Below are 144,179 nucleotides of genomic sequence, written 5' to 3'. Positions count from 1 at the left end.
GGATTGTAGACCAAGATACACAAGTCATTCTCCTTATCTGGAACAAGGAGGAATTACCACAAGAGGGAAAAGAATCAATCAATGTTCCAGTTCAGATGAAAAGCAACAATGATTATTATTGAGGCATTTCTCTTCTGTCAATATCCAATAAATTTTCTTAAACATTATATTAGCAAGATTGACTCCATACGCAGATGAAATTATTGGAGATTATCAGAGCGGATGTAGGTAAAATCGATCAACTATCGACCAGATATTTACTATTCAATTAATACGTGAAAAGAAATGGGAATACAATATTCTGGCACATCAATTATTGACTTTAGACTGGGGTAGGAAGGAAACTTTGTACAACATGCTTACAGAATTTGCAATACCGAAAAACTTTGATTAATTAAGATATGTTTAAATGAATCCCAAAGTAAGGTTCGAGTAGAGAAATTCTTGTTCACGAGCTTTCACATTGAGAATGGCCTGAAAGAAGGAGGTTGTCGCCAATATTATTTAACTTTGTTCTGGAGAACACTATAAAGAAAATTAGACAGGAATCAGGTCCTAGAGCTGAATTGTATTTACCAGGTTATGGCGTATGCTTATGATGTAAATTTAATAGGGTATGATAGAACAATAGAAAGGAATGCAGAAATCTTACTTAACGCTTGCAGAGATATGGGCTTAAAATTAAATGCAGAGAAAACTAAATAAATAAAAATTTGTCGGGCTTGTAATACTGTATTTTATGGATACGTTAAAATACCAAATAATATTTTATTTCGACAAAGTGGATACTTCCAAATAACGAATTATTATTAACAAACCAAAGCCATAATCACAAAAAATTGATGCCAATTGAAAGCAGGGATTTCGTGTTATTATTCAGTTAAAAATCTTTTGTTGTCGCGAATTCTATTGAGGAATTTGTAGCTTAAAATATAAAACGATAATCATGCCTGTTGTGCTGCATGGTTGCGAAACATTGTCACTGACTGGGGGAAATCGCAGACTGATAGTATTTGAAAACAAGATTCCTAAACCAATATTCGAACTCCAAGAGAAATGGGAATGGGGATTGACGGAAACTCCATAACGATGAACTGCATAATTTTATACCGTTTACAAAAACATTGTTAGGGTCATCAAGTCCAGGAGGCTCAAACGGGCAGATTATGTAGCCAGAATGGAAGAAATTAGAAACGCTTTCAAAGTTCAAAGTGGAAATTCAAATAGGGAAACGAAAATTGGGAAGATCGAGGCGCAGATGGGAGGACAATATTAAAATGGTTCTCGCAGAGATTGAAATATAAAGTAGAAACTGGGTCCGGTAGGCTAAGGACGGAAATCAATGGAGAGCTTTTGTAAATGCGGCACTCAACCTCCTGTGTCCATAGGCCATAGAGCTGTATTAAGTTGTTGATACATTTAGCTTCTTTTTATTTGACGGAAATGTTACTACAGGAACTAAAAAGTTTTTCTCTAGTAAAGAGGATTTCGATTCAAGGTTTCCACAAATGAGCTATTTACGTTAATACGAAAACAAATTTGGTTGTGATTTTGATATAGAAAGGCATCTATACTTTCTTTCAAAGTATATATATATATATATATTCCCGTTTGTATGGGCACCCTTTTAGTAGACTTGTCCACCGCTCTCATTAGTATCCCAGCACGGCCCTGGCAAGTAGTTGCTTCAGAAGCGGTCGAGGATGAGGTTTATTTTCCATTTGATATACCACCTCACGTGGGCGAACCCTTGAAAGGTAAACTCCCAGAAAATTCACCACCTGAATCAAGTAAATATGATTCCGATGACGAAATTAAACAACTGACAAAGAAGGAGCTTTATCAGGAGAGGACTGCACGTGACGTACTAACACCAAGTCCTTTCACATATGACTCAATGAAGAACTCAAGGATTTTGTAAGTGACGAACCTTGTATTGAGAATTTAAGTTTTTTTAAATATCCGCAAATTGCTTCTCACCCTCCTCCAGTGAAATATTCCCCCACTGCCGATTACGCACTTCCACTTTTATTATATAATAACGTTCGGCAAGAAATTTTAAATATTCACGAAGTAAAGACTCTCCCAGAGGATTCATTACCCTTGGACGAGAATAAGTCAATAGCAGTTCATTCACCCCTCCGAAAGAGCCCCAAGTAGAGAATAGGCAAAATCTGGATGAATCAAGTGCACGGGAAGAAACTGACGATCGAGTAGCCAGTGTACCGGTATTGAGATTGCCGAAATTTAAAGGAACCCTAAAGACTCTGTTACTAGATTCCTTGATGAATATCAGACCATAGGTCATGCCCCTAACTGGCTTGACCAGGAAAAATGTACTTATCTAGTGGCCTGTCTTGAAAACTCGGCCCTTGATTGGTTCTCATGTCATAAGGATGCCATTCAACAGTTGCAGTTTCGGGAATTAAAGTATATGATTTCTCGAGCATTTCCTGATGATTTGTATAAAGGTCAGCTTGAACAAAAGTTGAAGAGGAAACGACTCCCTCCTCGTTTTCCACCTGATAACTTCGCGTATAGCTTAATACGAGATTGGAAATTCGTAAGACCTGACATTGGAGAGAGAGAATTGTTACTCCTACTATATAAGGCATTGCCTTCTAACTATATCCAGGCCTTAGTCTTAAAGGAAATATCGACCATAGATCAAGCTATCCATGTGTTGCGGTTATTGTATTTAGCTGACATTTATACTGAATCTCATCTGGAAATAAAGAGAAAATGTAGAGAAGTAAAGAGAACACATCATTTAAAACCTTATATGGGCGTTAGAACCGATTCATTTGTTAAAAGAATGTGGACGTATGAACGCGATATCGGGAGAGACGGTAAGCCAATTGAAGTGAAAGAAGCTCGAACGCAATTGTGTGATCAAAGATTGCCCACGATTCCTATTCGAATATTTAATAGAAAGGTAGATGCTTTGTTAGATACTGGTTCGCAGATCTCTGTTTTGGCAGAAGAAATGATTCCTCAGAATTTCCCCATTGCTAAGCGAATGCGTGCCACAATTCGTTTGCGCACGTTAGGAGAAAATTTAACTCAACCTCTTCCCGTGGTTCGGTTGTTTCCAAGTTGGAACCTGTCATCGAAGATCGCGTCGTTTATGGTTAAACATAGCATTAGTTAAACAATCTCAGTTAGACGAGAAAATGGTTCTAATAATAGATTTCATTCAGCGTTATACGTGCGGCATTGGGTTACAGTCCATTCTCATTAAAGGAAATCAAAGACATCCTAACATGAAGTTTTATGTTCAGTATTTGCCAAGTCGAAAAGAACAAATAGTACTGAATTTATCACATGTTCAGTTTTACAACAAAAATGGTAACCCTAGGACAAATAGGAATGTTAGTTTAACAACTGCAACGCGTACGAACATTGACGTGACTAGAAATAGTTCAGAACTCCATGATTCAATTTCCTCTTTTGAAGACGCTCATTGTGATTCACGAATGTCCTATATTGAAAATCAATTGTATTGAGCAGCAATCATCTCGTAACTTGATCACAACTGCCGAGCGCATGCAAATACCTGCTGGGAAAGTTGGTTTAGTACAAGTTAAGCCAAGTTATCCTATAACTGGAGATCATTATGTGGAACCGAATGATGTTTTGCATCGAACTTACTCATGTTTAATACCACCTACAATGTATGTAGAAGAGAATGGATATGCCAAACTGCCTGTGTTTAATTTGAGTAAGCGGGACGTGACTATACCAGATGATCAAATCATCGGACATTTAAAGGAATGTGTTCCTATACCAGAGGCAAGAGTGAACATGGTTAAGGCCAGCTCACTCTCCACTGGGAAAACTGAGGAACCGAAATCTAAACTACAACACGATATTGGTAAGGTAATTGATATTTCCTCGGACCTGTCCCCTGAAGATCGAAAAAGAGTAGTAGATCAATTAACTGAATTTCAAGATATCTTAGCGTGGACAATTGACGACATGACCGTGACGCATGAAAATGAGCACACCATTGAATTAATTTCCAACATTCCTGTATCTTCATCTCCTTATAGAGAGACCTGAGAGACTAAAAGAGCCATGAAGGAAGAAATAGGCAGATTGCTCAAACAAAACATAATATTTCTTCTAGATCCCCTTATGCGTCTCCGGTTATATTGGTCAATAAAAGAGATAATTCTAAGCGGTTGGTAGTGGACTTTCGAAAACTAAATGTTTTAATATCTCCTGACTTTACGCCCTTCCACTAATCAAGGATTTAATAGATCTATTCATTCTATACATATTCAATTTGTAAGCTCCATGCACCTGAGATCAGGATTCTTTCAAATCCCCCTAAGGGAAGAAGACAAATTGAAAACTGCTTTCATTTGTTCAGCATTCCTGTTTGCTTTCCATGTGGTCCCACAGGGATTATCCACTTCCCCTGCAGCATTTCAAGGAATGATTGATAAAGTATTTGCCAGTTTGAAATTCGACATTATGGCTTGTCATATGGACGACCTGATTTTGTTTGGAAAATCAATAGACGAAAAGATAGATAGACTTAGAAAGGTATTCCATCACTTGCGGGAAGCTAACCTCAAATTAAATCCATCAAAGTCCCACTTCATGTATTCCGAACTACCTATTCTAGGATTTGTCTTAGGACGCGACGGGGTAAAAATAGACCCTAAGCGAATCGAGGCTATCACCAACTTCCCCGAACCAAAAACAGTTCGTGATGTTTGCAGCATCGTTGGAATGGCTAGTTATAATCGAAGGTTTATCAAGAGCTTTTCAGTTACCGCGAAACCTTTAATAGATTTGACTAAGTCAGATGTACTCTTCCATTTTGGAGATAAAGAACGTCAATCCTTTAATACTTTAAAGGAGAAGTTAGTTACTGCACCTGTATTAGCCATCTTTGATCCGGAAGCAGATGCTACCGAGTTGTATGTAGATGCATGTGAATAATGAATTGGTGCAATATTAATGCAGATTAAAAACGGAGAAAAAAGGCCTGTTGTGTATTATAGCCGGCAAATCTCAGACCATGGCTAAGTCCTTAACGATAACAGAAAAGGGGACAATGGCTTTGGTACAAGCTGTGTTACGCTGACATAAATATCTAATAGGAGTGCCGCACTTCACTACATTTACTGATAGTTGTTGTGTGTAATATCTTGTCTTCTTATGTTAATGCGCAACGGAAATAAATTTATCGAAGCAATGCATCCAAGTTCTTAATGTAGGGAGCCTGTACCCCAAGGAAACGAATATATTTATAATGAAACTATTATTAGATATAATAGAAAATCAAAATATCTTAAGTGTAATTAAGATTCATGGTATTATTGAATTAATAGCGCTTCTAATGAAACTAGGTAACGTAATACATGCATATACATATACAAACATAAATCAGTAAACAAATCGATGACAGTTTTGATAAATCACATTATCTGTACATAACGGTTTAATACGATTTTTTTACAGATGGCCAAATTTTACAATTTTATTATAAGATAAACGTACCTAGGTATATGATAGCAGTCGTTAAATTGCTTGCAGCATTATTGCAGTTAGTTTATTTGTATTATATTTACTGGGAAAAGCGCTATATGAATATAACAGATGATGTATATTGCTTTAGTGCACAAGATTGTTTATATATATTTTATTTCTCAGACATATTCATATTTCCTTTTATGACTTCAATATTATTAATTAGCATTCAACATTTTCTTCAACTTTGTATCATTATGTTTAATAACATTACTAACTTATACTTTATTTATTTCATTCTTGTCGATTATTTATTTTTTATAATTAAACATACCTCAAAAATAGCGCCAAGCAATAAGCAGTCGAGAGTTCCAGCACGAAATTCCCAATAAGGTGATATAGGTAACATACATCCGCTCCATATCATATTAAACTTCAGACATCGCCATCATCATCAATAACCTTTTAAGTGTGGATACTTCTTATGTCTTCAGCGAGAATTATATCGTAGTACTTGCAAAACTGTGCACAGATAATGGGTTATAATTCGCTTATAATTTAGATTAATCTCAAATAAAATTTATACCAGATTAAAGGACATCAGATTATTGTCTATGGGAACCCGGAGTGGGCTCACCGGTTAATGACTCATAATTTCAGTTAACATTTTCCATGTACAACCACTTTAAAACGACTTCTAAATACAGTTCTATGTTTTACTTTGACTATCATATGAATCGATGTTTTAAAGGTTAGGTCTTACAATTCAACATTAAAAAAAGACATCAATCCCATTTGAACTTATAACAAATTTTATATCTTTATGTTTGTTTATTATTCAACAAAACAATAATTTTTTAGGTCTTAGTTACTTTCTTCTTTTTATGTGCTAGAATTTTATGGTGCAGAATTGCACATTTTTCGTCAATACTTGGAATGATTGTAGCTTTGATAATATTACGTTGAAACTTCAGAATAAAATTAAAAACAAAATTTAGTCATGATTATTGTAAACAAATAAAACATATTGAGTAATCATACTGCCATCTAGGAGTTTGTAATGGCTTCACGAAACGTGGAGTATTACATGTGTTTGCTATTTAAGGAACATGAAAAATCTAAAAGGCAAATATCTTCGTTGGTTAATCAGGTTACAATCTTACAACTTTTCGATTAAAGCCATATAAGGTAACCCCTTTAATCCTCATTCCCACTACATGTCCAGATATCCGATGTAAACCCTAAGAGAGGAAGAAAACGCCAATTGCGAAGAAGGGCTGTGTATAAACATGATGAAAATTGACGCGACTGATGTAATCAAGGTTCAGAAAGAAGACGAATATATTAGTAAAATTAGCGAGTTAGTAAAGTCTGATCCTGCTAATAATGAGGCTCGTCCTTATGTATTAGTAGACGAGGTGTTATATCGTAAGTCAAATAATGAATTAAATCAATGTGTACCTCGAAGTCTGTTTTTTGAGGTGCTATATACTACACATACTTCATGTCTGGAAGGTAGACATCTTGGAGAACGCAAAGTGTTTTCTCGTGTCAATGAGCGATTTTATTGGCCTCGAATGGGATTTGATATCAAACAGTATATTAAGACATGTCGCGAATGCCAAGAACGCAAAGACCCAACCACTAAACCATAAGGGTTGCATGAACCAATTAAAGTAATAGCTCCTTTTCATACTTTATACTTGGATGGGTTTGTCCCACTGCCCTCTTCAAATGGTTATAAGTATGTCATCACCGCTGTAGATATGTTTTCCAACTATGTAGTAGCCCGACCGTTGAAAACCATAACAGCCAAGAATGTTGCAAAGTTTTTATTGAATGATATAATTTGTTATTTTGGACCACTGCGTTATCTTTTAAGTGATCTTGGTTCAAAATTTGTCGCAGAAATGACGCGTGAGATTACGGTGTGCTGAGTATACATCAAAGGTTCAAAAAAATGAAATCTTTGACTTTTACGTCCCACGGTTATGCCGGTTAGGCTAAAGGAGACTGATGATGAGTAATGAATGAAATGGTGGAATGAAGAAAATGGAAGAAAACGGGAGAACCCCGAGAAAACCCACGCACACGGTGTTTGTCCACCATAAATCCACCTGGCGGGGGCTGGGATCGAACCCGTGACCCCAAGCACCAGAGGTGAACGCTCTACCACTGAGCCACCGCGGAACCCATCCAAAGTTCAGTACCGCCTATCATCCTAGAACAAATTCATGAGTGGAGAGAGATATAATCATACGTAAGCAAACTATTTGAGTAAATACGTCTCCACTTCCCAAAAGGATTGGTCGCTATTTGTGAAAACTGCTTGTTATGCATACAATACGGCAAGACACGAACATCATCGTTATTCTCCATATGAATTGGTGTTCGGCAGAAAAGCTGTATTAGGCATCGAACTCGAAACACCATGTCGAACTCCGTATGGAAAACTCGTGAAAAAGAATCTATGTCGAATAAGAAAACTGGCTTAAAACGCCTTAATTAGGCAACAGGAAAAACAAAAAGTCAAAATTGACAAACATAGGAAGGCTCATACTTTTAAAGAAAACGATTTAGTCCTCATTAGAAATTTGGCAACTAAGCCGGGTTTATCTCCCAAGTTAGTAAGGGCTCGATATGTAGACCCCTATAGAATTGTACGTGTATATTCGAAAAATGTATGCGAAGTGTTGCATGTGAATGGGAAAACTCAGCCGAAGAAAGTCAATGTTGAACGAATGAAGTCGTATTATCCAAGTTCTCTGGTTACGAACCGGATTGATTTTACTCGATCGTCTTCCATCGCAAAGTCCAATTAAAATATGTTGATTGATAAGTTCTCGCGATAGGCGTAGGAACTTCTAACGTGAATTTCCAAAATGTAGCAGGCTTTCTGAAAGAAATGATAGATTAATACATAAACAAAAAAGTCAAGTCCATAAGTATATAAGAGATTCATAGACAACGTTGTCTTAATAAGTAAAGTGTAAAGTATAAGTTAGGTTTTAAAATCCATTAATGGTTGGAAACCCTGCAATTGAAATAAGGGAATACATTATACAACATTAATACATTAAATACAACTAAGGAAGGTAACCGCTTACCTTGGCAAGGTATTATTACTTAGAGATGTCGTCCAAAAACGGTTGGATCTTCTTCTACGTCAGAATATAATTTCCGCAGAGACCTCGCAGATTCGTATCGGACCTCAGATTTTTGAACCTCCAGTCAATGCCCTGAAACTATCCGACACCACCGATGGAGGACATCTTAGGACGCATGGCGGGAAAGCTTTTTTACATGAGCTCGGACATGAAGGCAGTTTTTTTAAATTAAGTTTACTAAGAAGAGTAGGGAGTGCACAGAATTCTCAATTCCAGGCTTTGGATCCTATGTGTACAACTGTCTACGGATAGGACATATCTCCAGTGCCGCAGCTTTGAATAGGTTGGTAAAATTAACGGTAGCTATAGTGCCTTCGTCAAACATCATGTATTATGTGGACGACTTTTATATAGTGGCCAGTACTGTAGATGAGATGCTTGACTTATGTAAGATATTGTTTGAACGACTTCGTTCCATAGGTTTAAAGTTGTCTCCCGAGAAACCAAAATCGCCCACCACTCTTTGGTCGTACTTGGTCACAAGCTTGGGAGTTTTGGGATGTCCTTCTCCGGTAAGATGTTGGACACCTTTAGAGTTTACAAGTGGCCACGGACGAAGAAACAAGTCAAGAATTTTCTTGGAGTTTGCTCCTTTTTGCGGCGTTATGTCAAGGATTTTGCAATCATCGTGGATCCTTTTCAAAAGTTGATGAAGAAGGATGTGGATTTTACCTGGGGTAAATCCTTTGAAGCGCTGAAGACTGCCACCTTGGAAGCTCCTACCTTATTGGCCTACAAACCCGAACGTGACTTGCACATATACACTGATGCTTCGATCCGAGGTTTGGCTGCCGTCGCAGAACAACCGGTATCCGACGACCCCGATTGTGAACTCGTACCTATTGCATTTGCATCCCGTGCAGTGGGACCTGCAGAGAAGAATCTTTCCGTTTACCATCTGGAACTTCTAGCTCTGTTGTACGCTTTGCGTTCTTTCCGCTATTTTGTTTTGGGAAGACATCTTTTCCTTCACACGGACTCCAAGGCCATAACATATATAAAGAATAGCAAGAATTTAACTGGAAAACTAGCCCGTTGGCTCACTGAAATCGAAGGTTTTCATTTTAATGTATCACAAGTCGCAGCAGCCAGCAATGTAGAGGCTGAGGCTTTCAGCCGTTTTGTTAATCACAAGCGTGACATTACCGATGAGGACGCAAGTGCGGCGGATCCCCGGATATTTTTCATCGAAAATAATGACGCTATTGATCTCAGAACAGCTCAACGAGAAGATCAGTTCTTTAGCAAGATCATCGCCTACTTGGAGGATGCTCCTGACAAGGATCCTGCTTTGGAACGAAGAGCATCACACTTTACCATGAAGAACTCTCTCCTGTACAAAGTTAATTCCACGCTTCTTGGGAAAGCCTTTTTAGTCGCTGTGCCATTGTCCTTGAGAGACCGAGTTTTTGAGAAGTGTCATACCGAAAAACTCGCAGCAAACCACGCTGGATTTTCCAAAACGTATAATTTGCTATTGAAGTCTGTATACCTTTTGGACATGAAAAAATTTGTCTATCAGAAGTGCAAGGAATGTATTATTTGTCAAGTGCTGAAGAAGAAGAGTGGCAAGCCTCTTGGAGATCTACAGACGCATCCCAGCGTCCCACCCTTCTACAGAGTATATATAATTTTTTCCGGGAAATACCCGAGCAACAACATCCTTAAACACAGTTATTTGGTTATTTGTGTTGACGAGGGAACTCGGTTCTGTATAGCTGCTTCTTTGCCCGATACATCAGCTGCTTCAATGTCTCAATTTATTGTACGTGCAAGTTATTTTGAAATATGGATTTTTTTCTGAATTGGCATGCGATCGTGGTTCAGCTTTTACGAGTCAAGTTTTCAAGGAACTGTGTAATATCTTCGATATCCAGTTACGCTTTGCAGATGTGGCTGGACATTATTCTCTAGGCCAAGTGGAAGTCGCCATAGGACATATAGAACAGCAACTGAAACTTGCATTGGACAAAGATAACCAGTCCAATTGGATTGAATTTTACCCCAGATTGTCTTTTCGTATAACGGCACATGTAATTTGAGTATGCAGATTTCGCCATTTGAGTGCCTATATGGATTTTCTCCTAAACTGTTACATTCTGCTATGACGGACACACAGTGTCAATTTTCAGAGAACCAAGATAGATTAGAACGTTTAAGATATATAAGGGAAAGAGCCCATGATCATTTGTATAAGAGTTTTTTGACTTCCGCTAAATCGTACAACAAAAAGAAGAGACAGCAAACATTAAGGAAAGACGATCTGCTTTGGATTTTTGATTCAACCGTTAAGAAAGATAACTGTAAAGCTTTCTCAGGGAAATATTTTGGTGCAGGTGTACTCCAAGGAAGCAAACATGACAACAGTTATTATGTGAATTTTCGGACAGGACATGGACAAATTAAGATTGATTCTTTCGCTGTTGACCGTTTAAAAAAGTATTACCCACCAGGAAAGGATGCTGAAAAGGATGTCCAGAAGCTAGACGCCTCTTCTCCTACAGTCTTAGGAGAAGGTGCCAAGAATCCCGAACTACCAGCTGTTAATGGTTATTTTGCCCAGTTCTTAGTTGAAGAACCGAATTTGGACAGAGATGATGCGGTTCCTGATTGTATGTTTATCAGGGATATAGTTTCTATGGTGGACCTACCAACTTGGAACGATATGTCTCCCCCATCTCAACCTTAAAAGGTAGAAAGTGCCCAAAGTTTTCAGCCAACCACGAGATCAATAAGAAAATAGCCCTATATTTTGGAAGTATTACATCGCTCTCCGGAGACTGTATAGTAAATAGTACTAACACGTAATTGGAGCCACGTGGAGGCGTTGACCGAGCAATCCGCCAGGCTGCTGGACCAGATTTACTTCAGGACTGCGAGAAGATTAGTCATCTAAAAGTTGGAGATGTTTGTGTCACCAATGCCAATAACCTCCCTGCCTCCTACGTCATACACGTCAGTGCTCCACCAGACAAGAACCCAAGGAAATTACAAGCTTGTTATGAAAAAGCCTTAAGTCTTGAGTTAAAAAATGGCTTTAGACTGGGATTTTCTTTTTTCCCAAGGAAGAAGCGTGCCGTATAGCTTTAGATTGTGTACGGAAGTTTTTGGGAGAAAATTTGGAATTGGTGGACAGTGTTGTACTCTGTCAATTTGACAAAGAAAATCAACGGATCTATGAGCGATTGATGCATCTATATTTTCCAAAATAGACCTGAAAGAGAACACATATTTTAATTATATTGGATTAGTTTGTTACTGGCCTGCCAGGGAACTATAATCTAGATTAGTACGTGTATGTTATGGACGGACTATGTATAGTCGTCCTGCTGTGTGTGTCAGAAGCAAAATAATACTAATAATAATAACATGCAAGTTACTACCACCATTCGCGCAACTGAAGAAATCCCGCTAGAATTTTTTTCTTTTTTATTTCCTTTTGTGTTTTGTTATTTATTATCTGACAATTATTTGAGATGACGTACCTGCAAATAGAGAATTTTTTACTTATAGTAAAGGTTGATAATTGGTTAACAATAATAACAGTGGTGCTGAAATGAGCTTTTCTTTTTCTCTCATTTCAGATGTATTGGGTATTAGTTTTCTTTCCTCTGCAAGTTATATATATTTCTTCTGAGTGGGATATAGACCACCGCAAGCAAGCTACTTTGGAAAATTAGGAATCGCCATTTTACATGAAGGATACGCTGTGCATACAACGGACACTGTCTATGCTACTTTACGCATACATTTGGACCTTCATCTTTCAATTTTAAACATTATCTCATGTCAGAATTAAGTAAATCCTTTTAATGATGTAGTTACCATGGAAGGAGATTTTATGCTGTTACAGGCTGTTATACCATGCGCATTTCAGTATTCGAACATTTCTTTACATTGTATGCATCAACATCGTTCTACTCTTCAATAGTTTAATGGCTCTTAGGAATATCCTCTTTTGGATTTTTCCTACAATTTTGTTGAGACTCAACGTATGAAGCAATATCTTAGTATTTTACAAGACCACGATGATTATTTGAAATCTGAACATCAGAAAATTAAGAAAGCATTCAATCATGAAGTGAAAATAGTACGTGGTTTGGTTCTGGCTGTGAAGCGCGCCGTACTTCAGATCCAAAACGAGACTTCTAACCTTTTTTGTGATGTGATTACACATGAAAGACGATTGTGGATTATGCAAAATTATTATGAATCCCGACGTAAGGTTGCTGAGATGCAAACTGATATTTTACTAAATCAACTAACATATCGCATTTTAAATTCTGTTCAGATACTTTCTCTCGTTAAGAGTCATGCTATTCTTAAAGATACTCTTTTCCTGCACGATATTGGTCTATTTTATACAGTGTCTTCCGTTTTTCTTATAAATTTCAATTTTGACTCATGGGACATTGAAGACACCTTTAGTTTCTGCTGACAAAATTTCCTAGCGTTTTATGATTCACAACCTTGGTATTTTGATGAGAATCAAGATTATCAGGTATTCGTTACTTAAAGAGACCTACTTATCAGATAATCATTTTGTAGAAATAGATAATCAACAATGTGTTTGGAAGAAATTTTCATGCTTTTGCGAAACCTCGGGCTTGAACACCAATAATCGATTAAAATGTCTTACGGACATATATTTTAATCGGAATTTAACCTTTTGCAACCTAGAATTCGTTCCTTCTGATGCAAAATTTGTTCATTTATATACGCCAGCAGGCTTACTTTTCTCTTCGTTAGTACCAGGTCACATAACTTCTAGAACTTCTCATAATATTTTACATACTACCCCTATTAAATATGGTATTAACCTGACTCAATTTGTAGTATATGATAATTTTGAAACTGTACTTATTCAAAATATGGTTTTACCCACTCGGAAAACCATAAATATGGAACATGAATATATGAACATTGATTTAAATCTTTCTCTTCCTCATCTGCGTCTATCAAAACTCTTACTGAGTTAGATATTGAATTACAGAAATTGAAAATTAACCATACTGAGTTTGTTGTTAGGCGATTTAATAATTTGCATATTACTTACTTTATTGTGATCCCAATACTGGTAGTAATTTTGAGTTTCGCAGCGTTTATTCAGTGTTTCTTGATATGTAATTTGAGACGTCAAGTCCGTTCTGCATAACCCACGGAATCCTAAGTTTTTTTCTCTCTCTTAATGTATAAGCAGAATCGTTGTATGCATTATTTTGTGTTTATGTTTGTTTGGATTTATGACTCATTATTGTTGGAGTCGGAATTTGCTTCTGTTGTTTGGTTCCTGTTTCATCATAGTGTTCCCGGGGCTATTTTTGTTTTTAGTTTCAGAGGACCTTACAGTGTTGTTTCTGTGGAGACAGATTGATTTGTCAGATTATTGACCTTTTAGTTTATCTGTCCTTGGTGTCTGAAGTCAAATTCCACCTTGTGTTAAATGAGGCAAGTGGTTGTTGTTTTTTCTTCTCAAAAAAGAAGAAGGAAGTTTGCGAAGTTTAGTTTAGTGAAGTTACGGTGTTTAGTGAAGTTTGGTGTGTTTAGTGAAGTTACGGTGTATTTCTGAACAGGACAGAGACATTTCATTATACGGTTATTATTGCTAACAAGAAATATATGTGTAAAGAACTTACGCTCAGAACAGACAGTAGCCAACTGATTGATGTTTTGCTGCATCAGCATTTTATGGATATAATGTGTTTAATGTAATTGTTTTTTCTGTCTTGCAATAAAGTTACGAGAGACACCTTCCTGACTCCTCCCAACACCTAAAACCACACCTTCTATGACGTCTGGGACTCGCTTTTGATGTCATCGAGAATAGTCGCCGAGCCTGGGGGCTCTCCTTAAATAGCCTCGGTTACTTCCGCATTTGGAAGTTGCGATTCAAATTTGGAGTTAGCTTCGGAGCTGCGATTGGAATTGCTTTGGGCTCCGTCTACGGACTGGCAGATGGCCATTGTATCCTGTCAGTAGACCAGGTTCTGACCCACAGAGAGAGTGAGCGAAACACCAGGAGACCAGGAGAAACCGACCCACGCCTGGACGTTATAATGAAGGTATACCTTTTCTAAACCGAAATTTCTATCCCCAACTTTGTCTCTCTTCTTTTTATAGAAATTCTTCGCAACTTTTTCTTATATCCCCAATGATCTTATACGTACTTCAAAGGACAGCCGTCCGAATCCAGGACCTGTATTACGAGCTAAATTCCCCCCTTTAGTTCTTCTGACGGCTTGTGTGTAGGTGGAGTTTCCTTTCTCTTTCCCCCACTCTCACACCCTTTACACTATGAAAGCCAAGAAAGTTTGTGATTCCAATTGGAATCATACTGTCAGAAAAGGGTTAATTAATCCTGCTTCAGAATTATGAAATATATAAAAAGGTTGATATGTAATTATTTACAACATAGACTTTGAAAATATTTTTTCCGTTGTATGAATCCATCCAAATATCCACTAGATTCCAATTGAAGTGTTCTTTGACCTCCAGGATCCAGGGAAAAGGGTATATATTTTAAAGATTCAAGTATATCATGAAATATACAAGAATAAATTCTGCTTTGGAAATATCTTATGGTAGTTATCTATATAACAGCGAAACGAGAGATTGAATATCTTGTGTGAAATGAACTGGAATTATTTTTATTTTTAGAATGTGAAGTATGATGAATCTTCATATATGTTGCCAATACTGAAGCTTATTCAAAATATTTATCGATTTGTATTGTCCTTCATAAACGAGAAAAAATAGTTCTGTTGTTTATTAATAGATTATTTCTAACTTTTTGTAGCAGAAAAGTATTAATTTGAAATCAATGACGAATTTATGTATTCATTTTTCCTTTAAAAATGCTAAAAACTCACGCAAAATAGTGATATTAAATAGAATATTTCTTATATTCTATTAGACTAAAAAGTTCAGTATTTTAGACGAGAATTCAAACCATTTCCTTTTACTTCAAACCAAACAAATTAAATATAGTTAAAGTTGCAAGTTAAGTTGGTGTAGTGGAGAAACAAACTCTGTATTGAAACTTCATCAAGTGTCAACAGAGATTCCGCTCAAACAACAGCTTTCACTGGGAGATCGATAAAATTTATTTCTGCTATTACATGTTATCCAATAGGAAGCAATCCGATGACTAACTACAAACATCGGAAAATGTGAACATAATTATACACGATTACAGGACAGAGTAAAATTGATTTTTTGTTTGCGATAAAATTTGGATAGAGAACAAAAGAGTGATATATTTCTGTTACCATGTATTAATCCTTCCTTATGCGGGGTCACGTCGAGAACAATATATTTGAATTAATTTGTAATATAACAATATTCTTCAGTATAATTGTAAGTTTTTAAGTTTGATTTTAAATATTTTACTTATATTAACTTAGTTGTCGGATAACTTCTACAAATTTCCATTTTAAAACTTTTACTGAATGACAATATAAAATCTTCCGCAGTGTATAATACGCTTGTCTATTTTATCTCATAATGTTAGTACCTACTAAAAACTAGTCACAGACGTGTGTTAATTTATGTCTGTGTTCTCACCATTCTCACTAACATTGCACTATTTAACAGGTTAAGTGCCACGTGAGACGAAGTTAGTCTCACATAAAATATTGTTGACATATAGGTAGTACTTAACCTGTTAATAATATAAAAAATACATAATTTTAAGTAGTAGTGACCAAAAGAAGTCATAGTGCTGGCTGTTAGACACATTCTATTTATTGATTATCTCGTAATTGAAGAATGATTATCGTCATACAATTCTTTGCATGTTACATATTATATTTGTTTATAGTCCTCCCAAAAGAAAATTACACTAAAGATTGAATTATAATCAGTCTAAATATCTATGACTTTAAGGCTTTATAGCTGATACTCAATTTTTATTAAATCGGAAATACCGTTTACAGGATAATAATGGATATATAACGAATTTTAAATTAATATTTGTAATTTCAGTAATACCGAAGAATTGGATGAGAGAGGATACTACATTCTGACGAAATATCTTACATTCTCATTCAGGAATTTAAGCAGTTTTGAAAATATTACTGAGCAGGAAATAAAGAAGTATGGTATAATGGACAAGGTAAATACAGTTAAAACTAAGGACATAATGCTTCTAGATTTATCCATACACAATGAACATAAATGTCTTTTACAGTTTGTGCTATGCCAATTTATTGTACGATGACATTTTGATGTAACCTGGCTTTTACTTTCTTTAAGGTTTATAAATTATAAGATTGTATTGTTTTTGAAATTAAACACACATTAGAAAGTATAACTTGTAATTAGCGAATATATATATACATAATGAGACAAATATTTCGCAACAAACTACAGCAAATCCTTTTTAAACGTTAATTTCGACCTCAAAATGTTCTTAACGTTTCACTTTGCGCTTTGTTTCATAAATTGATGTCTCATTAAACTATAACCATTAAACAACTCTGAACTATGTACTTGAAATCTTTGTCATCTCCCTAAATCACTTCATTTCTCTCTCTCTCACTCTTCTATGGTACAGTTGCTCTCGCGCCTCTCTTTGTTCCATTTCCCGGTGGTATAGGGTATCATTTAAAATTCATTGTAGTTGTTCATATCCCGCATTTCAACAGCATCTCTGATCTCGGGTTATATTTTCGGTGGGGACAGTCGGTTGAAAAATTTAATATCTTTATCACGCCATTCACCCTGAAACGTTTCCCTGACATTTCCTGATTCATATCAGGGAAATTGTCGGGATGGTACTTAAAATGATTCACACGCTGCATCCTTTCTTCCTTCCTCAATTCTTTCGTCCTTTTCTTTCCTCTGATAATGTGATTGCTGAGGCACGTCATATAGCATACGTGACAAGCGGACATTGCCATGGATGCCCAAAGCATAAAAATCTGATTCCTAATCCTAGACCTAATAAAATAGCATTGATAGAGACACTGAACTTCATACAATTAACTACTCATCTCGTTAAACTAAAGATGCAAATTACTTTAATTAGCAAACAATCAAGGAAAGTAACCGTGCAACCTATGAGCTTTGTATATTGATTCATATTTATAATGACATTCACTTTTGTTGACATTTTTCTCAAATTTAATTTAATTATTTTCTCTGATTCATGAGGACTAAAAGGTATACAACCAAAGTTATTATTCAACCCTTAATACTAAAGTATTAAATTCAACGTCAAATACGAAGGGAAACTAACACTGAAAATCGAGCTGTGAATATCTCACATGATATTTACTTTTTCGAATTATATTTGTCATACGGAATTCAAATCTGGAAACCGTTTTGCTCTACCATGGTCTTTAAGTTCTTTATGATATCGCCTAACTAAAACCAATTTTAAAGTTCCAACCAGCCGTGCAGAAATATGTGGGCTTATGCGCTGACTAATGCAGAGGAAAGCTTGAATAAATGTTTTCCCCGATAACAGTTCTTAATATGAACCTATAGGGCAATTGTCAAATTTTATTCGTGTTAATAACGGATACCTAGTGTCCGAATTACCAAGGGATTAGTGGAAAATCCCCCTCCGTCGAACTGGGTGTCTCCAAAAGTGTTTTCAATTTCCTCATGTAAAGTTTCTGTTACCTACACTTTATCCGCAATGTAAAATGACCTTTAATTCGTGCCTTGTGGATAGCACACCTTTATCATGTGTCATCAAGCAACATTGATGATTTAACAAAAAGTAAACATGAGAATCTATTTTATTTCTTTGTGTACCAGCTTGAAGTGGAACTACAGAAATTCAAACTACTTTCCTGGCAACAACAGTAGTCACAGTCCTGGCGACGAACGTAAGCTAGAAGTGAATTTGAGTCCAGTGAAAATTGAATACTACAGATGTAAATGTACGTACCACACAGAAAAATGTTTCTTCTTATTTTACTGCTAGTTTATGAAAGTTAATACAAATGGAGCTATATTAGTTGAAAAAAAACTGTATCTATAACGTCATTGTGCTTGCTTGTATTTCGGAAATGTGTCATTGTTATTTGTAAGAATTGAGTCAAACTTTTTCATCCAAGTTTTAAACTGTTGCCAATTTATTACAAAAGAAACAATCAAGAGCTGGTAGGAAATCAATAAATTTGTATGTTTTCGGTTTTGTATGTTGTAAAGAAATCTAGTTTTCGCACTATCTCTATTCAGACATTCCCTTAACGCATACGTAAATGATGTGAAAGTACTAAATATTTCCCCACTCAAGTATATCCCAAATCCGGAAAATATAGTGGGAAAAACCACATAGGAGAGAACATTGCAAATCTATCCCAAACCCAACTTTTAACATCTTGTAATTGTGCTGCCCCTTTTGACTTAAAATTTAGGAGTACAGCGAGACGTGTTATGTAAATGTAGAATGACAGAAACATGGAAGAAGGTTGTAAGAATTTAAAAACACAATTTGTACTATACTTAGGTGAAAAGAAGACCAATAAAGATCTTTCTTATGCAATGTTGTCATGCTCTGTTAAATTATGCTTTTATACAGAATAGGAGCAGAGTTTCACACGTACTTCCTGTACATGATCAGTACCAAAATGTGTTGCTATTATTTAGAAAATTGTACGTTAGTTTTGTTGTTGGATAACGTGAGTATACAAGCCACCAGGTCGTCATTTTTAATTGCAGGAAATCTAGGTTTCTAAACATGTTTTACATGGGATGAATTGTGCAGGCATAGCCATCCAGCCTCAAATTTATTCTTATATATATATATATATATATATATATATATATATATATATATATATATATATATATATATATATATATATATATATATATATTGGAATTATTTGCATTGTTTTTTAGTTTGAATATGGCCTCAGCCCATACTTTTATATATGGAAGGTATATAAATGCCTTTCTATAAAAAAACATTTTACGTTCGTTTTGGTGGTGAATAAGCTAAGAGGTGATCATTTTTAACTGCAGGAAATTTACATTTGTGAAAACTCTGGGATGGGTTGTGCAGACTGAGCAATTCGGCTTCAAATTTACTTAGGCTTCAAATTTACGTACTTCAAAAATTTAAGCATTTTTACTTAGGCTACAAACAGACCTTTGCATTCGTGGAATACGGGTACAGTACAGGAATGTTTTACTTTATTTCATAATATCTCACATTAATGTTTAGTTAGATAAGTTGATAAGAATCATCACGTTTAATTAAAGGAAAAGTAGGATTTGTGAAAAATGTCAACACCTATGGTGTTTTATGCAGACAGTGAGCCAATCAATTTGAAAGCTACTCTTTCTAAACTTTGTTTCTTATTTAGGATGAATTTCAATGAAACAATTCCTTGTATATATTTTTTGCATTCATTTAAGCATACTGTCACGATCGCGCACATTAATTTCGTTTTTTTTTTTAATTTTCATTGACAGTGGATATTATGGTGTCTAGAGCTTGCACAAATTCACCAGATTTATTTTGCTACGTGTTCGGCTATTTCAAGGACAAATCGCAGTGCAAGACTTTTACATCGTTTCCGAAGAAAGTTTATGAACTATACTTTGATTCCAAGATGGACATTGGAAAGTCATGGGCACTACAGTATATCTATTTGTCCAGTGCAAGCAACTTACATGGCTGGATAAGGAAGGCAAAGAAGAACAGCCATCTGGCATTCGGAGTTCTGATGATATGGCGTGAGTCAAGAGACCACATCACGGACTCTTATTATTGTTTGGCAAACGTCGCTGGATTCTCCTACGAAACTCGTGCATCTGTAAAATATCCAGACGTTCCCTCAATTTCCAAACCAATTCTACATGACCCCATCACTTTTCCAATACCAATACCTCCTGAAGAATACACAGTTGAAGAAGAAACGCAAGAGGACAATTCTCTTTAATCTTCTAGTAACGATTTAGACTCTGACTATCAACCTGAGGAAGCTACTCATTTATTAAATAGTGATGAACGTTGGGACCTTGTACGGAACCTGGCACTAAAAAGAGGTCAAGCTGAACTGCTCAGTTCATGTCTTAAAGAATATGGTTTGCTTCCACCGGGCGGCAAGTGAACTTTGTGGTGGACAAACACCATGTGCGTGGGTTTCCTCGGGATTCTCCCGTTTCCTCCCACTTTCTTTATTCCACGATTTCATTCATTACTCATCATCAACGTCTCCTTTAGTCTACTGAGTACAAATGGCGAATCTGTGAGGATTTAAAAGCAATCAGTATTTTCATGGAAATGCGGACACGGTTCACCAAATACCGCTACTTTATCTGCGAGTGGGATAGCAGAGATAGGAAGCATCATTAGATAAAGAAGAATTGGCCGATCAGAGTTAAAATGCAGCCAGGAAGCAAAAACGTCCTTCGTGCGCCGTTGGTTAAGCATGATAGGTTATCATGCCACCACTCCACATAAAAGTGGGGCTCATGAAAAAATTCGTGAAGGCACTAGACACCGAATCAGATGCTTTTCAGTATCTGTGCAGCAAGTTTCCTGAGTTAAGTTATGCGAAAGTGAAAGAAGATGTCTTCATAGGTCCACAAATTGGACAGATGATAACTGACAGCAACTTTCAAGACTTGCTAAGTCATACTGCAAGAGATGTATGGGTGGCATTCAAGCTAGTCGTTGCAAAATTTCTTGGAAAGTATGAATCCGATGACTATATAAATGTTGTGCAGAATGTATTAGTGCGTATAAACAGGTTGGTTGCAACATGCTTCTCAAAATTCATCTCCTTGACTCACACCTTGACTTTTACCGAGAACCTAGGTTCAGCCAGCGATGAACATGGAAAACGATTTCATCAGGATATCTCTGTGAGAAAGTTACGCTACCAGAGTCGATGGAGTGCAGCGATGCTAGCCGACTACTGCTGCACACTTCAGCGGAACATGCCAAATGCTCAGTACAGGCTCAAGTCTAATGCTGAAAAATTCAAACCATAAACTAAAAAAGACATTCAGAATGTTGTATTTTATATATATATTGTATGTGTCTGTTTGAACATTTTATGTGTATTATACTCTTAAAAGAATTTTACAATATATTTAGGTTACGTATGACAAATTTACAATATTTATATAGGTAAAGCCAAGTTTTTATGCGCTGCAGGTGAGTTATTTTCATTGGTACAATACTGAAGATTTGTAGACGATGATGCGCCTTAATGTCCAACATTTTGGGTGATAGAGATAAACAGTTTTCATATTTGAAATCAGCACGCGAGGGTTGCCTTGTTGGATACTTAGATATCAGCCGAAAAATTATTTTCGCTTCCGGAATTCAATCGTACACTACCATAACGCTCGGCCACAAATTGCTTTTAGTTTCTTTAGATGTAACTGAACATGAATGTGGGCGTATGGAAAACAAATTGGATAAAGTACTGTTTCTCTGACACATGTAACCCACCCCGGTCCCCATCTTGGATCCGCCATATTGGATTTCAATTTTCGTTTTTCAAATGGAAATATATGCATGTATGTGATACGTCAAATTCATGTACAATTTTCCCGGAAATTCACTGGTGTAGTCAGTTTTACCGTAGCTTGTACCATTTGGAAGCTATTGGATATTAAATCCCTCCAAGCACTTTACGAATAGACATTGCAGAGTAACATCAGTTACGGTTGCGTTTTTGATGTTAATAATTCAAGACAATTTCTAACTGAAAAAAATACTGTAGGTATAAAATAACTTTTTACAACATAGGTTAAACAAATTTTTAAATTTATTTAAGTGATTGCTATTACTTTCATTCTATACTATAACAAGGAAGTATTTTATTATGTTCGAAATGCCTAATGTAAATTCACATACGACCAGATTTTGTTGAACACCTACGATTTCCATATCAACGTCTCTGTATCTGTATGTATGTGCGTTCAGCGAATAATTCTTCAACGATAAATCACGTGAAAGGTTGCATATACACACGTGGCCTTGTAGAAATTTATATTTGGTTCAATATTCGTGAAGTCTCTAACATTTAACATGCAATACCTTCCAAACAGTACAAGCAAAGTTCTCTACACAAATGAATTTCCGAAAAAAAATGTACACGAATTTGATGTATCACTTGCACCTATTCCCATTTGAAAAAACGAAAATTGAATCCAATATGATGGATCCAAGAGGCATCCGGGGTGAGTAGTATGTGTCAGACAAGCAGTACTTGATACAATTTTCGTTTGCATATGCCCATATTCATGTCCAGTTACATGCAAAGAGACCATAAGCAATTTTTCGTCCGAGCGTTATAGTAGTGTATGATTTAATTCCGGATATATGAAGACACATAAAAATACAAATTATCCATATGGCCCGCTAAAATTTATACAATATAAATTGGGGTACGGAGAACTTTGGATTTGAATCAATTTCACACGAATCCCAAGGGGTCACTTCGCGAATATGTACCTCGCTAGACAAATGTAATTCGTAATACGAAAGAATAAAATGTGTAAACATAATATATTTGTGCGTCTGTGTCTCCGCAAAATTTATATTCAATGAGAAGTATCCTGGAAAAATTTGAGTTATACAAATAAACATTTAGATATTGATTATAATGTTCTCTGTTTACAGGTTTTAATGTCACTTTACTTCAATGCAAGAATGTACTATATTTTCAAACCGTTTAAACGCATTCCTGCTGAAGAAGGCTCCTGTTATGTTATCAACTCAGTTGTATCTTTTACTGACAGGTAATAAGGATTAATGTCTTACAGTTTTTGTTATTCAGCTGTTTGTGTTATCTTCAGCTACTAACTTAGTATATTTCTTACCTGAAAATTGAAATTATTTTGATATTCACTGAATGTATGAAGGCCGTATACCTTTACGGGTTTAGTAGGAATGTGACATAGTTTTCAATCGTCTGCTTGCTGAATAATTGGCCAAGAAATTTGAAAATAAAGAATATTAATTATAATGTTCAAAGTTTACACTAGTGACAAATAAGCCATCAATCAAAAGAACTTGTATCACAATATCTCGTGTATCTATTGATTCCATGAAGGTCTGTAACTACTAAAAATAGGTTCGTTCTTTGTCTTTACTTCCAGAGTTATATTCCGTCAAAGTCGGTGCTACTTTAAACAGTTTTTGTTTGTTGTCATGGATTAGAATTTACAATATAATATCAAATTTGTGAGAATGACGATATTTGTTTTCACGCAACAATTTTTGTAGAGAGAGAGATTGTTTACGGCAAATAATTTGAATACTTAGCAACTCGCTTTATACAATTTGTTGCGAAAGTACCGCAGGATTCTGAAACATGGATATTTCGATAGTGCACATAGTAGGTCCGATTAAAATCTTGATTCAACATCGGTAGGTCCCACAGTATTGCAGCAATGGATATTTAAAATTAATTTTCTTATTTTTTGCAGCTATAACTTCCAAATGACGGATTTCTACACTCAGGTTCGACTATACTTTTTCTCTTATCCAGGTGTGAAGAATAACTTCCCAAACGTTATCTCTGTTGATTTGAACCACCCTGTAGATATTGACAATGACTATAATGCCATCATAGCGTTGAATCTTAATTTCAAACTTGTATATTACTTTATTTGCAATCAATATGGTTAATTTGAAAAATCTTAACATGTGGAAGATCAAAAGTATAGGACAATTGAAAAGTTGTCAGATGTACTAGCTCAGCGAGAAACTATAGAAGAAGAAGACAAAGCGAATGATGTCTGTCTAAGTATGTAAATGAAACTAAACCCTCACAACTGATAGGAAACATCTCAGATTGAGTGAAACGTAGAAATAATGATTTTGGGGTATTGGATAACATTAGTAATAGGAAGATAGCCGAGTTTCATTTTGGTGTCCAAGTATTTTAGATTTGAAGTTTGTCTATTGCCGCTAATTCTGTTGAGGAATTTGAAGATTATAATCTACAAAACGTTAATAATGCCTGCTCTTCTGTATGGATGCGAAACATAGTCGCTTACTCTGACAGAATAACATAAACAGAAAGTATTAGAGAAGAAGGTTCTCAGACGAATATATGGGCCAAACAGAAACAGAAATGGTGAATTGGAGAACCTTCATAACGAGGAACTACATAATATATGCCGTTCACCGATCTTTGCTAGGGTCATCAAATCTAGTAGGCTCAGGTGGGCGTACCATGTAACCAGAATGTTACTAAGTAGGAACGCTTTCAGTGTTTTAACTAGAAGACCAATCGGAAAACGACCATTAGCAAGACCTTGGCGTAGACGGGAGGACAACATTATTATGGCCTTCGTAGAAATAGAAATACACAGTAGAAAGTGGACCCAGTTGGCAAAGGACCAAACTCAGTGGAGATGTTCGGGGAAAGCGGCATGGAACCTACGGGTCCCATACGCCACAGAGTTATTTAGCTAGTTATATTTCCCAGATCCTTCCTCACTGTTCTGCAAGAAAGCAAAATTCTATGACATGACTTTAAACTCTCAATCGCAAGCAATGTATACAACGAACGTAGTTTCTAATAATCAAATTTCGCATCCTATCTGTAGACAGATGCAGAGTAGTAGTGCATAACCTCAATTTCAGCAGTTTCATTTCGGTGTTAGCTTGGTCCACAAGGTGATGATTTTTCTTCTACCCTCAAACTTTGAATTCTTCTGGCAACTATGAAAAATTCTTGACACAATCTATTGTCTCCGAAAGATCTACTGTAGAATAGTGCATCTCTCAAAAAATATCATCACAACAATAAAAGATAGTCATGTTGAGTGCTTTTCTTTTCGGAGCAAGGCGTTCAATTACTTTAGAAGTCAGTTTCCTGAAACATTTAGAATGTATTCGAAATAATACGGTTTCCAATTGAGACAATGGGTTGGTTTCTGCTTTTATTCCCTACATTTTAAAAGCTGATGCAGAAGGACATGATCAATGCATCGATTGACTGAGTATATCGTATTTTGTAATGCTTTATTTTAATTACATATTAAACCATTTTGTTATGAAATAAGTACTCTCAGGATTTTTTTGTAAATTAAATAATAGCTGTTAGAGATTGCGAGTACAGTCTACCCACCCATATACATAATTAAAGTAAAGCACACGACGAACTGTTTTTCTACGCTTCTTGTTCCATGGGAACTAAAAACTATTCAATAATCTTCAACAATTTTGTATAATAATTTGTTTATAAATGACGAGAGATAAAGATATATTGAGATGATTGATTATTTATTTATTTATTTATTTATTTACTGAAGTCAATGTCCTTGACAAAGCTTTATGCTCTGTCTAACAAGTGGCCAGTACAAGATTACATAAGCTAAATTACAATAAAATAAAGTATACTAAATTCTAAGAAAAATCTACAAATACAACACACTGGCCCTGTGTTTGGCACTGTGCTCTCAAGCAACATAGCATTCAATTGTATTATTCGCCAGAATTATAACTCAAGTTATCATATAATTGACATTATTTGTTTCATACCATTTTCATATACTTGAATTGCGTGGCGCTTTTTTTTAGATATTTATATTCTTCGTCAAATTTCGTCAATAGGGGACAGTCAAATTTGGTATTGTAGAAGTTTTATCTCCTATATTCCGCGAAAGATCTTTTATTATTTCTGGTTTCTTGGTATGTAGGAAGATATTTCAACGAGACTGCTGTTAATTAACGAAAATATTCTTATGTTATTTGACCATAATAGGCCAACGCTGCTAAGCAGCAACACATGAGACCTATTTTATGGTAATGCTACTTTGAAACAAACATCCTGTAGTTTGTAACTAATGTACAAAAATACTTTAACAATTAAGAAATTATGATCAGGAAGACATGGTTCAACCAAAAAACAAACTAAATATGTTAATCGTAATGCTATCAATGCTTGCCAATTAAAGGGTTAAAGAAGCATTAACAAATTATAAGAAGGATATATGGATAGATGAATAAAATGCGAAGAAATAATGCTAGTATACAAAAAGTAAAACAATACTAATACTTATAATACAAGTGATGTGTAAATACATATAAAATGAAAGAAAAATGAAAAATGATGAGGTAATGATGGAAATACAAGAGTGACTATTGACATGTAAATTTCAAAGCATATTGCTAAATTGAAAATTCTTACTTATGGTATAATCGAATTATAGAGACATATTGAGGATAAGACAATCTTTATACCCTTCACAATTAATCGATTGTCAAGATTACACAATGTAATTAATGGCGAATGTTGATGTTGAATTATATGCGACTTGCTCAAACGTACATATTTAGCACTTAAATTAATATATTGCAAAAAAACTTACACATCGACAAAATAATAACATTGTACTTTGTGGATACAATCTACAAGTAATTATCATAGCCATAGAAAATTTTAACAATATAGCAGAATAAGATACCCTATTTAATGTAGCTGATCTATTATATTTAAGAAAACGAGTAAGAAAGGAATTTACACTCAACGCGTTCTAAGTCATCAATGTGAGTTTGAAAATAAGGGCTCAAAATTCTACAAGCACATTCAAGTTTACTCATAAATATGTGTAATACAAAGTTGTGACTGCAGAAAGGTCAGTCATAAATTTTGTTGTTCTTATGATATATGCTAGACGTTTATATTATTTAGAAGCTAAACATTTCGAATGTAAATTAAATGACAGTTTAATATCAAATGGTAATGAACAAGTCAATATCAGCTTCATACCTAACCACCAGAGTTCCATTGATACTATAATCACGTTTTCTGAACATATTTTTCTTAGTAAACGTAATGACATTGTACTTATTAGTTCTAAATTGTAAATTGCTAGTTATACTCCACAGATAACAAAAATCAATATCTTTTTGCAGATTATCAGAAACTTTAATTGGGCTTATCTGCTTGTTAATTTTTAGATCATCGGAATAAAATAACGACTGTGAGTGTTTGATAACAGATGGTAAGACATTAATGAAAAGTAAAAATAGTAAAGACCTCGATTTGACCTTCAGGCACACCGGATGAAGCTGTACAACGGGAAGGTTGTGAAAGATTGAAAGTAACTGTATATTTCCGATTGAGTAAATATGAAGATAACGACTTTAATAAGTTGTTAAATAACCCAAAATAATCTAACGTAGCCAATAAAAGAGATTGATCTAATTCATCAAACGCCTTTTAAAGATCATTATATAATACATCGACCACATAATTAGCATTTAATGATTCTAATAATCATTGAACAAATGGAAGAAGATTGGTTAACATGGATCTTTTAGGATAAAAGCCATGGTGGGATGGAGTGTTAGGACATTTCAACTGTATAAAAATTCTGTTCTAATGAATTTGTTCAAAGATTTTAGAAGGTGTTGAAATCAAAGCAATACGTATGTAATTTTCAATTTGATTTTGATTTCGCTTCTTAAGAATTGGAGTAAATTTACTATGTTTCAAAAGATCAGGATAAATGTCAGTGGGTTATATGAGATTATAGATGAAAGTTAATCGGTATTGAAATATATTGGTACAATCCTTAAAAATATAAGTGGAAATGCCATCAGATAAACTTGATTTGGATGGTTTCTACATTTTTATTGACGCTATGCATTGCGTAAGTGAAACATTCTTTATATTAATACATTAACACCTTTTTGTTGTTGATACATTATTTTTGTAATTTGTAGTAGTAAAAGGCGCATACACACTCCCAAAATAATGAGCAAAACTGTTAGCTGTTGACTTATTGTTAAGAATAGTGGATCCATATTTCATTTGATTGGAAGCTGTATGTAATTTCTTCTTGCTTTTTATGAAGGACAACATACTTTTGGATCAGTTTTAATAGTTCTCAAAAATGTGTATATATTTTCTATAAGCAGTTGATCTCATTGAGGTAGACTCTTTACGTGACTGAATAACTGAGTAACGTACGTAACTGAGTTCTCCTTGTGAAATAATGACTGATGTCTTCATCTTCTATGTAATTCTTTAGACTTCAAATTTTGAATGATTTCAGAGGTAAACCAGAGGGATAAATGTGTTTAACAAATTCAATTGTACATATTTCGCAGCCAACCAAGAATATCATCTCAAGCTAAGACCTTTCTTTCTTTCTTTCCAAATGTTGACGTTGCGTGTTACTAGCACATGACCACAGGTATGACTTCCGAAATGGCGGGCAGCAATAGTTCCTTTCGACAGCGTGCTGTGATTGGATTTCTTGTTAAAGAAGACCAATCTCCTTCTGAAAATCAACGCCGACTGCAGCGTGTCTATGGAGATGAATGCATGGGTGCCAGCAGTGTTACGAGGTGGGCGAAACATTTAAAGATGGAAGATGAGCCTCGTAGCGCGGTCCTCAAAATACCTTCATGGAATGCAACAAGGTAACTGCTGATGAGCTGATTAGGGGAGATACTGTGAACAAAATCGTTGCAAAATTTGGTGTTAGACAGCGGGTTGGAAGAAATGATTAACAGCCTAAGTTATCGGAAGATTTGTGCCCATTGGCAGACAAATTTATTAACGGAGGACTACAAACGTCAGAGGCTAACCATTTCCCAAACCCTTCTTCAGAGGTTTCGATGCGAAAGTGATAAATTTTTGGCAAGAATTGAGACTGGACATGAAGGATGGTTCCATTACTATGAACGTGCAACAAACCGATAGCGTATCGAATGGCACCAATTGAATTGAACGCTAGCGAAGAAGGAAGCGATGACACTGTAATCGGTAGGGAAAGTTACGAGGGTCGTCTCATGGGATGCACAGGGTTGCATTCGGGTGACTTTCTCCAGCCTGGACAAACTAAATCTGCTTGCAACATCCAGGCACTTTGAAGCTCCATCGTTCACTGTGTGATAAATGTTTTGGAAAGAATATAAGGCACGTGTTATTACGGAACAGATCATAAGATTTGGATCGGAAATATTTCCACATTCTTCCTACAGCTCCGACATTGCTTCTTACTACTACAATTCTTTCGTTTTTGTGAAGGAACAGATGCAAGGCCATTGCTACGAGACAGAAGAGGATATTCGCCAAGCAGTGCGTCGCTCTCTACGGACAGCTGGAACGGAATTCTATCGCAAGCGTATTTTCAAACGTGGAGAAAGATGGTGAAAATGTGTGCAAAAAACGGATAGTATGTGGAAAAGTGAAAGAAAGGTTTGTAGATTGAGATGATATATTTGATTTCACTTACAAATAAAGATTATAGTTCTGAAAAAAATATGCTCACGACTTTCAGCATGCCCCTCGTAGATTTATTAAACTTTTCATCAAGTCGCGGCTTGTATACAGGTTGCTATATTGCTACAAAAATAATACATTTCTTAAGATATTTCCGTAGGTTTTGTTTCGTTTTTTCTTTGTTACTGTCATTTAACCAAAATTCATCCTTTATAGTCGTAATCATCAAAGGATTATGTTACGCCAAATTTTAAAAAGTGCTACAGAATTTCAGAATAAAATAAATTTTTGCTTTTTTCCTTTTCATATGAGATAATTCGTATTATGATCAATTTATTCGGCAGAGGATACTTTGAAGTGTATTACACGTCGTATCATCAATGTTATAGATAAGTTTAAAATTATAAGTTTCTAAGCTACTGCATTGTGGAACTAGTTCATTAGATTGAATTATTCTTAGTTTCTAGTTGTGAGGAATAAATATAGTGCATAAATGAAATGAAATGAACTCTTTAGTTTTACGTTCCACGCTTATGCCGGATAGGCTAAAGGAGACGGTGATGATGAGATGAGTTAAATGGTGGAATAAAGAAAGTGGGAGGAAACGGGACGACCCCGAAAAAAACTACGAAACGGTGTTTGTCCACCACAAGGTCCACACGGTGCGAGCTGGGATAGTAGATAAACATTTGTTCATTGTGAAAAATTAATATATATAATAACTTGGGAAAGTGTTATTTGAGAAAATGTAAATTTATGTAATATTAATGGTATTGTTATATGTCAATAAATGTATACCTGATACTTGCATCGTACAAAAAACATTGCTTTAACATGTAATTTAAAAGTTACAAGTACATTAAGCGACATGTATAAAATAAACTGAATATTCATAAAATATGTGTGAACTTTATAAGTGTATGTGTATTCCATGGAGAGGGGAATAACGTAAAACAATCCGGAAGTTTTTAATTAATGTAAATCATTATTTATGGTAGAATAAAAGTTAAATTAATACTTTAGTTAGAACGTCATCCTTTTCAGGGAATTACATACCATTGTTTCACAAAACTAGAAGCGTACTCAGAATTTTTCAAAAGTAAGCGTTTTGCTGTTAGTAATAAAACCTGTGTTGGGAACAAATATTGTCTTTACTCCATTCGATGTTAAAATGCTAAGTTACCTATGTTCTAATGGTGTGATAATTTCGTTAGATATCAGAGCCTGCATAGTTGATAAACATTTTAAAACATGTCAAAGAATCATGCGTTCTATTTACGATTTCATCAATAGCACACGTCATAACTAATATCAATCTTTTTATAACGTTTTAAATATTGACAATTCTTCAACTGTAGGCAACGATAAAGTTACATAATTAATTATTTGTGTATCTTTTACATATTTGCGATTGAAGAAAGGCAGATAGATTTGTAAATAAATAAGTTCAAAATATATTCAAATCCAAAGCTTTGAATTGCGAATCGTACCTTTAGTAGCAACTACAAAGATCTCTAGACGTCTTCACCTTTTTAGTATTGACCAAATTAACATGCACTATCTAAATTAAACAAAAAACACCATTCAAGGCTTTTGGACATTAATGTCAAGATGCACAGAATTTAAATTAAATTCATTCTGTGATTTTTTTGTGATTAGATCTATTTAGGACGTAAAGTATTTGAGTGTTCTGTGTTTCTATGGATATGGGTATTTCCATTCAACCTCAATTCAAAATTCATTAGAGCAGAAGTAATAATGAAATAATTTATAATATCAGTGCATTCCCATTTACTCACTTTGTTATTATTGTGTGTCATTGTAGTTTTAAGTGAAAATTATTGAGATTTGTTAAACGTCGTCATTCCTTTATTCCCTATTAAATATCACAATTAAAATAGAATTCCAATCTAGCAACTAATTACGTTGTTAATTACCTGAGATGATATATTCTCATTAAACCTAAAATAGTATCGTTGTAAAGTGGTAACCTAAAGTTATTTGCCATTTAAAATCTAACCTGATGCTACTTTCAAAATTAATTATTCTTTTTTTCGCGACTCAAACATTGGAATTGACGTAGTTATACTCAATGGTAGGTCATTGTACTCCCGAATTGAAAAGCATCTTAAACTGTAATATTATCCTCACCCACACTGTTTATTCTGAATGATGGCTTTGTATTCTTGTACATAATCTATTGTACGTTGTGAATGAACACTTCTCTCTCTCTCTCTCTCTCTCTATCTATCTATCTATCTATCTGTCTATTTATCTATCTTTCTCTCTCTCTCTCTCTCTCTCTCTATTTATCTATCTATCTATCTATCTATCTATGTAACCGTGAACAAGCGTTTATCTTAACAGCAATGCAAATAATATTCAAAGTAACTAGAAGAAACTAAGCCATTTTAAAATAGAACTTCCTTACGTAATATCGTTACCGTTCCTCAGTATACTAAAACATGACTATACATTTCTTAATGAAAGTAATGTTTACATTGAGCTAGTGATATGGATATTGTCTCCATCCATGGAGAATGGATGATTTAATACGAACAAAACGTTCATATGTTATTAACAATATCACTGATCTACCTAATTTTAACTACGTACCGGATGAAAAAATGGTCTTATGTCAGTTCAATTCTATCTTTTACAGAGATTATTTTAACAACTAAATTAACGATTCACAGTCCAATTATTTTATTTCAGCTCAGTGGCTTCTGATAGTACTTCTAATGAGAAAACGTTACTCTACTTAAATACAACCTTTGGAGGATTGTATTATGTTGTTATGTATTCTACTTTCCAAAAGGTAACTTCTTGTTTTTATTCAAAAATGACTTTTAGTTCTAATGCAAATATATAATATTAATTTACGGTAGAAATTATAACACATGACCACAAATTTCATAATATGTGGCTTATTAACCGTATGTTATATACACTGCTTCACAACACTTAAGCAACCCGAGAGAATGTTGAATAAGTAACGTGTGGGGCACAGGAAATACTAGTAGGAGGCATGCACATACAAAGAGACGTACCCTCGCTACCGAAGTGCACAGATTTTGCCACGAAGCGTACACGAGAGCCCAGTTGTGTCCAAAGCTGCAAGCAGTGAGTTGGTGGTTCCTGTGTGGGATATCAAGCATATACACCTTTCAATGGCTGGCAGACGACATTTGGGTGATGTTGAGCCAGAGAGAATAGAACTAGGCGGACCCCAAGTGTATGTGGCGCAGAAATTCAATGTAAACAAAAGTGTTGTGTTAAGACTGTGGAGTCGATTCCAAAATGGGCATACAGTCAGTAGACGTCATGAAGGAGATCGTCTCAGGGAAACGTCGGCCACCAATGACCGGTTTCTCACAATTGCTGCCAGACGTGATCGTCAAGCGTCAGTCTATCAACTGGCAAATGATTTTTTTTTTGGGCGAAAAAACAGCGTGCTAGTCGTGAAATTTTTCATTGGCGGCTCAATACAGCAATGCTGTGTGCCAGGAGTCCTATGCTGTGTGTGTAATTGAAACGGAAGCACAAACATGCGAATTATGCATCGTGTCAGGAACATGTTGCATCAGGGACAACAGTAGGTGCTCGTTATGTTCTCCGATGAGTCTCGATACAGCATGTTGTCTGATTCTGGTCAGCTATTGGTGTTGAAAGAGCCAGGAACACGCTATCATCCAAACGTTATTGTCGTACTTAGGAAGTGGTTCCATCATGGTATTGGCTGAGATCATGCTGGAAGGGAAACTGGACCTCTATATTGTGGAACATGCCACTTTGACGGCAACATGGTACCAGAATAAAGTTCTCCATACACATGTGCGATAGTTCCGCGGAGCATTTGTTCCGGAACTTCTGTTTATGAATAACAATACGCGCTGGTGTCCGAATATATGGAGAATGAAGACATTTCGCTCATTATGTGACCTGAACACCCGGATAACTTGATTTCCATCGAGCATGTGTGGGATGTTCTTGGGCAGCGAATAGCATAGCGCTAACCACCACCACGCATTCTTTCTAAGCTGCGAACAGCTCACCTTGAGGAGTAGCACCAACTGCCTCAAGACTTGATTAACACTCTGATTTGCAGTACGGAGGCTAGATGCAGTGTCTGTGTATCTGTTCGTGACGGTCACACACCATATTGACTGCCTATGCCCTCGCACAGTCTAGTTTTACATGTCGAGGTATCGTGGTTCTAAACTTTCTGTTCCCCCTGTAGACCCTAAATGTATTGACCTTCATTTGTGCCGCATTTGTGCATCTCTACCGTCTTTCTCTTGATTATACTTGGTACAATGATCTTCTCATTTTATTTTCTGCTACCTCATTCGAGTTGCTTAAGTTTTGTGGAGCAGTGTATATTTAAGAAGTTATTACTTATAAAGCTTTCCAATATAACTTTTTAGTCATTCACTAAATATTTCATGTTGATTGACGATATAAATTTAATTTTCATATTAACACATTAACACATTGTGGTTATTATTGGTATTCTGAACAAATCTCTTCAGTATGGAATTCAGGGAAATTGGAAATATAAGTGTGAAGAAGTAACAAAATAACAATTAGAAAACACTATAATTCAATTTGAAGAATTCTGTAACTACTTAAAAAAAACACATGAGATATGCTAACTATACAATAATTTGTTTTATATTCAACGTTATGCTAATATTGATTACGATATTTTTACGAGTAACGATTAACATCAAGGATTTTATTTCCTCTTATCATAATTATTTGTTGATTTTGGACAGAGTAGTTAAAGCGGTATAAATAAATGTATTTTTAAAGTGCAACATTCTAATCATAACGCAATTTATTTAATTTCATATGATTACTTGAACTAATACTGTCCATATTTATTGATATTACTGCAACGGCTTTAACTTTTAATAAGGAACTGCACATATGTTCTCTAGAAATATATTTGATTTGATTTACTTAATATTGCTAACCATTTGGTTTTATTGTGGAGTGTACACCTCTAAGCAAGGAAATCATCTTTAGAAAAGAACGAATAATGCTGTGTTAAATGTTTTATTTAAAGTTAGAGCAAATTCACATGTGAAATGATCATTACAATTCATTTTTCTTCAATATTCATATATGTGATACTGATATATTTCTCTTAAGTTTTCAGCTCATTCTCCACATGATGTTCCTACAGTATTTCAAACAATATACCCAGTGCCTCCAATAGTTACAGCTGAATACGATATGGTGATATTTACTAGCACACCAGATATTGAAACATTGAGTGTTATGCAGAGGAAATGTCTCCTAAGACATGAGGGTGGACGTCTATTGACTACATCATATGGATATGGCTCTTGCATTATGGAAGCACGACTGAAACTCGTGCAACATCTGTGCAATTGTATTCCCCACGTTTATCTACCTAAGGGTAAGCACTTTTATATTGTAATTGATATTTGTAATTAAACAATAACAAGAATTTAATAATTTAATATTCTTTTACGGACGACTACAACAGTGTGCAACACTTTACTACTACACTTCACTGCTACATTCAGAGATAAAAGTTCATTTCAAGTATGTGCACACTTGTATATGGTACTTTATTAAACAAAATATTTTATGCTGAGTTAGCAACTCTGATTCACCTATAGTAACACTGTTTGTGGTTTTCTATAGAGAATGTTGTTCTCATTATATTTTGCAACTTTTGGTTTGAATGTTTTAACGGTTTTCAAGATTTTTACTTTAAACGTACATGACTGCATGACACAAATTTGGATTTTCAAATTTTGAAGCCCCATAGCTCCTATCCTTCTTTTCCATAATACCTTAAATTTTGCTCATTTTCATTTCTCATAATGCTCTATCAGGTGTGTTATGTGGCAATTAGATATTAGAAAAACGTTGTGTGACATTCCGGTGTCAGTGAACATTGGAACAAATTATTTTTTTATTTGCAAACAAGTTGGTTGATTTTTCAGTTTTGATAATAAACAAATTTCGATTTTTCTATTTTAAATTAGAAAATTATTTACTCATTACAATATCTTTGATTTTTTTAAAATTTTGTTTTTTCCTTTAACTTTGCGACATATCATTGATATGCAAGTATCAATATCAGACTGTGAATTTATCGCATCATATGATATGAGATGCTTAATAAAAATATTTTGGGTGCAATTAAACTGGTTGATGAATTTGTACACAAGCGTTAAATTTTGCGCATTACTCAATCTCCAGATATTGGAGAAATCTGATAGACTGATGAGATTTTAAACAATTTTCTTATTAGTGTAGAATATTTATACTACCGTCTTCCACTCTATGTGTAATTCTCACAGTTGCATAAACGAATTGCATTAGATTCTTTTAACCCCAATGTACAATACCACTTGCAAAAGTTGGAAAGCATTCATATAGTTATTGATTAACATATCTCAGACTTTAAAATATATTATGTATAAATATATTATAAAAGTAGGTGCATCTCACAGGCTTTTAATTCAGGTACCACGTCGCAAAATTTTGGAATGTCATTTTGTAGTATCTTTATTAAAATGTTACAGCTTATTCACTCGTTGAATAACACTGCACTTATCCATTATTCTAGTATAAAAGTTATTGCTTTAAAATTTCGTTTCCTTTTTATACTTAATATTTTTCATTGGCTTGTTCTGCTCTAAATTTTGGACCATAATTTTAGAATCTGCTTATGACGATACTACACATTAACTATGTGCAGAATCCTGATATAAGCTTGCAGTGAACGTTAAGTTCGGAATGATACTTAAATTTAAATTTGATAAAGGTTGGGCTTTTCTATAAATTTTAGTATGATATTTTCTAGCTTGAAGAATGTTGATTTATATTCGTGACACTTGCTGAGTATCATTGTTGAATAATTTGATACTCATTCATTATTTAAATTTTAAAATATTTCTCTAACTTTTCTCTCTGACTTCTTACGTTTGAGAAGTTTGTAGGCACTGATTTCTTGTATCTTTTATGTAAAAGTTATTATATTAAAGTATAGAGTTCTGTGAGTGTTACGAATAAACGTATTTTGATTCTTAATCGTGGAATGAAACCTTTAACATACAATCCCACTAACAATGTTAGACTATCAGTTGGATATTCAGTTATTAGCTATAATGTGTTAAATATCAACTAATCACGTTTATATTACCCATTGACAAACTATCAGGATAAAATAAATTTAAAACTGCAATGACACTGTTGTTTAATTTGCATCACAAGTTACAAATTAACGAAAAAGAAGAAACTTGAAAGGTTCGTCAATTATTTCAAGAACATTTTAAACACAAAAATAAGGTTTCAAATTTTTAGAACGGTAAGCAAGAAACAAATATTCACAAAGAAAATTAAAAAAGTGTTTCAAGGTGATCAGCTAATTTAATAGGTATAAGAATAACTCTCCCAAAAATTATTCGCAGAATACGATGTATCTAAATTTACAAAAGCATATTTCATTGATTGAACAGTGGAAAACTTTACAAAATAAATAAAATAGATGTTGGCAAGGAAACCTAATGTAAGAATTATAATAAATAAATACGATAAAGTAGAAAAATGTATGAGTGGCACTAATTGAAAGTAATTAAGAGAAAATTAACACGTTAGCTGTCATGTGGGTCCGATCGGACCTACTGGAGTGGTCTAAGAAAATGTCCTCGTAGGTCCGATCGGACCCACGATTTTTAATTTGTCGAGTTGTCTTTACAGTACTTGTATTTTAAAGTGCTGCCTCTAGTGTTAATGATCTGTAGTGTTTCTATCACATACAATACAGGAGATATTTATGCTGTATTTTTTGTTAGATGTTGCTGGTTAACGCCGCTAGAGGCGCTGAATATCAATTAACATGCATTTGCTGTTTCTGTAGGGCCGACCTGACCTATGTGTTGCTTTTTGAATGACTTACTCTAATTTATTTTAACAAGATGCCAGTATTGTGAAGTCCCCGTCAATTTGTTGAATTTTCAGAAAGGTCTAGATCACTATATTGTTACTTCAAATGACATTAAGTTCTGCACACATTTCTTCGTTTTTCATTGCACAAAGAAACTACTTATTAGCACTACAACCAGCAGGAACTCATCAACTACTTATATAAAGCTAGCTAGCTCCTTTATATGATAATGAACAAATGACTATCAAACAGAGTTGCCAGTTCAACTATAATTTATCCCCTAGCTCATAAACAAAAAATACACAAGTAGGTCCGATCAGACCCCCAAGTTTCACGCGCGCGGATTCAATACATCGCCTTAGGTTATGTTTTAAAAAAATGAACAAAACAAATATAATGTAAGTACGTACGATTGGCACTCTACCGGTAAACAACAAAATTCACCCCTGGCAGCTAACGTGTTAATGCGGAATCTAAAACTAATAAATGAACAATATCATTCTAAGAGAAGTGTGAAATGAACAATTAAGAACTGACTTTTCGAAGAGATCAAATGTGTCTGAAACCAAAACAGCTACATTTATGTAAAACTAAAATATAAAACAAATACGGCAATACTTTATGTAATAACTTTAACCCAGAAATTTAAAAATTAAAATCTCAAAATAAATCTGAAACAGACTTTAAAATATTTTTTTAAAAATCACTAAAAAGATATACAGGCTTTGCAACGGAGAAACAAGATTTTTATAACAACTATTTTAGTTTAATTTTATACAAACATTATCATAGTGATTATTCTTAAACTTAGATTTTAAACACGTGTTGCGAGAGACGTTTAAAAAAAGTTAATATATACCAAAAAGAAGTTACATAAACGTTTGAAAGTTATACTGTTAGCTTTAAGATTAAATTTTCACAGATCAAATAAATATGGTAGTAAATATTTTCAGCAACTTTAGTAATTTTTAAAGACATTTTAAGTAGAAAAAAGTAAACTAGTTAGGTAATAACAAACAGACAGACTATAAGTCTGTGGTTACAAGTCATACGTTAAAAAACTTGTACGGAAATCGGTCAAACCCGTTTAATGACATGTAAGGTTTTACCAAATACCGAACGGTATTAGTCTCGTTTAAGATCCCGAATATAGAAAAACGTAAAATTTTCTTCCTCCATTTCGTATGATTAAGTATTCTATTCTAAGATTACAATATTGCAAATATAACGCAACGTCTTTAACAAAGCCTTTAGAAATATAAGTGCCATGTTTCTTGTAAATGCAAGTCGGATTATCAAGTGTAGTGTATACGTTGTGTACTACATATACTATTGAAATGGTGTTTAAGAGACTTTACTGTCGTCTGCACTTAGGTAAATATACCCTTAAAGTTTGAGCATACGGTGTGATAAAAATTAATATATCTATATCCCTTCAGACATATTATATATATATATACATTGTAGCATTATCGTTCGATACAATTGCCGACAAAGGTTAATAAATCAACCCTTGTCTAGTCAATGTGCAAAAAGAACTATAAGCACAAGAAGAGGGTTGGAATATATAACTGCCACCAGGTTATATAATTATTTTTTTGTGGACACTCTATATATTCCGTAAAGACAGTGATTATTTTTACAATTTATACTTTATTTTGCGACTCAAATAAGTTTTTTCTTCGGTGGGAATTACTTACTTCCAACACAATCGAACAAAGAAGTCTTTCATCGTTTTTTCATATATAAATTTAAAACATTGCTTTGTGGTGAGAACATTTCAGTAAGCGACGAACTTTCTCAGTGTTTCTCCCTGACTAATTAATATGCACAGTATATGTTCTACAGTTATTTGGAACTAAATTAAGTGCTTTCTTTAATCGCTTGTGGAAATATTGTAGTAGATTAAAGCAGATCGGATTAGAACAAATGTTCATCAGCCAGAACGACGCCAGTCACTTTGTTTTACCAATTTGTTATATGTACGTTCATACGCTTGATTTATCGCAATGTCTTGTGCGTCGTGGCCAGTGGACTAATATTTACGTCAACTCATTTTTATGTTTTATTTGCATGTACATACAGGTCATTTAACCTAAGTGCTTTTAAGAATGAACTGCCAACAATGATTAATGGACCAATGCAGCTTGTATTTCGAACTTCTTGGTTTGGGGAGTGTTACTCCATGTTTCGAAGCAGCAACCACACACATCAAGTGTGATGTGTTAAGGGGTACAAGCTATTAGCTGGTGAAGGACGTTTTCTTACGGCTAGCCCCAACCAATAAGTCCCAGGTTCATATATCTTATGCGTAAAGTTATAAACGCGCGCTCCAACATTAGCATCTCCTTTGGAGGCTATATAATTTTGTCGTAGACTCATGTCGAAGTCTTCAGGACCTTTGGAGCAGCAACCAATTTAGTACGTGGGATTATCCTCAAAACTTTTCCCTCAGTGCTAATTACTCAAGTGTATTAATGGTGTGAAAAAAGCATTTATAGTGAAATTTCAATTATAATCTTCGGTATTTATATCAAAGTGATACAGGACTACAATATAGTGAAGAAGTAAAGTGTGATTTTAATAATGGGGATAATTATACATATTCAGTGTTAAGTGTTGTGATCGTTTCTCTTGTTTATTTTTCTTTTTAATAATAGTATTCTAATAAATAAGCATAGTGTCATTTAACCCAGTGTGTTTTCGTTGTGTGTATGAGCGATATTTGTTTGCGTTATGGTCTGGATGAGCATCTGATCGTCTGTGAAGTTCTCGAGACGAGACATCCGAACCTCTCGGCGCTTAATGTTCATCTCTTTATTGAGACCGACGAACAATTTTGGAACAATTCTGTAATCCTTTTGGAGACGTCCTTCAACGTCTTACCCGGTAAGTCCAGGTCTCAGGAGAATAGTCATTGGCAGGACCACGGAGGACAACGGAACACAGACCACGACCAGGCGATTAGAAATATTCTAATGAATGAAACAATTCATAGTTCTGTATTGAGACATGAGTCATAGAAATTATCAATAATATAAATAATAAATAAATAAATAACAATATTTTGAATAACCCGAAATTTTCTTATAATAAATTGCAAATTCAAATATTCTCTGTTTAGAGAAAATCCGGTTGTAGAAAAAATCAAATTTCCAAGATTATAGAAACACGAATATCAATTTCAAGTAATTCAACAAATGAATATTCTATCAGTTATTCTTGCTTCGTCTATTCTGTATACAAAGAAATCAGTCTCCTAACTAGAATAAAAAACTATTTAGGCATCAAAACTTGAAAATATTCATTTTTTGAAAAGTTTCCTGTCGGTTAGTCCCGAAAAGCTACAACCATGTCAAATTTACTCATTGCCTTACAGGATGTGCACAATATTTTTGGGGTTTAAAAGCTGTACTTAGCGAAAATGGTGATGAGTTTTCAGTTCACCATAAAAGTAACCTAAAAATGGAAGCTTTTTGTTTTTAGTTATTTACTTAGTTAACGCTAAAAAAATATACAAGCTTACCGAGTTTCAAGGTTTATATTTCAATCTCAAGTACCTATAATATCAGATTATGTGACCAAAACAAGGTCCGTTTATATAAGATAGGGAATTTCTTCATCTCGCCTTTTAATCCCTTAAAATTGAAAATATTTCTTTTTGGCAAATTTCCTGTGGGTTAGTCTCTTAAAGGTACAATATTGCAAAATTCAATTTTAAGTACCGATTATTTTGTGTCAATTTATACACTTTTATATATAGTTAAGATTTGAAGCAAACTAACATTTAGTGCAACACTGAGAATTAAATTCCTTTACAATAGAAAATATCAAATCACGGCCGTAACAAATACGAATCATTTGTGTACCATGTTCAAAAGTGGGATGTCCTTAAACTAAAAGAATCCATCACCCCCACGAAAATAATCTGGAAGTAAACACTACAAGCAAACAAAGTAAGTTACTTACTTTAGAAGATATAATTGAGAATGATAATGTTACGCAAACCGTGACCCGAGTCATAAAGAAATATTCCGCAGTAGATGGACATTTAACTCTACTGTCTTCAACCAAAGTTGAATTTCAAAGTTTATACTCAGGAAAAGCTACTTTACCAATTGATCTCTTGAAAAATACCAAGGTGAAAGATACATTGCGGAGTTGGGTACAAGAGCAGCTCCTTACAGGTCTCTGGATTGTCAGTTCTAGTGGAATTATTTCGTGTAAACAAAGGAACGATTGCTAGTCTAAAGCGTTTGATTTCGATCAAATGACCCAATAAATACAAGAAACAGTGACAAAGGACACAACTAATGATGACTATAGATCGTTAACTCTCACTGTATCTCGTCTTTACTTGTTTTACCTTCTATAAATATTCTTTAAATGGAAGTGATTTCTGTCTTCCAGAAGAATTTAAATAAGCATAAAGTCGGTTTTAGTGAGGGACACGGCTTAGATAACAGTTTTAGGCCAAAAACTGAAGTAACTGAAAGGGATGATAAAATCAGAGCAAACAAACTTTTCTACCATAATAAAATTTCTAAAAAATAACAGTAACACACCCAACAGAAAAGATATAATAATTACAATTACTATTAACGTCACTAGTAGTAACCGCAGTAAGAAATTGTTCAAATTTGTGTTGCTTTCCGTTTGGAGTCATTTTTAAATAATGATTGAACGAAAGATCTGCAACATTAGTAATCCATTTAAATAGTAATCTGTTTAAATAGTGTATTTTGTTGAACAATTTCACCATATTCCTCAACAATGCCTTATTTATTCTAATTTTGAACCACCACTATAATCAGCTCCCATACTCCGCAAAACTAAACACAATTTACGCCCATGAAAAGACTGAAAATGAAAGTCAGTGGATTACTCTATTCACCAAAATTAACTTGAAACAGAGTGAGGAGACGGCTGCTCCTATCACTACAAACGGATGAAGCTAAAGTCAAGGAGGAAACATTTCTCTGTTTTCTTAAAGCAAATACGCGTTTAGACTTTGAAATTAAACTCTTTCAATCAAAGGAATTTAATTTCTCTCTCCTATTTTATCTCTAACACAGATTTCTACTCCGTTGAGAAATCAATGATGTTAATTTATTACGTTATTATTATACAATGTTTAATAGTATTTCTTTATATTTTTTATTTTTCTCTTTTTATGGAATCATGAAATTTCTTGTCTTAAATTCCTGATATTTCGAACCCATTGTAATATGATCGTTATATATATATATATATATATATATATATATATATATATATATATATTAGTATGTGTAGGGGCTTTTTCTTCTCTTTACTGTCTGATATTATTTTTCTGTTGCAGATACAAGCAAAATATGCAATGTTACCGGTCTGCAGTGTTTATATCATCACAGAAGTAAGTAATTATCTATATTACTATCTGCTACCATTTCCCTGTAGAAAATATGTATAATACTGTAAAGATGAAGCTTTTTAACTTGAGATTAGTAAGAAGGGACAGTTTTCATTTTAAAATGGAACTAAAATTATATTCGGTAAGAATATAACGGGACTAGATCAATCATATCCAAAGCAAATTCACAAATGGTACGGAAAAAGGGATTAAAAAATGTGAGCTTCTTAAATATGTACTATATGGGATAATTGAATGGATTTTAGATTTTAAGTGGAAGGATAATTAAGAAAGTAATTGAAAAAGCACAAAGGATCCAGATACATTTGCAAATTGTTACCGAATTTACACTTTATGTATTTCCTAAATTTCAATGTATCTTCTGAACACTGACACTATGTAAAGAGTAGGCCATCTTTTTAAAATGGAATTTGAACTTTTAGACTTCAATCTACGTTTCTAGAACTTTTCAGCAAGAAATTACATCCGAACCACAAGTACGAAATAGGCGCTCGTAAATCACTATAACTGTTAAAATGTTTTAGTGTAAAATGGCTAGTGTTGTATCTGAAACATATTATAAATTAATAAATAAGTAAATTGCAAAGGAGAAAATTATAATGTAAGAATAAATGTATTAAATGGCATAATACAAAATACGACGAAAAAATTGTTGAATTTATTTATCATTTAATGATGTATTTCATTTATTATCAATAAGAATTATATTGCCTAATTAAATCTTAATTATATTAAGTGATGTTCCGGCAATGTTGGATAAGTGACAAAGACGACTATTAATATAATTGAGAGCAAATTGAAAAATCACTAGAAACTAACTTTTAAAATTAACTTAGAGTATCATTCTCTTGTGTACATGAATGTTCATGGCTCTCTTATGGGTACTCCCGTTTCCCGTCACAGCATAATTTTATAAAACTCTAAACGAATGTGTAGAACTCGGAAACTGAAATAAAATAATCTCGACTTCTTCATAAGAAGTAATAAAATGGTGAAATATTCATTGGAAATATAAATATACTAATAGGTGTCTCGTTCTCTAGAAACGAAAAATTAATCCAAAATATATTATTGAAGCATATTGTTAGCGTTAAGGAAACAAATCAAAGATGATGAATGTATATTATAGTAACTGATAACTGAACTGAGCACAATGAAATGTTTGGGGGTTTATAAGATACAACGGTCTCATCAAAGCTCAATTTTTTTACTAAATTTACATATATATTTACATTTTTCTAAAGTTATACAACTACATTGTACGAAGTATACGGCACCAAACTTTCTACTTTTATCAGATAATTGAAAAGAATGCCTTTGTAGAATGAGGTCACTATATTTTTTTAACTTAACTTTAGCAAACAAGCATAGCATGAAAGTTTTAAAATTTTATCAACAAGTAATATATGAAGTCACATTTTACAACTTGTATTGTTTATATTTTTTTCTATATCTTGTGACAATTCTTACTATAAGATTGGTTTTCTTTATCGACTATAATTTCGTTATTCTTCTCTAATTGAAAATTCATTATTTGATGCCACAAAAGAAGTATTTGAAAATATTTTTCCCTCTATTACAACATTTTAAAGTACAGCAATCCTCTTTCAATCCATTATATTCAATAGACAATCCATCTCTAATTAACATAATGTACTATGCTCTCACTCATATGGTTGATTAATGAAGGAGGAAAAGAAGTTTTAGATTAATCTCATTCGACTAATCATTTATTTCTAATTCTCTGGAATAAATATCTAGTGTTTAGTGAATATTTCCAACTTTATTTAAAATATCAGTATATTTTTCATTATTTCTATACGGAAAGTCTTCGTATACAGAAAGTTTACAGAATACGTCCATGGAATTAAATATATTAAACATTTAGAACCAAATTAAAATTATTTATCACATTCATTTTTTGGTATCACATATAAACTTTTCTGGCCGATTGAAAACGCGTAGCAAACGGTACAGACGGTACATGGTAAACGGTACTGCAAATAATCATTCATTAGTCCATTTGAATGAATTTTTATCTATTATATTGCATTTTGATCTTACTACATAATATTTTCTAATTGTAGCTTCCTATACCCTAAGATAAACATTATTAGCAATAGCAAAATTTCCATTTGGCTTCGGGAAGCACTTCATTGAAGTATCTTTTAACTAAACATTTTTCCTTACTTTACAATGTTTAAATTTTCAAAAAAAAAGTTTATCTTGCCTTGTATCTGCTTGGAAAGTTTAAATTGTAAAAACGGACATCTCGAATGCTTTTAATTAAGTTATAACAAACGCAGTAGTTATACTCAGGAAGATTCTGTTAATGATTTTAATATATATATATATATATATATATATATATATATATATATATATATATATATATATATATATATATATATATATATTATCAAATGGATATTTGGATTCTTGCTCCTTTAATATTTTTAACTAAAACTTACTTCCGTAATTAAGCTTGTATTCAAGATTGTCATAGTTATTTCTATATTCTTGTTATGATTCTTCAGTTATGAGATGTTAATACGACAACTGTATAAGTCCATTTAGATAAAGCAACAATATTACTATTATCTTTAGTAAATGTAATTTTTCAATCCAGGTCTCAACATTGTATCTTTATAATAGCTAAAGTAAGCGTGTATCAATCTTAAAGGAAATAGAACGCTAAGACCCTTTTTCTAAATCGTAACTGTTAATCTCTTTCGAAACCGGATTTACTTAAATATTAAGCTTCATGTTTGAGATTTCTAAAGCCCCATTATAGTTAAAGTTACCAAAGATAACTCTTAGTTATGTATGAGAAGATAATCGTATCTAATTTCAATTTGTGTGACGAATAATGGAGAGAATTGCTGGCATTTTTATTGAATGTTCCTCAAGCCTCTACACCTGCGAATTTGATGTTATAACTCTCTGCATTTAGGGGATATATAAACGCATTTACAGCTTCTATGCATACTCTGTATTGTTATTAAGCTAATTTAAATTATTAAATGTTCTCTTTAACGATAAAATTTGAAATCAATAACGGAATATTTTGGATCCTATCCAATCATTAGAAAATTCGTAAATGGACAATTGAACTTGGGTTGTTAATGGAAATACGTGGATTAAAAATAATCCTACTGCTACTATTTTGACAGTAAAACTCATACAATGTTATATTTCTAAACCTAGATGATAAATTCAAAATAATACGTAACATAACGTATAAATAACGACATTGTAAAAATTTACCCACGAATTTGGTTTTCTTTTTAAACCATATAATCAAAATAATCAAAACTTAAAACTTCAATTATTTGATGGCATGTTCGTGACGCAGTAAAGTACATTTACAATGTGTGGCGTTTGCTGAAGAAATGTAGAAATGGAGAAACAGAAATTGTACACAAACCGAAAATCTATCGGCGGTCAACGTCAATCACAGTTTCAAATTGAGAACTCGTTGATGAGTTGATTCGAGGAAACTTACGCAATTAAAGTTCAGAATATTGTTGATGCATTGATCGTCTCTTCTGTCTCTGTCCAAGGTATAATTACTGACTTAGGATGTCACAAAGACACATATTCAATGAATTGAATGACGTTGGAGCAGATTTAAAATCGCTAGTCAAGCAATAAACTCCATATTTAAGATGATTCCCATCTTTGGGTTTGACAATGCCACAAGCATGTTCCAAATCAAACAGACTACGCAAAAAGGAAGTTTTCTGTAGAGGGCAGTTCAAGCTATGATATATAATACCTTTTGCTGTTATATGGTCATTAATACGAAATTTGTGCTACATAACACATTACTTTTGAACCCACAATTCTATGACAGAAATCCAACGTTGAAATTGGTGTAAGCTTACACTTAGTCAATAAACGTTGTGATTTCTTGTTCATTCATCAAAAAATCCGACAAACACTCTTGCATATACTATTTCAAATCACTTTTTGATGTTCAAAATGTTTAATTGAAAAGTGCCTCTTTTGATAAAGAGCAGCCATATTAGTTTAAAATCAATCACGAAAATGTCCTTCACGTAAGCTATCTTACGTACACACTAGAAACACCAAAAGGCAGACAGTTTTTAACGTATCTTGCAAGATTTTTGCTGACTCAAATGCAGTAAATACATTTAAGAGGCTACTTATTTGATTGAAGTTCTGCAAGGAGGATGTTTTATAATACAATCCTTTATAACACATCGCAAGGAAAGTATTTTCAATCATTCTAACAAATGAAAGCCACGTTCCTAGCCTTTCACAGAGTTCCTTTAAGCTATTAGTAAATACGGAACTTGGCGAATGATGTAGTTTTGTAAAGTAATAACAGACCAATTGTTCTGTAAACACATACCGGAGATGATAATCATACTGAGAATTTTTGAAGCGAGCATTCCAACATTTATATAGACAGTGAGGTAAACAGTTGAATATGGCAGCTTCAATCCACATCAAGACAGCATCTTGATTAGTTTCGAATATCTGTTTCGGCTGATATGTTAAACTTTGAGAATTACCTTTAATTTCTTTCAGTATTAATACATATTTTTCATAATATTATTTGGTTCATAAAATAATAATAAAAATCACAAAGAAGATAATATTAGAATAATCGGAAAGTTTTGCTCAGTTGTATGTCCCATTAAACATGCGCCCACAGAGAGGAAACGAAACTACACAGGATCCTGACAAGTTGTCGAGAGTTAATCTGACCATCGAGTTTTGGTAATACGAGGCTAGTCGTGCAAACACAGTAGTCACAGTTCGTACAGTGTCGGGCAAAAGTATATTTCGAAGCGGTCTGTTCGTGTGTGTTTTATATGTGACTCTAATGTGTGTCTGTATGCAGCCGCATCAAGTTGTCGCGCACGCAGACATTTGGGTGGAGTTCCGTGAACTACAGCACTGTCAAACGCTGAAAACTGAAATTCTGTTAGAGAGATGCGAGTTTTAGGAGAAGCCTCGTAGTGGACAACTGCATCTATTGGATGACGAGTTTGTAAAAATGCTATTGAGGAGAACAGTGGCATAACATTTTTTGAACTTGTAGGATTCCTTCTTTTCGGCTTAAGCAGTCAGATTGAACCTGCATCAGATAGAGAATTCATACCAGCTAAGCAAGTGGATACCCCACACATTATAGACCTAATTGTTGTTTAAAACTTGGTAATAACACAATAATCCTTGGTAACTTGTCAAACTTGGGTACTCCATGACACTCCCAAAAGTACCAGGAATTGTTCGTCACCGTCTGCCACACTGCATAAGATCACCATTGAATGCTCACCATTGACTGTTCTCGGCAAGTAGCATATTTGTAACTCCTTCATCATAGACTGAACTTCAGTGCTAACTTCTATTCTCAGCAGTAGCAAAGCGTACACTGGGCTTTACGTCAGAAGGAGATTTAATTGGTTAAATTGATTAATCGCAGCGGTGTTTTGGGAAAACTGTGACATTCACCACAATCACGGAAACTTGCGCCAACCACCTCCGTGGGAAATTCCTCGTAAATGACTGAGACTTACGAAATACACCGAGGAACTTTTTATCATGTTAGACAACCAAGTTTTATCACCAGGATGAACGAGCTTGTGCAGAAATGCTCGGTCTTTATTTATATTATTTTGAAACCTAAGGTAGTTCTATTCACAGTATTGTTCATTGTATAACATAGCACTAAAAGCAAGAAATTTTGGTTACTTTGTACATATTCCGTTCACCAATGGTTTACCGTAAGGGAAATGGTGAACAAATTTGCGGGATGTTTATTGACATTTTTCCCCTGAAAGAGAGGAAAAGTCTACAACTGTTAAATCCATAAACTCTTCTATTTTGTTGCTGTGTGAAAATTGATATTAATATGTGTACCTGTCACATTGGAGAAACTTTAGGATTCATCTTATAATTTCAAATATATATAAGATCACAAAAAGGTGAAAGGAGCGTAATAGACAATTGAAATTCACCTCGCTGGTCGAAGTTAGCAACAATTCTCAAGATGTAATAGTATTAATAAAATGGCTTTTCTTTAGTATTCATATGGAAGAATAAAGTTATTGAAATAAAAAGACAAAATTTCTTAACATATATCATGAATTATCTAAATCTTTAACAACGATATTAATGCCGAGACAAGAAACTAAAGTATGGTCTAAACAGGTTATAAACTAAATAAATATAATCGAAATTTATGTGTTTAAAAATTGTTATATTTGAAAATTGTAAAATGAAATGAAGTCTTTCGGATGCTCTCATTCTGAGGATACAGAATCCGTACCGTATCCATAATAGTAATGTCAATTTGGAACTTAGGGAAATATTCATGATAATCACGTTAGGGTTGCAAGCATCATGTTTGCATGGATATAGAATGAAGTGGAAAAAATATCTCTAGAATGATAACTTTAATATTTGCATATCTTTAGCAAACATAATTAAAAAAATATTTAGAATAATTCATGCAATAAAATAATATGTTTAGGAGCATTAACGTAGTTGTTGATCCTACACTAATTAACTCATGGGCTGCTTATTAAGCGCAATTTATGGTGAATTTAATTTACTCTAATAAGTAAATCTCTCCGTTATCAATTAGCGAGTGATCATAGAAGGCCGAATTGATGGATGGGTATAATACTGTACCCTTTCTAACTTCAGTACAAACGAGTTATGATGATTACGGTCGATGGCAAGACACAATACATAATTTAGTGAGGCCGTAGGAGACGAGACAAAGGTGTCCTAGTAGAATTAAGTAAGAATTAGATGAAGCACAGATAATCTTAATTCCTTTATGGCAGACAATCTTACAAGTAGTATTCTATTACTGTCACATGATTCCTCAGATATTCGTTTTACGGTTCCAGATTCCCCAGGTTGGGTGCAGCACTTAGCTGTTTTGACAATGTAGATTAAGAGAACTCTCTACACCCTTGGTCAAATTCACTTACACAAATGGTGGTTAGACCTAGAGATATGAGAAACGCCAAAAGAAACTTACATCTTGTTACAAGATAGAATGTAAAAGGAAACAGACTTTACCCCTCTTGTTCATTGGTAGAAACGCATGTTCCGTCCTACCACAATCTCTATTTATCACCTAACAAATTGGAATACAAACGTTGCACTCTGTATTTAATCTGCCTTCAGTAAATGAAAACTGTAATTCAGAAAGCTGAAGCGGGATAAGTTATTGTTTCGAAAAGGTATAGTATGTACAAAGCAAGTATTTGAATAGACAGTTTTAATTATTATCAGTAAGCTACTTCTTGGACAAAATTATTACTTAATATAGTTAAATTATATATTTTATTGTTCTATTAGACGTCATTTACAAGAGGAACATCGGACAAAAATTTATAATATTAGAAATAAGATTTATAATATCAAAGAATTCAAATACTTGTGTATTTTATATATTCCTGAAATCATTTCGAAATTATAACAGTTAAATTACCTCTGACCTTCATTCCTTTTCTAATTTATTACGATTTAGAAATAAATTAGAAGCAACAGTATTAAATATTCTAATTTGTAAAGTGTGATGACTTGTGGAAAATGACGACACTTCGCTTAGGTGGTAATATACCACACTTTTTTTCTGATTAGAAATGCAGTAGGAATGAATTGCACGAACACTGTGATATATAATGTGGTTGAAGCTTAACATAAAGACTGTACAAAGACCTCCAGAATCAACTTGAAGTCTTCCAAATATCTACAGGCCTTAATTATATATTTACTACATTTATAATAATAAAAGCTAAATACCATGAAAAATATATATTAATTGTATATTAATTGTATATATTAATTGTATAGAAATATTACAATCCATCAAACTATGAAATCTGGTATTCAATATTATATAATATATATCATTTAATATAAGCGAAAATTTAAAACTTTTGCCACTAAATACAACTCGAAATTTTGAATAATCAGTTCCAGCTAGGAAATAGTTTAAACACATACTAACAATTATACTTTATTTGTTCTATTATTGCACTTCGAATCACTATTGTTACAATTAACAACAAACCAACTTCACACACAGGCACTAATTTCCTAATCATAGCGATATGAATTGTGTTTATATATGAATCTCAAAATAATTTTACAATTGAAGCAACTTTTCTCCATTACGGAGGTAATCACGAACTCGTAACATAATATTGATGAAATACTTTCAAAATACAGGATCATATTAAGAGAAAGAATAGTTAACAGACTATATTTAACTTATAACTCACAACATTAGACTTCTCCACTATGCTTTATTCTCTTATGAATATGAGTTAGTTATAAAGCTAACACTTCGTACACTCCGCATCAAAAAAATCGCGACAGCTAACCCCGTGCAGCTAGGCTACCCAATGTACACCTTCTTAACCCATAATCGTGTCTGGTAAAGAGAACCCCTTTCTCTCCTCCTTTCTTCTCTCCCGTACTAAAATTAGCTAACAACATCAACGCAATTCTAATTTCAAACTACACATGTATTAGTATCAATAAAATGAAATAACGAAAACGAGACGAAACAAGATTCATAAGTTAATTTAGGGAGAAACTAAAACACAAACAATGAAAAATTGAAACCAATGGATGTCTATTACACAGGTTCAGAAATGAGATAGACAAAGAGAGAGAAGGCGAGAGAAGAAGAAAAAAGTAAGAAGAAGAAAAAGAAAAGTGAGAACAGATAAAAATGTGGAATTTTAAACTTAGTAAGAAAAGAACCTGACATTATAAAGTTCCGTTACCAGAATTGCAACAGTAATATAGAAATAACATTTGTTTTTATTTTTTTTCAGGACTGTTCGAATATATAGAGGATGCTTGAAACATTCATTATGTCACTTTCAAAAAGGATAACATACTCAATTTCCAGTAGAACTGTAGATCTCACAGACACATCTAAGATAATGTCAAAAGTTTAACACACATACTTTGTTTCCTCGTGGTTCGGTTGTAAATTCGGTAGTGTTCATTAAACTTACTAATGCAAACTACATTCTAATAAACCCAGTAGGTAGCGTAGGTCATATCTTCCATTCCAGACTACTAATGCAAAGTGAACAAAAAAGGAAAAAAAAGAGAAAGGAAGAAAGCAGGAAAATAAAATTGAATTAGTGCTATTTTACTGCTAAATTTTTATCACAAATATTCTATATTAAAAGTCCAAACCGTATCATAATGAAAAGTCACCAATGCTCAAATGGAAAATTGGATGTTCCTTATAGATGTAGCAGACCTTGCATGTTTCAAATTTCAACGTGCATAAATCACATTGAATTATAGGATGGAAAATAATTTGTGTCGAATTAATATAAATAAAATTTGGTTTTCAAATAAACAAAGAGCTTACCGTTTTCTAGTCTTTTCGGAAGAGTTATCTGTTCCGAATATCAAGCATCACTTTCATCTCTTTCGGATATAAGGTTGTAATTTGCACAGATAGAATGAACACGCTAGAGTTAAAACGGATGATCATGTCAGTCGGATGATGTTGGTTAGGTTATAGACCACCACTGGGTCGAGGATATAAACCTTAGTGACCCAGTAATTCGAATGAGTCTCGGTAGCCCAGATCATAAAAAAACATATTTTGCTTATTCCCTTGCGTTTAAACAGTATTTGTTTCAGATATGACCACGACTGGAGATGTTATGCCCAGAGCACCAAAACTCGACGCTGAAGTTACCACTTAAATAAACTCTCTAGACCAGGTCTATCGGTCTCTTCCGTTTCAATTTTGGAACACGCACACGCACATGAAGTACGTGTGTACGTGAGAGAGAGGGGAGAGAAGTGAAAGATGCAACGACAGGATAGGGAAATGTCAAGAAAGAGAGATAGAGAGAGAGGGACGAATATAAATATGAAACATCCATATCATTACAGTGTATGATGAAGAACACACACACTGTTTATTCGAATTCTCGCACGTGATGCTTTGTAAGTTCTCCAACAGAAGACAAATCTCTGTCTGCAACCATTATTTTATGCGAAAAAGTTATACTACCTGACGGGGAATCGAACGCACATTTTCCGCTTGGAAGTCTGGTACTTTACCACTACATCACCGATTGCTTTACCCAAACTTTGTTCAACAAATGCTGTAATAATTCTTTCTGAAAACGATAACACGAAAAGTGTTAACTGCAGATCAATGAAGTTTTTCAAATATCGTGGTAAATCCCTTGCCCAACCATAATTCATAAATCGTCTCTATCATGATAAAGGCGTTTGCTTCCACATTCTTAAGCTTTGCACGTCTAATATGAGAAATCGGTTCTTCACTATCACTTTGTAAAAAATGCAACTTGAACGTGAACAGGATTTAAACCTATGCTGGACAGCTTTATTAATTACAACTCCATTACGTTACCGCTAATTTATCACGCCACTTGAAACTAGAACACAAATATTACTTACATTAGCGTTGATCATTGGAACGATCAAGCTTCTTCCTGTAAAGTTATTTGCACCTAAGTGCATAACGAAATTTATTTATTCGACGATCTAGAGAGAAATTAGTGCCCACTAAGAAATGAAACCATATTCAATCCAGGAAAAAATACAGAAATAAAAACATATTATGCAGTAATTTCGCCGTGCAAATTCAAAAGTACGCGAATAATAATAATAATAATAATAATAATAACATATGCTATAAAATTGAAAGTGACTGTGACTTTCACACACTGTAATGATATGCTCATCATACATTGTAATGATAAGTATGTTTCATATTTATATTCGTCCCTCTCTCGCTCTGTCTCTCTCTTTCTTGACGTTTCCCTATCCTGTCGTTGTACCTTTCACTTCTCCCCCTCTCTCTCACGTACACATGCACTTCATGTGCGTGTGCGTGTTCCAAAATTAAAACGCAGGAAGAAACCGATAGACCTGGTCTGGAGAGTGTATTTAAGTGGTAACTTCAGCGTCGAGTGTTTGTGCTCTGGGCATAACATCTCCAGTCGTGGTCATATCTGAAACAAATACTGTTTAAACGCAAGGGAATAAGCAAAATATGTTATTTAATCATCTGGGTTTTCGAGACTCATTCGAATTACCGGGTCACTACGGGTTTGAATCCTGGACCCAATGGTGGTCCATAAGATAACCAACATCATCCGACTGACACGATCATACGTTTGAGCTCTAGTGTGTTCATTCTATCTGTGCAAATTACAACGTTATATCCGCAAGAGATGAAAGTGATGCTTGATGTTCGGAACAGATAACTCTTCCGAAAAGACTAGAAAACGGTAAGCTCTTTGTTTATTTGAAAACCAAATTTTATTTATATTAATTCGACACAAATTATTTTCCATCCTATAATTCAATGTGATTTATTCACGTTGAAATTTGAAACATGCAAGGTCCGCTACATTTATAAGGAACATCCAATTTTCCATTTGAGCATTGGTGACTTTTCATTATGATACGGTTTGGACTTTTAATAGAGTATATTTGTGATAAAAATTTAGCAGTAAAATAGCACTCATTCAATTTTATTTTTTCTGCTTCCTTCCTTTTTCTTTTTCTTTTTTCTTTTTTGTTCACTTTGCATTAGTAGTCTGGAATGGAAGATATGACTTACGCTACCTTCTGGGTTTATTAGAATGTAGTTTGCATTAGTACGTTTAATGAACACTACCGAATTTATAACCGAACCACGCGGAAACAAAGCATGTGTGTTAAACTTTTGACATTATCTTAGATGTGTCTGTGAGATCTACAGTTCTACTGGAAATTGAGTATGTTATCCTTTTTGAAAGTGACATAATGAATGTTTCAAGCATCCTCTATATATTCGAAAAGTCCTGAAAAAAATAAAAAACAAATTTTATTTCTATATTGATTTAGGATTTCTGGTAACGGAACTTTATAATGTTAGGTTGTTGTCTATCTAAAATTAAAATTCCACATTTTTATGTTTTCTTACTTTTCTTTTTCTTCTTCTCTCGCCTTCTCTATCTTTCTCTCTCTGTCTTATTTCTGAACCTCTGTGTAATAGACATCCATTGGTTTTAATTTTTCATTATATGTGTTTCAGTTTCTCCCTAAATTAACTTATGAATCTTGTTTCGTCTCGTTTTCGTTATTTCATTTTATCGATACTAATACATGTGTAGTTTGAATTTAGAATTGCGTTGATGTTGTTAGCTAATTTTAGTATGGGAGAGAAGAAAGGAGGAGAGAGAGGGGGTCTCTGTAACAGACACGATTATGGAATAAGAAGGTGTATATTGGATGACCTAGCTGCACGACGTTAGCCTACGCAATTTTTTTGATGCGGAGTGTACAAAAAACAATATTAACCAAAATGTCATTTGTCCCCTTTATAGAAAATGGCTCTCACCACCCATCTTCTGTTTGGTTTCCTTATTATTATTATTATTATTATTATTATTATTAGTAGTAGTAGTAGTAGTGGTAGTAGTAGTAGTAGTATACTGAAGTCGTTACAATTTATATATAGAGAATGTGGGGCAATATTTCAAGTAAGTTAGGAGAGAGAATCGTACGTTACTAAACATAAGCTACGTAAGTAGTAAATATTACAATATTAGATCCAAGTTATAAATGATATCGAATGTGTTTGTAGTTAAAATCTTCAAGAAACGGTCATATGATCTCTTAATATTAGGAAGTTTGAGCCAGAATACGAGATGATGGTTTTGAAGAGGTCTGCCACGATGTTATTATATCGTAAAAAAATATGTTTCTACCTTCATTAGCCCTATTGAAATTTTTTGACAGTTCCCTTAGCTCTGTCATCAAGAGAAGGAAGATAGAGAACCAAGAGACAGTGATGTGATATGCCACTTTATGGGAAACGTTGGAAAACTGTAATTGTAGGAGAAACTGACGATTATCACACAAACTTGGGAACACTCACTGATAAATTGTACATACTGAGTTTCAGAAAGAACAGAGATTTTCTTTTTAATATCAACGTAAACAAAATCAGGCTTTAAAGTTGTTGTGGAATTTTGTAGATATTTCTGTACGAGACCGGTATTGCAACGTAAACGGGCGTACATTAAATGTGTGCTTCATGCAAGAGAACAAAGTCCAAGACTGAGGAATCGCAGTCTGACTAGTAGCAGGTATCAGGTTACTAAATAAGCACAACATTGAGCAGAACACTATTCTGCTATGTGAAATACCTGGTGGTAGACCATTTCGCTTCTAAATTCCTCTAGCTGCTTTAAGACGTTCAATGTACATTTTTGCATAGTTTATATTGTAAATTCATTTGAAACTTTAGCTCACTACGGGAATCATTTAACATTATTCAATTGATTTACCTTGATAGTTAGTTATTTTTGCATTATATGGAATTATTTTCTAATGTGACATACAAGTACACGTTGAAAGTCGAAAAATAAGGATCAGTCGTACGTCGTTTCAGGTAAACTATCATCCCATGCTTTGAGACATAACTGCATGACAGCCTGCAAAAGTGTAGAAGTCAGTTTCGTTCGACTGGAGACTAAACAGTAAGTAATATCTTTTTATGTAATCAAAACTTGATCAATTTTAGTTTAATATGCAGTTTAAAATGAAATTCCAAATCATTACTATATGATAACCTTAAATTATGTTTAGCTTCATCCTGTTAATTGAGTTGCAAGTTATGTATGGTGGTTTTAACTGGATAAATGGATTTTTCCTCATACTGAGTTAATAATAAAACAGCGACCGTAATTGGCGCATGTATCTTATTTTATTTTATTGTATACGAAAACGAAACAAGGGATGTAATTCGTCTCTAGGAGCGTAAACAGAAAAAAAATTATCCCTGGATCTTAATGCTATTGACTTCTCAAACCTTTAATATGTATATCTTTTTGTTTAAATCAATATTACATTTACAACCAATAATCTGTAGTAAAACATTTTTCTAAGAGAAAAAAATCATACCTTTTGTTTACCTTGCTAGTCGTGCCCCACTAGAAATAAGATCTTCTGTGGTAGATTCGTTATTGTTTACTAATTCCTAATACACTGTGTATTATTACTACTATTATAGGGAAATAACGTTTGCTTTCATTTATTTTAAAAGATCAGGGACATACCAATTGTTTAATGTCTTTATACAGAGCAAATTACATATGCCAATATAAAAAGACTCATCCGTGGGTTTGAAAAATCATTTTTTTCTGATGAACTGTACACTTGATAGTGTACCATAACCCCACAATCTAATAAGGTAGAAGTGGTAAGAACAAATACGAGATTCAACTGATAAGCTCTTAAACTATTTAGGAATAAAATATCACAGTTATTGGCCATTTTAACATTTCTTTCTCCTGGAATGTTATGCATTACTTTCAGCTGTGCTCGGGGTTGCAGTCCTTGACGAGGAGATGTTTCACTTTGGCTCTCATAATAGACACACTAGGTATCATCACCCTGTGCGGTATCCTCACTGTCAAATATTAGCTACATAAGAAATTAGGATTTTGTGCTGAGAACCGAAGATAGTTAGGGTGCACGAACTCAATTGAATAGGTTTGGCATACTAACAAATCTAAGCTACAATATTTAATTTGATAGAAGAAGATAAAGGCTATGTACTATGGCAAATTATTCATCTTGCCATGTCTCATATCGCCAGGAGATTATAGTGGTATTCAGATCTGTACTTCTGAGAAGGTTTTAATGAGACCCCGCAGCAGCAAGATCTATACGTATTAGAGAAGTTATTCAATTACATTCCTTGCTGCGTATCATGCTTCATAGCTTTTATTATTATCTTGTTTGCTAGTGCGAATGCTACAGTATATATGTATCGTATTAGGAGATCAAATTATTCTATGGATCTTTCCTGTCTTCACTACCAATGCTCAAGTCATCCTGTAAAACATAAACTTAGTACTTTTGCATGTGGAGTGGAATGTGATACTTGGAAAATCACCGTCAACCTTGAAGGCCTTATAGCTTCATTATCTGCAAGACACCATGGACAATGTGCGAAATATACTCTATTGACATTTGTAATCATTTTGACATGCTAGTTACATGGCAATCTTACGCTACTATCATCCATAATTGCAAGTCTGCCCTCTTATCCATAATTGCAAGAGTCTGCCTTATTTTTAGAGGGCCGGAATAAGCCAAATAGGATAACAATGTCATTGTTCGTATGAATTATATTAATCATTGCTTACCAATATGGACAGCCTTTCCTCAATTCAGCAGATTTCCGTCTTGAATTTTCTTCCCCATAACGTTCTTGGTATAAAAAATGTGTTGGATTCTCCGTGTTCACAAACACTGCGCTCAAATTTGAAAATTGCAATTTCGATGGATATTTTGTGACACTTTAACTGCGCAACGCTAATCATTTCCATTGTACTATTTGCACTTTCAAGATAATGATAAGTTTCATGTTGATAAAGTGTCTTCCTGTGTCAATTTCCTCGCGAAGATCGCATCTCACGTTTCTAGCTACAGCCTAGAGTTATCAAGCAGTACTGATTGTTTCTTATCAATATTTGTTTCTTTTGACATTAGTACGACTTATATGTAGTACCATAAATTACACAAAGGCTAAAATATTAATTCATTAATTTCTTTGTTTAAATAAACTGTTCACGATAGGTGAATGTAGTATACCTTCACCTGTAGTACTAATGCAAGTTCAGTGATTTTTAAGTGATTGAACTTTAGAAGTCATGAGACTTTTGTCCTTCGCTTTAATGTCCCATAAGTTGACTCTCTTTGACCTCAAGAGAAGGATTATTATGGCAAGCGAATGGTTGTGAAATAATTAGTGGAATTATAAAGCAGAAGAAACGGGAGAGCCCTGACATAAACAACGGACAATATGTTGTTCTACTCAAACTTACTTCTCCGGGGATCGACCTAAGTCTCCAAGCACCAGAGATAATAAGCGATTTTCGTAATAGATCTTTTTTTAATTCGTGGTTTGTTACCTGAAGTTTGAATGAATAATCTTGTGTACTGGAATCATTCTTGTAAGCAGTCTTTTTAAACTCATATCCCCGAGCCAGGGGGCCATGGTTTGTAAATGGCATAGGGGTTCTGACACATATAGAGCTGATTTAGATGGACGTATTCTTGTCGGGAGTCATAGGAAGATGTTTTAAGTCAAGAAGAAAATATTATTGTCTTTATAATATTGAAGAAATAACACATTACTAAATTAATTACAAAATATATTTTTCTCTGTGAAGATTTCACATAGGATTCGTTGTTAAATTTTGGCAGGGGTGTTCAAAATGGATGTGGTACGAATAGGATTTTAGAATGTATTATTCGATTTACGAGGGGAATATTTTACAGCTTTCTCGCAGAATTTGGAAGGACAAAAATGTTAGTTAGGTTAAAGTGTTTAAATAAATCCCAAAATAATGTCCGAGAATTTATATTTTGTCCTCGAGTTTTCACGTCAAAAGTGTCCAGAAACATGGATTGCGTTGCCGTTATGATTATTATTTAACTTTTTTTATAGTACGCTATAAAGAAAAGCAAAGATGGCAATAAGGATGAACGGTATTCACTAGGTTATTGCGTATGATGATGGTGTAAATCTGATAAGGGATGGGGGAAAACAATTAAAAAATGCAGAAGTTTCATTACACATATGCAATGATATAGGTATAGAAGTAAATTCAGAGAATATTAAATACAAGAAAGTTCATATTGATAGTAACACTGAAAATTATGGATGTCTCAATATTTCAAATAACGCTTTCGACAAATTTGATACTTTCATATATCTCGAATTAATGCCAAAAGACCACGAAAAATATTAAATGTCGAATGGAAGCAACTAATTCATGTTATTATTTAGTTCAAAACATAACGATTCTCTCACGATATATTTTATGTTTCAAATATCACCATCATCATCATCATAGGTACTCTGACCTTATTGGTAACTCACCTGATGAAGCTCACAAGTAAACCTTACGTTTGGGTGAATCGAGTTGCTGACTGAGACACATATGAGAAAGTAGTACTAAATGTGGTCAGTATTTCAGTGAAGTTTTAGGTGCGAAGCTCCACGGGTTTAGGAGATACAGCTACCAGAACATCACATGGAAGTACAGAATAGTCTTCATACAGTTGGAGGTAAAAGCTCTGTAAGACCTCTTGTAACGACCAAAGGTGAATAACATATATATGGGTATATATTAGGACTAGGGGGAAGTCATATAGTAAGGGTATACCTGACGGCGGCCATCTTGAAATTCGCCATTTTGAATTAAGGTTAAGTTTTTAAAATACGAATAGGGTCATGTGATACATGATTTAAGGCGCAAATTTAATCAGAAGAACAATGGTGACGTTAATTTTGATTTACGCGCAATTGGTAAAAAGTTACAGGGAAATTAAATATTGTTGCAGCATATGTATTAGTCCTTTACCTCACCTTGTAAATTTTGTGTTAATGATAATAATTAAATAAAAAGCAGGTGGATAAATATTAGGTCTATGGTAAGAGTTGTCTTGATGGCGGCCATGTTCAAATCCGCCATTTTGAATCAGACAAAAGTTTTAAACAAAACGCATAACATTGACACCTTATTAATAGCAAATATTACCATAATTCCAAAGGTATAACCAATTTTGCTTTATCATTATCCAGCACAAAATTAAATGGATCGCTCCTTACGACTACTGCTTTGACGGAATTGTTAACGACAAATGTGTCAAGTGTAACTCGATTGCCTTTGCCAGGTGTGCTCACTGTGAGCAGAGCATTTGTGCAAATCATGGGATCTTTTCTGAACTACATATTGATTGTACTAATTGAGGACTTTTCTGGAAGAAAGACCCAAGTTCAATTATGACTAAATTCCACTTTGGTCATTTTTCCTTAAATTAGCAACTTGTTTACGCGATAGCAAATGCTGGTTAATGATAAAGCAAAAATGGTTATACCGTTGGAGTTATGGTAAAATTTGCTATTAATAAGGTGTCAATGTTATGCGTTTTGTTTAAAACTTTTGTCTGATTCAAAATGGCGGATTTGAACATGGCCGCCATCAAGACAACTCTTACCATAGACCTAATATTTATCCACCTGCTTTTTATTTAATTATTATCATTAACACAAAATTTACAAGGTGAGGTAAAGGACTAATACATATGCTGCAACAATATTTAATTTCTCTGTAACTTTTTACCAATTGCGCGTAAATCAAAATTAATGTCACCATTGTTTTTCTGATTAAATTTGCGCCTTAAATCATGTATCACATGACCCTATTCGTATTTTAAAAACTTAACCTTAATTCAAAATGGCGAATTTCAAGATGGCCGCCGTCAGGTATACCCTTACTATATGACTTCCCCCTAGTCCTAATATATACCCATATATATGTTATTCACCTTTGGTCGTTACAAGAGGTCATACAGAGCTTTTACCTCCAACTGTATGAAGACTATTCTGTACTTCCATGTGATGTTCTGGTAGCTGTATCTCCTAAACCCGTGGAGCTTCGCACCTAAAACTTCACTGAAATACTGACCACATTTAGTACTACTTTCTCATATGTGTCTCAGTCAGCAACTCGATTCACCCAAACGTAAGGTTTACTTGTCAGAAGCTTAAAATCTCCTCGATATTCCGCTAACTTCTTCATTTTCACGAACGATCTTTCTATTTTTATATCGTCCATTAAGCCTCCTTCGCCCTTTCCCTTTCTTTCCTGCGAGCATACCCTCTAGCATGTCCCTATTGAGACATCTTCTACTCAGGCAATGTGTCAACCAGTTCCTTATCCTGTTCTCATTAATACCTAAGAGTGATTTTTTTCTCCTCCGCCATTTCTAACACCGTCTCATTTGTCTTCCGCTCGATCTAACTAATTCTTTTCTTTTCCACACCCACATTTTGAAGGCTTCCAGTCAATTTTCATAGACTTGTACGTAATGTCTATGTTTTCGCTTCATACAGTAAAACACTCCACATGTCGCATTTCATGTCTTTTTTCAACTCTTTATTCAAGGTCTCACAAAATGAACTTTTCTTCTTCCTAAAGGCTTCTATCGCCATTCTTATTCTTGCTTTTATTTCACGTTCGCATGTCATGTCATTACTAAGAACACTACCTAGAGTTCGAAAACTATCCAGATGTTCAATTTTTCCCTCTCTTTTTTATATTTGACACACACCGCTCCGTTCCAATCAGCATGGCTTTTGTCTTTCTAACAAGGGAACATTCCGATGTGGGGAATTCAATTGCTAAAAATGTTAGCACTGGATTCATCACTGAAAGAAACAGAGAAAAGAGATTGTTTCGCTTCAGACAGTATACAGGGTGGAAAATAAATAAGAGCAAAGTGCGAAGAGATAACGAGAAAAGTCTAAAATGCTATGGTAATTTTGAAACTAGTAGAGGGATTGAGGTTAAATGTTGGTTATAAGGAATATATACAAAGCCCCATAGAATAGACGTAATGTTAATCATATGGGACATCTGAAAAGCTGCCATGTTGGGATTAGTGCAAGAAGAATATATGGGAAAGGGGTCATGTGACGTGTGGCTCATGACGTATGCCTCCTGTTGAAAGCAATAGTAGAAAATACAGTTTGTCCAAGCGAAGCTGAACTTCCCTTCCTATGTCAGTTCCCCCTATCCTCAAACTTACTTATTTGTTCATATATAAGTTTCTTATGCGTCTTCGATCTTTCCATCTAACCCAATCATCTTTAGAACTCCCAACAACAATTCCCAGTTCAGCCGGTCAAAAGCATTTTTAGATCAATAAACACAACATACATCTGTTTCCCTTTTCCAGTAAACCTTTCACCCATCACACTTAAAAATCCAATTACATCTCTTTTGCCCTTACCTCTCCTGACCCAAAACTGTTCCTCCTCAACCTTTTCGTTTGTTCTTAAAAACAACATCCTGTTCATTATTCGGGACAGGATTTTAGCTGCATGAGATATCCTACTAATAGTTCTTTAATCTAACATCTATTTCGTTTCGATTTCTTAGCCATCGGTATCATGATCGTCTTCAGCAAGTATTTCGGCCACTTTCCTGTTTCATATATTTCCTTGCAGAACGGAACAATTCTTTCTTGCCCTTGTCCCCCATTTTCTAAAAATGAAATCGATTGGTATATTATATATCACTATGACCGAACTTTGTGGGTTTATCGCGAATAGGACGACTTATTCTGATTTTGGATTGCTAACAGTCGACATCTCTCTCACTCTCTCTTTTTAATCACTTGCTTCAAACTCTGGCTTCGTAACTTCCAGCGCCCACAAAAGGTTATCATAAACCATACAAGCAGTCCGCGTCTCCACCGACCGCTGGGAGGATATCGAGGTAGAGAAGACAGCTTGTCGTAAAGATTAATAAATAAAACAAATTAAAACAAATACTCTATAAACCGTTACAACATCATGTAAAGCTACGAGCAATTTTGGCTAAGAATTAAACGTGAGATTAAAATTGCGAGCACTACATATAGTGATTAAGCAAACAATATACAACAAACAAACTACAAGCAAATTATATATTTAACAACCTGAGCGCTCAAAAACAATTGCTTTACATTTAAATTTTATTTTCTTCAACCAATTTACTTTAATCAGATGGCCTTTTTGATTGATAAGAATTATTCTATCTCAATTCTACTTACATTTTGCGCTAGCGGCAAGGAATGAGAGTAAGGGATAATTACATAACACTCGCGTTTCGCGAAAACACAAGCACTGCACAAGTAAGGTGGGGACTACGTTAGCCGCAGTTTCGTCTCCTGAGCTATCTTCTTTTCAGAAATCTGGTTCCCAACTCCAATCCAGTAGTTCATTTGCCATACGAAAGAAGAAAATGCATCCAACTGCTATACTGCTCACAACAGGGTTATCGTTTGGGTGTGCCTAAAATATTGCTTATGCAGAAATTCACTAACAACTGAATAGTCTTAAAATTGACTCACTAGAATTTTTTTCTTTGTTCGGCCTCCACAACACGTTCAATCACGAGCGAGTAAATTCAACTGCAAGGCCCGTTTTGTAATTGTAATCGTAAGTGTAAACCCTTTAGGAACGACACTCCGAAAACAAAATTTGTGTCGACGGGCTGGCTACAAGCCCGCGTAAAAGCTAACTTTACAGGCAGGCAGGCACGTAGCCAGAATTTTGCAATAGGGGGACCGTGACGAAGTACTGTGGTTATCACACCAGGGGCTCCATCATTACAAACTATTTTACTGGCAACATATATTCGTTCGTTTAGCCAGGATTTCCTAAAGAGGGGGCGAGACATGAAATACTGTGGTTACACACCAGGAGATCAATCAATCTAAATTATTTTACTGGCAATATATCCATATTGGTTTGTTAAGAGAATAAAATGAGGATATTTTAGTAAGTGTTCTAATAAAAAAAACTATGAAGAAATCTTGAATTAAAGAAGATAAAAACGTATTGAAACAGATATAGTTTTCCGAGTTCATTCGAACTCGGTTCTACTTGTCTTATTTCTTACTATTTTTCTTATCTTCGTTTAAAGCTGTCAAGGACAGCAACGAGATCTCTTTCGGGAGTATAGACATCCTATAAAATGGATTAGTGTTGCCGCGAAATTCAAGATGGCTCATATTATTGCTGATTCTGGGCATTTCGTAAGTTCTACCTGAGAGTTTGTATTATCCAACCGGTTTATCGATCGTTATTTGTAGTCCAAAGGTTCAGCATGGAGATAGATGAAATTCCGAATGTTTTGATACAATAATATCAATTTTCAACTTGACCCTCCCCCTTTCCTCCACATAAAGATCCTCATCAGAAAGAGTAAACCAAACGCTTGGTGTAGTATTATATTTTTAACGCCGATTTATCTTTTTCTCGTTTCTTTTTGTTCCATCCTTCCTTAATATTTTTCACTTCTGAATCCGAAAGGGGGGTACGGCCCCGGACCCACCCCTTGGCTACGTGCCTGGTGCAGGATGCACGACAGGTGCAAGGAGCACCCCTGCTTAGCCGAGTCTCTTCAATAGACTGACTTGCTATTTTCGCCAATTTTTGTGTTGCTTCTCCAAAGCTAAAATCCCGGTTTTGACTTGAAACACAACCAACTGATGGAATGGCTAAACTTAGCGATGAAACTTCTTGCTGGAATGCTCTGTGAAGCGATTCTTCTTTCTTTCTTGGCATAAAAAGATTGCTGGGAGATTTGATCGAAGTTAGTTGCACACACATACATTCAAACATATATGTATATGCTTGAGAAGAGAGAGTTCTTGGAAAATTTTCATACGAGGCCTGTTCATTAATTTGGAAGTTCACACTGCATTGACTGCCTTTCTTCTTTTAATTAACACAATTAATAGGCCCCAAAAATCCGTAATATCCCGGTTGCCTTTCCATTAATAATCTCAGATGTAGCCTTTCCAAACTCATCCCGAAGAATACTAAAGCCTTTATCATTCTTACATACTTCATTTTCTACTTCAAAACTTAGGCTACAGGTCTATCCCTGCTCTCATATAAATCTTCTACATACTCTTTCCACTTTCCTAAGACGTAGTTTCTCTCGCTGACTATCTTCCCTTTCTTACTTTCTACTGCCATCGTGATTGTCTCCTGCTTCCTTTCAAATTACATGGATTTCACCTCCTCGTATATTTCCTCATATTTCTGAATTGTTTCTAATTCTTCTATGTACTCACATTTTCTGTTGTTAACCTCTTCGCTTGCTGTGTCTGTTTCCCTTCGCAACACATTGTTTAACGTTCTGTACATCCTTTGCCCTCTTCTGTATTAACGTGTTTCCACATCCTCTTTTCCCTCATTTTCTGCAACATAAGCTCCGTAATCCATGGTTTCTCTGCGCGTTTTGTGTTCCCGGCAACCTACTACTTCTACTGCAGCCTTCTGTATGCAACGTTTAATATATTCCAATCGTCCGTTACTACCTGCACCTATTGTTTCTGTTTTGAATATTTTTCTTCGAATTTTTGAACCAAAATATTTCTTACTTCCTCCTTTTTCAACTTTTCAGCTTTCGACACTTTGTTGCCTCTATTTCTCTTGTTTATATTTTTTACTTGAATATCTACTTCGGACAGCTCAAGATTATGATCAGAGAAAATGTCTGCCCCGGGAAGGTTCTTCAAGTTCTTCAAACTATTCTCTCCTGAATCATAATACCTCTCCTGAATCATAATACCTAGTATAGTCTATCTGATATATTCCGCCGTATATTGAGGAATTCCTTGTATATCGACTTCTCTTGTGCTGATTGAATATAGTGTTCCCAATTACTAGTGAATTCTGTCTACAGAAATTCACCAGTTCCCTTACATTTCTTTCGCCTAAACCATATTTGCCTACGATACTATTTTTCAGTTTTTCTCCCATAATGCATTTGAAATCTCCCATTAAAATTATCCTCTTCTCCGTGTTTATAATTTCTTATATTTTCTCATTATTTTCGTCTACTTTTTCAGTTCCATACAACGTCGTCGGTACGTATTTCTGAATTACCACTACAACCTTTGTTTTTCCGTTAAGTCTTAACATCACATCTCTATCATCAATAACTTCAACTTTCACAAACTTCCACTTTAAGAGCATGAGATATCCTACTAATAGTTCTTTAATCTAACATCTATTTCGTTTCGATTTCTTAGCCATCGGTATCATGATCGTCTTCAGCAAGTATTTCGGCCACTTTCCTGTTTCATATATTTCCTTGCAGAACGGAACAATTCTTTCTTGCCCTTGTCCCCCATTTTCTAAAAATGAAATCGATTGGTATATTATATATCACTATGACCGAACTTTGTGGGTTTATCGCGAATAGGACGACTTATTCTGATTTTGGATTGCTAACAGTCGACATCTCTCTCACTCTCTCTTTTTAATCACTTGCTTCAAACTCTGGCTTCGTAACTTCCAGCGCCCACAAAAGGTTATCATAAACCATACAAGCAGTCCGCGTCTCCACCGACCGCTGGGAGGATATCGAGGTAGAGAAGACAGCTTGTCGTAAAGATTAATAAATAAAACAAATTAAAACAAATACTCTATAAACCGTTACAACATCATGTAAAGCTACGAGCAATTTTGGCTAAGAATTAAACGTGAGATTAAAATTGCGGGCACTACATATAGTGATTAAGCAAACAATATACAACAAACAAACTACAAGCAAATTATATATTTAACAACCTGAGCGCTCAAAAACAATTGCTTTACATTTAAATTTTATTTTCTTCAACCAATTTACTTTAATCAGATGGCCTTTTTGATTGATAAGAATTATTCTATCTCAATTCTACTTACATTTTGCGCTAGCGGCAAGGAATGAGAGTAAGGGATAATTACATAACACTCGCGTTTCGCGAAAACACAAGCACTGCACAAGTAAGGTGGGGACTACGTTAGCCGCAGTTTCGTCTCCTGAGCTATCTTCTTTTCAGAAATCTGGTTCCCAACTCCAATCCAGTAGTTCATTTGCCATACGAAAGAAGAAAATGCATCCAACTGCTATACTGCTCACAACAGGGTTATCGTTTGGGTGTGCCTAAAATATTGCTTATGCAGAAATTCACTAACAACTGAATAGTCTTAAAATTGACTCACTAGAATTTTTTTCTTTGTTCGGCCTCCACAACACGTTCAATCACGAGCGAGTAAATTCAACTGCAAGGCCCGTTTTGTAATTGTAATCGTAAGTGTAAACCCTTTAGGAACGACACTCCGAAAACAAAATTTGTGTCGACGGGCTGGCTACAAGCCCGCGTAAAAGCTAACTTTACAGGCAGGCAGGCACGTAGCCAGAATTTTGCAATAGGGGGACCGTGACGAAGTACTGTGGTTATCACACCAGGGGCTCCATCATTACAAACTATTTTACTGGCAACATATATTCGTTCGTTTAGCCAGGATTTCCTAAAGAGGGGGCGAGGCATGAAATACTGTGGTTACACACCAGGAGATCAATCAATCTAAATTATTTTACTGGCAATATATCCATATTGGTTTGTTAAGAGAATAAAATGAGGATATTTTAGTAAGTGTTCTAATAAAAAAAACTATGAAGAAATCTTGAATTAAAGAAGATAAAAACGTATTGAAACAGATATAGTTTTCCGAGTTCATTCGAACTCGGTTCTACTTGTCTTATTTCTTACTATTTTTCTTATCTTCGTTTAAAGCTGTCAAGGACAGCAACGAGATCTCTTTCGGGAGTATAGACATCCTATAAAATGGATTAGTGTTGCCGCGAAATTCAAGATGGCTCATATTATTGCTGATTCTGGGCATTTCGTAAGTTCTACCTGAGAGTTTGTATTATCCAACCGGTTTATCGATCGTTATTTGTAGTCCAAAGGTTCAGCATGGAGATAGATGAAATTCCGAATGTTTTGATACAATAATATCAATTTTCAACTTGACCCTCCCCCTTTCCTCCACATAAAGATCCTCATCAGAAAGAGTAAACCAAACGCTTGGTGTAGTATTATATTTTTAACGCCGATTTATCTTTTTCTCGTTTCTTTTTGTTCCATCCTTCCTTAATATTTTTCACTTCTGAATCCGAAAGGGGGGTACGGCCCCGGACCCACCCCTTGGCTACGTGCCTGGTGCAGGATGCACGACAGGTGCAAGGAGCACCCCTGCTTAGCCGAGTCTCTTCAATAGACTGACTTGCTATTTTCGCCAATTTTTGTGTTGCTTCTCCAAAGCTAAAATCCCGGTTTTGACTTGAAACACAACCAACTGATGGAATGGCTAAACTTAGCGATGAAACTTCTTGCTGGAATGCTCTGTGAAGCGATTCTTCTTTCTTTCTTGGCATAAAAAGATTGCTGGGAGATTTGATCGAAGTTAGTTGCACACACATACATTCAAACATATATGTATATGCTTGAGAAGAGAGAGTTCTTGGAAAATTTTCATACGAGGCCTGTTCATTAATTTGGAAGTTCACACTGCATTGACTGCCTTTCTTCTTTTAATTAACACAATTAATAGGCCCCAAAAATCCGTAATATCCCGGTTGCCTTTCCATTAATAATCTCAGATGTAGCCTTTCCAAACTCATCCCGAAGAATACTAAAGCCTTTATCATTCTTACATACTTCATTTTCTACTTCAAAACTTAGGCTACAGGTCTATCCCTGCTCTCATATAAATCTTCTACATACTCTTTCCACTTTCCTAAGACGTAGTTTCTCTCGCTGACTATCTTCCCTTTCTTACTTTCTACTGCCATCGTGATTGTCTCCTGCTTCCTTTCAAATTACATGGATTTCACCTCCTCGTATATTTCCTCATATTTCTGAATTGTTTCTAATTCTTCTATGTACTCACATTTTCTGTTGTTAACCTCTTCGCTTGCTGTGTCTGTTTCCCTTCGCAACACATTGTTTAACGTTCTGTACATCCTTTGCCCTCTTCTGTATTAACGTGTTTCCACATCCTCTTTTCCCTCATTTTCTGCAACATAAGCTCCGTAATCCATGGTTTCTCTGCGCGTTTTGTGTTCCCGGCAACCTACTACTTCTACTGCAGCCTTCTGTATGCAACGTTTAATATATTCCAATCGTCCGTTACTACCTGCACCTATTGTTTCTGTTTTGAATATTTTTCTTCGAATTTTTGAACCAAAATATTTCTTACTTCCTCCTTTTTCAACTTTTCAGCTTTCGACACTTTGTTGCCTCTATTTCTCTTGTTTATATTTTTTACTTGAATATCTACTTCGGACAGCTCAAGATTATGATCAGAGAAAATGTCTGCCCCGGGAAGGTTCTTCAAGTTCTTCAAACTATTCTCTCCTGAATCATAATACCTCTCCTGAATCATAATACCTAGTATAGTCTATCTGATATATTCCGCCGTATATTGAGGAATTCCTTGTATATCGACTTCTCTTGTGCTGATTGAATATAGTGTTCCCAATTACTAGTGAATTCTGTCTACAGAAATTCACCAGTTCCCTTACATTTCTTTCGCCTAAACCATATTTGCCTACGATACTATTTTCCAGTTTTTCTCCCATAATGCATTTGAAATCTCCCATTAAAATTATCCTCTTCTCCGTGTTTATAATTTCTTATATTTTCTCATTATTTTCGTCTACTTCTTCAGTTCCATACAACGTCGTCGGTACGTATTTCTGAATTACCACTACAACCTTTGTTTTTCCGTTAAGTCTTAACATCACATCTCTATCATCAATAACTTCAACTTTCACAAACTTCCACTTTAAGAGCTTCAAAATAATCATTCCTATTTCGTTATGGCTACTATTTTTATTACACGAGTAAAATATTCTATATCCTTATATTCAACACCCCTTTATTTTCTCATCTAACTTCACAAACTCCTACCGGATCTAGATTATTTTATTTCATTTTTACTTTAAGATTTTCTAATTTTTCACCCGGCAGCGCAGTATGTACGTTCCATGTCCTTATCCTTGATCTTTTGCTCTTCATTGCCTTCCTTTCACTGTCTGCCTCCCCAAGTATTATTTTCTCTTCCAATAGTCCTTCCCAAGCCACCCCTCTCCCGCAGATCCGAATGGGGGATATTTTACCTCCGGAACTATATTTTGACCTGCGGAAGACCATTGTACATATGTCCTCTTTTTGTTGCTAGCAAACTAGGGAAAAACAGAGTGGTGGTTTCCCGTTGCCTTCCCCTTCAGTATCCCAATAGTTAGAGCCCGGGACTAATGTCCAAGTTGTCATACCAATCACTATGATTTCCGCCAACTTAGCTACTGGAGAACGGCTGTCTTCTCCCAGAACACTCTTCGTCTGGCTACTCCATTTAGACAAATTCGGTAGGGGTGGCCCTTCTGGTAGTGAACTATCACTGACGTAGCTCTAAATTTCATTGTAGCACGCAATCCTCCGCACCTGACACATAAGTATCTTCGTAAAGCTGGCTGTTTATCGGGGAGGTGCATATATAGAACTGTAATTGTAATAATAAATAAATTTAAAAGTAAGTTTTCACTGTTTCTTATAAAAGAAATTTTCGGATGGAGGCGGCATTTTAATTATATATATAAACTTTGGTTAGGTCTTTCTCTGGTTTTTACAGGAGATGGGAGGTTTCCCTGTACGTTTATTTCTCTGAAACAAAATAAATGTGTTACCGCATTATCCACATTCTGTAAAACTATACGTAATTTTTATTACAACTTACTTTCTTATTTGCCTGTCTCGAATTGTAATTAGATAGATCATACACAACATCTACAAGTCTTGGATCCAACTGCCGAAAAGTTTTATACTTTAGAAATGTTTACTTCTGAGTACACGGTAGCAAAGATATCGCACATTTTTTTTTTATCTAAATTTGATGTCAACCAAACTCACACGGTTCCATTTTTTAAAGCTTTATTTCAATTTATTAGTAATCTCTGACCTCATAATAAAACTTAACTGTTTCGTAATAAAAATGCATAGTTAGTGTATGGTCTCGGTGCTTAATTTTCTTCTGACTAATTTTATCGAAAAATGGCTATTGTTACTTTACTCACATTTTAAGAATAACATTTTACGTACTAACTGTACGATTACATTATTTACTTAAGCAGTAATAAGAGTGAAAGGGTCTAGTGTGCGGCCTGTATCAATTCTTAACTTGGTTCATGATAAACCACACTTTAAAGAGTCTTCAGCGTAGTTCTTTAACGAAACAGGAAAAAGTAATCAAAGAAGTACTGTATAGGTTATTTAATACACCTTAACTTTTCATACTGGTTTTAGGTATACAATCACTGTATTGAACAAAACATTCGATTATGTTTGACGCGAATTCACCTTTAAGCACTACCACTACAGTGATATGCATTCTTTCTCTCGTAAAATATCCAGTTAGTCAGATGTAACTCCTTTTTGATTGGAGCTTATTCATCGCTCGACCATAAGGAATAAAAGTATGATTCAAGAGTTACTAACTTAAGATATTCATGAATAGTATTGAATAACATTGTTTGTTGTTAAGAAGCGACAGTAATAGTTCTTGACAATACGAAACTATAAGGGAGATGGAGATAAAAATTTTCTCAACTAGAGTAAGAAATGGGAGAGGAAATTTTAACTATAAATTCTACATTTACACAGCTGCAAGGCTCAGAAAAATGTAAATGTTAAGGTACCAAAGCAACTTCTTTCCCTGTTTGTGCAGGTCGATGTTAAATTGGTCCTCACACCGTGATATCAATTCGTATTATTAATGCGAATAAAGCTAAGGTCAGCTGTTGGCCTGAATATGTCCAACATATTACCTAGTTGTTGGAGTTCAGTTACACCATGAACTTGCATAATGGCAGAATGAACACGGAGACTCCACAGAGCCTTATAAGGGCTTGTATGATGTACGAGTTCAAATTGTGGTCAAACGCTGCTGCAGCGAGGTATAATATGAGTGTGAGGGTTTCATGACAACATTGGCAGTGCAGCGTTAGTTTTACAAGTTTAAAAACGGTGACAAAACACTCGAAGATCCACTGCTTGCCGGAATACAAACCTATGTACAAAATGAAGATACCCAGGGAATTATCTAGGCGAACAGTGGCCAGACGTGTGAGGAACTGAGACTATAATTGAGTGGAGAAACTAGTAAGTGGAGAAACTATTGGAAACTAAGTGGAAACCGCACCTGCATCAACATGGAAAGCACTACAATTTGGGTTAATGGGTACTACATGATTTGACTCCGGGTCAGAAGGCAACGCGAGCAGACACCTGAGTTTGTTTACCGTCTCATCTGTGGAAAGATCCATTTCTGGACATTGTGTTGACATGTGATGAGAAGTGGGCCCTGTATGAAGTTCGTTGGTGCTGTCATCGTCTTTCCCTAGAAACTGTAAATTAATTATACGAACACTGGTTCAAGTATCAAGAATATGGATCTTAGTGTATTCTTATTATTTTAAGGTAATTAAATTATGCTTAGTTTTCTATCATATCTCTTGATACTATACATAAATAATATTTATTAAAGGAATATGCCTATTTATGTTTTAAAATAAGTTTTTTTTCAATAACTATGTGCTTTATAAGAATTGTTACAGTCACTAAACGTTATTATTCTTGTAACAAATTGCATTATCTCTCACAATATTTGAAACATATGCATTTAAACATTGCGATTGCAGCTGTGCTTGAAAGTTAAGCTATTTATAAATAAGAGTACTGTAGTCACATATGTATGAGTAATTGCGTAGAGCTTTACAGTAGTTGAGTCACGTACTTGTGAGTAAAGATATACAAGTCGGTGTTCCGCAATGATGTATTTCTGATAATTGCTCATTTAGTGCAAAATTGTGCTTCACACATTTCAAAGTAATTACATATTGGTCGAAAGAGGTGACTTCGTGCTTTGGAAGTGGTGCTAGAGTAGCTGAGATTGTGGATTTACTTCCGTCGGATAACTGCTTACCAATCGGTGAGTGAAGAAGTAAACACGCTACAATATAATAAATTATATTTAGTGATTTTTGACTGACAACCGAGTAACGATTGTAAAGGAGTAACAATTTAATTTACATTTTAAAGTTGCAAGTAATATTTTGCTGGTTATTTTACTTCTACAAACATATTTATTTTTCAATTAATATAACCCTTACATGTAGGCAGACGCTATCACTGGGAAAGGGTGGAAGTGAGATGCCCTATCATCCGCATATACCGCTACCAGAATCGCGTGGTTTTGAGGGAAGTGTTGGGAGCGGATGGTCTGGGGCGTTCTCCTCATTTGGGTGGACCTGCACCAATTCCTGTCTGATGTTGTGTACGTTTGTGTTGTTGTTGTTAAAGTTTTTGAAATAAGAAACCTTAAAATGAAAAATAAATAAATTAAAACCCCAAACATCAATAAACGTTTTCTCTCGTGTGGAATAGTGAGGATTATTTTTATTATTTTTAGTTCTTACTTGTTAGGCTAGTAGATTTTCTTTCTGTTTCAATTCCACTTTTTTCCGTCGAGGGGAATGTTTCTATTTGCATCCCCAATTTCCTTGAACGCGCCGGCCCATACTGATCCTAATGTAAAGGCGTGCTTATGGGCTAGCCTGGGAAGTAGCGTTGTTTCTCGCAAGCTGTCTGGTATGAAATTTCCTCGTTTATAAGCTTATTATTTTTACACATGTATACTTAACACTTACTTTTTATTAATACTAAATTACAAATCCGGGCCCGTGCCCTCCCAATCCCACAAAGCCAAAACCAAACGAAAATGTAAGAGACTCTCAGGTTATTTGTAATGAAGAAAAAGACAAATATTGTGTTTCCTGTAGTCTGATATCTTGTAATTGAGGATAAAAATGACGACAGTACCAATGGTGAAGAAAATTTTCTGACTGCTATTAAAGGTTTCTTGTCCATTTACCCCAATAACGAATCTGTTACTTATAACGCCGAATATATTAAGTATATCAAGAAATTACAGAATGGTACAGGTACTTCGTTGTTGAAAACTATCAACGAGAAGAAAGAAGCTACTTAAATTGACCACTGGACGTGTTGGCAGCAACTCACACTTTATACAACGTCTGTCGCAGTCTGATAGAATGCTGTGACGGTCTGAGTGCCACCGAACAAAATATTAAGTCGGAACTGGTCGATACATATATTGTAGAGGTAGCTTCAATCAAAAATAAGAACTCCATCGAACATATTCTTGCTCAGTTGCTAATTCTTAGTTTTAGTTTGCCTATATTTCCAGACTATGTAAAGGCTGGTTATTACGAACTTAAGGTCCGGCTCTATACTCCTACTCCTCTGTGTTGGTTTTAATGTCAACATTTCCTGCACACCAGCATGCTGTGTAATACGAGTGTTCTTTGTGTAAATTGTGGTCAGAGTAGTCATGGTTTGGAATTCTGTACAGCGCCTAAACGTTTTTCTGTCAACTGCAGGTGTGAGGATTATTTTTGGTGTCCAACGTTCAATATGAAACCGTATCCGAGAGCTTACGGTTGTGGAGAAGATTTCTGTTGCTGACACTAAACATTCCTTAAAAGGAGGGGGCCGCGGTGGCTCAGTGGTAGAGCGTTCACCTCTAGTGCTTGGGGTCCCGGGTTCGATCCCAGCCCCCGCCAAGTGGATTTGTGGTGGACAAACACCGTGTGCATGGGTTTTCTCGGGGATCTTCCGTTTCCTCCCACTTTCTTCATTCCACCATTTCATTCATCATCACCGTCTCCTTTAGCCTAACCGTCATAACCGTTGGACGTAAAACTCAAAGATTTCATTTCATTTTTCCTTAAAAGGAAGAATTCATTCTCCCTTTTGTGTTTCCTTTGTTACTATTGCAATTACTTTTTGTAAACGTGTGCAACCCAGACGTCTGACATTTTTATTTAAACAAGTCTTGTTTCTGGCAAAAGCCCAGAATTCCCACACCCGTCTTATCGAGTAGCGAAGGCTACAAGTCCCACACTTTTCCATTAGTCTTCTGAAAAATCCAGCTCATCGCAGTTCACTTTTGTCGCTGGCAATACGTACGTACGTAATACGTACGTAGGCTCAATGATACGGTTCTTTCCCCGAGAAAACGAAAATCTACAGTTGCCTGTAAGCCCCGTGAAGTTTCTTTGAAATGTTACATGATAAGATGAACTATGGTCACTGAGAGGAAGGTATTTGACCCATGTGGAAAGGTTCACCTCATACGTTGATTTATGAAGTTTTATTGTTTCTACTGTAATTTTTATATATTTAATATTCTCATATATCTATTATTTTCTGTAAATTGGGGCCGCGGTGGCTCAGTGATAGAGCGTTCACCTCTGGTGCTTGGGGTCCCGGGTTCGATTCCAGCCCTCGCCAAATGAACTTTGTGGTGGACAAACACCATGTGCGTGGGTTTTATCGGGGTTCTCCCGTTTCCTCCCACTTTCTTCATTCCACCATTTCATTCATTACTCATCATCACCGTCTCCTTTAGCCTAACCGGCATAACCGTGGGACGTAAAACTCAAAGATTTCATTTCATTTTTACTTTCTGTATTGTATTTGATTCTTACTTCTCTTTTGTAGTCGTTTTTATATATTGCTGTGTTGGCTTTTAGTTATTAAAGCAGTTACGCTGATCATGACGTTGACAAATGACCTCTCTTACTATTGTTACTATTGATTTTTATTAATATATATTTATACTTATTGTTATATATATACTATTCAAATATATTTATTATTTCATTTATTATATCAGCTATTTACATTTGATTTGCCGTAGTATTTTGTTATATTGTAATATGTTGTTTTTTAAATTTTTATTTAAGGAAGTCGTGCTGTTTGAGACGGTAACAAATAGCCTCGTCGCTGTTATAACGATTAAAAATAAATTAATCAATTAAAATAATGTATTCAAATAAAGCGTATAATTGCTTAGGCTGATCCAAGAAATAATTTTTACTAAACTCGCTCTTTTACGTACCTTCGATATGAATCTGACTCTTGGCACTTTAGAGAATCTTTTAGTTAGTCACAATAAATTAATGATGTTACTACTTAGGTAGAAATAATATTCGAAATTTAATAGACATTTTGGAATTACTACTGAAGAAAGCTCTTTGGATATTTAGTTGATTGTCTCGAATAAACTACTACTGTAAATCAGACATATTCATTATTAATGAGTCAAAAGCTAAAAGGTTATAATTTTACTGCAAAATATCAATCGTTTCAAACTTGCCAGTATGAATGTTTTAATTGATTCCAATGAGTGTTTGCGATACTCCTTAGTCTTCAATTATTTTTAAAATTTATTGATTTTATGGAATATAATTTTCAATCTTGATTCATATTATGTTAAATTTTAACCTGATATTGATTAGTAAAAAAAATATGTAAATTATATAATTTGGCAGGTTTCAAATCGAAAATAAATTTTAACGTGATATTGGTTAGTTAAAAATTGTGTAAATTATACAATTTGGCAGGTTTCAAGTCGAGGATGGTATATACTTTCCTGTAACTTTATGGAGATATCCACTGGTAGTGTACGTTCGAGGTGTTATATACGGATGGAAGGATTTACTATGTGAGTATGGCGGTATATATATATATATATATATGTTGCAAACTTCACTGAAATTCAAATTATAATGGTGTGTAATATTTTGTATATGTTCTTAAAAAAGACATATCTATACTTACATTGAAAATCCATACTTATCAATTGTGGAAAACACATTTTAATGAATTCCCATGTAAGGTAAAAGAAAAGGGAAATAATATGAAAGTTATGTTATTTAGAATATAATGTTCTTAACAGCATGCAATTTGTATCTTATATGGTGGTTCTTTATAATATATTTGTTAAGTTCTGAAAACGTAATAGTCAATCATAAATAACATAATAGTGAAAGCTACTATTATCATTAGTACGCAAAGTTTAGTTTAATGAACATTTTGTACTGAGAATTAATGTCATTCCATTTTACTGATACCTATATACATTCATGTTACCGCTCCTTCCATTAAGTTTATGTTACTCATTTCTACAGATGTTCCGTCTAAGACTCACCACATTAAGTCCCTCTCTTCATCCTTTTTTTTTACATTTTTATAGTGTATAAATTAACACTAAAATCTCCCACATTTGAAATTATGTTGATGATGCTAATTTAAGGAAACACACATACTTTTATTTCGCAAATCTCATTATTTCTGAACTTTACAAGTTATAGAATTTGGAGACTATTCCATTCAATATATTTAATATTACTGAATACTGATACAATTTTGCTAAATACATTTACCATACATATAAGCTGTACATATGAATATAAAAAAGATGTAAAATACATCTTATGAAAGTACGTCTTAGAGGTACGGCTAATATATAAAAAATATCACAAATTTTATTTTAATGCTATTAAAGTAAAATATGATGTAAAAGAAATGGAAATAGTTTTTTGTATAAACAGAAGATCATGCTAGTATAGAAACACCAGTATATCATTATTACCAAATAAATACCACGAAAATGGATGAATAATTTTCATGTTACGTTTGAGGAAATTATATTTTCTGTGCGTTTAATGCATAACACTTTATCCACATACATACTAATGCAAATATACATACATGCGCTCTCTCTCTCCTATCTCTCTCTCTCTCTCTCTCTGTATATATATATATATATATATATATATATATATATATATATATATATAGAGGGTGACTAGTAATTCCATGCTTTCCTTGCAAGGGGATATTCTTCAGGTACTTTGGAGGATTTTTAGCTATATGCGAACCGGAGGTGACAGATCAATAGTTTCTGTGTAATATGAATATGAGTAATTTCTTTGAAATTTTGCATCCTAACGAGAGGTGCAAGAGGAAATTTTTCCCCGATTCATTTTCACATATCGTAAAGCGATGACATTTTATATTCGTAATCCTGTATACATACGTAGGTCATGTAATAGTGTACAGGTGTTAACTCTCAATAGTTGCTTTGTTAAGGATCCTAAGGTAAAGTAAGGTGTAGGGGTATAAAATCAATTACTACACCTCAGAAATCGGTATTCAGAACATTTCAGGTGTATTTGCCCTAGGAAATACCTGTATGGTTGAGAGGAGGTGAAATGAAGATGATTTGCGGTCAAGAGACAAGGCGACACAACGAGAGACAACGCAACATCTTTTGTCAGCATGACACGCTTTGGAATTTCACATAATCCCGCAACGAGCGAAGCAGTGAGGCATAGTATATCCTGGTAATTGTGATGCCCTTTGCCTTGAAAGCAAGTAGTAACACTCCATGCAGGTCGGAAATAAAAAAGATCATCCCTTTGGACGCTAAGAGTTTAACACAGAGTTTTGTTAGTGGTAGTATGTCGATACGCTGTCCTTGGTTTAACTAGTTTTTCTCTCGTTTACTTCACTCCTAGAAGCAGAGGCCGGAATTGCATCTCCTAGAACGACAGGACGAGTTCGTTCCCATATCCTAGACCAACATAAAATACCGTAGTGACTCCAGAGATGATGTCTGAACTCCTCGTTGAGTCATTTTCTTGCATAACATACATACATTAGAATGTAGTCAAACCAATGACAACTTGCCGACGTATCACAACCAAAGGAAGTATGTGTTAAATTGTGACTATCCCGTTTATTTGAGATCAGCATGGAGTACTACTACTTGCTTTCCAGACTAAGATTACCACAATTAAAAGAATATAATATTCCTGACTGCTACGTGCGTGGCAGTATTCTTTGAAATCCCAAAGCGTTTCATGCTGAGAAATGCTGACGCCTCCTAGAAAACAACACACCCATTCACTGCTCCAATGTTGGACAGACTGTTGAGGAAGCCCGTGTACTAAATCTGTAAGAGTATGCATTGTCTCTTGATCACATAATTGTCATTCCACAGATTCCCAACCATGTAGTCGTCTTCTAGGAATATATACTTCTGCGAAATTGCCATGCTGCTTTCTGAGATGCAGCAATGGATTTTGAACCACTGCACCTTACTTCACCTTCGGACCTATAACACAGCAACAATGCAAAGTTAATAGCTTTATATTGACACATGATCGTCATAAGTATGCACAATAACATATGTAAATGTATCTCGTTAGCCGGTAAATTTCAAGGAAATCACACATTTTGAAATTACTTAGAAACTATTTATCTGCAACACCTGTTCATATAGTTAAAACTGTTGCAAATTACTTGTAGAATATCTCCTTGACATGAATGTATCGACTTACCAATCACCATGTATATATTATAAAATTACTTGGATATTTTTTCTTAGATAAAGCTTTTCATTAAATAGAAGTTTCAAATAGGAGGTTCGCTGATAATACAAAGAAAGAAATATTTCACTAAGATGCAAACGAGAGTTTCCAATTTCAACATTTTTCCTTGAACGGAAAGATTTGAATTATCTTGCTATTCCATTTCGTGGTTGTCTTTTTAAAAGTGTTACAATATTAGTATATTTTAGCAGACATACAAGTAAATATGATTTCGCTATTAATATGTCCTTAGTTGAGAAAATTGAATCTGTCGTCTTTTTGTTTAACAATGTAAACACAATCAGTGTTTGTGATTTATGAAAACTAAAAAACTTTCGTACTAAAACACAGAGAAAAGAATCAAAATAACAATTAACAATGGGGAAGAGATACAAAATGTTACGTTTAACTCTGAGGAGTACCATTAATATGAACGTGCTCATATATATAAGATAATCAATAGCCTTTTCGCTAACATTAGAAAAAAATCTTGAAATAGAAAATACATAAAGAGGCTTGCCATGTGCGGTACATGCTCATCATTCTTGTCTTAACAACATTTTTTCTGGTCGCGGAGGACTGGGACCCGTTCTTTAAATTATCAAGTAGAGTGAAAAATCTTAGGAAAATGGAGAGTGTATATGGGTACCATAAGATATATACACCTTTTTCAACGCTATATAATACACAATTAAAACATATTAGGGGACATTTATTCAGCAGATGGAAAAGCATAGAAAACGGGAAAGTGCGGGCATTATGGCTGTTCACAATAATCAAAATTTGAGGTGGAAATGATTGGTAATGAGGTGCAGCGGACGCCATAACAATGCGTACAGTTAGCAAATCTCATACGTGTTATCTTCTGATCCGAGATCAACTCCGGATCTAAAGAAGACAAGGCAAGCCCAACTATAATAGACAATAACATTATTATGCGTAAGATATTAGAATGCGAGTTTATGCTTTGTTGGTGATGCAGTCTCTCATTAAAAGATGATAAGGCCTGTCAGAAGGTAAGAAGAATTGGAAGATCGTACAGAGGATGGAATGATGGGCAAAATTGCAAGGACATTTGATGGGTGTAAAGCAAAGTATTGCATCGTGCGTAGAAGTATAGAGGTATGGGATATTGAGTTTGAAATCGAGTAGAAATATATCGGAGGCGTAAGGTTTAAAGTCAATAAAAAATGTGGCGAGTTGGGATTCGTCCATAGAATTCGTGTTTTTTGGAGGGGAAGGCGGATACAAAAGCAAGGTGGAACGCATGTTCAAGAATTTGGTGTAAAACGAGTTGCAGCGGTAATCCAGCGTAAAACCAGAGATATGAGCAGACCGGGAAAAGCTTAGTATGTGCTAAAACAGTGCTAATGCTCATCCTTAAAGTAGTGCCACTAATGCAGTGTAAGATGTTTAGGCGATTGTAACAATTAACTCAGATGGACTAGAAATATGCTGCCCATGTAAGATGTCTATTAAAGACTACCCTGTTTAGAAGCTGAAGAAAATCTGGGTGAAATGGACATGGAGTCGCTTGCAGTAGGTTCAGATACAAATGGTGGTGAAAAGACCATTGCAGGTAGCAATCCAACCACAGTGTTTATAAGGAAAAGTGTAGTTGTGGACAGTACCTTGATACTGTCGATGGAGACGGAGAAACTCGAGGTTACCGGTTCGAATAAAATCTCGATAACATGCCCGGGAACATTTGATAAGCGCAAGATAGTGAGGAAGTCGAGCTGGTTTGTAAGAACAAGCAGTGCGAAGAGGAATATTTGGCAGAGAAAGTGTGGATAGCAGTGGTAATAATACCTAACGGCCTTAAAGGTCGTATCCGATATTCAAGTTCCGGGACAGCTTCTAAGTGGTGTTTAAGAACTTACATTGACCGGTCAAGCGGGGTATTGAGAATTAGTAATATGAGAAACAGGACGTGTAGTAGTAATGGATGAGACGTATTGATAGATCGACACTGCCAAACAGATCTACCTTTCAGCGAGTCTGGAGTTTGGTAGATGTGATAGCAACATCCGGATTCGTGTTACTACTAGAACGAGTAGGTTTGAGTAACGGACAGAATAACTGTGAAAATGTTGTTGTTGACAGTGCGTACGACTGTTAAAATTGAGATCAGCTAGAATAACTTAAGAGCGAATTGTCCGAAATATATAAAATAACCTGATATGGAAGATGAATTTCAGACGGATATAGATGGTCAAAACATATTGGTAGGTTGTTTAGAGGTGCAGCAAAAAGAAATAGATAGAGTAAATCCTATAGTAATTCTATCCCAGGCAAGTTTCAGTGGCGTCTGTTCTTCACGACGTAGCATTGGACAGTTTGGAACTTGTATCTGGGTGATAGGCCGTAAAATAGGTCTCGTTAAGAAGGAAACACGCAATATGTTTTTCGAATAGGAGTTTTTGCAAGATTCTATGTTGGTATTAATAATCAGAAAAAGAAAATGCATACCCATAATGTTTAAAAACAATACGAAGTGTGAAAGTTTTAAACTTCTCTTGGCAATGTGTCAGAATGAAGGTATACGATAGGTAACCAGAATAAGTAGCTGTCTAGTTTATGTTAACTATTACTTTTGCAAATTGCTAGCTTGGCAGAGAATATTGTTGTCGAGTAGCGGATGAATATTTTGTACCATAACAGTGGGATACGACAAGAATTGTGTAATTATGATCGTCTGACATACATCTTGAGGAACGGATGCTGTTGGGTAACATATGGTTCCGACTGCTAGTTCTGGCTTAAATGGCACCGCTGCACACCTGTACACCTCTAACTGTGGTTAGCATGTGCAGTTTTCTTAAAGGCAGACATTTTCATGGAGGAAAGATGAATTGCGGATGCTATAAGGGCCATTGCAGGAACCACATTTAAGTTGGTTTGAAGCAAGCGTTTCGAATGTTCATTGTATACGTGGAAGGTTTCGCAAGTGCAGCAGAATGCTCGGCATTGTGTCGTTTGTGATTGATGAGCACCACATTTAAGGGAAGAGAATTGATGAAGCAATTCGAATTTAATAAAACAGGAACTATGGATGGGCGTCCTTGAACGTTCTTCATGCTAAGTCATCTGATGAGACAATTTCACTTCAGAACGACATTCTGACTCATTTCTTCATTATTAAAGGATGAGTCAACACCTCGTGTGACAAAACACAAATAATGTTGTTTGCGTGGTAGTAGCGGTCCATTAGGTGCTTGAGCTCTGAGTTTAGAAAGAACAACCTTTCGTCCAATCTTTTGAACGTGCTAATGGTTGATGATTTGTTTAATAATCGCTCACACAAGCTCCGGACATTCTACTGCAAAGAAACAGCTTTTTCGAGGTCGAGATATTGAAGGTCATTGTGGTGAGCAAAAATGAATGGGCAGTTAGTTTTGCAGACGGGAATAAGAAACGTCAGCGGCGTCCAGCGATTGGATTGTCTGATGTACCGGATGATATGTCGAGAGTGTGATAGCCCTTGGTTGTAGTATCTAAGGTTGAATGAGATGAACATGGTGATCATATTGTCCGGTCACAGTATTGTCCGAGTTATCAAAGGGGCTATATCGCTATGTTCAGATACTGAGAAACATATTCGAATAGTACAGGTAATATAGGTATCTAGGAATACAAATCATATGTTGAAAAAATACATATTATCACACCAATAGGTGGTTGACATGTAAATTTAATGCTTACAATATCACATGAAAGAAAGCAAGATAGTGATCCTATGTAGTACTGGAAAATGTCAGCTTGGTGGCTCGCCTGGCAGAATTCATTCCAGAAAATTCATCTGCCATGTTTGTTTTATTGTATCGCGGTAGTTTGAATGTGCTGAGTGGTGTGTTAGTGAACACAATTGCAACTGTTGTTTTGTGTTGTGTTGCTGAAATTTGGTAGTCGTAAGAATATCGGGCAGTGTTCTGTTGGACATGTAAGTGAAGACAATTGAAACAACAGTTCACATAGCTCGTCTGCACCAACACATGTCATCATCGCTGCATGTCGCATTGTCCGATAAATGTTGAGCATGTTTGATATGTCTTGTTACCAAATCCCTTGGCATGTCATGTAAGGATAGCTTTTATGACATACGGTGTATATTGTAAACTTTCTTGGATAGAGCAAATGTAGTACTCGGGATTTGGACTATTCCCATCACCTTTTTATTATAAAAGTTCCTCTAATACAGAAATATGTTACAATAATAGTTTCCTTTAAATACATTTAGGTTAGAGTGTGGTAGGAACCCGATGACGAAGCGTCGTGGGCTTTGGAGGTGAGGTAACTCTCTTTGACCAGGCGTCGTGAGAGGGTTTAAGTTTTGCGCGATTAGGTATCTCTCTCGGTGACCGGGCGTCGTGAGAGAGAAAAGGAACCCAATGACCGTCCGTCTTAGGGCTTTAGAATCTGGTGTCTCTCAATTGACAAAGCGTAGTGAGAAGGTAGGGTAACCCAATGGCCGGGAGCCTTAGGGTTTTAGGTGGTTTCATCAACCTGTGGAAATTGATACTGGTCGAGGCGTGCAGCTCCCTTTTATCCTGAAGTGTCTGCTTCCTTCTGTGATACTCGTCCTTCCGACTGTTGGCGATGGTGTGCGACTCCTCTTCTGGACCGTTGTCTGCTTGTTTTTATTTACTATTAACACGTGTAGTTCACACGTGGTTATTGCATGAGTTGTAGACATGCGGAACCTTAAAATATTGATGTAACGTTAATTGGTTTTGTTTCTAGAGTACTGTTTCTTGCAAACTCAACAATAATTTCCTTTTATATGAGATTGTAAGCATTAATTGTTCTTGTCAACCATCTATTGGTATGTTAATATGTATTTTATGACAAACATATAAGTTGTATTCATAAACATCTATACGGGTATTACATGTACTATTTGAATTTGTTATTCACCATCTTAACATGGCCATATTGACTCTTTGATAACTTGGAAAATACTGTGAACCACCAAATCATATTTGTTGTGCAAAGAGACATGCAACGTAAGATCCTTTTCCCGTATGCTGAACAATTTTCCTTGAGGCTATTTTGCAATATGGCCCATATTGACAACACTGAGTTTCAATAACATCCATACATCTGAAGGGACAACATTACACAGATGAATTATACAGCGATGTTCCAAGGTTGTCAATCACGAAATAAAATTCCTCCTTCGTCCTTCCTCCTTCTTCTCCAAAAAATATGACCAAACTTGGACTACTTTTGCGTTAATGGCCTTTACCTTTGATCTACTATTCTGATAACAACATTGGTGATATTGGTTTCCTACTTTCTGTGTGTATTTCCCAGTATCACTAATTGTCCTGTGACAAATTTTCATGTTCATCACATCCACCAAACTGTAACTACAATATTTTAATATATGCATGTTTGTAGATATCGCACGAGTTTTGTGCTTTGATTCTTAGAAAAGGTAAGCCATCAGCATCTGCCACTTTGCATTTCAATAACTCTTTTAGTTCCTCATAACATACCAAAACATGAGAAAAATGGAATAGGGTGCAATTACACCCATGTGCTGATTTCGCTTGAAATGCACCTTTAAAAAATGTTTGAGTGATCAACGACATATACAAACCCATTAACACGAAATGTAAATCTTACAACAAGGACTTCCCAAGTGTAACAATCCTATTTTGATAAAAATTAGGAGGTCGGTATTGAACATGAAACAAACAAATACGTCTTCTTTGTTTTCTGCGGAGAAACGGTTTTAAGTGCCGCGAGCGCTATAAAGTGTTTGAAAGCTGACGGCCGAAAGAGAAGAAAAAGTTTAAAAGTGAATGAAGCTATACACAGATATTGTAGATGTAAGGTGCGAAATACGTGCTTCTTATTTTCCTGAAGAAAACAAACAAATGGGTAGTTCGCAGACGCCGCAAGCATTCCAATACAAAATATCAAACGCTTCAAAAACAGTATGTCAGAAGTGCTTGTATGACACAAAGAATTGTGTCGGAACAATATGCAAAAAATAAACAAATATGTGTTTTTTTATTATCAGCGGAAAAATTCTTTAGGGGACAAAAGACCGACCCAAAATTTTGAAAGGTGACAGCCGAAAGACAAAAAGTGTACCGAATTTAATGAAATTTTACACATATATTCTAGACGTAAAATGAAGAAATGCGTATTTTGTATTTTCCTAGAAAAAAGCATCTGGGTGTGGCAAATACGTTTCTAAACCTTTCATTACGAAAAATCAAAATTGTTTATCTGTATACATCAGATGTGCATAAATTGTGTGGAGAATTGTAAGGAAGCTACATTGAGAGACAACACACACATATATGTGCGAAAATGTTTTTGTTTTTAAATTCGTGCGGGAAAACTGCGTGGAGGCGAAGATCCTCTCCGAATAAAAGTAAATATTACAGCTGATCCACAAGAATTAGTAGACCGAAGCGAATCAAATTGTGATAGCTATTGCATATGTGAAACAGGACAATACAATACGTGTTTCGCAAGTGTCGCCGTCGAAGTTTCTTCAAATTTAGCATATAAGAACCAGAAAAAAGAGACGCGTTTTTGCTTATGCAGAAAAATATAGTAAAGAAAACGGCTATTGTTGAAATAACGACAGTCTGCCAATGCATAGATGGTTGAAAGTACGAAATAGTTGTCAGGTTATTTTCACGGCTGTTTGGAGATGCAGTAACCCTTCTAACAGCAAAAATATTGAACATTCGTAGTGAAGACTGGGAACTAGAGAAAAATGTATTGATAGAGATTGTATTCACAGAAAGAGATATAGATTGATTGAAATAATAATCCAATCTTACAACTTTATTTGTATGTACAAAGATATACGTATATGAAAATATTACGTAAATCACTTGATGATTATGGTTCAAATTTCTAACAGAAGAAGACAACTGTAGTAAAATCACTGAAAAGCAATTAGATTTTGCACCACGTGTAACAAATTAGAGAGACTTGTCTATAAATATCAGATGTAAGTGCACACATTTTTAAAGACAAATCTAAAATTCACTTGCCAACTATGGTTTAAATTTCTAACAGAAATGGTAGTCTGTAAAACAATGTAGTCTGCAAAACGTTCACAATTTTCAAATGCGTAACTAACTAGAACCACTTTCACATAAATGTCACGTGTAGGATTATGGTCTGCGTAACAAAATTCGGCAGTACTAGTAAATTGTGAAGGTTTCTCGTTAATATAGGTTCTTCGATTTCAAGCTTATTTGAATACATTTTAACTATAATAAATAGGATATTAATATTGACTATCCGAACAGTTTGCTGAAGATCAAGTAAAACTATGTGTTAATAAACAAATCGTATAATCATGTATAAGCTAAATATAGACTGATTGGAACATACACTTTTTCACTGAACAAAACGTAAGCTTTCGAAACCAATTGCTTTTTCGGTGACCATATATGTAACCGAGTATAAGAATACAGATTTGTATGTCTTATTTTGCTTACAAATTCTGTTGAGATTTTTTCTTAATGTTGATGTAATAGCTAGCACTAATTATATACTACTGCAACAACTAAACAACCATTTTAGAACTTCATATGTGCTAAAACAACCTTTTGTAATATTTAGCTTCTTTAGGCGGAACTGCAAGTTTGTTTCTTGGTTGTAGTTTTCTGACCTTTGTGGAAGTAGGATATTTTCTTGTAATTGGTTCCATTATTGAGGGTGTAAAAGTTTTACGTAAAACTATCGCTAAAGGAAAAGGAAATAACATTCTTTCAAGTACAAAGGGTCTTAATGGATATTATAAATCACACTTCAAAAATGAGGCAAGGTAAGTAAATACCAATATAACTAATTACGTTAAAATGTAACAGACCTTGCGTTAGCAATATCTGGTTATTTACAATAACCGCTATGTAGATAATACAAACGTTCATAATTGATGTAGAAAATCTAAGCAGATTCTTAGATAAATCTTACACCAATAAGAAAATTATGTTGTGAAAGCACTTTTCATAGGTATATATCATTGAAATGTCATAATTGTAAAATAATAGTAATAATAATACAATAAATAATATAAATAAGAAAAGTAGTCAATCACTCTGCAAACTGGCAGTAATTAGTGCGAATTAAAAATAATATATCTCAATATTTGCCTACCAATCTGAGTGGGACAGTAAAAATTCCACGCCCAAGGACATCAAGTATTTATAATTCTTCAGAGTTAAAATAGTGAAAAATTTAGACATTCTGATAAATGATAAACGTAACCTAAATTTCTTAATGACGCCGATTGTAAAATTATATTTTATATTGTCCGTAATATACAGGATACACACGAGGTGAGTTACAACCACACAACTACAATCACATTCGATCGTAAGTAACTGAGATCTTGTATTTCTCTCTTCATTCTAAACTACAATGTTGCATCTTCTTTATACGAATTTGATACATTATGCTTTCCCCGGAAATCTAATGAAGGTAATTAGAGGATAGTACAATTGGGAAAAATTAGTTAAATATCTGCACCATTATCATTTTCCATTTCTTTTCTCAATATATATTCTACCATGTCATTGGTATTACAAATATGTTTCAAAAATACAATTATTTATTATTATAAATATAGATTCAGCAATATTCACTTACACCCAGATTGAAAGTGTACGTCCCAATGAAAACAATACAGTTCAAATAGTGCTGGTCACTAATTAGATGGGTGAATTTAATTTGGAAATTTACTAATCTATGTCATGACAATTTCTACTTGTCAATACCCTGGAAGCAGAAAAGGGTCTAGTCTAAACGTAGATTAGCGTTTCCGCTCAAACGAAAGTGAGGTATCTTTTTTCTTCTATTTCTGAGAGTTTAGCCAATTTACCGTGACCAAGAAAAGTCCAGAACAATCTTCAGCTATATTAAAGATAAAAGAAAACTAATGCCTTCTTTCTTCGAAATAGCTTTATCAAGAATAGTCTAAGTGATCATCAGTTTGAGGGTTAACCACAAACAAACAAGCACATTAGATTTCAATAAAATCAAACCCTACTGCAATAACATAAGCAACACATATTGAGCAAAATGATGTTTTGCAACACGGATGTGCAGGACTCTGTTACGCGAAAACGTGTTACTCATATATTGAATTTGTCATACAACGACAGCTAATTAAATAGTAAAAATTGCATTAAAATGATACAACTCGTAAAGTTTTAGTAGCAAAAGAAGATCTTTCTTGCAAGGGCATACTTAAATAAGATGTTTTGACGCCACTCTTGTTAAATTGAATTCCCAATTGTGCAGTAACAACATTAAAAGTAGCAAGGAGGGGCTGCGACCAAACCGAAGGATATGTTGTATGCTGATTTCGACCATACACAGGAAACGATTTAATTATAATAGAAGGATATGCAATGCTTTTCTCTAAACTTTTGCAGATATGCAAATTTAGAAAACCAAATACGTATACATTTACTCTGACCGTAACAGTAAAAGATATGGATACATACAGTAATCAAGTATCGATAAAAATATCAACAAAACTATATTTTTCAAATAACTATAGTAAACAGTAAAAGGACAACATTCTAAAACCAAGAAATTTAATATTGACTGAAAATAAAACATTGTTCCTGTTACTTTACTCGAACACTTTACGTCAAAACTTTAAATCTGCATATATTTTTTTTGAATAGTATTTATTAAGAATCGTATTATTATATGAGTTTTATTCTTTAACGTCGCCATAGATAAGACGGACAATATAATTATCTTTAAGAAAATTTAGTAGAAAATGTGTAACATTCTGATGACAATGATTGATGTAGATTCGTATTATGCATTTAGGATAACCTGTTTTAGGTAATAAAACGTAGATACCTTACGCGATGGTTTTTACTAAGATGTGAAAATTGCTTGAAGCATGTAGTAAAGTTCCTTGTTGTTTATCATCGAGAAATTAAAAGCACTTTTGTTCTCACCTTCAAGTTGGACTTGGGCAATAATTGGTTGATAGTCTATACCACCGACTATCACAAAAACAGTAACATAGTTGAGTAGGAATAAAAGCAGTAAATTACACTGAAACTCATAGTATGCAATGTCAAGAGTAGTTGAAACCTAAGACATAGTTAGCACAAGGTACCTACAAATAAGACGTAATTATTAAAATAAAAAAAGACATAGCTAGAAAACGGTAAATGAGAGAGAGTGTGAGAGAAAGTTAATTTTTAGTAGTGATTTAGTGCTACCTGGTAAATTTGAGGGAAGTAAGTATAATAGACTACTAAATACATGATACTAAATGTGAATCATGCATTTAGTAACACATATCAAGATTTATTAAGTACTAAATTATTTTCTCTTTTAGAGCAAAATATGTGTTTTATACACTACTCAAATTATAGTATAAATTTACCTTTAATAATTAGAAAATCAATAACAAACGAGTTAAAATATTAAATTTGGAAAAGAAATTATCACGAATGTAAATATACATGTATATAATAAGATCAACAATGTAGTTGTTGTAATCAAAATTCATCAGTTTCAGAAATAAATGAATACAAGCATAATATCAATATAATTATACAATACAGACAATCCAATATAAAGATGCTGTTTAATTTCACTTTATATGTTTTTAGGAATACTTATATTTGACTATATTGGTTCATCTGTAAGTTAGAATAAATATTATCACAAATTTATATATTATATTTAATGCTGAATTACTAACCTAATTAGCAGCATAATGTTATACTGGAGTAAGAGGTTTTAATAATGACAACCAAATAATACAAAAGTGTAGTTCGATTTTATCGACATTATTCCATATTCAAACCCACGTCTTATACTACATTTGTATAGATTTAATACAGAAAGCAATTACAGAGCCAGCTAATCAACGTACCTATTTCCCCACTCATGAGAAAAAACACCAGTTTTGGACGTTCCGTTTTCGATCAATAGAGTATGGATTTCATTACATATATTTTAATAGTTTTTTTTTATCTCAAATAAACACAATTGCTTCACAAATAACACACATGAGAAGAATTGCAACAATTTATATGTCAAAACTAAGTGAATCAAGTTTAGTGATACTGTAACTCCGAAAACTACAATTTATGAATATTAATAGTATTAAAAGAAAAATAAATAGTGAACAGTTGCTGAATTAATATAAAAATATTGTTGAAAACAATATTATAAAATGCATCACTGGCTATAACAGTTATCTCGTTTTCTGATACTTTATGTAATATTAGATAAAAATATGATAAAGTTGCAAATAATAATTACTTGGATACATCTTATTAATATAAAAATGTATACCACGAAAAATATTTTTCATACGATGCATTGACTTAGCAAATTTTACAACTACTCGAAGACATGGAAAATTGACAGAACAAGTGAAAACTATAAATAAGTTTGTTTAACCAGCTCAATTGTTCTACTTTCTAAGGACACATTAACATTTGTGTTTATTTAGTCTCTGATGGCCAAAGTTAAAAATATTTGTTTAAAAATAACTACTAAAATAACTTTGAAAATGAAATGAAATCTTTTAAGTTTTACGTCCTAAAAGAACTTTGTTTTCTTGTTAGTTTTATATTATATATGTTCAAACATCTGTGCTTTTTTTGTTACAGCCATGCTCTCTATATTACATTCGTAATAGTGTGTACACACACATAAAATTATTTATATTCTTTTGTATTTTTCGCAAATATTTATGCATGCATACTAACAGTTATTGCATACAGTAAAATTTCCTTTGCATATTCTTGCATAACTGACAAACAATGATTTCTTCTTGCATGCTTACTCTAAGCTGTCAAAGTTTCAGTCCAATTACCTAATTTTGATGAAGAGTTTGCGGACAAGATTTCAATCTATTATCGAAATCCCGGGGTTATGCAATTATTTCCGTCATATATGCAGTGACACCAGTTTGTAGATACTAGGTCTTAACAACTTCAGGGAAAATCTTACTATAAATCTTGAGTAGATTCTAATACGGCAGTACTATAAATCAAAGACCTTACACTGCAGTAGTTTTCAAAATCTGAAAATATCTTAATTGATTGAATGATAGCATACGGTATATCAAGTAACACATAATAAACGTTAGTAAATCAGCTGTTGATTATACTTCAGTGTTGATTGTATTAATAGCCTATCTAGTTAACTATGGACATCATAATAAAAACATGGGTTACCAAGGTACGTAAATTGTGAAACAAGAAAAGGTACTCAGATTCTATACCACTCTCTCACACCGTAACTAGAAACGCAATGATTGTCTCTAAATAGATGAGAAAAGAATATGAGAAAATCTTATTCCCCATCCTTAAGTTGAGAAAGTATGTGTTAGACGTGTAAAACGAAGCTGATACATACACACAAGCACGTAAAATATTGAAATAAAATTTCCCCGCAGCAAAACGTTTTAAGTAAGTAAGACTTTTAAAGTTTCGGCAATGATACATTCAAAACAGTGTATCATATTATTATCTATCAAGTGTAATTTACATTGCTCAAAAAAGTGTTTTATGTTTTTGCGCTTCATGCTTGAACAGAATGCGTTCTCGTGACTGAAAGTAGAGTGGTGACGATTCGGAGATTTTTTGTACCAGATTTCCGATTATTTTAGTAACCAGATCTACTAACTCTTTGTAGTTTTTACTACCGCTGTTTTTTTATAGGGAAAGAAGAGTACGAAAACTTGATTCATTTTATTTTATGATCACCTTCGGTACCAATCTCGTTCCTGTTCCGGTTCCAATAGCAGTTTATGAACAGCAGAAAGGCTGTATCCTTTTACGACCTTCTATGGCATTATATTAGGAGAGCAGAGAATAAAAAAAAAATAACACCATTTAACAACATAGCATAACTTGGTTACTCTCTCTCTCTCTCACACACACACACACAAACATGGTGGCACATGCGCAGTTCCTTATTTAATAGAAATTGCACTAATGTGCAGAAGAGATGTAGTTCCAACTTTCACTTCCGGTTCCGGTTGAACACAGGAGCAGCAGCAGCAGCATACTACGCAATGCTAATATGCAGCTGAGATTGAACATAGCACATATTCTATTCCTATGCAACGTAGGTGGGGTGTATTTTACTCTCTTACGACAGTCAAAATTTAAGGGTGAAAGTCCTATTTGGCAACGAGTTAGAGATTTTGTTCTTTCATATTCGTGATCAGCGTATATGACATGATATTAATCTGGTGATATCGAATTCGAAATCTCAAAAATCGTGACCGGAAGTGTGGTTTTATGGGTCAAGATGACCTCGCAGCGACTCGGCGGTTCCAAATTCGTGATCAACGTGTATGAAATAGGTATTGCTTTTGTGTTGTGGAATTCGAAATCTCAAAAATCTTTACCGGAAATGCGGTTTTATGGGTCAAGATGACATTGTAGAGCCTCAGTAATTTCAGATTCGTGATACGCGCACCAGGTTACATAAAAAGAAATGATTGTTTTTGAAATTTAGGGGTTAAAGTTCTATTTAGCGGCGACTGACAGAAGTGCTCATAATAGTTCTAGGGAATAAAACAGATGTATGTAACTGTTGACCCACCCCTACGATTATTTTGTCTTACATTCTTAAATTTCACATTCTTGATTTTCTACTTGCCATAGTTTTATTGTTGGAGAGGGAATAAATGTAACTAGTGTCTTGTGACTACATATCATTATAAATCATACCCGTAAATGACAGTAAAATACATAGGGAAAAATGACTGATAATTGTGCTAATACGTGGCACTGCTTGATTGCTCCACTTATTATAAATATTTTTTTTTCACTCAGAGATCTTTCGCTCTGCCAATAGCGCATGTAATTATAAATCAGAGCTGCAGATGGCAGTAAAATACCTTCAAGAAAGAATGATTGACAGTTCTGCTAATAAATGGCATCGCTTCATTGCTCCACTTACTAAATATTTCTTTTTCATTCAACGATCTTTCGGTCTGCTAACAGTGCATGTAACCATTAAGCAAACCAGCAGATGGCAGTAAAATACAGGCAGAAAAATGATGGATAAGCTTGGTAATAGATGGCATTGCTCGACTTAGCTTCTTAAATATCTTTATTATTCATATATCTTTACTATTGTAGCTCAATTAGTAAAAGCAGGAATCTAAAGAACAATGATTTATCCGATAATGTAAGTTCAAATCGTGTTCGGAGCTGTAATTATTATAATTTCGACCGGGACATAAATGATTACTTCTCCATAGCTTGTTGAATAAAAAAGCCTCTCTCTTAATTGGAAGATGAAGAGCTACAATGTCGTGCCGTGATAGGGAATTTCAGAGCCATAGTTGCAACGTGCCCTCCCCACGCAATCATTTCATACTTATGAGACATAGCGCTTCTTCCAAAGGAGTTTTGCAATAATTTACAGTAATTTGTTATTATAAGTTATTACAAAAAAAGTAATTTTTATAGTATAATTAGAAAATCCATTTACAAAAAATATATAGGTATGAGAGCGGTTTCGATTTACTAGGAATGCTATAAGCATTGTTTTCAATATACCGTGAAAACAGGGAGCGTTAGGAATAATATGTTATTAGAAAAAAAAGCACTACTTGGCGTTCTATAGTGTGAAGAGACACAATTATTGTAAAACATAAAACATTAACGATAATAACGTTTTTACAAAAATGAAGAGATTTAATATATTATCTGAATCACGTCAATATTATAAGCAATTTAAGGATAATGGTAATTTAATGACGTCGAAAAATAACTTCTCTCCCAGAGGGAGAAAACCCCTTTGCCTAGCTAGAAAATGGGTTACGTGATTTGGTAGGGTATGTAATGAGAGGTAGAGCATACGTTTATTAATCAAAATCAATCAGATAAACTATTTTATTTGCCTTTCAGAGCTGGTAGTAATAGGAATGTTGATAATGAATTGACTGCTTTAGACAAGATAGTACAATCAAACACATCCTTCCAATGCCAAGACTGCTCCGTTGTCTATTTTCAATACGTTGAACTGCCTATTGGTATGGGACGGGTGAAACAGAATTTCAATATTATAAATGAAAATATAAAACACAACAGAGGTATTGTTGTTATTAAAAATCCCGATTACTATTGTTTGCGCCAATCATTGGTAGTGGATATGGCCTTCCTGAGAATAAATATAGCAGAAAAGAGAGATATAGATACCGAAATCAATGCTCAACATTTATAATTGAATAGGTCACTGAATTGTATGAATAGGTTTTCGTTAATTTAGAGAACGGTGGTGGGACACCACAATTAAAAAAACAAATAGAAAGAAGATAATTTCCGCGTAACCTATTTCGGCGGCATCCACATGTAATATTTTTGCTGTTTTATTGCCGATAAAATATTACGGCCCTTTGCTAAAATATATATAAATAAAACTTATTTACAAAATTAACTTACTGCGTGTTATAATACTTGGATGTTTTAAATTGACTTGGAAAAAGTATATCTGTAGAGAAATTTAGAAAAAGATCAATTAGTACATTGATTTTCAAGAATAAACAGAAAAAATACATTTAAATATTTAATTTTATATAACACAATATACCACTGGCTTGGGAATATATTAAAAAGAAGGAAAAAAACAAAGAAAGGAATTACTATATAATATTCTTCTTTAGATAAATATCGTCTAAATTATTCTTTATAGAATACATATGGATTAAACCATCATGACATAAAATATCATAAAAGGAACTCTCTAACTTAATAAACAAATAAAATTTAATATTAAAGAACAGTAAACATAACCCTTTTCTATGCTTATTTGGGGCAGTCTTAAGGTGATCAAGTTTTATCTTAAACTTAACATTTAAATCTGATTGCTTATTTTTTAAGTCGTGTTCTAGCCAATAATTAGATATCTACAATTCGCAAATACCTGCAAACATTAAAACGTACCGAGTTTTACCTCTATATTCTAATGACTGGATAACCTCTATTAACAATTCTTGTACTTCCTGCAAATCCTATAATCTTTGGCAAAGACCTCACTTTAAAATTAGTTAATATTTTTCACATTAATAAAATATCGATCTCGTCCAAAGTATCCTGGTTCCAAGTAAACTCCTTCTTATTCTTAAAAAACTTCATCCTCTACTGTAACACTACTAATACATGTAAAAGAATAACTCTTGAAATAGCTGGCACTACGTGTTACCAAAGTAGTAAAACTAATATAGGTTGGGAAATAAACAATTGTAAGCCCATTATGCTTTAGAAAACAAAATCCTCTTTTCGTTAGGTAATCCATATCGAGTATAACTTTAAAAACGTACCCTTATAACAACCTTTTATACTACAAACAAGCTTATTTTCGGTGTGGTCCTTCTTAGCTACCAATGCACCGACATATTTAAAAGACTTAACCTCTCTAATAGTAAAAGCAAACATGAAATAAGTAGACTCAATATCGAGTTCGCTCCAGAAATTAGAAAACACATTCTTTAGCTCTTCTACTTTTTGCTGTTCCTTCTCTTTAGTAATTGTTAATAATTCTAGATATATACTCTTTTGTTCTTCTGCGGTCTTCTTATTTAAATCGTGATATTCAGCATGCATCTATTGTATTTTTGTTCTTCCCATTCTTGTATTCTCTTCTTAATACACTGCGAAAATATCTTATTAGGTGGAGATATTTCCCCAACAGGAAATAGTTACAAACTTTTGGTAATATTAATCCTTCTTCGAAGCACATCTGGAAGAACATTACTCGTGTCCACTAGACCAAGAGCGGCTATATTAATATGTTTGAATAGTACAAAAAGATTTGAATAGTAGAAAAAGAAAGTAGTAGAATTTTTATTAGTAAAATATGTATTCCCCTCCTTTAAATAACATTTCTGCTGTATAGAAATTCGATGCTCTTCCCACGACTCTGTGGCAGTATAGTCAATAGGCAATGCATTTAAACTAAAAACAGAAAGTACAAACATTATTAACTTCTCTCGATCTTCTTTTTTCTCTGGCAACTTTAGTTGGAAGCCTGTTAAGCTTCCAGTACACAAATTATCCTAATAAGCAAAACCTAAAAGCAGTTGTCTCTTAATAACTACTGAACAACTGATCTGTAAAGTATATGTTAGCTTTATCCACGTCTTAGAAATCGGGACTTATAAAACTGAGCATCTGTAAAATATTCTTTAGTGTGTAAAATTAGGACTAAACAGTCTTCTATCGGATCCCACTCATTAGAATTTATCCACTCGTCAGTATAATAGTTAAATATAGTCGCTTCCAATCTCATGATTCCATTTTGTGCGAAGTTTCTCTGGAAAGTATCTTATAAATGCATGTCTGGACAATGAACAAAATCGTCCTAAAATGGACTGATGGTAACACAAAATTTTATATATGACTGGAGAAGTAATCTGGCAAATATATTTGTTGTAAATTTTATGGAAGATTTACTGTATTTTATCTAAGAGAATCTAAATCCACGAAATCATCGTCGTTACAAATAGTGTTAATAGGCCTGTACTTCTCGAAATTAGTTATACAAAACCCTTTCATTCTAACATGAAAATTACTAATAAGATGCTCTTCCATTTCTCTCGTATTAAAGGTACCTACGAAATCTTGTGTAATATCGAAATCTAGAAGAATATTATATTCTGCTCATAAACGTTCTAGGATCTCTGGTAACGCTCTAGTAATTTTTTCTATTGGCACATCTGCTAATTGCGCCTTATATGGTATAATGATCGGATCCTTGTATTTCTTAGTTTATTTCCCAATTATTTTTGCACAATTTGCTGTACACCCCTTGCTCTTCTAGTATAAGAATATATAAGGAAAGCTAATGTAGCCTTAACACCGTGTAAAGATAAAGAAAACTCAGAGAAATTAGATCGTATAAAAGTGTTAAAAGAGCTATAAGCTCCCTTCCTAATTAGAAATTTCTTGTTAACTCTTTGTCCCTCACACAATAACTCCCAGGAGCTTACCTTAATTGCAAACTCTATTAGTTGCAATGTAACCTATTTAAAACTGTTCTTAATGTTCTTTTAAAACCAGACGATGATCGTCCTATGTGTTTGGTGATATTTCGCGGAATTATGCATGTAAAACTGCTACAAGTTTGCCAGAGCATCAATGCAATTGTGTAGTGTGAGGAGTTGAGATGTGCTGAAGGAGAACTCAAAACTGTAGAGCCAACACTTTAGGATCGCAAAGGGGTCCATCAGTTACAGGACAACGCTAAGTCCCAAGTGACTAGGATGACTAAAACATCATTCTACGCCTTGGATGTGAAACACATCTGCATCCGTCATACCGCCCGGACATTGCTCTGTCCGATTATCACCAAGTCTATTCCTTGGACAATTGCGTTAGAGAACAGAATTTCAAATCCCTAGTAGAGGTGCAAAATGCACTTGATACATTCTTTACTTCACGGCCCACCAAGTTCCTTCGCGAAGGAATTCATTGTCTTCCAGGACGTTTGCAGAAGGTCGTCGATGCTGTTTGGGACTATTCTTGATCTTGGTCTTAGTTGACATATCCATTTTGGAATGTAGTGGGTTTAAAGGCAACATACTGTTACTACTTGAATTAGGTTACGTTACGTTCCGAAAATATACTATTTCAGATTAGACTTCTGAAATTACTCTAATATCATTAATTCATACAACAGTTGCACACGCCTTCATACGTATCACTATTACCATTTAGAATTAACAGTATTTCCAATCATAGCTATTTATTCCATACTCTTTACATATAATTCCTTGCATCAACTTACGACTGTAACTATATCGTTCTTTCTGACACTTGAGATACTCAATTCTTCCACTAAACATTCAACTTACCACATCATCTTATATCACAACTTTGTAACCATTAAACAACAAACATTCTTCACTTAAAATCAATAATTATTCATTTGTCTTTTTAACAAATAAATTCAGTGGCACTCTAAACAAGGCCTTTTTTGCCACTATACAAGTTTGATCCTTTTATTGTTCATTTCTTGCACCTACAACATTCTCCCCGCTTTTTTCTTTTCTTCTTCTTCTTCTTCTTCTTCTTCTTCATCTCTTTTGGTTTTTGTTCCTCACTTGCTATCAGTCTATCCGCTTCAGTTTCCTTTTCGTCTCCGTCTTCCTCCATCGACTCGGTTCGTTCCCTGTTCAATCCTTTTCTTACCCTTTTGTTATACTTGTCATCCCATTTATCTTCTGTGGTCCTGTTTTTCTTAGTTTCTTCTTGTTTATTGGAATTCATTTCTTCTAGTACATCTACCTCCTCTAACTTCATAAAATACTCATCTTTTCCTTCTGATTTCCTTGTCCTCATATCACAGGTCCTCTTAGCACGTACATCGTCTTTTTCAATATCGTTTTCATATTTTTCTACAGTTGTTATATGGTTTGCGTATATATGCTTGTATTGGTTATGATTAAAATTCGTATCACTGTTCCATCGACTTTCACTTCGGTCTTCATCTTTCCGTATCTGTACTTGATCAGTGTTGTACTCATAGTGTCGTGAATGTTCGTTCATTTTATGTTGCTTGCTATTTTCTTGTCTCGATGTATCCTCATATATTTCCTCTGATCCTCTGCTTACTATCTGAATTTCTCTACTTTCATCGATACTTAATCTCGATTCTGTCTTGACCTCATAGTAGGAATTCAGCAGTCTGCAGAAATTGTTCCTCTGGCATCTGATTAAGTCTTCTTTTGTTAACGTCCCTCTCTCTTTTAGGACAACATCTGGCGAAATGGTGATATTCATTACAATTCCTACATTGTACATCTCTCGCTGGACATTGGTACGTTACATGTTGTCTTCCACAAGCTACACACCCATAGTTCTGCTTTATGGACTTTCCGGCAAAATTGGTGTTATATTGAACCGTACGATTTGTTGTTGGACGCTGTGGTTCTAATCTTGAATCCGGAAGCTGATTGGTTCTTTTTAGTTGCCCTAACCTCGTATCAGCACTATAAAATACTGTAACTTCTTTTTCTAACAATTCTATTTGGTTGGCAATCTCTATAGCCGTGTTCATGGTTAATTCTTTGGTAGACAACATCTTCTTCCGAGCAACCTCGCTTGCTATTCCGGAAACTATCTGGTCTCTCAGGGCATCTTCTCTGAATTGTCCAAAGTTACACCGATTGGCCTGCTTTTTTAATTGGAGTATATAATCTTGACACAGTTGACCAGGTTGTTGTTTCATATTATGGAATTTATATCTTTCCACTATGAAATTTGATGTTTGCTGGAAATGTGTCACTAGAAGCTCTTTAATGGTACCGTAGTTCAATTCTGGAACTCTTTTTGGTGCTGCCAATTCTTTCAGTATCTTATACACCGAGCTTCCTATCAATGATAACAAAATGCATACCTTTTTCTGTGATGGTACATCATTAGCCAAACAATATTGTTCATATCGTTCAATATATGTTTCCACATCAGGTTCGTCTACATCTAGCGGTTCAAAATATGATACTGACTTATGTTCTGCCATCCTGTATTTCGTGGATTCTTTTACAACGCTCGTCGCCAATTGTTACTACTTGAATTAGGTTACGTTACGTTCCGAAAATATACTATTTCAGATTAGACTTCTGAAATTACTCTAATATCATTAATTCATACAACAGTTGCACACGCCTTCATACGTATCACTATTACCATTTAGAATTAACAGTATTTCCAATCATAGCTATTTATTCCATACTCTTTACATATAATTCCTTGCATCAACTTACGACTGTAACTATATCGTTCTTTCTGACACTTGAGATACTCAATTCTTCCACTAAACATTCAACTTACCACATCATCTTATATCACAACTTTGTAACCATTAAACAACAAACATTCTTCACTTAAAATCAATAATTATTCATTTGTCTTTTTAACAAATAAATTCAGTGGCACTCTAAACAAGGCCTTTTTTGCCACTATACAAGTTTGATCCTTTTATTGTTCATTTCTTGCACCTACACATACCTTACTTCGTGAGTTTTATATACAAAATAAAAGTTATGATATTATGTGAAAAGTTAGATATATACTGTTAGTGTTGTTTTAATATCCCACGTTAGTTGTTATGTGTTCTATTGACATTATTTAGTTGTCGTTCAATTTAAAAACCTTTAGGTATAAGAACTTAAAACCTACATATTTCGATACTTCATCCACATAATGTTCTTTAATTTCTACATATTCCGCTGCCAATTATTAATTTGGTAAGTTTAGTCAAAACAACTGATTGCACGCAATTATTACAAAACTTATTATTGTATCCGTTTGTGTTGTAAATATCTAAATTTGATTTGCAAAACTATATATTTTTTGGGCTACAATTTTCAAATTGCTTTAGTTTATTCAGCAATGGCTTAATATTATTATTCTACTAAAACTTGCTATTTTCAAAATAAATTTACACTTGTTCAGTAATTTGTATGTAATATTCTTATTTATCATCGTTTCAAACCTATAATGGGCCTGCCGTCTACTAATTTTTTTTAACACCTTTGCTTCTTCAATATTGATGTAACCACTTAAACAAACATTTTCTTTGGCATTTTAATCTCTAAGTTCAGACTAATTTTTATTTAGATCTATTATTATTTAGAAAATATATTATCTAAAGCACACTTTAACAACATAAGTATATTTCACTGAATTTATCAAAAAATGTTAAAGTTTCAACAAACATTCACAAATAACATAATACTGTGTTGCTATTAAATCAATTGTGTAAATTGGAACATAAAGAGCCGATTTATAAACTCTATGGCACTTCAGGATGTTCGTTATCCTTACAAATAGAATCAGTATCGGGATCTAAGGACCACAGTATGAACTTCCGCAAATGACTATCCCCACAGGTCAGCGTATTGTTGAATATTTTATAGTACGAACTAGTCTATATTGTATATACTCATAATATGTTTTAGTAGAAAACATAATGAAACATATGGAATTAAATAAACCTTATATTACTCTTTTCATTTGCGCAATATTATAAAACGAGCCTTTTTCGTTGTAGATAGGCCTATGGCATACTACAAAATAAATAATGTAATGAATGTTATTCTGCCACTTGCAATAAAATAGTGCTATGGTGCAAGTTTTTCAAGCAATAAGGAATACTATATTTTATTCCAGAATTGTTTTGATCGTTCAACTATTTTGTATGCTATGCGTCATATGCTATTTATTGTTGTGGAAGTGTACCCTAGTATCCAACGAAAGATGTCAATAGTTACAAACGGCATATTTTCATGCAAGGTTTTGATAATTAATTTTTCGTCTGAAATTTACATCAACAGAAATACGATATTTTACTGGCAGCAAGTTTCTCCTCGTATAGAAATATTGTAATATTTTGAAATTCAGTATCGAAACTGAGCATCAATTCAATTACTTCAGTTTAAACTTATTTATCTTGTACAATTTAATGAAGTGATAGTGAATTGTTAAATAATAAGCTAATATAGGATTGGCATTTCATTCATGCTACAGCAAGAACTATATGGAATTGAGTTTGCAATAATATTACTATAGAAAATAACAAAGAATTGTTGTGGGAAGTATGCTAGAATATAATGCTATACAACATAAATTATTATAGTATAGCAAAGTAAATGGAATCAAATAGTTCTATCTCTACAATAGGTCTGTACTTCTAGGTAGTCAATTTCCCTGTTAAAATGGGAAATATATACAGAAAAAACAACTTTCTACAATTTAAGGGCATATATTAACTACTAAATTTCGAGAAAAAACTAGTTTTTAATGTATTCATTTAGTCAAATTTGGTTCCAATCTTCAAGGCTACCTAAATATTCACAACGTAGAAGACGACATTTTCCGGTAATATTAATTGCAATGAAGGAATATTTGAACAGTGGAACGATTCATGGTTGTCAATTTATTCTGCGGAGTTACCATGACAGGTAAAGTATTAATATTTTGCACACTTTCAGAAGAGATTTTTGCTTGCAACGAATAAAGCTGAAGAAAGCCTAGTCTGATAATTTGCATTGTACAGGGTTGAATAATTAGTAAAGGAAAAAATATAGAATTTGGATTTCTGAATGTAATACTGGCAATACTGATATAACTCATAATATTGAATACGGCAATTAGATAAGAGTAAGATTGTTGATTAATTTGGATATCAATAGCTGAAGTGTATATTCCTATTACGACAAGACCAATGGCCAATATTTGTTATACATTTAAAAGAATAAAACTACAAACTAGTAACATATTTAATTTATGAAACAGAAATATTAAAACATGAAATACAGAACGAAATACAGTTTCCACTTGGTTTTGTCAGTTGAATTATTCTTAGTTTACACTCCTTGAAATAATAAGGTAAGACTTTCAAATTAGAGATTCTTAAAGTAATTTTATCATTTAGTCAGTATTTCTAACTCAACACTACTATTCGCCTTTGGCGTGGGAGACCCGGGTTCGATTCCCGGCGGGAGCTCATGTAGTCCGGATTCCACGTTAATCAGTAGGTCCACGTCTCATATAGCCTCGCTGCTCAAAGGGACGCTAAGCTAAAATCAACTCAACTCAACACTACTATTCGCAAAATCGGAGATCAAAGACAAAAAGTAAAATTAAATTTCATGAAAGTTGTTAATATGTTATTTATTTATTTAACACCTAAAAGTGAATTATCATCCCAATTTCGTTAGTTTGGTGTTACTTATAAATCTATATAAACATATAATTCAATAAGGATATATATCACCAGAAATACGATATTTTACTGTCAGCAAGTTTCTGATAGTAAGAAGTACCCAAGATGAAAAATAAAAAATAGTCACTTATTATATACATGTATAAATTTAGAGGTGAAAAAAATATATTCACTCTAATCGGATGAAACTATATAAGCGCTTCTCTCCAATTTTTACTTTAACAGTTTCAGATATAAAGTAACTGATAACGAAAGGTCAAATTCTCTATGATAAACATTTGATTCTTTAAAGAATTTATTTCCAAATATAAATGATCTTCTTCTGAAACGTACTGCGTTGGTACTAAAATTTAATATACTTCAACATTACTGATTGCTGATAGTGTGATTAAGAAATTTTTACGAGAAAAGATAATTCAGCTATTTTCTGTCATATTGTGTCTGAGTAATAATTAAATTTGCAATAATATAATGTAAGGACTTTACGATCAGCTGCAGATGAATTACCCCTGAACAACTAAATGAACGCACATGTTAAATTTCTCTACTTTTGTTCACTTTTTGTTGCGGAATACATGACTTGAACGCCTTTTAATTTGCTATTAAGAAATAGTATGCAGGCTTGACATTGTTTAAATTATTTGAAATCTATGATTTGAAAACATTAATACGTTTAAGACTAATGTTCCCTACATGAAAAGTAAAATACCCTTTGTAGTCAAGAGAAAAACATAAATTATTTCTCTTTTCGATTATACAATTATTTGTTTTATAATCATAATAGTTCACAACCACTTGTCTGAAAACATTAATGAAAACATTCATGTTCAATTAATGTCAATTTATTGTATATATTTCATCTGCAAAAATTATATCAATATCTCTGCAACTTTATTACGTCGCAAGTTTCAAATCATTATCCGCAATATTATCATATGCACGTATCAAACACTCGAAGTAGTACGTAAACCGTGGAAAATTTGTATAAATTGTAGAAATCATAACAGATAAAGTTTTAAATATTTAGTACACAAATCGCAATCCTGTAATATGGTCGCCCTAATTCATTTTATATTATATACTTATGACTATATAAAATGCAAGTAGAAATTAATAACGCTACTTGGTTTCAAACTCAAGATAATTTATGAACTAAAAAATCACCATTAATAATGTTAAGTGTATGTTTAAACTTCTCATATATTATATTAACGGTGAAATAATGTCGTATGTATTCTTAAATATTTCCAACAGATTTAGCTAATTTCATAAAATTGAATATTATAGACAGCATCCAAGATTAAATATAAATGTATGAAATATTGAAATTTATAACTTTTAAGTTTGAACACAATTTTCTTAAAACTTTAATAACGTTTCTTAGATCAGTAATATAGGAAAAGTATGTAAGCTCATTATTAAATAAAATATAATTCAAAGGTGTAATTAATATATAAAGTTACTTTATGTTCATAGAGTAAATCTGAAATCAGAAATTGTAATAATCAGTCTTAAGCAATCAATCTATCGAACTATCGATTGATTTATGAACATAAAGTTTTTCTTTTTGAACATGAACAGCTTTCCTTCTCTTTCTAATTTTGAAAACTGTTTAGCAGATTTGAAAGATTGAAATAACGGAAGGACTGAATTTTAGTAGCAAATCATTTCAGCCTTGAAATTTGTACTATGTCTTTTTTTGTATATATTATCTTTCTTCTGTGTTATTTAATATTCTTTATTATGTAACTGTTATGCCAGTGTCTCATTTACGTAATAAAGCTGAGATAATTCCCAGATGATCTAACCTAATTGACTTAAAGATTCTGCTAAAATTAGACTTTTTGTCATGATCATCATGACGCAGCGAGAGATTTTGGATTAAAACCTAAGAGGATCCGATAGAGGGGTGTCGAATCGGTGAAGCAGTCGGAAGCCAGTAAGACGATAGTTGACCAGTCTGAAGGGCAGTCTGCTGAAAGTATTCTTTCAGTCTATCACAGTAGCCTTTGATTCGGGTTCCGACCATACAGGAGTTGATCAGTTTCTTAAGCAACCAGCGGAATTGGGAATTCACAGACGGTTCAAGTCCGTAGGGTAGTGCGACATACAGTAACCTATAGGTGGAGCTATATACTACCATAACAATACGTCAACTGAAGAGCACGACATCTCGGACCAGCCTGAAGGAGATAAAAGAGGAGCAAAGATGTACGATGGACTGTCATCAGGAACTTTAATTCATTGCGTTTGTACAAAGATTTCACTCTCTCTTTCTGCATAGCATAGAATATTCGTTATCATTTTATGTTCATCTACCAACCAATCGTTGAATGTTCTTTGATGAGAGTGGCTCGATTCCAAATACCTTTTACCATTTTGAGAAATATTCCAAGTTTTGTCCTAGCGGCCAAGCTACTGTGAGACACATTCTTAGAGATAGTATTCCTGCAGATGTTCTATTTCATTCGTAAAATGATAGAGACTATGCACCTCAATCACCTCTTCTGATTCCTTAGTCACATCCACGTCCAAACCATCAACCCTTCCTTCCACTGTTGACTTTTCCTTCCACTTTTGGATAAAATGTAGATATAGAGTTTCAGTTTACATGTCCCAACGTAATCGTCTTAGAAATTCCTTTTCTAATAATTTCCAACCTGTTCTATCCACATCCCTTTCTGTACAATTGTTTTTTTTCTATTTTTAGTCATTGGTATATTTTCTGTGTAAACCATTGCATGCAACGTTTCTTCTTTTTCCTTTAACAATTTCACACCTATTCTTCTATGACCCTCTGAGTATGCATTTTAATCTTAGTTGTAAGTATCAATGCATACATAACTTGTATTTAGTTGAGACTTGTGCCTAATACAATTTTTGTTTTTGCATATTACAATACTTAGCCAAAGATCGTGCAGTATCTTCTGACTGCTTCCTGATTTTAAATGATACATGTTTTTAACCGTGGTGCGTCTTGCTTTCCCAAATTTTCAAAATTTTCTAGTAATTATTTGAATAATTAATAAAGAAAGTAAAATTTACGATTTTTTTTCATTTTGATCAGAGTCTTTGCAAGCAACTGTTGAAAGTCCCATTGTAGAGGCAATGGTTTCAGGAGAAGACAACACACCTTCAGATTTTTTTACTGCTGTGAAACCGACACTATCCTATGCTCAACTAAAGGAGAACGTAAAGCGTTTATTTAAAGAGTCCATTGTTAATAATAATAAATAGGGTGTGATGAGGCAAACATTTGTGGTTGGTAAAATTCTTATATCGTCACACGGAAAGAATATGCTACTGGTGCTCTTTGCTTGGTGACTTGATATTTAAGAGAAAGACATTTTTATTGTTAAAGCCAAAGATGCTGGAAAAATTGCGGAAAATGAACTGAGCCCAAATCGAGAAAGAAAACAGATAAGACATCAACGAAATGTAGGTCAGGAGAATAGTAATTGAAGTAATGCAAGTCTAAATCTAAACAATAATAGTAGTAACAAGTCGCAGGAAAAATAATAGTAATAATGACTCATGTTTCCCGTTTTTGTTCGTTGCAGAGCCATTTTTCGACTCACAGTAAAGGCTCATTCGTATAATTTTGCTGCAAAACCCCAAATCACATTCTAAGATATTGTAGACACTTTAAGACTTGCAAAACTAGTTCGCGGTAGGGACAAACGTGCTCCTAAGGATTATAGACTATATCTTTTCCTCCAATGAATTACCTCATGTTTTTCTTCGATTAGAGAGACACGAAGAGTATATAATAACATTGATAGTGGAAGTCAAATTGGCTGTCTTGTTTAGAATTTAATTCCTAAACGCGCGAGTATGTTTATATATATTTTCGTTTTAATATTAAACTAAGACGAGCTAGTGGAAAATTAATTATAATTTCGAGACAATCTTTTGCTGAAATTTCATTTGGTAAAAGAAGTTTTACGCATATGTTTAAAATTATTCAAATCTTAATTTACGGTCCGCGGTTGGTGCAAATTTTTTAAATGAACATCCAGCTGGTTTGCGTTATAGTAAACAAAGCTTAACTTTGTGTTCTTATGGAAGTCTTCCATTTCAAAAAATGCCTTATAGGAATATTGAAGTAAATCTGTCGAACTTTTATCATGAAGAATCATTGAAGAGACTAGAGCTATTTTAGTGTCTTAGAAAATATTTTTTTTCCATATCCTTTGCACACATTCATGTTGGGGTATTGCGGATAAGAAAGTGTTACTGCCAACGTCCCAATGTATAGAAAAAAGTTTGAACCTTTATCAGGAGAGTAACAATAGTAAGTTTCCGTTGGTGGTTGATGGAAACAGTGAAATTTACTATAGAGAACGAAAGTTGATGACGGAGAGAGTTTGAATAAGTACCCGAAGAACATGGAAGGAGTAGATTGTTAACTTTAGAGAATTGTGCACCGTCTATAGAGTAATTAGATAAATTAAGAGAGATGCGAGACGCGAACTGAGTAGACGTCAATTCAGATTTGTGTTCAAGGGACCACGATCGGTTCAACTATGTAATAACGCAACAGGCTTATATAGAGAGATAATGTAACTTGCCTGTGTTATTTGAGGGTGAGACATGCTTATACAACAACACAATGGTGGATAAGATAAAGTAGACGATTCCGTATCACCTCTGAGTTCTTAGTAATCGACTGGACATGATGCGATGACAAGCGATCTTGAAACAAGGATCTTCTCCATTGAATGTCCCGTTTGTTCTAGTCAGAAACGAAATGATTAGTTGAGGTCTTGTTAGTGACCTCAGGTCAGTGACCTCAAATTACCAGTTTTTCCTTCAAATTTTCCCACGATATTGGTTGATAATGTACTCCACACATGGTCAGACATTTGCTGTATACCTCGACCGATCTCTTGTAAAAATTCTTACAAATTTCCATCATTATATAGAGATAGGTCTGCACGTGATTATCTGTACCAGGTACATGTAATTATGTATTAGCATGTACCAATCTGGTATGTGTAGTATTGGCAACATTGAAGAGAGTCAACAAATTGTATCTTGCTGGTGTCCCGATATTGAGTTTGTATTATTCACGATGATTTTTACGTTGTCACGTTTAGGATGCAGCAAATTATATATATTATATTATATTATAAGTTTGTATAACTTATAACTGTAAGTCCTGTTTTAAGTCCTGTGTAAGTAGTATAACTTATTATATATTATAAGTTTGTATCATCCTTTTTTGAGAAATTATGATAGCGCGGATTGAAACTCTCACCTTAGAAACCGGAGACAGTACAAAATTCTACGGTAGTTTTATGCATTTAACTCTCCCAGTAAGGATTACAGGAGACGACTATTAAGCACCAAGGACATATAATAATTTGAAGAATTTTCCAATGATTTTTGTTCAAAAGTATATGCTAAGTATCTCAAAAAATGACTAACGTGCTCTAGAAGTTGAGAAGAAGGACGAAAAATGGATTATTCTGTGCTTCGCAACATCTGAAATATTCCCAAAACTTAAAGTATGCGATCTTAGATGATCCTACTTTGATGTCGTACAAAACTCACAGAACGTTACGTATCTACACGGATACTTGCAGAAAATGATTTGCTGCTGAAAGAAAAGAACTCACTACAAATAAACAAAATATGATCTCTTATCTACACATACGAAATCCAATCATTTCTTCGTAGAATAATCTATACGTGCATCGTGTGCAATTATTATCTCTTCTGCGGTCCAAATTATTTTAGAAATTTCATTCTCGTATGGGACATGTAAAATAATATTATTAAAAACTGTCACAGCACGCACATTATTTCTTAGTGACAGCATAATTTTTGACTGGGAAATTAGCTTCTTGTATAACAGAGATCTATGCTCACGATTTCACCATATTACACATCGCAGGAACAGAGAATTTGCAAGCCGAAGCTTTAGTTGAATTTTAATACAGCAAAGAGACGAAGAAAATGGAGAAGCTTGTGCGTCTGAAACACAATAGTCATGATTGATGACCGAGATGACTTTGATATGTTATAATTTGAATCACCATCTTCCAGGACATTGAAAACCCCGAATATAATAAACTATTTTAATATGTATTTTAAAACTCCTCAAGTTTTGAGAAGAAATAATGTTGATATTTACAATAGTTTATTTGTGTGGAAACTAAAGTATAACAATATAGTAAACTTCATACAGTACAATTAAGTGTGTAGACAGCAGTTTAATTTTGTCAATATCTAATGTGCTATTAGCTAAGTCATTTAGATTAGCAATTATAAGAATCTCATTTTTTATTTTTCATTTTATTTTGCTTAACACTGAATCTATTATTTAACAACTTAACGTTACATACCCCACAGATGACGAAATCTTAGGTAATAACATTAGTTAAGAATCATTATCTGAAATGATGGTGTAGATCTCAGCTTATTTAGAATTTTAATGTCTTATATCTAGATAATTAAATAAAACGCCATTGTTGTTTTTCGCATTATAAGGAGATACAATATACTGTTTCTTCCTTACAACATATGTATAGATAAAACCGTAACAACTACTTTCGCAAGACTGTTATCGTTAATCGGATAGAGGAAGCATGACATATTTTTGTTGCTTTTCTCCGACTACATTGATCATTACTTTCTAACTCTGTCTACACGTTCCTTTAACATTTTTTACTTTTATGTTCATCAATGTCTCGTAAATATTTTTACTATTTTTTTACTTTGAATTATTTCATAATTACTGCCTACTTCCTTGTAAGCTTAGTTATATGATTTGTCAAGGCAAGTCGTTGCTTAAATATAATCAACTGAAACGTTTTATACAATATAACTCATAGAATAATGTTAAAATGCATTTATTCCATAATTACCTAAACTATTGTAATTGACTAGGGACGTAACATTTTATTGGTTATTTAGGAACTCGATAGATTAGTTGGTTTAATATAACGTAAATGTATTTCCTTGAAGTATATAGAAACACTATAATATTCACCGCTTCGAATTTTTAGCTAATATCGTTTCGGAAAACGTATTTGTACAAATTTTTACAGAATTCCATTTTTATAGACTTTCCCACAAACGTCTAATTCATAGAGCCCGGTTTTCCTTCTACAAACAAAACCCGAGATATGCACTAGAATATAAACATGTACACTAAAATTTGCATTAAGAATTTAACACATCCACGCAAATAAACACGAAGAAAATAAAATTTCAATTTCTTAGAAAAATATCTTGCCTCAGTGACCTCTATTACAATGAACTATAAATTTCATCTGTAGGTTTACTTTTCTAAACCCTCTGTGTTTATCAGTAAGAAACGTTTTGTAGACAGCGAAGTTCCTTTCTACATTAGCAGAGATCACTGGTCCATGTGAAAAAACACCAAATATCTTAGTGTGTTAGTTCCTCTTACAAATCTATATTTTCACCATTAACTACATTAGGAATGTCAAAGATTGTTTTGTATCCTGGATATTTGATAATTGGCAAAATTTATATAATGATATTTTCACAACATAGTGAGTGTCACTGAACAAGACTGCGATACTTCGCCCAGTAGAAGACTGAATGCTGCAAAGGACTCACGGGACACCAACTATCTATTAATTTCAGGGATTCTCGAGAAGTGGTTGTGTATGTACTTAATTTTGTTTTAAATGCCACTTGTGGAGATATACAGGGTATTAATGAATTATACATGAAACTGTAGGAGGTTATTCCTTACGTCAAATAAGAGAAAAAAGTTCATATGGACGTGTGGCGAAAAGTGCATAGCTTTACAGCTAGGGCTGTCCAAAATCGGGAAAAAGACAAATTTCAAGAGGCTCTATTTCGAATTACAGGAACTGTGGAGATGGTCCTTATTAGCGTAAAGAAAGTCACGCATAGACAATCCAAAAATTCATATTTCATTAATGTTCAATGGGTGTATAGAATATTCCATGCAGCTGAAATTCCCAGACATGACTTCAACCGAATTTTTGGATATGCTCTGGTTTTATGATTGACCCATTGTAAGCAAAATATAAGCCTTGATTACAGTGAACATGGAATCCTTTGGCGCAATGTCGGATGTGTTAAGAATCGTCAGCAGTACGGTCTCTCGTACTCGGGAAAACTCATCCTGGAATGTTTTCTTTCACACATATAAATGAAGATGTCATGAAATATACCGTGAGGGAATACAACGCATCACACGTTATGCCACTTGTGGAGATATACAGGGTATTAATGAACACAGAAGTCATGAAGCTGCAAGTTCCTAACACTTCTTACTATCCTCTCAAGCATTGGCTGTCCATTGTTGCCAAGGGTTACTTTTTGCCTACTTTGGACCTCCCTTGAAATCAGTGTACATCAAAAACTCTATTAAGAGCATATTTGACAATTACACCATGTAGGAAATACCCTGTACACCTATTGAAAATTGAAAAAACATGCACTTGGACTGTCCATGCGTGGCTTCCTTTACGCTGATAAGAACCACCATTCTGGAATTCGAAGTAGGGCCTGTTGAAATTTTCTCTTTCGCGACTTTGGACAGGCCTAGATCTGAAACTATGCACTTTCCCCGATAGGTCCATATGAACTTTTTCTCTTATTTTGATGCGAGGAATCAGCTCTCACAGTTTATGTATAGTTCATTAACACTTTGTGCTTTTGTGAGATATTTGGCGACTACATTTAATGTGTATACAAGTGCCTTCACTTAACTTTAATTACCTGCATAATAGGACACAGTTTTCAGCCACAAGCTACACCAGAATAAAACTGATTGTAAAGGTAGCAGAATATTTCTGCAGCATTACAAAGACAAGTACGCGTAATGGAGCTTTCACAAATACTTTCACTACATTCGATACGATCTCGTCTACTTCAGGATATTGAAATTTCATTGTTAATGCTACGATGCGAAGACCGTGTGCAAGAAAAGTCAGGTGCACCAATTTAGGATACAATACTTTCAAACCAAATACTGCTCTCACAATGTACAGAGCCGAGTCATTAACGGAGAGTAACGCATTGCCACACTTGATGGTATGTCGCTACAACAATGTTAAGATATTTATAACGAATTTGGCAAATGAGAAATGATCCATTGTCCCTAACACCTGTAAATTCAATAAATAAGTTTTTCTACTTGCCTCATAGCCCCAACTACAGCAATCCAAACACAACGTCCTGCCAGTTGTCTCATGGTTAGAGACTGATATTTTTTCATGATTCAACATTTTCCAAATTTCACCAATGATCTCATTAAAAGACACAGGCACACTGTTTTTTTGGTTAATTCATCCGACATTTTCGTAGCCATTTATTTTTTAAGGTGTATTCGTAGATTACCATTGTTGAGTTTGCACAAAGGAATGTTAGCAGTCGAAAACACATAACACAGAAACACATAGAATGCCTCACTTACTGGCGGACTAGTAGAAGCAGTTATTAGTTGGTAGTACGTGATTTTCTCAACAGGGCTTCGAGGTGTCGTGTTGCTTAACATGTTGAATAATTTGAAATGTATTCTGTACCGAAACACATTTTTTCGCACATCATACATAACAAAACTGAACCATTTTTTGTTAAGATACTACTTCCAAATTCTTGTACGTATTTACGCAATGGGGCTGCCTTTTTTGCTTTTGCAGGTGGTATGTTTAACAGAAATTTCACACACTAACACAAATCTACACAGAATAAGCTACTGAACTACTTGCATATAGACTCAGACGAGAAAAACGCATTCATGCTGCCTGCAAGAACGAGATATTCCTTGCAGTGTTGTCAGCAATCGAAAGTGAATTTATTTAGGATTCTGAGCAACAAACTTAACGTTTTTTTCAAGAAACAAATTTTATTTTATATCTGTGTTTTCAAAGTTTTCCAGTTCACTTAAGATAAACCTACTTTCTTATGACATACTCTGAAATATGCTAGTATATAGTAAGAAAATTCAGAAGTATGCAGTATTCTGCAAAGTTTACGGATATGCATGTCCATGGAAATTCATTCAAAATATGCACTTATATATGCTATCATGTGCGTCTCAAACGAATCTCTACAAGTCTGTAGGAAAGATAACATACTTTCCACACGTTTCTGCATATTACTATAAACAAGCATTTCGTATATAAATCCGGGCAATACTACTTACTACCGAGTGGATACTATGGTCGGTGCTAACATATTAAACTAAGTGGAAACTATATTTCATAATACACGATGGTAATGAACATATTTTGAGTAGTATTTAAACTCATATTATTTTTCAGTGGCTTGTATGCGTTCGAAAGGATTCGTTAACATTAAATATGTTGTCAGATAAATATCGGGATGATGATTTACATCAATATTCTTGATTTAAATATTATCCATACATTGTTGCAGATACGATTCTGAGATGATCTGAATGTCAATAGAAACTACATGAGCTATATTATTAAAAATATGTGTTGCGTCCAGAATATTTATTTAGTAACATTTTCAACCTAGTACTGTATTGTAAATAATATGATCAATAATTCTAGAATGGGCAGGAGAAACATTATAAGCCAAAAAACACAGATTTTCTGCAAGCGATTTTTTATTTTACCAATCATACGTTTGAATCACTTATACTAATAGTACCAAGACGCGATTATTCAACTTACGTTTACAATTCACTTCCATCAAGTTATCATGAAGTGGAGCATGACACATAGATCTCAAATTTCGACTTATCTCATTTTGGCCAATTTCTGACGTATACTGTTTCTCCCACGCAAACTAAGATTTATACAATAATTAGAATTTTTTTTAATTTACAGTTGTGAAATTACATTAAGTATATGAAAGAGTTTTAATAATTTTGACGTAAGTAAAATTGAATCTAATACTAGCATATAATAGTATTAATTGCATTCTACTTATCCATGGGGGTTTCTTCTGATAAAACGGATAATACAAAATTTATATTGGTATAATTCCCTGATTGAGTGATACTGGAATTTCATTTATTCAACATAGCTCGAAGAAGACACGGGGTGTAATTTTCGGTATAGTCCTCATGGCGGAAAGTGAGTCTCGAAATTATCTTAATAAATGTGTTAAGTAATATACATTCAAGTTTCCGTTTATATGTTGTATGTTATTACTCAACTATTTCCTTTCTCTAAACGATGAGATACTCCTCACTTAGCGTATTATGTTCTCCAAATTATATATAGCATACTTCACTTATATCATATAAATCATAATGTACTCATTTTCATTTTCATATTTATCACTAGTAGAAAATGGATCGATCTGGCTCATATTAGGCCACATTAGAACAACTCAGGAGCCCCTGGGAAATTGAGCATCGTGAACCGTCAACCCACGGTCTTTCACGAACTCCATTTTAGGGGTGAATTTTTCCTTTTATGAGCACTTTTTAGAAGTGTACTCGCTCTCTTTTATGAGTACATTTTAAAGGGTGAACTCGTTCCCTTTTATGAGCATATTTTCCAACCCCTATTTTAAAATAGCAGAAATTACACTGAGACTATGAACACATAGAAGATAATACTTAAGACTACGAAACATAGCATAAGACTATGTAACATAGCAGAAATTACATAAGAATACGAACACATAGAAGAGCAGATAACACATAAGAGTACGTAACATAGCAAGGGTGTATTCGTTCTCTTTTATGATCACTTTCTCAACCCCTATTTGAACATTTTACCATAGCAGAGAATACATGGAGACTACGAACACATAGCATAGCAGATAATACATAAGACTACGAACACATAGCAGGGATGTATTCATTCCCTTTTATGATCATTTTTAGGGGTGTATTCGTTCTCTTTTATAACCACTTTTTCCAACCCCTATTTGAATATAGCAGATAACACATTAGATTACGAACACATATAAGAGCATAAGACTACGTAACATAGCAAGGGTGTATTCATTCCGTTTTATGATCACTTTTTCAACCCCTATTTGAACATAACAGATAACACATAAGATTACGAACACGTATTAGAGCATAAGACTACGTAACATAGCAGGGGAGTATTCGTTCCATTTTATGATTTCTTTTTCAACCACTATTCGAACATAAGTCTACGAACATATAGCAGAGACTACGAAACGTAACAGTGGTGTATTCATTCCCTTTTATGAGCACTTTTTAAGGGTGAACTAGTTTCCTTTTATGAGCATATTTACCAAACCCTATTTTAACATAGCAGAAATTACACTGAGACTATGAACACACAGCAAAGCAGATAATACATAGCACAGCTAATAAAAGAGTATTGCTCATTTTTCAACCCTTATTTTACCATAATAGAAATCACACAGAGACTACGAAACATAGCGAAGAATACATAAGATTCATTCCACCTCTATTTAAACGTAGTCCATTTTAGGGGTGGACTCATTCTCTTTTATGAGAATATTTTCCAACCCTTATTTTAACATATTAAAGAATACATAGCAGTTGGCCTATTTTTCCATCCCTATTTGAACATAATCCATTTTAGGCGTGTACTAGTTCTCTTTTATGAGCTTATTTTCCAACCCCTATTCGAACACAGCAAAAACTAGAAAATAATGGGGATTTACTTGTTCCCTTTTTAACCCTATCTCCCACAGAAACTACGGACATAGCAGATTACATAGCAAAGAATTCTTTTTACCTGGGTCTTATAGTTTATGTGAGATACGCCCTTTCTATGACAATTTTAACCTATTTGTATGAAAGTCGATATATGGAGGTTTTCGACCATGCAGATTACGAATATTATCTTTATTCTTACGTGGGTCTAATAGTTTATGTGAGATACGCCCTTTGTATGACACTAAAAACCCAATCACTCGTAAACGAAGCATCATATTGAAGTGCTGTTTTCAAATCTAGTAATACGTCATCAACTACTACAAGTTCCAAAAATAATGACAATCGAGGTCAAAGGTCAACATACTTAAGACCTAATAACTCGAAAACGGATCCTCATATTGAGGTCGTGTTTCAAGATCTAGTAATTGGTCATCAGGTACTACATGTTCCAAAATAATGATCATCGAGGTCAAAGGTCAACATACTTAAAACCTAATAACTCGGAAACGGAGCCACATATTGAGGTCGTGTTTCCAAATGTAGTAATTGGTCATCAACCACTGCAAGTTCCAAAATAATGACCATCGAGGTCAAAGGTCAAAATACTTAAAACCTAATAATTCGAAAACTGAGCCACATATTGAGCTGACGTTTCCTTATTTAGTAATTGGTCATCAACCACTGCAAGTTCCAAAATAATGATCATCGAGGTCAAAGGTCAACATACTTAAAACCTAATAACTCGTAAACGGAGCCACATATTGAGTTCATGCTTCCAAATCTAGTAATTGGTCATCAGGTACTACTTGTTCCAAAATAATGATCATCGAGGTCAAAGGTCAACATACTTAAACCCTAATAACTCGTAAACGGAGCCACATATTGAGGTCGTGTTTCCAAATCTAGTAATTGGTCATCAACCACTGCAAGTTCCAAAATAATGACCATCGAGGTCAAAGGTCAAAATACTTAAAACCTAATAATTCGAAAACTGAGCCACATATTGAGCTGACGTGTCCTTATTTAGTAATTGGTCATCAACCACTGCAAGTTCCAAAATAATGGCCATCGAGAACTCGTAAACGGAGCAACGGATAAATTTTGTACCAAGCAGAAAAAATGAAGGAGGAATAAATTTGAGTGGTCTATTGAATTTTGTACCAACGAGAAATCTCATTTGCAACTAGCTCAGATTTTCTGTATCTGTTTGTGTTATTCAAAATAAACGAAAAAAAATAATTTGGATGGACTAACGAAAAAGAAAGCAGATATGACATTTTAACTAGCTGAGAATTTAAAGAAACAAAGGGAAACTACTCAATTTTCTATCAACGAGAAATGCCATTGCAACTAGCCCAGAATTTATGTGCCTTTACGTGCTAAGGTTTGTTTTAACTCTCCTTGTACTAATTAAATAAACGAAGGAATATTGTACCAATGAGAAATGCCATTTTTTCTAGACCATGTTCTAATATTTAAACAAACGAAGGGGTGAATTTGAGTGACCTATTCAATTTTGCACCAACGAGAAATAACTGCGTATTTTAAATCATTTTGTACTATTTAAATAAACAAACAATCGGATAAATCTAACCGGCTCAGAAATTCAAACAGACGAAGGTCTCTTGAGTGAGCTTTCCAATTTTGTAGCTAGAAGGACTATTTTCTAATTAACTCCAAATTTCATTTCATTTTGTATTACTCAAATTTCGATGGAGTGTTTAGTTTTGTACGAACCAGAAAAATTTGAATGGATTATTTCCTTATGTACCAACTGGAAAAAGTGAAGGGCCATTAATCAAATAAATGAAGGAATAAATTTGGGTAGAATATTTAATTTTGTACCTAGCAAAATAAGAAAAAGAAGTAAAGAACGAATAAAATTTGGATGGACTATTTTCTTATATACCAATTAAATATGGAGCACCAGTGACAAAAAAGAAACCGAAGGAGGAATAAATTTGGGTACCTATTCACTTTTGTACTAAGCAGAAAAACTGAAGAAGGATCAGCATTCTATACATTTTGTGTTATTTATTGGGGATGTCCTTTTTCCTTTTGGGCCAACGAGACCATTTTTAACTGAATTATAATTTGTACCAAACAGAAAAGAGCTACACAAATAAACAAAGCAATCAATTTTTAACTAGGTCAGAATTTCTAGACCATGTTGTACTATTTAAACAAATGAAGAGATAAATTTGTGTGACCTATTCAGTTTTGTACCAAGCAAAATAAGAAAAAGAAGTGAAGAACGAATAAAATTTGGATGGACTATTTTCTTATGTACCTACAAAAAATGGAGCTCCAACAACAAAAAAGAAACCGAAGGAGGAATAAATTTGGGTGACCTATTCAGTTTTGTGCTAGGCAGAAACAATTTGCATTAAAAAAGCGAAGAAGGTAAAATTTGAATAGCTCAGTATTTATGTACATTTTTGTACTACTAAAATAAACGAAGGAATAAATTTGGGTGTTCTACAGAAGAAAACGAAGAAGGGCCATTTTATTTAATTTTGTAGTACTCAAAATATACAAAGATATAAATTTGTGTGACCCACTCAGATTTGTACTAAGCAGAAAATTTGTTGGCTTTTTTAGAAATACCATTTTATTTTTTCTATTCAGATTTTCCGGCTACTTTTTGTGATCTACAAATAAACGGAGGAAAAGCAAAGAGAGACCATTTTTAACTGGCTTAGAATTTATGTGCCTTTTGTAACGAAGGAACAAATTTGAATAAGGTTCATTTTAACTAATCCTGCTGCGAGTAGATCAATTAGTACATAAATTAAAAAATAAAACAATATGGCATTATTGCGACTTTCATTTTCGAATACATACGGATTAAACCACTATGGCAAAAATTACTACTCTTTCCTTATGCTTATTTGGAGCAGACTTAAGAGGACCAAGCATTAGAAACCCACTAGTACGGCGTCAATTCAATAAACCCGTTATGCTTTAGAAAACAAAATCCATATTGGAGTATACCTTTTATACAACAAACAAGCTTCTTAGAACCACTCCAGAAATTAGAAAACAAATCTTTCTTCTACGGTCTTCGGCATGTATTTTAGACCAAGAGCAGCAAGATTAATATTAAATAACACTTCTGCTGGATAGAAATTGGATTCCCTCGATCTTCTGTTTTATCCGGCAACCCCAATAAACATCTGTAAAATATTCTTTGATGTGTAAAATTAGTTCTAAACAGTCTTGTATTGGATGCACTCGTCAGTATAGTAGTTAAAGATAATTGCTTCCCATCTCGTAATACCCTGTAAACGCTTATCTGAACAATGAACAAAATCAATTAGATAGTTGTAAATTTAATGGCAGAATTACCTGTATTCTATCTAAGACAATCTACACCCACGGAATCATCGTTGTTACAAATAGTGTTAATAGGCTTGTCCTTCCATCCCAAACTTAAAATAGAAGTTCTGAAATTTTTCTATTGGCACATCCTAGTACTTCTTAGTTATATCTCTCAAATACTGTACACCTCTTGCCCATTTAATTCAGCCTTAAATCTGGGAAATTGATTCGTATAAATTGGTTTGTCACTAGCAAATTGTTATATTTACCTAATAACTCTCTGAGAAATCATGATTGCTGGTAGACTACAATACACCTTTAAAACCTACTCTCATTCGAAAAATAAACTGCACTATTACAAACTATTATTAGTACAGTGCAATACCGCTATTAATTGGTAATTCTTACACAATGTATCGTTCTTGTTATCGAATTCTACTCCAACTAAGCATTAGGAGAAAGTAGTATTTTTTTGCCATAATGGATTGTTCTGTATGTATAGCTTTATTATGAGAAAAAAACATTTGTTATTCTTTTTCACCAAGTTTCCAAGTACTGCGAGGTCCAACAGGTAGGTATCAGGAGATACTGCAAAAAGGCCAGTTTTACCACATCGTGTAAAGCAGCCAAGTAAATCTGCAATCTGGATACTTGGCCCGAACTCGCACTCATGACTCCAAAACTGTAATAACTCATCCAAAGTGTCCTGTGTTCCCCCATAGCGAAAGAAATCTGTCACAGTATAACTATTACCTTTAGTTTTCATGGCAAAAAAGGTAGCTGATTGGAAAAGAGAACTGTTTGCAGTTAAACGAGTAACCAACGACAAAAAGTCTATCTTAATATCTACCTGCGATAAATGCTTAACAAATTCTACCATATACCATTTGTTATAGCGACCATTAAACAAATATCTATCCATCAAATAATTGTCTACCACATCGTTATAGTGGGCATTGTGCTCAACAAAACATGGCTGTATACCATTATTTAACCGAAAATATTTAACTGTAGACCTAGAATAAGCGGGGCGACCATTACCTTGTACCAGAGGGAAATGAAAAACTTCGGTCATTGTAATGCACACAACCAAGTATGTGTTAAAGTTTTTAGTCGCTAATACAAAAGTAAAGAAGCTAACAAATTTCTGCTTGGTGCAAAACTAAATATTCTATATTTTCTCGGTGGTACTAAATAGTACAAAATACTTAGTTTGATACAGTGATACAACACTAAATTCCCAGCTGGTACAAAAGAAAATATTCCATTCACATTTTATTAATTCTTCACTCCTTTTTTCCCGGTACAAAACTAAATTCCGTACATATGCCTCTCAAATTCATTTATTCTTCCCTTTGACCTCTAAAATAATAATAATGATTTCAAATTTAATTTTCCATTTTTTCACATACTCTCTCCTTATCTCTACTTAATTAAAAACTCTCGTTTCTACTAATACTGTATTTACCCATTGGAACTGTCTCAAAATTATCTATTCGTTTTCTTTTACTAGATGTAACCTGATAAATTCTAAGATCTGGATAATTTTTAAGTAAAGTTGCCGGATAAAACAGAAGATCGAGAGAATCGAATTTCTATCCAGTAGAAGTTTATTTAATATTAATCTCGCTGCTCTTGGTCTAAAATACATGCCGAAGACCGTAGAAGAAAGAATTTGTTTCCTAATTTCTGGAGTGGGGCTAAGAAGCTTGTTTTGTTGTATAAAAGGTATACTCCAATATGGATTTTGTTTTCTAAAGCATAACGGGTTTATTGAATCGACGCCGTACTAGCGGGTTTCTAATGCTTGGTCCTCTTAAGTCTGCTCCAAATAAGCATAAGGAGAGAGTACTATTTTTTGCCATAGTGGTTTAATCTGTATGTATTCGAAAATGAAAGTCGCAATAATGCCATATTGTTTTATTTTTTAATCTATGTACTAATTGATCTACTCGCAGCAGGATTAGTTAAAATGAACCTTATTCAAATTTGTTCCTTCGTTACAAAAGGCACATAAATTCTAAGCCAGTTAAAAATGGTCTCTCTTTGCTTTTCCTCCGTTTATTTGTAGATCACAAAAAGTAGCCGGAAAATCTGAATACAAAAGATAAAATGGTATTTCTAAAAAAGCCAACAAATTTTCTGCTTAGTACAAAACTGAGTGGGTCACACAAATTTATATCTTTGTATATTTTGAGTACTACAAAATTAAATAAAATGGCCCTTCTTCGTTTTCTTCTGTAGAACACCCAAATTTATTCCTTCGTTTATTTTAGTAGTACAAAAATGTACATAAATACTGAGCTATTTAAATTTTACCTTCTTCGCTTATTTAGTGCAAATTTTTTCTGCTTAGTACAAAACTACTGCTGCAAATTTTTTCTGCTAGTTACCCAAATTTATTCCTCCTTCGGTTTCTTTTTTGTCGTTGGAGCTCCATTTTTTGTAGGCACATAAGAAAATAGTCCATCCAAATTTTATTCGTTCTTCACTTCTTTTTCTTATTTTGCTTGGTACAAAACTGAATAGGTCACACAAATTTATCTCTTCGTTTGTTTAAATAGTACAACATGGTCTAGAAATTCAGACCTAGTTAAAAATTGATTGCTTTGTTTATTTGTGTAGCTCTTTTCTGTTTGGTACAAATTATAATTCAGTTAAAAATGGTCTCGTTGGCACAAAAGGAAAAAGGACATCCCCAATAAATGGCACAAAATGTATAGAATGCTGATCCTTCTTCAGTTTTTCTGCTTAGTACAAAAGTGAATAGGTACCCAAATTTATTCCTCCTTCGGTTTCTTTTTTGTCACTGGTTCTCCATTTTTTGTTGGTATATAAGAAAATAGTCCATCCAAATTTTATTCGTTCTTCACTTCTTTTTCTTATTTTGACCTTTGACCTCGATGGTCATTATTTTCGGAACTTGTAGTAGTTGAAGACCAATTACTGAACGTGGAAACACCATCTCAATATGTGGCTCCATTTTGGAGTTATTAGGTTTCAAGTATTTTGACCTTTGACCTCGATGGTTACTATTTTGGAACTTGTAGTAGTTGATGACCAATTACTAAATGTGGAAACACCGCCTCAATATTTGGCTCCGTTTTCGAGTTATTAGGTTTTAAGTATTTTGACCTTTGACATCGATGGTCAATACTTTTGGGACATGTAGTACCTGATGATTTATTACTAAATATTTAAACACCATCTCAATATGTGGCTCCGTTTCCGAGTTATTAGGTTTTAAGTATTTTGACCTTTGACCTCGATGGTCATTATTTTTGCAGCTTGTAGTAGTTGATGACATATTACTAGATTTGGAAACAGCACCTCAATATGATGCTTCGTTTACGAGTGATTGGGATTTAAGTGTCATGCAAAGGGCGTATCCCACATAAACTATAAGACACAGGTAAAAATAAATATAATATTCGTGATCAGCGTGTCCGAAAACCCCCATATACCGAGTTTCATCCAAATCGGTTAAAATTGTCATAGAAAGAGCGTATCACACATAAACTATAGGACCCAGGTAAAGAGAATTCTTTGCTATGTAATCTGCATGTCCGTAGTCTCTGTGGGAAATAGGGGTTAAGAAGGGAACAAGTAAATCCCCATTATTTTCTAGTTTTTGCTGTTTTCGAATAGGGGTTGGAAAATAAGCTCATAAAAGAGAACTAGTACACCCCTAAAATGGATTATGTTCAAATAGGGATGGAAAAATGGGCCAACTGCTATGTATTCTTTACTATGTTAAAATAAGGGTTAGAAAATATGCTCATAAAAGAGAATGAGTCCACCCCTAAAATGGACTACGTTTAAATAGAGGTGGAACGAATGTTATGTATTCTTCGCTATGTTTCGTAGTCTCTGTGTGATTTCTATTATGGTAAAATAAGGGTTGAAAAATGAGCCATACTCTTTTATTAGCTGTGCTATGTATTATCTGCTCTGCTGTGTGTTCATAGTCTCAGTGTAATATCTGCTATGTTAAAATAGGATTTGGAAAATATGCTCATAAAAGGAAACTAGTTCACCCTTAAAAAGTGCTCATAAAAGGGAATGAATATACCACTGCTATGTTTCGTAGTCTCTGCTATGTGTTCGTAGACTTATGTTCGAATAGTGGTTGAAAAAGAAATCATAAAAGGGAATGAATACTCCCTTGCTATGTTACGTAGTCTTATGCTCTAATGTGTTCGTAATCTAATGTGTTATCTGTTATGCTCAAATAGGGGTTGAAAAAGTGATCATAAAAGGGAATGAATACTCCCTTGCTATGGTACGTAGTCTTATGCTCTTATATGTGTTGGTAATCTTATGTGTTATCTGCTATATTCAAATAGGGGTTGGAAAAAGTGGTTATAAAAGAGAACGAATACACCCCTAAAAGTGATCACAAAAGGGAATGAATACATCCCTGCTATGTGTTCGTAGTCTTATGTATTATCTGCTATGCTATGTGTTCGTAGTCTCCATGTATTCTCTGCTATGGTAAAATGTTCAAATAAGGGTTGAAAAAGTGATTATAAAAGAGAACGAATACACCCTTGCTATGTTACGTACTCTTATGTGTTATCTGCTCTTCTATGTGTTCGTATTCTTATGTGATTTCTGCTATGTTACATAGTCTTATGCTATGTTTCGTAGTCTTAAGTATTATCTTCTATGTGTTCATAGTCTCAGTGTAATTTCTGCTATGTTAAAATAGGGGTTGGAAAAGATACTCATAAAGGGGAACGAGTTCACCCCTTAAAATGTACTCATCAAAATTAACAAATACACCCCTAAAATGGAGGTCGTAAAAGACCGTGGCTGACGGTTCACGATGCTCAATTTCCCAGAGGCTCCTGAGTTGTTCTAATGTGACCTATTATGAGCCAGATCGATCCATTTTCTACTACTTTTATCACTTGTGATAATCAATTTTATAGAAAGCCACAATAATTAATTTTTACGATTTCTACATATAGGGTTTAAAATAAGATCAAAAATATATTTGATATTTTCAACCATATAAACCAAATGTTCAGGGCAATTTTATAATTTCATGGTGTTATAGAAGTTCAGTATCAGCGTCACCAATTTTTTGTTTATCTTATGAAGATTCAAAACCAAGATTAAGTAAAATTTAAGTCAAGTGTTAATTATCTTCTACGCTTTAAGACTATAATAATATTTTGATTATATTTCATTTTATCTAAATCTAAATTGACAATCTATTGGAAAGTCTATATTTTAGCTCGAAATCTTAACTGGATATTCTATTTCATATTTGACTGTAGTTTTCTGTCCCGGAAATGGTTGACTAATAGAAAAATATTTTACGTTTACAGGGTTTTTTGGATATTTGCTGTATTAGTAGCGATTACTGGCGCATTATATGTTTCTCATTCACTAATTTGCGATTATTATAACCACAGTGTTGATTACGAGGTTCTGCAGGAAATTGGTAGTTTCGAAAGATCATTACCTGCTTTATTCATTTGTTACTATTGGAAGTACGGTACCCCAGACTTAAAATCACCTCAGTTTTTAAAGGTATTTGCCTCTTTTGCTATTAGAACATTTATTTTATCTTGGTTTTACTGTGTTCGTATAATCACGAAAACAGTTTTAGTAGTCACTGCACATAATAGTTAATTGTTCTTTCTACCAGCCGGGAGAAAGTGTAATTTCTGTACGATGTTTCAGTAAACAAAAATGTTTGAAAAATGGGTGGAAGAATTCTGTGACAATTATCTGATTCGTACAGAGAAATTTTCAAAGTAGTGATCATACTAACTGAATTTTCTTTTACTAAAGGACCTGTGTTTCAAAAGAGTGATACAAAATATAAAGGTAACCAAGAAAGTTCTGTTGTGTTTTTTGTGAAGGTCTGTGTTGAATTGGCCCTCACATCGTGAATTGCATGAGAAGATTGATAAGGCGAACGTCAGTTGTCTGTGTGGGTATATCCAACATTTTACCTGGTTGTGGCATTTCACTTACAAAGATATATCTGGACTTGGAGAGGGTCTTGTGACTACGCGGACAATATAGCATTGGTTCAAGAAATTTAAGGATGATGACGAAACACTCGTAAACGCACCACGTACCGAAGACCAACACATGTACAAAATGAAAATTTTCAGGCATAAATTGTGGCGAATTCTGCCAGGCACGTGAGGAACTGGGGCTACGGTTCAGTGTAAGGGAAAGCATTCGGCAAAAAAATATCCAACAACTTGTGAACCACCACGAGTTGGGTCGATGGTTCCAACATGATTTGTTTCTTGTCCAGACGAGAACGCTAGCAGACACTCGTGTTTCTTAGTTGTCTCGCCTGAGGAAGGAGCCATTTGTGGACAGGGCACTTACATGTGATGAGATGTGTGTTCAGTTCGAAGTACCACGGCACCCTGATAATTGATTAGCATCTCATGAACCGGTTCTAAATCAATTGAAACCAGTACTGCTCCAGAAGAAGGTCGTCCTGTGTGTTTGGTTTACTGCTCGCGGAATCGTGCATCGGGAATTGCTACAATCTGGCCAGAGCATCAATGCAATTGTGTACTGTCAGCAGCTCAGCCGTTGTCAAGAAAATCTCAAAACTCTGGAACCAGCACTTGTGATTCGCAAAGGAGTCGTAATTGTACAAGATAACGCTATGTCACACTTGGTTAGGATGACGCGGGACATCTTTCTAAGTCTAGGATGGGAAATATTATTCCATCCGCCATACTCACCATACATTGCGTAGTCCGATTATTACTTGTTCCATTCCTCAGATAATCACCTTATAGAACGCCAGTTCATATCCTTATTAGAGGTGCAGCATACACTTGGCATTTCTTCGGACCACGGCCCACCACGTTCTACCAGGATGGAGTCCGTGGCCTATCAGAATTTTGGGAGAAGGTCGACAATGTTGGTGGGGACTATTTTTGATCTTCGTGGTACGTCTAAGATGACATATCGATTTTCGAATTTAATGAGTTGAAAAGCATCAGAAATTTTTTGCTTATCTTACGCAAATTTAAATATTAAAAGTTTTAGCGGATGGCAAAACCGCATCTTTAATTGTTAGTAAAAGACACTAATAACTTAAGCCTTTCCTCCCGATCTCTGGCAACGAAATGTCTTGTCTCTTCATTTTACCATATCTGAAATATATATCTTATTAAATATGCTGTAGAAGAGAAGGCAGAAATACTTTTAGTATCTCTTAGAAACTCCACTCTTATGAATTTGTTTACCGGAAAATTACTATTACGTTGGGTGACACAGGATTGAACAAATGACTCTTGTGACCAGTCGTGACAAAAGGTAGATTTTCAATAAACAGAGAATATTGTGGGTCTACAAGTATTCATGGTAAGAATCTATTTAACTAATGAGTGTTGGAAATGTTGCATATAAATCATCAACGAACTATTGTTTGTAACCTGGACAGGATTGCGTGCATTCTGACGTGTTATTCATTAGCAAAATTCCTATCTATACCACTCGCGGAACGTGAAACTAATAATCCTTCCGATCTATCAGCATTTGGTGTGGAAAATCTGTATGTGCATGTGATATTCAGTAAGGGATCAAAACTTACCCAAGAAGATCTACTGGGTAATAACAACTGTCACGACCTGCTTGCAGTAATTAAATATCGATTAAAATTTTGTGACTGCCAGGAACACTTCGCAGTTAACATATAGACGTTTTCTTCAATATACGTACACTAAGTCCACATAGGTATCTATCCTGTACCATTACTCTTGCGTTTTATTTCTTAGTGTGCAGACCGTGCTACTCACTTTGTTAAATTATAAAACATAAGGATACATACCTAGGTTGCGTGCACAAAACAATTTTTGTTGTTTTCTCGTGAGTTGTGAACCTTCCCCGTGATCTAGTGAGAAGATTAATAGGACATTTTGCATCATAAGCATTGCCACTATGGTCACCTGAAGTAGCTACTCTGTGTTTATTTTCATCTGCAGTACGTAGTGTGCTTGAAACCAGTTTAAGCTACTTAAGTTTCCGATGGCCTTATTACAATTCTGAATACGACATACAATACATGCTTCACATATGAGACCAGCCATTCCGAGAGGTGGTTAGAGATATTATAACGTTATCGTTATATATATATATCTTAATCAACCCTCGTATACGAAGATTATTTCTTGGAATTAGTCCGCGCCAGGTAAAGATTCTTAGAATTCGAAGTGCTGCGAACTCTCTTGCTCACAATGTTTTATGTGTGTGTGCGTCTGCCCACCTACTCTTCTCTTCGTACGACCAAATAATGACAAAAAATTCAACTCAGCTTAACTATCTTCTCCCTTCTACCGAAAGCTGAATTCCTAAGCTAAAAGGCAGTGTTGGACTATACGTCATAATGTGCATTTTTTATAACAATCATTTACTATTTATATTATTATGTGTTTAAATGTGGTTAATGTGTTCCCAATAAGACAATAATCAGTTAATCAACTTCTATCAGGGAAGAAACTACTTAAATAGTAAGTGTTGTGTAGGAGCTATCTTTTGTTCTCATAGTGTATTCATACGCTTTCACGGTGACAAAGGATGGACATACAGAAGAGGCGCGAGTGAGTGAGATCTGAGAAGGAAAGAGCGGAACATGCTTTTATGAATAGTGGATATGCAACCTTAAAATACCTCAATTAGGAAAGTGCTTTGAAGTTGAAAGCCTTTCACAAAATTTAAAACGTAAAAGAAAAAGGGATCGTAAAGTTTTAACTGTATACTAAAAATGTGATTGTGGAATTACCAACCATTTAAAAGAAATAGATGACAAGCTCTTTCGCTCAGCGACATCAAAAGCTATGGAACAATGGAAGAGCATCCAAGGACCCTCATGAAGGAATTAATTTCCCAAATGGTCGTAGAAGACGAATACCTGTCTTGCCTCGAAGGATGATTGTGTATTTCAAAGAATGAACTACCGAAATCGTGAAATTCGTGCGTTTTAATCCGTATCGTTTTCGTGCTCGTTTACCTACTAACCGTAGTTTTGGGCAAATATTTCCTTTACAAGAACATATTGTTGTTTGTGTTAAACGAATGTGCTTGTGATTTCCTAAAGCTTAAATTTTTGAACATACTTATCGTGAGTGTTAATCTCTGTGTCAAGCGATAACATGCTAATAGTATAATTGTGCGTATACCATTGTGATATTTTCTTTAACAGGATAAGTAATGCCGTATGTTGCATGCATGTTTTAGTATCTTATTCTTGCCATAGTGGTAATGCAGTTCACGTAGACAGTGCAAGGGTACATTAGTTCCTGGGTTCAATCAACTGGTGCTCAACTTTACGTCTTATGCTTCCTATGAATTTTCTTCCTGAGGCTATAATAGTCGTTTAAAAATACAAATATAATTTGTATGAGACCGTTGACGAGAAAATTTTAACCCTACTTTTTCGGTACGATTTGGCTCGTCAGCGACGGTGGGTATACAACCAAAAGTCCTTTCGTTAACTTGATAGCACCTGAACTCCGGTACTGTAATATCATACCTGTATGGGAATTCAATAAAACTATTTTGGGGATTTTCTTTTTCTAAAGGCAAGAACGTCCTTTGTATCTTAAGACGATAATTGTGGTCTTAGTGTTTACAAGTTGTTGATATATGTTCTGCTTATAATATGTTGAATAACATCGATCATGCTGGCGTGTTTCGAAGCGAACCAGTGTTTCGATAGAAGTGTACACAGTGTTGGCGCTCCTTATCTCCTGTGCTTTTCAAAATATAGTTTAATAACTTTTTTGTTATTTTGGATTTGCAAATTTACCTTACGTGTTGTAACACGTGTTCAGTTAGACCCTATTTAACGAACTCTATGAAAAGATTTGTATTAAATTCGTGACATCATACTTCGAATTGGTCGTTAAGAGCCCATTATATATAATTTAACGGTAGTGCTGAGAAACCTTATTACGGTACTTGTTTTGATTTAAAATATAGACTTTTTCTGGTTATGAGACCACGAAAATAACAATATGTAAATATGATACGTAAAAACTAATTGAAGCAAGTGAACTTATTAACAAAAATATATGATGTTCAGCAGTGCCCACAGTGCGAGAGAACTATATATATCTGCAAGTAGATTCGCAAGTTCGTTAAAAATCAAGGATATTGAAGTAGTACAAACAGTTTATGATTCACTTCATAATGACACGATAATTATGATTTACTATTAGAGGTCATATGGTTGTAGTCCCAGTCACCGCGAGAATTACAAAATTAGCCGCTCTCCTAGGTGACAAGGTGTGGCGAAATGAGGTCACAGGGTTTTAGACCTCATTCCAGGGGTAATTCGAAACTAGTCCTACCCTCAATCGCACGGCATTATTGAAACAGCACTTTTCATTCAGACGTTATGGTGGTCTGTCGTGCTCTATTTTATGGGTATAAAATTACTTGTTACGCTGTGATGCTTTATGAGTAAAAAAATACAAAAAGAGAGGTTTATTCAACTTGGAGATCCTCTTCTGTGATGTTTTATTACGTTGTGAATAAGTACGGGAGTCTAAGACATGAAATACGTTAACACACCTCCTGGAGAGTATGTACACTCTCAACTTAAATTTAGAAACTAAACAACTTTTTCCGCCTACTTTTCTCCGTATTATGTCATTTGAATCTGGATATGTTAAATTAAGGACTATCATCTAGGGACATGTAGCATCACCGAGGGTCTATCTAATTCTGTTTCATGAGCATGAATTATTAAAAATGTAAATTTCAACCAAACTTTGAACTCATAAATGATAGTACGTTTCATTGTGATTTTATGTAGAATACAGGATAGCTATACTTGAGGAAGTAATAAGTAAAATACACTATGAAAAGCCAAGCTCATTGAAAAGAAATCACTAAAATGTTAATTATAAAATAAATAATCTTAGAAAAAATATGATCAAACGAAGTATTGTTATTTAGCATTGAAAATGCTTCTCGATATATTTATAGGAAATCGATTGCAGTATTTTGGTTACCTGTTTTGAAAATGACATAGAGTTCAATTGTTGCGACCGATTCCGGAGAATATTTACTGGCAATGGACATTGTATTGCCATGAACTCACTACAAACAGAGTAAGCAATAATATTTACTATGTAGGTTAATTTTTCTGTTCGCTGAAACATATTAATTCTGATTTTTCTTTCTTATTTTCTTATTTTATTTCTGGATTTTTATTCATCCCAGTGTCGTATTTAAGGGGAGCTTCCGGGCTTAAACCTTCCCGAAATTGTATTTACTATTTTAAAGCAAATGAAATATCTTGCATAATTTTCACCTTTCCTGGAACAAAGTTACCCAAGCTTCACGAAACAAAATCGTAAATACGCAACTGACACACTCCAAAGTCTAGTATTCTGTCTCGAGATTGAAACAATTTAATGAAAGCATAAATAAGGACAGAAAAATTGTAACCAATACGAGTTGCTCAGGAAATACACGTATTGTTTAGTTTTAAAGCTAATCTTTGCCAATTTCTCAACAGATTATCTCAATTTGTTCATAAGCAAATGCCACAGCTGCGTTCATTTGTTTGGAATGTGGCATAGTCATCTTTCAGGTATGTGTCAGACACTAGAAACAAACATTCTTATGTGTAACTTACTCAGTCAATGTCATTCACGAAGAAAATGTTTAGGTTGAGGGATAATCATTAGTCATTCGTTCCATGTACGGTAAGTTTTGTGTGTCTGGTTATTTAATACCATGTTTAGACAAGTATAACATCACAGCTTTATAACAGCGTGGATATATATTTTCCATGTTGAGGATTATATTGTCATTTTTATTTGTATATTTCAAATTTCGCAAACATTGGTATAGAAATGTGTAATTTTAGAAGAGGACGTAACGAAAAAAGTCGAAATATTAAATTCAAAGTAAAAGAGTATAACATATACAATAGCATATTTTATCACAAACATTGAGTAAGTTTCAATGAAGTATTTAGGATTTTGTTTAAGAGAATTAGGGTTATGCACAATACGTCAATAAGCACTTCAATGTATCCTTATGGGTGCCAGCAAATTTTAACGATTTTCGGTCTGGGGAGGGGACTGGAGCCCGATAGCCCCCTAATTACGCCAGTATTAAGTTTAAGAGTAGGTACTACTATTTTGAATAAGGTGTGCAAGGACAATTTGGAGGTTGACATTCCGTACAACTCGCTTTCATTAATAATAATAATAATAATAATAATAATAATAATAATAATAATAATAATAATAATAATAATAATAATAATACGAACTTTGGGTAATGTATTTTGTGTAGTTGACATAGATGGGAAGAAGGAGATTCATACGAGAATAAAATGGAAAGCTTAACTGTAGTAAAAGTAAAAACCATTGGTTATTTCACATGAATACAAGAATTGCGTTCCAACATATTGCTTTGTGAATCCAATCTTGACGAGTTTTTTGGCTACGCCACTGGAGCCTTTGATGTGCTTCGGTCCTTTGTTATTCTAGTAATTTCCACATAAGAATTGCACATATACGTAGGTATAATTCCGTGTAATGCGATTTACGGTGAAAGATGAGTGATTTGCTATTAGGTTTTATATTGAATAATTATACCGTAATTATGTTACTTTTTGAAGAGCGTGGAACAATATGGCTCCCTAAAAATCACATTACATAGCGTAAAGCATCTTATTGAGTCCCATAATACAATTTCTGTTTTTTATTTACTACAGAATTCACTTTCTGTTTCTATGTTTAATAATGGAATATGTGTGTTATCCATTGCCACAATACTTTAATACAAATTGCTTCCCTCCCTCCCCACAATTGTAAGATTTCATACAATCTTTATCTGTCTGTCATCACTAATATGCTTTCGTAGATCCAAGCGAGAACACATGTTGTTTAGCCCTTGTTCATTTGCAAGTGTTCGTTTCACTACTATCATAATTTGTTCAACAGCATCACAAATCTGGTTAATGACGTCTATTTTTCATAATAAAAATGTTAGTACGGCAATATTAGCGTAAATTGATACTGTTTTTTGACGTTGTAATTCTGCATATATTACAAACTCAATCGCCCTTCTTTGAACACACGGGAAACATCTTGACAGTGTTTTCTGCAAGAGCATTATCATTGGCAGAGCATCCAATTCTCAGTGAATATCAGCTGTAGAATGTCTAGATGCGGCCAGCAATTTCACAGTTAGTCGTAGCTGTATAACGGAAAATTCCATGTTTTCAGACAGTATCTTACTTTTAACGTCTTACTTTTAACCACTTTTATTCAATTACAGTCATCTCGTAAAAGAAACACACTACTTACAAACGAAAAATAAATGTATCGGATGCTGCAGTTGCTTTCCTGACATGAGAATAATTCTAGACGTTAGAAGAAAATCGCGTATGCGTTGATGTGCCACTTCATAAAACCAGTAACCTTTCATGATATATAGCTTACATGTGCTAAAACAGAAATCAGTTGAGAACGTTCATTATATTGGCGTTTCGTCTTTTTCTTATCATATATCTTTGTATTGAATATAAAGATCAGACTGATATCGAGGAATGAAACCGTTTTCTTTGGCCATCATGCATCTCAGTGTACCTCTTTTACTCGTTCTGTTTACGAATGAAATAGAGGGAATTCGGAACTGCAAATAAGCTGACAGCAAAGTGTGTGCAATCGCTCATAGCTAATTTCACTGCAGGTGTGCACGAAGAGATATTAAGAGGTGGCTTAAAGAATATCAATCTGTCTACCTAAGCTTTACTTGGTATACTTAATCTTTATGGAACACGAACGACCAGACAAACGATATCTTCTCACTTTATCAAAAGAGTTAAGCATAATTGACATAACTTTTTAAAGCAAAGTTTTAAAAGTTAATAACCAATGAAACTGTATCAAGAATAACAGTCCATTGATTACCCAATAAGTTTGTGTGGATAATAACAGTACGTTTGACGTTTAAGTACATAATTTATTACATTTTATGGATTACAATAAAAATAAAAATATTTTTGGTTATGTATCAATAAATGCAAAAGAGCTAAGTGATTTTTTTAAACAAAATAATTTTAAGTCAAAAGTTTTACACTAACTTGTTGAATAAATTTTTTAAACCAGAAATGTAACCCAAATTTTTCAAAGGCAACTTTTTAAACACGGAGTGTTTTCAAAATAAAAATTTAAGGACCTTCTATAGGCATTCATGCATCTGGAGAATTTTGTTGTTAGACGAATACTCCACGTAGTGGCACTTCGTACAACTCACACAAATACACAAACATAGTAGGGGTGCAGGTCAAAACTCATTCGGCCTTACCCCCCGGAGTCACATATCTTGTCCCTATGCAGAGAATGGTGGTAAATGTTTGTCCATTATAAACCCTCTGTTCGATGTGTAGCCTCTCTGTCTGATGAAGATCGTCCTCTTGCGATGATTTAAAGTACAAACTAGATGTTATTGGCTCTATATGTAACATGGGTCATAAGAAAACTTTCAATGCACATATAATTATTCAATATGAAAACTAATAGCAAAACACTCATCTTTCAACGTAAATCACATTACACTGAGTTATACCTACGTATATGTGTAATTCTTATATGGAAATTACTAGAGTAGCAAAGGACCGAAGCACATCAAAGGCCGGGTTCGATCCCAGCCCCCGCCAAGTGAACTTTGTGGTGGACAAACACCGTGTGCGTGGGTTTTCTCTGGGTTCTTCCGTTTCCTCCCACTTTCTTCATTCCACCATTTCATTCATTACTCATCATCACCGTCTCCTTTAGCCTAACCGACATAACCGTGGGACGTAAAACTCAAAGATTTCATTTCATTTTTCATTTCATTTCACATCAAAGGCTCCAGGGGCGTAGCCAGAAAACTCCTCAAGGGAGGATTCACAAAGCAATATGCTGGAACACAATTCTTATATCCATTTGAAATAACCAATAGTTTTGACTTTTACTACAGATAAGCTTTTCATTTTATTCTTGTATGAATCCCCTTCTTCCCACCTATGTCAACTACACAATATACATTACCCAAAGTTTGTATTATTATTATTATTATTATTATTATTATTATTATTATTATTATTATTATTATTATTATTATTAAAAAAGCGAGTAGTACCAACTCGTAAACTTACCACTGGCGTATTTAGGGGGATATCGGGTTCCAGTCCCCTTTCCAAACCGAAAATCGTTAAAATTTGCTGGCAACCATAGTGATAGATTAAAGTGCTTATTGACGTATTGTGCATAACCCTCCTAAACGTCTCCTGTGCGTCTCCTAAACAAAATCCTAAGTACACCACTGAAACTTACTCAATATTTCTGATAAAATATGCTATTGTATATATTATATTCTTTGACTTTGAGTTTAATATTTCGACTTTTTTCGTTACGTCCCTTTTCTAAAATTCACAACGATGGAATGTGAGTCATAATTTCAACCTGTATGTACAAAAATTAGCAAAAGTAACAAATAAACGAATCCGTAATGAAAATGAAACTAAATACAATGAAACGCTGTTCCTTTGGCTATATAAACCGTTCTATGTGATGGTGATATAGTTAGTAAAATCACTATGGCAATAACAATTTCGTACTACTTTCAGTGTTCTAGAACTAAGCAGATCATAGTGTATCAAGAAAACTAATATGAGATCCAAGTATACCTAGAACTGTTCTTTTCTCCATGATCATGAGCCGTAGATTACTCTTTTTATTTCTTTCCTTTTGTTTTTAAAACGTGACATTTCTAGTACAGTCAGAAGGAAAAGCGCAATCCCAACATTAGATTTTGTTGTATGATCTGTCAGGAAAGTAAATGTACACCTATTTTTCGAGTCTGGCATTCCTGTGCTCCATCCGTGGAGAGTATGAGAATTAAATCAATCAAATGTTTACTGAGGGGCAAAAAGAAAAGCTTAATCTGAATAAGACATTGCAGAGGGACACAAACTGTGAATACGAATAGTGCATAGTGTAAATAAAGGACGACACCGAAAGAGAAAGCCAGAAACAGCTGTTTAACTTACAAAAAAGAGTAAAAATTGTCGAAGTGGGAACATAAAACACAAATACAACAAATACGCCGACAACTAAACGATCACCATGCCATGATCTTGGTGTAGTGGTTAAGGTGCTGGCTTACAAATTCAAAGGTCGACAGTTCGAATCTTAAGCGAGGACATTTTGAAAATTTTTGTTAATAATACATACAACTCATGAGAGATGGTAAAAGAGGTCGTATTTAGTTTTTCGTAGCAATTATTATTGGTAATGTTTAGTACTGATAATACTTTTTCTCTTTGCGTATTGCTTTTATTCTTTTCTTCATTTCCAAAGAGAAGAATATCCGAACAAATGCCACCAAAATTCCTCATATTTTGAATGTAAACGCCATTTGCAATTAGTAAAGAATAAAAATTGAACGTTCCGATGTAGCTGCAAAAAGTAAAAAGAAAAACATGGAAGTGGACCATACTCATGGTTATTAAAAATACAATTTCCACGTGCCTTACACCTCCCGACAACGTTTCTACGTTAGCAAGTAAGAGGTTTGTGTTTAGGTTAGGCTGGTCAATACGTTTTGCAAAGGGGCCCGGTTTAGCTCTGACGCACCACAGGTGCGAGAAGGGAGAAAAACACTTTTTCTCTCTCCCTCTGTGTGTCTATTTATCTATCTATTTGTATATATATAACGCTATTTGTGAATGCCATAACCACCCTAATTTTCAGCGGATTGAGACGAATCTTGGCACAAACATTAATTGTTGAAATATCTTGATGAGTTCGTTAACCAGAATAATCAGATGAAAATGTTCAAAATGGTGGCCCTTTAAACTCTTAAAAAGTTCCAAGGGAACCAAATTTCGCCCATAAATAGGTATTCAGAAAGTTTGAATAAATTTTCCTCTTTTACTGAAATATTTGTGTGCAGAAACTTATTGAAATATTGGACCCGATTAATCGCCTAAAGAAGGTTCACGCCCTTTCGCTACGGTCAGGTTTTTTCTTTTTCTTTTTTTTTGCAGGAGGGGGTTATTTTCCTATCGGAACAAGATGATTGTTAGTGATGATATGAAATTACACATTGAAGGTGAAGTAACTTGTGAAACGTGTTATTTGAAAGAATAATATAATAAATGTGCATTCCTCTAACACAGAGTACTGTAAATCATATATTTCGAGTTCGGGAGCCTGAATGGCGAGGAGTGTTATTTGATTTGCTTTTTAGTAACACATTGCATTGCAAATAAAGTTAGGCAACATTAGTGGTAAGTAAAACAACAACAACAATAATAATAATAATAATAATAATAATAATAATAATAATAATAATAATAATAATAATAATAATAATAGGTGTTGTTTGTGGCAAGGTAATATCTTAATCAATTCTTCTTCAAACGTAATGATTGTAACGCCATATCTCCCTTACAAACAAAATATTAGCAATTTATATCGAGAGAACGAGAAACTGTAGAGCGATGGGAGCAACGTTGGACAGTATGCACTCATAGTACTCAGAAAAGTAAGCGATTTCAATGCAAAATGAACGAAGAGTCATTGTCATGGGTACTCATGGGGCCACGGCAGAGCCCTCTTTAAGCAAAGTGTCAATAACTTATATCTAGAGGTGATAGTAGGATGGGACCAACTTTGGACACCGTGGACCCATAAAGCGCATCGAAAAAAATAGGGGGGAGGGCGCCAGCCAGCCTTACTTATTTCCACATAATAATATAAAATTATGTTGTCGAAATACACACACGAGTTAGCTACTAATATTTCATATTATTATTATTATTATTATCGACAGCGTCTTTTCATTACGTGTGCGTGTTTGACATGAAGCCAAAGAGAAGATCCATCATTCGTAGAAAGAATAAAATAGTCAGTTACTTTAACTGTGAACGACAGCGAAAAATACGAAAAGAGTGGACTACCTGTAGCGTAAAGAAGCAATATTTTCTCTCAAATGGATAAAAAATCAAGCCGAGATTGATTCGAACTCGCATGGACGGCGCGAAAAGCCAGTGCTTTGTCCACTTTTTTTTTAACTGACTCGCTGAATGTGTTTCAGTAACTTACTTATTGCTAATTTTACTTGCTTCACTCGTTTAACTTGCTTTTTCTAATAACTTATAACGACAGGGACACGAACACAGAAACATCGAGAACAGTTAAAAATCATAGATGCTCTCCCGCCGGGAATCGAACCCGGAACTCCATACACCAAAGGCGCACATGCTAGCGACTAGACCAGCGGTAAGGGCACCACTCTCTCCCTGTGTCGTTAGGGATTACGACCACTGTCTTGCCAGCTATCACTTCTGTGGGTTGTATACTATGATCACATGTTTCTTCTCTGCTGGAAAAGTAAAACCTACATTATATGTAATACATGAGGTATTTAGACCTACATGTTCTTCATATAATGTAATAAAAAGGCCATGCTGGGAATAAGAAAAAGAACATTCCTTGGACAAAACGGAAACTATTGGCATCAGAAATATTTATCTACGAGGTATGCGCAGTAGTATATTTCAGAATAGTTAGTGTTTTGTTCAGTAAACGAAGAAAGGGGTATTAAAAAGCAAATATGTCGCGTCAACGAGATCGACCAGATTTGACAGGGGCGGAAGCAGATGTATAGTAATACAACAACTTCGCTCAGTTGATACGAGCCGAGCCGGTTGATATCACTGCCCGAGTTGGTCTTCTGCTTGGGCTCAAGAATTCGACCGTGCAGGTCTCAGCCTTAATTTTAAGAACTACAGTATATACTTATATTGGTGATTACGACATTTGAGGCTGTCTCGTAATAATAATAAAAAAACTCTTGTCTTCTCGTTATCTAGACGAGACGAGATACACTAAAATTGCCCCACGAGATGCACCAAAATTACGAGAGGAGACGCACCCTTGCCGTGAGCAACACTAAAAGTATCCCACATTACTGCTTACATTTCTCATGGCTTTTGCTTTCCAGTCTGATCAGGCCAATATTTCAAAACGAGCTGAACGAGCGAGCGAGCCATTATAAAACTCGACTCAACTCGAAACTCGACCTCGAAATCAACGCCTTGGCTTGGAACTCAACGGAAGAAAAATACCTTTGACTCGACTCGGATTGAACTCGAGTCGAGTCGAATTTTGGCTCGACTCCTGCTCATCCCTATTCGTATTTGTATTTTGTTTCCACTTCAACAATTTCTACTCTTTTTTTTCTTCGTTTACCTATTGTTTCTGGATTTCTCTGTCGGTGTCGTCCTTTATTAACACCATGCACTATTCTTATTCCCAGCTTGTGACCCGCTTCAATGTCTTATTCAGTTTAGGCTTTTCTCCTTATATTGACTTGACATGTGATTGATTTAATTCTCACTTTCCGCGCACGACCGATGAAAATGTTTTATTATTATTATTATTATTATTATTATTATTATTATTATTATTATTATTATTATTATTATTATTATTTTATTATTATTATTATTATTATTATTATTATTATTATTATTATTATTATACTGAACTTGCACGGCGAAATTACTTGCACGGCGAAGTCAATGTAAGGAGAAAAGCCTAAACTGAATAAGACATTGAAGCGGGTCACAAGCTGGGAATAAGAATAGTGCACGGTGTAAATAAAGGACGACACCGAAAGAGAAATCCAGAAACAGCAGGTAAAAGGAGAAAAAAGAGTAGACATTGTTGAAGTGGAAACATAAAATACAAACACGAATAGGGATGAGCAGGAGTCGAGCCAAAATTCAATTCGACTCGAGTACAATTTGAGTCGAGTCAAAGGTAATTTTCTTGAATTGAGTTCCGAGCCAAGTCGCTGTTTTCGAGGTCGAGTTTCGAGTTGAGTTGAGTTTGATAATGGCTCGCTCGCTCGTTCAGCTCGTTTTAACTCGTTTTGAAATATTGGCCTAATCAGACTGGAAAGCAAAAGCCATGAGAAATGTAAGCAGTAATGTGGAATACTTTTAGTGTTGCTCACGACAGAGGTGCGTCTCATCTCGTAATTTTAGTGCATCTCGTGGGGCAATTTTAGTGTATCTCGTCTCGTCTAGATAACGAGAAGACAAGAGTTTTTTATTATTATTACGAGACAGCCTCAAATGTCGTAATCACCAATATAAGTATATACTGTAGTTCTTAAAATCAAGGCTGAGATCTGCACGGTCGAATTCTTGAGCCCAAGCAGAAGACCAACTCGGGTAGTGATATCAACCGGCTCGGCTCGTATCAACTCAGCGAACAGCTCGAGTCGGCTCGGTTGGGATGAGCCGATGACCCGAGCCGGCTTAGTTGGAACAAGCCATCGACTCAGCTCAATTGAGCCGATGGCTCGACCTTTCTCGGTTGGGATGGGTCATCTACTCGGCTCATGTGAACCGGTTCGAGCCAGCTAAGTTGAAACTAGTTCATCAGCACGTTTCGACTCAGCTCAACTAAGCCGATGGCTCAAATCGGCTCGGTGTGGTGAGCTGTTGGCTCGGCTCACTTCTCGATTCGGTTCAATATTGAATGAGCTGTAAGCCGAGCCGCTCGAGCCGTTGAGAAGCCCAAACCCGGTCCCTTTTAACTTTTAACAATTTTTTGCTCGAGCCCGAATACTTGCCCCTTCGGAACTCAAACCCAGAACGTGACCGATGTCCTTGCCTCCTGAACACTTCCAGACGACCGAGATCGACAGTCAATTAGCTTTTACTATTCAGATACAAACCGTATATCTTTTAAAGATTATACATGGAGTTGATATAATAATAATAATAATAATAATAATAATAATAATAATAATAATAATAATAATAATAATAATAATAATAATAATAATAATAATAATAATAATAATAATAATTATTATTATTATTATTATTATTATTATTTTAAACTTGCCCTGAAATTTGGCAAAACTTACTTAAAAGTACACCTCTGCAACTACCAACATTTTAAACTAGAACCTTTCATTGAAGTTTCATGTAGAAAGTATGTTTTGAGAAAAATAACTGTAATAAATATAACTGAATATCACGCGACAGTAAGGCATATAATAAACTAATTTTTAGAATATGCAAAGGAAAATATAAAAGCTTTGCTACAAAAATACCTACACAGAGCATAATTCAATGAGCTCTGAAATACAATGTAACGAAATAGCCTATGAGATTCAGTCTACAGAGCAATTGTTACTTAAAGAATGGACATACACTATTTCGAGAATCGAGACAAGACGGGAAATGGTTACGATACTTTTCGTCTCGTCTCGATTCTCATCCCCAAAGACAGACGAAAATTTTGATTTAGCCCTGACCCGTCTCGAATGTAAAATGTTAATTCTCATGTTATTTTATTTGTTTTAGAAACGAGATGAGAAACTCCTCTTCTCGTGAGCAACATTAAACCAAACCGAAATATTCTTTCCAAATGTCACGTTTCTCCTTGTAATGGTATGACCTGAGCGATAATTTAGCTTCTAGCTTTTAATCTTCTACGAGATAATAATAATTATTATTATTACTATTATTATTCCTGAAGATTTGATAGTTCAAGTATTGAAACATCCGAGTATTCAAATATCTGAATATAATAAAACGTATGTTATCGCTGATCAATCGCCTTCAAAAATTCTAAAGTAAGAAAAAAAATTGCAACGTGTATTCGCAGAAGCACCTTGACCACTGAACCGCGATCGCTACGCGGTAAACGATCCGTCTTTAGTCTGGTTACGTTAGGTTTCTTTGTCACCGCTTGCAAACTTCTATGTTATATTTTTCGATTCAAAATGTCTTTCGTATTTCTTTTATGAAGTCGGCAAAGTTTATATTAATAACTTGAGTTTTTCTTAAAGCACTGGTTCACAAGTTCGTTCTTTCTCCACACGAAACTACAAATATGACAGATTGAATTCTCATACTCCCCATTTCTTTCAAAGCAGTCGCCATTACCTGGTCAAAGACTTATTTCCGCCACGATTCATATTAACCAAAATAAATTCATTTTTCGGAAGCGGAACTTTCACTTTCCGGATTTCACAAAATTATGGAATTCAGTTATACTCCGGAATTCAGAAGAATTTCCGAACTCGGAAAGAATCCGGAATTTAGAAAATTCCGGAATTGAGAAAAACTCCGACTTTCGAAAAAATCCGGATTTTCCGAATTCCGGAATGTTAACGAAATCAGAAATTTCTAAATTCCGGATTTTTCCGAATTCCGAAATTATTACAAAATTGGAATTTTCCGAATTCCGGAATTTGTCCGGCTTTACTTTCGGAAGTCCGAAAACTAATAATTCCGGAACGGGCTATCCCTAGTTTATACACAACCTTTCAGAACACTAAGCTAGTAGCTGTCTACAAACAAACAAGTAATGCAAAGCATGTTGTATCCTGCAATACGTCATGTATTAAAATCCGACACCATGACCCTTTTATTACATTATATGAAGAGCATGTAGGTCTAAATACCTCATGTATTACATATAATGTAGGTTTTACTCTTCCAGCAAAGAAGAAACATGTGATCATAGTATACAACCCACAGAAGTGATAGCTGGCAATACAGTGGTCGTAATACCTAACGACACAGGAAGTGAGCGTTGCCATCGGTGCTGGTCTAGAGGCTAGCACGTGAGCCTTGGGTGTATGGAGTCTCGGGTTCGATTCTCGGCGGGAGAGCATCTATGATTTTTAACTGTTCTCGATGTTTCTGTGTTCGTGTCCCTGTCGTTATAAGTTATTAGAAAAAGCAAGTTAAACGAGTGAAGCAAGTAAAATTAGCAATAAGTAAGTTACTGAAACGCGTTCGGTGAGTCAGTTAAAAAAATAGTGGACAAAGCACTGGCTTTTCGCGCCGTCCATGCGAGTTCGAACCAATCTCGGCTTGATATTTTATCCATTTGAGAGAAAGTATTGTTTCTTTTCGCTACAGGATGGATTTTCTCTTTGGTTTCATGTCAAACATGCTCACGTAATGAAAAGACGCTGTAGATAATAATAATAATAATAATAATAATAATAATAATAATAATAATAATAATAATAATAATAATAATAATAATAATAATCTGAAATATTAGTAGCTAACTCGTGTGTGTATTTCGACAATATAATTTTATATTATTATGTGGAAATAAGTAAGGCTGGCTGGCGCCCCCCCCTATTTTTTCCATGCGCTTTATGGGTCCACGGTGTCCAACGTTGGTCCCATCCCACTATCACCTCCTGTTTTCTCGATATAAGCTATCGACATTTTGCCTAAAGAGGGCTTTGCCGTGGCCCCATGAGTACCCATGACAATGACTCTTCGTTCATTTTGCATTGAAATCGCTTACTTTTCTGAGTACTATGAGTGCATACTGTCCAACGTTGGTCCCATCGCTCTACAGTTTCCCATTCTCTCGATATAAATTGCTAATATTTTGTTTGTAAGGGAGATATGGCGTTACAATCATTACGTTGGAAGAAGAACTGAGGAAGATATTGCCTTGCCACAAACAACACCTATTATTATTATTATTATTATTATTATTATTATTATTATTATTATTATTATTATTATTATTATTATTATTATTGTTTTACTTACCACTAATGTTGCCTACCTTTATTTGCAATGCAATGTGTTACTAAAAAGCAAATCAAATAATACTCCTCGCCATTCAGGCTCCCGAACTCGAAATATATGATTTACAGTTCTCTGTGTTAGAGGAATGCACATTTATTATATTATTCTTTCAAATAACACGTTACACAAGTTACTTCACTTTCAATATGTAATTTCATATCATCACTAACAATCATCTTGTTCCGATAGGAAAATAACCCCCTCCTGCAAAAAAAAAAAAAAAAAAAAAAAAAACTGACCGTAGCGAAAGGGCGTGAACCTTCTTTAGGCGATTAATCGGGTCCAATATTTCAATAAGTTTCTGCATAAAATATTTCAGTAAAAGAGGAAAATTTATTCAAACTTTCTGAATACCTATTTATGGGCGAAATTTGGTTCCCTTGGAACTTTTTAAGAGTTTGAAGGGCCACCATTTTGAACATTTTCATCTGATTATTCTGGTTAACGAACTCATCAAGATATTTCAACAATTAATGTTTGTGCCAAGATTCGTCTCAATCCGCTGAAAATTAGGGTGGTTATGGCATTCACAAATAGCGTTATATATATACAAATAGATAGATAAATAGACACACAGAGGGAGAGAGAAAAAGTGTTTTTCTCCCTTCTCGCACCTGTGGTGCGTCAGAGCTGAACCGGGCCCCTTTGCAAAACGTATTGACCAGCCTAACCTAAACACAAACCTCTTACTTGCTAACGTAGAAACGTGGTCGGGAGGTGTAAGGCATGTAGAAATTGTATTTTTAGTAACCATGAGTATGGTCGACTTCCATGTTTTTCCTTTTACTTTTTGCAGCTTCTTCGGAACGTTCAATTTTTATTCTTTACTAATTGCAAATGGCGTTTACATTCAAAATATGAGGAATTTTGGTGGCATTTGTTCGGATATTCTTCTCTTTGGAAATGAAGAAAAGAACAAAAGCAATACGCA

This window comes from Thermobia domestica, chromosome 4 (genome assembly GCF_964235325.1).
Source record: "Thermobia domestica chromosome 4, izTheDome1.hap1.1, whole genome shotgun sequence".
In the NCBI taxonomy this organism is placed as follows: Eukaryota; Metazoa; Arthropoda; class Insecta; order Zygentoma; family Lepismatidae; genus Thermobia; species Thermobia domestica.
This window is presented reverse-complemented; position numbering follows the sequence as displayed.